Raw genomic sequence first — 136,116 nt, 5'->3', positions numbered from 1 at the left:
CTATAAAGATCTCTTAATAATATGCATGGACAGGGCGAATCTGTAGGTTGAACGCTGCATTTGTGTTCTAACGGAAGTTGCAGGTGGGAAGCGTGTGCTGTAAAATAAAGCATTAAACACGGCATTCACACTTTTTTTAATCGCTTTCTGGTGCAGCACTATAATGAAAAGGAAAGATAACACTTACACAGCATGTCAAAGTTTTAATCAAACAAAACATACAGTACATGCATTATTATGAAAATAAAACACTTTTTTTACCATCACAGTGCAGTATTCTGCATTATTTCCACAAGGTGATGCTATAACACACCAAAATATCGTAGCGTGATAACATTGATAGAGACAATTAAGCTTCTGATTCTCTATAACAAACAATGTCCTGCCATGGTAAATATGAGTAGGCATCATTCAGGGGTACACAAATAATGGGTGGTTGTGTGCAGTAGGTTTTGACAGTCATTTTTGATGCAGAAGCTTGGTTACCCCACCAGCCTAGTTTGCAAAGTAATTGCAATAGTCATTACAATTTGCTCTCCACTTCAGATGCTCAGCTCTTGTGCATCTCTAATAATAGAAATGATCTAGAGTGAATGAAATCCAAATAATATCTGGCACAGCGCCCATTGTAACTAATATCAGCCTAGAAGATGACATGTTAATAGGTTTTGTAAAGTTTCTTTCTAGTTGATTAAAAAAAAGTAAAAGTATTTAATCATTTAAGATAATACAGGTTGAGTATCCCTTATCCAAAATGCTCGGGACCAGGAGAATTTTGCATAACGGATTATTCCGTATTTCGGAATATTTAATATTTCAATGATGTATCTTGAGGTATCTTGCATTTAACATAACATAGCATAAACATCAAACACATGAAATAAACACAATATATATTTTATTTGTGCATAAAACAAGGTTTCAAAACATGAAACAAAGTTTGTGTACAATCTCAGGCACTGAATTTAAATACAAATGGTAAAAGTGTTGATCACGATTCTGTGCGCCCCTGCTGCCTGTTTAAGTCAGGTACCTAAGAAAGGCTTTCCTTAACCCTTCACCAAAGTGCACAAGATCAAAAGAGTTGGTACATATCTTTCCAGGCGCATAAGGGTTACCCTTATGCGAGTGGAAAGATATGTACCAACTCTTTTGATCTTGTGCACTGAATTTAAATGCCAAGCAATCATTGTCTTGCACATATATAGTGCCAGTTACATATCATGTCCTCAGTAGTGCCAGTTACATATCATGTCCTCAGTAGTGCCAGTTACATATCATGTCCTCAGTAGTGCTGTTACATATCATGTCCTCAGTAGTGCTGTTACAGATGTCCCCAGTAAGTTTTTAGCAAAAAAAAAAAAAATGTTGTTCACTTTCTGGAATGTATGGTTTTCGGAATAATTCGGATAATGGATATTCGGATACGGGATACTCAACCTGTATATTCATTAAATGTAAGTCAACACATTCGGTATCCCTGCAATTGTTAGAACATAACATTTCTTAATTTTATTCTAAACTTCAAATTAATTTGTAATATGTACAATTCATTATATTCTGGCATTGTTTTTTAAATCTTGTTTCTAGAACATGTATATCTTCTCCGTAAAGTGGAACCTAAACCTTTATTTGAATGTACATTTTATTAATTACAAATGTATTGCTTGAGAAATGTTGGGTATAAAAATGTAATTTTTCTAACATTAGTTGCAGGGTAATGCTATGACAGTTAGGAGCTGGTTGTCAGTAGGACTGCCAACAGAAATTGTGGGACCTGGGACTGACAAAACAGGCAGGGCCCCCTCTTCCCCTTCTTGAAACCCCGGCTTGCCTAGTAACTTAAGCCTGAAATTGCTGAAATCGCTGGCAATATGGTCGCTGGCGACCATATTGCCAGTGATGGGAGTGTGCCCTGGCGATAAATCACCGGGTGCTAAGCAATATATCTCCCCCGTGTGTACGCACCTATAGTTTATGACAAATTATACTTGATAGACTCCAGTCCCTGGCCCCCTTTTCCGTCTCGGCCCGGGACCGGAGTCCCTGCAGACCCCTGCTGCTTTGTTTATCAGTTTATCTCTTTTCCCTTTATCTTTCTCACGGGCTTAGCATATTTGCCTCACAATTATATCCTTATTATTATGATGCCAGTTCCAAAAGCAGCAATCACACAACTACAGGATGTACAGAATACACTGTGCAGAAAATAACTGCTTTTGGTATAGAAATGTGCATTACACAATAGCCTTTTCTTTACACTTTGTTTTATAAACTCTGCATTGCTGAAGTCCTTGTTTCAAATTTCATACAGTTTTCATGAGTTCAAACGAAGCATAGTTGAGAGAATAATAGGTTTTACCTATCAGATTTTACTACTGCATGTAAACAGCAGAGGGGACAATATGGATGCAATTTAACCTGATGCAACGTTATAATGAAAATATGTTAAAACAGTACCTTTTCTTATCCAATATTCAAATGGAACAACTTTTGAAAACACATCTGATTGTTGGTAAATGAGAATGCATAGTATATCAAACACTGATTTACTTGGTCTGATCAATGAAATGTTCTATTGCAGGGGTGGCCAAAAGTTTCATCGCGATCTACCCTTTAATCACGGAGGTCCTGTGGGTAGATGGCAATCAAGTTCCATTGCTGAAGCCTGACAGAACAGAGGCTTCCGCGTTCCTAGGGATGCAGTGCGCGGGTGCACGTGTGATGTCACCCGCGCACTGCAAGTGAGAGCCGACTGTAAGGCCGGTTTCACACACTCCGGCTCCTGCCGGACAGTGAAATCCCGCACGGCCAGGGAGCCGTGCCGCACACACTAGTTTATCATGGAGGGGATGGCTGGTTTCACACACTCCGGCTCCTGCCGGACGGTGAAATCCCGCACGGCCAGGGAGCCGTGCCGCACACACTAGTTTATCATGGAGGGGATGGCCACAGTCTGGCAGCCGTCCCTTTCAGTGGCGGGATCCGGCTGCAACCGTGCGGCCGGGTCATGGCCGTCCCATGTGAATGGACACAATAGTGTCCATTCACAACTAATGTGTGCGGCACGGCTCCCTGGCCGTGCAGGATTTCACCGTCCGGCAGGAGCCGGAGTGTGTGAAACCAGCCGATGGCCACAGCCCGGCAGCCATCCCTTCCAGTGGCGGGATCCGGCTGCAGCCGTGCGGCCGTCCCGTGTGAATGGACACAATAGTGTCCATTCACAACTAATGTGTGCGGCACGGCTTCCTGGCCGTGCAGGATTTCACCGTCCGGCAGGAGCCGGAGTGTGTGAAACCAGACGATGGCCACAGCCCGGCAGCCGTCCCTTCCAGGGGCGGGATCCGGCTGCAGCCGTGCGGCGTGGCCGTCCCGTGTGAATAGACACAATAGTGTCCATTCACAACTAATGTGTGCGGCACGGCTTCCTGGCCGTGCGGGATTTCACCGTCCGGCAGGAGCCAGAGTGTGTGAAACCGGCCGAAGGCTCAGCGACGGTGGGAGTACATGGGACTGGGGCCAGGCTAGGAGCACTCAGTGGTGCAGAGACACTGGAGGCTCAGCAGTGGCGGGATGGGAGCGAAGCACACAGTGACAGCAGGGAAGCTGCACCCAAACGGCAGGCATCACAGTAAGTTTTTACTTAAGTCCACTGCATGTGAGGGGATAATTTTTTCCACAGGTTTTTTTTTTTGTGTGTGTTCTGTTATGCGGTGGGAAGGGCTCCGTTTTCAAAGATAAGTTCATCCCAGTTGCTGCTTGAGATGCAGTTGTGTGCCCCCTTAAAAAGAAAAAAAAAAAAAAAAAATATATATATATATATATATATATATTCCAAGAATTCCCACATCAGTCAGTGTGGGATGTAAGGCACTCGCCAATATAACAAGTACAGAATCTCTGTTATAAATTTTGAGGTGTTTCTTTTATTCCAATCGTTAGTCAGCTCATTTGGGCCCTTATTCTGATCGGTGCGGATATTCCCGAATTGTTACGGTGCAGGCCGCACGCAACGCTGTGCGGCAGCGTGCGGGCATCGTCCGTAGAAACGCCCACGTGTCCTCCGCATTCGGACGGAGTCACTCTTTAAAAACAGGGCGTGTGTACGGACGACATACAAACCGTGCGTGTGCGGGGGAAACGTACAGATTCTTGCACGGTCTTCCCGCACAAGCACGGTCTTACCGCGTGAGAATGTACGGAAAGCTGTCCGTACGCCCCGATGCGGAGTATTTACGCACAATCCAACACAATTGTGTACTGAGTACACACAGCGATCACATGACCCACTTAGGCTATTAGGCAACCTCCTGCAAAAGGGATTGTTAGCAATTGCAATCAATTAAATGCTCATCTATACTGACCCACATTCCTACTACATTCATGACACACATTAACCCTTACAGCATGTGACCCAAACATACATCTATATACACTATGTACATTTTTGCCCATTTTTGCCCACAAATGTCTGTATTAATTTAGACATGCAGAAGTGGCATGTGTATTAGTATTAATATTATTAAGTTGTGTGCATTATTTGCAGTGTTAAAGTGTGTGACAAGTGCAGCATGTAATGTTCCCTTTAAGCTGCAATGCTTCCAATTGTAGCAGTGAGAAGCGTGTAATTAACAAGTCATGGGTAAAGTATGTGATTGTATTGGGTTCAGGTGACATTGGTTGAGGTGCGTCCGTCCTGATTAGGCGTTCCGATTGCCTAGCGCATGACCGAGTGGTGTCCGCAAAGCAAAAGTAACCTTTTGGACACCGCACATTTCTTCCCTTTTTGTTCGCGTGCATTCGGCGTGCTGTCCGAATGCACGCCTACCAATATATGTGTACTCCCCCGTGTCCGCCCTCGTTTCCGCCCAGTTTAGCCCACTTTGAAACTACGCCCCTGTGTCTTTCCGCATGACGCCCATAACACACCCCTATTGGCCGAATGTATGCGGTGCACAGTTCTGTACGGGATTAGTGAGAACAAGTACGGAGACCATGCGTGGCACATGCGCTTAGCGATCGCCACGCATGCGCAGACGGCTAAAAAACGCCATCCGAAAGAATTCGGGAATATCCGCACCGATCAGAATAAGGGCCTTGGAGACAATTAAATATCCATCATCATGCCCCGACGTTTCGGTCCTTAAAACATGGAACTTTATCAAGGAGCTTGTTTAGAAGTATAAGCAGTCAACATAGCAAGAAGAAAACCTCATGGTGGAAGTGCTGATCCTTCCACCATGAGGTTTTCTTCTTACTATGTTGACTGCTGATACTTATAAACAAGCTCCTTGATAAAGTTCCATGTTTTAAGGACCGAAACGTCGGGGCATGATGATGGATATTTAATTGTCTCCAAATGAGCTGACTAACGATTGGAATAAAAGAAACACCTCTGATTTTAATACATAGTTTCTGTCCAATTTTTTTTAAGGGAGCATTCACAAGCAGCAACTGGGATTAACTTTTGTAAACAGAGCCTCTCCCCCTCCTGCCACATAAAAGGAGTTTACGTCATTCCGTGTGCCATAATGTGAATTTTAGCTGATTCCGTGTGGCACAATGTAAAGTTTGCGGCTCATTCCCTGTGTCAGTATGTGAATTTTGGGCACATTTCCTGTGTCAGAATGTGAATTTCGGGCACATGCCCTGTCTCAGAATGTGAATTTCTGGCCCATTCCCTGTCTCAGAATGTGAATTTCGGGCACATTCCCTGTCTCAGAATGTGAATTTCGGGCACATGCCCTGTGTCAGAATGTGAATTTCGGCTCATTCCCTGTGTCACTATGTGAATTTTGGGCACATTCCCTGTCTCAGAATGTGAATTTCGGGCACATGCCCTGTGTCAGTATGTGAATTTCGGGCACATGCCCTGCCTCAGAATGTCAATTTTAGGCACATTCCCTGTGTCAGTATGTGATTTCGGGCACATGCCCTGCCTCAGAATGTCAATTTTAGGCACATTCCCTGTGTCAGAATGTGAATTTTGGCTCATTCCCTGTGTCAGTATGTGAATTTTGGCTCATTCCCTGTGTCAGTATGTGAATTTTGGCTCATTCCCTGTGTCAGTATGTGAATTTTGGCTCATTCCCTGTGTCAGTATGTGAATTTTGGCTCATTCCCTGTGTCAGTATGTGAATTTTGGCTCATTCCCTGTGTCAGTATGTGAATTTCGGGCACATAAAATGTGTCAGTATGTGAATTTCGGGCACATAACCTGTGTCAGTATGTGAATTTCGGGCACATTCCCTGTGTCACAATGTGAATTTTGGCTCATTCCCTGTCTCAGAATGTGAATTTCGGGCACATTCCCTGTGTCAGTATGTGAAATTCAGGCACATTCCCTGGGTCAGAATGTGAATTTCAGGGTCACATTCCCTGGGTCGGAATGTGATTTCGGGGCATATTCCCTGGGTCAGTAAGTGAATCTCGGGCACATTCCCTGTCTCAGAATGTGAATTTCGGGCACACTCCTTGTGACACTATGTGAATTTTGGCTCATTCCCTGTCTCAAAATGTGAATTTCTGGCACATTCCCTGTCTCAGAATGTGAATTTCGGGCACATTACCTGTGTCAGAATGTGAATTTGGGGCACATACCCTGGGTCAGAATGTGAATTTCAGGGGCACATTCCCTGGGTCAGAATGTGATTTCGGGGCACATTCCCTGTGTCAGTATGTGAATTTTGGATCATTCCCTGTGTCAGTATGTGAATTTTGGCTCATTCCCTGTGTCAGTATGTGAATTTTGTCTCATTCCCTGTGTAAGTATGTGAATTTTGGCTCATTTCCTGTCTCAGAATGTGAATTTCGGGCACATTACCTGTGTCAGAATGTGAATTTCGGGCACATACCCTGGGTCAGAATGTGAATTTCAGGGGCACATTCCCTGGGTCAGAATGTGATTTCGGGGCACATTCCCTGTGTCAGTATGTGAATTTTGGCTCATTCCCTGTGTCAGTATGTGAATTTTGGCTCATTCCCAGTGTCAGTATGTGAATTTTGGCTCATTCCCTGTGTCAGTATGTGAATTTTGGCTCATTCCCTGTGTAAGTATGTGAATTTTGGCTCATTCCCTGTGTCAGTATGTGAATTTCGGGCACATAAAATGTGTCCGTATGTGAATTTCGGGCACATAACCTGTGTCAGTATGTGAATTTCGGGCACATTCCCTGTGTCACAATGTGAATTTTGGCTCATTCCCTGTCTCAGAATGTGAATTTCAGGCACATTCCCTGGGTCAGAATGTGAATTTCAGGGGCACATTCCCTGGGTCGGAATGTGATTTCAGGGCATATTCCCTGGGTCAGTATGTGAATCTCGGGCACATTCCCTGTCTCAAAATGTGAATTTCGGGCACACTCCTTGTGACACTATGTGAATTTTGGCTCATTCCCTGTCTCAAAATGTGAATTTCTGGCACATTCCCTGTCTCAGAATGTGAATTTCGGGCACATTACCTGTGTCAGAATGTGAATTTGGGGCACATACCCTGGGTCAGAATGTGAATTTCAGGGGCACATTCCCTGGGTCAGAATGTGATTTCGGGGCACATTCCCTGGGTCAGTATGTGAATCTCGGGCACATTCCCTGTCTCAGAATGTGAATTTCGGGCATGCTCCTTGTGACACAGGGGGTTATTCTAGTTCACTCGCAAAGGCACAATCACTCTCTAATGGACAAAATCATATCCACAGCAGGTGGGGCTGATGTAACATGTGCAGAGAGAGTTAGATTTGGGTGTTTTATTGTTTCTGTGCAGGGTAAATACTGTCTGCTTTGTTTTTACACTGCAGCATAGATATCAGTTTGAAGTACAAATCCCACCCAAATCTAACTCTCTCTGCACATGTTACATCAGCCTCACCTGCAGTGGATATGGTTTTGTCCATTATACCCCATTCACACCAGAAATGCAGGGACAAACCTGGGAATTCAGTTTCCGGGACAAGCAGGGACATTCCCGGGTTTGGACCCATTCACACCAGAAATGTCCCTGTCTCAGAATGTGAATTTCGGGCACATTCCATGGGTCAGAATGTGAATTTGGGGCACATACCCTGGGTCAGAATGAATTTCAGGGGCACATTCCCTGGGTCAGAATGTGATTTCGGGGCATATTCCCTGGCTCAGTATGTGAATCTCGGGCACATTCCCTGTCTCAGAATGTGAATTTCGGGCACACTCCTTGTGACACTATGTGAATTTTGGCTCATTCCCTGTCTCACAATGTGAATTTCGGGCACATTCCCTGTCTCAGAATGTGACTTTTGGGCACATTCCCTGTCTCAGAATGTGAATTTGGGGCACATACCCTGGGTCAGAATGTGAATTTCAGGGGCACATTCCCTGGGTCAGAATGTGATTTCGGGGCACATTCCCTGGGTCAGTATGACAATCTCGGGCACATTCCCTGTCTCAGAATGTGAATTTCGAGCACACTCTTTGTGACACTGGGGGTTATTCTAGTACACTCGCAAAGGCACAATCACTCTCTAATGGACAAAATCATATCCACAGCAGGTGGGGCTGATGTAACATGTGCAGAGAGAGTTAGATTTGGGTGTTTTATTGTTTCTGTGCAGGGTAAATACTGTCTGCTTTGTTTTTACACTGCAGCATAGATATCAGTTTGAAGTACAAATCCCACCCAAATCTAACTCTCTCTGCACATGTTACATCAGCCCCACCTGCAGTGAATATGGTTTTGTCCATTAGAGAGTGAGTGTGCCTTTCCGAGTCAACTAGAATAACCCCCACTATGTGAATTTCGGGCACATTCCCTGTCTCAGAATGTGAATTTCGGGCACATTCCCTGTCTCAGAATGTGAATTTCGGGCACATTCCCTGTCTCAGAATGTGAATTTCGGGCACATTCCCTGTCTCAGAATTTGAATTTCGGGCACATTCCCTGTCTCAGAATTTGAATTTGGGGCACATACCCTGGGTCAGAATGTGAATTTCAGGGGCACATTCCCTCGGTCAGAATGTGATTTCGGGGCATATTCCCTGGGTCAGTATGTGAATCTCGGGCTCATTCCCGGTCTCAAAATGTGAATTTCGGGCACATTCCCCTGTCTCAGAATGTGAATTTCGGGCACATTCCCTGTCTCAGAATGTGAATTTCGGCACATTCCCTGCCTCAGTATGTGAATTTTGGCTCATTCCCTGTCTCAAAATGTGAATTTCGGGCACATTCCCTGTCTCAGAATGTGAATTTCGGGCACATTCCCTGTCTCAGAATGTGAATTTCGGGCACATTCCCTGTCTCAGAATGTGAATTTCGGGCACATACCCTGGGTCAGAATGTGAATTTCAGGGGCACATTCCCTGGGTCAGAATGTGATTTCGGGGCATATTCCCTGGGTCAGTATGTGAATCTCGGGCACATACCCTGTCTCAGAATGTGAATTTTGGCTCATTCCCTGTGTCAGATTAAAAAAAAAAAAAACAGCTGCAATAAAAGAAAGCTCACTATGGGAGCCCGGACCCACCTGCCACCTCCTGCAGGAGCCTGGAGCCACCCAACGCCTGAGCCAGGACCCACCTACCATCTCCCGTGGGAACCACGCAATGCCTGGTGCCGGGACTTGCCTGCCACCTCCAGTAGAAGCACTGTGCCGCGCATCACCTCCCATGGCAGCTCAGAGCAGTGACCCGCCTGCCATCTCCCGCGGGAGCTGCGCCACGCCTGGTACCAGGACCTACCTGCTATCTCCAGCAGGAGCCTAAGCCGCGCTGACACACATCGTCAGCACCTGTCTGCCATCTCCCCCAGGAGCACTGAGCCGCACATCGGGGACCGTCCTGCCACCTCCCGCAGGAGCCATGCACCGCTGGGAGCAGGGACCCGAATGTGAGGCTGAACAGGACAAGCAGAGCCAGCACGTAAATATACACTGCCCCCTCTCTCTCAGACTGACTCCCTCGCTCCCTTCTTTCACTCCCCTCTCTCCCTCTATCACCCCCTCTGTAATGGGGGAGGGGGGGACAGCAAAAAAAAAAAGTGTGCCTAGGGGCGCCTGAACTCTAAATCCGGCCCTGCATCTATGCCCATAAAATTTGTGGTCAGTACTGCTCATGCGTTGGTCCTGGTCCCTGTCATCCGTATTGTACAGGCGCCGGGACCTTTTCACTTCTATGGGCTGTTGCCAAAGCAGCCCATAGAAGCTGGCTGCATGCGCAGTACAGAGGTTAATACTGTGCATGCTCCAGGCCCAGCACCTGTCATCATAGTACAGATGCCAGGAACGCTGCTATGGGGACCAGGTGTGTCACCGGTGGCAGGTAAGGGTGCCGTCATCGCAGCCAGCGGCAGCCCCCCTCCTACCATAAGGTAGGAGCCGCCACTGTATATACAGTAACTATATGGATAAACGTATTTGGACCCTTGACCATTACATAGTATTCAAATACATTGGGGTAAATATAATATCAATCATGTCCAGAGATTCTGGATCATCCAGTATCCAAGACTACTGCCATGTCCTTCTTCAGATCTGTATCATCCTATTGTCATGCCCGCTGCCACCACCGCCATTGCAAATCCTGCGGGGTGCTGCTGTAATCCTTATAGATATATATATATATATCTCTGTCTAGCGTCTGATTGTGTGTCTCCGAAGCACTGCCATCTGTTGGCAGCAAGTGAAACTACATCTCTTTCTCTCACATGTGCACAAACACAGAGGCAATCACAAGGTAGCAGACTAGCTTTTGAAACAATTGCTTCGAGTGGGCTTACTAGTTAAAGTATATTGTAGTATTTGTCAAAAATATACTGTCAAATTTCTTTTTTTTCCATAGTTTTTTTTGTGTATGACTAAATTGTTGTCCATATTTTTTAATATCAAGCTGAAGGGTCATAATCTGGGAAGCTATTGCCTCAATTTTCAACTAAAATGGACATCTATAACCTTTGGAGGTTGCACTTCTACTTTCTGGTCTAATCTATAATTGTTTATAAGAATCCTTTTACATATTGCATATTGTATTTTATATTCTAATCAGTTTTTTATATAAAATATAGGTTGTTTGATTTAGAACTGGATTGGCTATAAATGTACAAACGCTACACTCTTCCCTTTTCAAAGTATTCCTCAATTTTTATTTAACTTTAGTTCATGATGCATAATAATACGGTATTAAATAAATACAGTATTAATAAAAACTGACACAAATGAAATACACATTTTGAAGTAAATAATTTTCTATTTATTGGTACATATCTAGATTGACACCTTACAGCAGAACCCATTTATTAGATCCCAGGACAGCAGCAGATTACTCACAGAAGTCACCTCATGAGGAGCGGATATAGGTGTAGTGATAAAATAACACTTATCAGTATTTAATTTTTTAAATGTTGGTACTATGGGCCTCTAAGAGTGAACCAGAATAAGGCCCTCTATCTGAAGTTAGGAGCAACAAAAAAAAAAGTGGAAGACATTTTTTGGCTGGGATAGTGTTTTTCCCTGTCCTAGCACCCAAGCAGCAGGTTACCATTATTAGGTGGTGTTTCCCAACTTCTGCAATCACAACCCCCCATGAATAACATGATCTGAAGACCATTGTTATAGTTCTGATTGTATTTTTATAATACATTTTAACGGTAGCAGGATCATTGTGCTCCTCACACCTGAACATAGTTGTAACCACCATTTTAGGCCTCCTGATAACACTGGTTGCATTCTCATGAACACTGGGTTACGCTCACAAAATGGTGGCCAGCATCATATAGTACAGCTGACATCCAGTCCTTGGGACACTGCAAATAAATTATCTGATCAGTGTGAACCCTGTACACACAGCAATGTTTGGCTCATTGTATGCTTTCTTCAATGGGATTGAAAGGTTGAGGATCTGAATTTTTTAACAGGGCATAAATTCCCAACCATGCGATCGGACCATTGCAAAAGCATTTGATGGCATTTATCAGGCTAACATTTGTGCATATACTGTACATAATTATTGGGCCAAAAATAATTGTATAGTGTACTATAGTGCATGTTGGACCTCATTTAGCAGCAATTAAATTGTGATGGTGATCACAATGAGGGATCAGTCGCAAAGTGATTGACAGTTAAGGCCCCCATACATTAGGCCGACTTGTCCTAGGGACAAGTCGGACCCAATTTACCTGCGAGCCGCCCGGCAGCTCCCCGGGAGGCTCACATACAATTTGGCACTTGATGTGCCATTTTTTACATGGGATAAATCGCATACGATTTATCCCATGTAAAAAAAACCCGGGAAGCTGCAGGGCGGTGAGGAGTAGTGGGGGCGGGCAGCGGCGGCGGTGGTGGGGGCGGGCAGCGGCGGCGGTGGTGGGTGCGGTGAGCGCTGCTGACCTGGCCGGGCAGTGTACTTACACATAGCAGCAGCGGGGACGGGACGCGTAGTGGCGGCTATTAGATTTTTAAAATACTTGTCAAATGACCGGCCGCTCTCTGATTGGCCGAAGAGCTCTCAGCCAATCAGAGAGCGGCCGGTCATTTGACAAGTATTTTAAAAATATAATAGCCGCCACTGCGCTGCCTGTCCCCGCTGCTGCTATGTGTAAGTACACTGCCCGGCCAGGTCAGTCAGCAGCACTCGCCGGCGCTCAGGGACCCGCTGCCCGCCCCACTGCTCCCCCGGTGTCTGCATGCATATGCCTGTCAGGTGGCAGGCATATGCATACAGGGAGGTCGGACGTGATCGTATGTACAGACCGTCCGACCTCCCTGATCCGGTCCGATGCGCACGGGACCGCGCATCAGATCGGATCAGATATCACACACATACGATTTTGGGCCGATTTCACCCGATTATCGGCACAAAGTGCCGAAATCGGATGAAATCGTCCCAAAATCGCATAGTGTATGGGGGCCATTAGACAGCATTTGGGGGTGGTAACGGGGAGTGGTAAAGTAAATGCAGGCATGTCATTGCTGTTCACTTCAGATGGTGTTTTTTGGCATGCGATCTTACTTGAAACTGGAGAGACCACTGTGTCCCAGGAGAACTACTCAGTCCATGAATCTTGAGAGACACTCTGGGCAATGACCCAATTTGGTGTGTTTGTTACTGATGGACACCTTTTAATAGATTTTCAAACATTTCTAATTATATTTAAGTGTGATTTTGTGTGGAAAACTGGAAAACATGCATTGTTAATCTGTCCGAAGGACTAGATAGTCGAAGCGGTACTTGTTTCCTAACAGGGCGCCCACTAAGCTATTTGCTTAGTGTGCTATTCTGTGTAGTGAAATCGCACATCGCATCGCATGGCTTTTTGTGCCTTGCGATGTGTACGATGCGATCTCCGTAGTTTATTTAGTTAATTTATTCACTGCACCCTGAGTGAAATCGCATCACGTGAGATGTGAGATGCAATATCAGTAGTTCATATGGTAAAACACCTAAAACAGCACCACGTCACCCCGAAGCGTGGCGAGCGGCGGTGGAACGCGGTCCTCCGACTTTTTCATACCCCCACTATCCACGTCGGCGTGGAGTCGAATTTATATAGTGTGGCGAGCCACGGAGTCCGAAGCGTGGATAGTGGGGGTATGAAAAGGTCGGAGGGCGCGTTCCGTTGCGCTCGCCATGCTTCGGGGTGAGGTGGAGAGTGGCGGTGTTTTGCCATATGAATTACTGAGATCTCACATCTCATCTCACGCCACAAAAAAGGGCCATGCAATGCGATTTCACTCAGGTGCAGTGAATAAATTAACTACTGAGCGTACATAGGACACCTGGGCACCCTGCTAGGAAACAAGTACCGGAGAAGCAGTGTTAGATGGCTGGTATATTTCAATACTTGCATTTTTAACTTTAAAGGGAAAGGCGGGAAAATTGCTGCAGGCACAGTGATCTGTATGTTGACAACTTAAGGGAGTGAATTTAAGGTACAACCAGCATTAAAAGAACAAAAAAAACTTAAGCACTTCAATTTTCCAGTCAATATAAGCTATCCTATATCAAAAATACACATCTTTTAAGTCCATTTTGTTTTTGGAAGCTCTGTAATCCACGGTAATTAGTACACAGTAAAAAATAAAAACTAGCACCATTCACAAATTAAAAAACACAGAATTTATAATACACCATCCACCTATGTAAAGCAGGGGCAGCCAGGGCTTGTGTAAGGTTGTTCGGCACCCTAGACAAAACTTCAGCTTACTGCTCCCATCACTGACACACCAATACCAATGTTCCAGAACTTCAGGTGAAAGTGTGGAGGGGGTGTCTTAGAAGTTTGCATAAGTTTAACAAGGATGCCTCTCATCTTTAATTGTGCCTCTCTCATATTTAATTGTGTGACAGACTGAGGGCCACCCCAGCTACTGGAGCCTTTAGACAGCTACCTAATGGTAGATCCACAAACGTGCAGCCTATCAATTTTCTGAAGCACTTGCAGGGTCAGATTAGGAGAATTGGACCGAAACCATGCAAGAAGTGTTGCACAGACTTTGTTTTTTAAAACTCCCTACAAAAGAGTTATTCAACATGAAGCATTCCAGCTGCTGTGAAGGTACACATCCCAGCATGCCCTGCAACGGTTTTATCAGACCCTAATAGGAAAAGTGTTGTGAGGCATGCATGTGGGATGTGTGCTACAGCAGCAGTTGGGCCGAGGTTTAATACAATTGTCCCAGTGGCTCCCTAAATACATAAAAGTATAAAAAAATAGCATCAATTAGTGCAGAAAATAGATATATAGTTTTAATACATAATTTATGGCCTAACGTATAGCCAAATAATAGTTGGTTACCATCATGCCGTTATGATGGGACTATTTTTATTTGGAGGCCAGAAGCTGAAGCGCCATCTGCCTCATTGCTAATCTGTCCATGAACACGACTCAAAATGCTTCCTGTTTCTGCAATTGCACCAACTCCTAGTGACTTGATAGACTGCATTTGAATTCAGCAGTCCACAAAATGCATGCCAGCAGTATGCTTAGGTGTACAGCACTTTATATCATTTATTGCCAGAATCAATGTCAAATCCAAATGGAAATTATTTACACAAATCCTAAAATTCCACTTCATTTACACACAAATATGTACCTGTAAAACTTGGACATTTTCTGGGAAAAAAAGCACCCTATTTTGTAAAATGCAGCATATCTATTGAATAATTATGGGCCAAATATTTACAAAGCCCCAATTTCTGTGTTTATGAATTCTGGCTTAATGCACAAAATAGTTTCATCCACTATATCTCGGAAACAGCTGTATTTTATATGCAGCACAGGAAGCGACAATGTAGGAATACTTTGTGGAAAGCAATACTGAAAAACAAAAAAGCGTTTAAGGTTGACTAAACCTTGAGGTGCACAAACACAGCACAGTTCTAAGAACAATCAGTCACCCAATTTCCCCTGAAATCCAGAACACCCCTGGCCAAAATATATTATGCACATACACACACACACCCAGAAAGATTGTGTAAATGATCAGAGGATCAGATGGGCGTTTAACTGCAAATAATTAACACATCATTCATCATGACTACACACAGGACGATGTGTGCCAAATCCTGCAAGGCAGGTCGTTATCCTGCTGCATGCTGAAGGGTTCAAAGAACAAGAGGAATGAGTGGTAGGTTTGCGCATTGCATCCTTATGACCACACACGGACCAATTTTTTTTTTTTTACGGTAGGACGTTCCAATTGGACAAATACAGCTATATTGTTTAAAAAAATATATCAGTGGGTGGGCAGCTTTAGACACATATACCAAATTATTCCATTAAATAACGTCCATTGATCTATATGAAAGAGCAGGGTTTTGTCCCATTCTGAATGCACCATCAGGGCATGAAATAAGTTTTTGTGATTTGGGTGCCCAGTTAGGTCACACAGGTTCACATTTTGGTCTATCTAACTGTAAACTGTGTAGATTTACTTCTAAAAAGTAAATATGTAGAAGGATCATCCAGCGACCAATAAGGTGTAGCTATTATTTTCTAGCCTGCATTACATAATTGATAGCTATCGGTAGTATCTGATTAGTTGTAGTATTCAACCCTGCCACTTTCCTCTTTAGAAGTGTCAGTCAAATCTTCCCCCTCTATTGAGTGTGCTCCTGCTAAAAAATACACAAACAGATACTGTATAGACAGGTGTGAGAACATTTCATGTGATTGATAGGTAATGAAAATATGATTCAAAGAGATTAGATAGAATATATGGATAGGTATGAGATTGGAGATACAAGATTGGATTGGAGAGATATGCGATATGGATAAGAGATTGGATTAATTAGATATGATAGCTATCTTTCTATCTTACATTCCAAATAAATAGTAAAGGTGCCCATACTCTAGTGCGATATGGCCCTTTTTTCACCATCAGGCCGATAAATAGTGTGAAAGGTGCCATATCGTATGTGATCTACCTACGATTCCATCCGAAGCATGGTCTCATGCACATCGGATACAGAAATGGTCATGGCTGCCAGGATCTGTTGTATTCTGTAACCATGACTGGGATTGCATATGATATATCGTATGCAATAGGACCACATATGGGGGGACATTTACTAAAGGAAATGTGTAAAAAATAGGTGTATTTGTATTTAGAAATACACTTATTTTTGACATTTACTATCCCGAAAATATGACAATTTGTATTCGTATTTATAGCACATCAATACGACTACGAATTGCCGTATTTTCGGGATAGTAAATGTAAAAAATAAGTGTATTTCTAAATACAAATACACCTATTTTTTACACATTTCCTTTAGTAAATTTCCCCCACGATGTCTAAAGGTGCCCATACATGGTGCGACGGGTCAGTGCGATGAGATGCTCGCTCCCATGCACAGTACATAAAGTCTGTGCAGTCCATGCTTTTAATACTAGATTGCATCATATCTAGTACAAAAAGCACAGTGCTGTAGCACATTGTATGCAATCTAGAACTAAAAGCACAAAGTTCATTGCACCGTGTATGGGCACCTTCAGACTCCCCGGTGGCTCCCCAGCAGGTAGTTGCTGAGATATTGCATGCAATACTGTACCTCGCACAAGCGTATGGCCTTAAAAGTTATGAGTATCAACTACAGTCAGATGTCTCTAATTCACATTGATTAGGACCCCACATTCCTCCCTCTTAATTGTGGAAGGATAAAAATTAAGAAAGGTTAAACGTTTACGCTACTATATACACACACACTCACACAATGCCTACTGTGTAATGGGAGAGGTACAGTACAGAATCTACTGGAAATCTGAAACACCGTAAACTGGATTTTAAAACAAACTTGAAACACAATGGAAATTAATTCTTCCCCGGTTTAGAGTGCTGAGGCTTGTAATGAAGGAATATTAGTGTAGGGATGTGTCAGTAGTTCACAGCTACTAAATGTCTAACAATGCCTGTATGGGTACAGCAAAATGTATGTACAGTGCTCCTTTGTTGGCATATCACCCTGAGGCTGCCATAATAACCACAAGGTCTCCTAAGACAAAACATTACACAATCCTTATTTGTGGCAGCTGGCCAGCAATAGTGTTCACTTCCAGAAACCTATTCTTTTGGATCAGGGCTGATTGCTCCCTTCAAGTGGTTATGTAGTTGTAGGTTTTAGTTCAATGATATGCCGCAAATATATATACACTATGTTGCGCCACAAGATGTGATACAGGATACATCCAGGAAGTTCTGCAAGGAAGTGCAATAGTAATTCAGCAGCAAACGGTGAAAGAGAAAGATCCGCATAGTAATAAAGTTCATCTTCCACGCACTTTTCAGCTTATTCAGAAACAAATGATCCCAATGAAGGGAGACCCAAACACCATATCAACGGAATAACATGACAGAGAGAATATAGCTCTTCCATTGAGGGTTTTAAGCATCAAATGATGATCGATTATTTTCTCTCTATACATATGAAACACTGTATTTCAGATCAGGGTCTCCAGTCAGCATCAAACTATTTCCTGCAGGCGACACAACTATCTGCCTTTAAAGAGGTCTTTTCTCCTCCGAACTTCTTCCAGGACCCGAGCCCTAAAATGATTCCATTCCTCATCAGCCCCTCTCTGGAGGTCCAGTGCCAGATGTAAATCTCTACAGTGTGTCCGCAGAAACGGGTTATACTCCTTCTCCTCACCTAGGGTGGATGGGCACTACAAGCAGAAAAAAAACTCAGTAACTATGAATTGAAACAGACAGAAATATATTGTGAGGTCTTTATGAACAGTGATTTAATAAAAAAAAAATAGTGTAGTTACCTATAGCAACTAGACTTCTGCATTCATATTGTAAGCTGTGCTAAACAAAGTTGTTCTCATTGGTTGGCTTGGGTAAGAGCAACACTTATGAAAACGTGTGACCCCCCAGGTGATCGTATAAGTCCTGTACCACCTCCCACAATATATCCACTTTGACACAGAAAATCTGTGCGCGTATGTCTGTATGTGTAGGGAGGGATAGGGGTGAGGCGGTGGACACACTTTGGGGGTCATTCTGGTTCGCACGAGGGAGCTATGTTTTGTTTCTGCGCATGTGCATAATGATTTATGCGCATGTGCAGGCTCTCTTGGCAAACGTTCTCATGAAACAGCGCGGGTGGGGGCGAAGGGACCGTGTCGCACCCATGGGAACACCCAGCATTTCATGGGCTCCACGGATGGTGTGCCAGGGGGCGTGTGGCTGACTTCACATGACATCAGCCTCCGGCCCAGTCTTCAGCTGGAAACCCACAAATATAAGTCAGTCTCCACCGACTTATATTTGTACTCCCTGGAGAAATCATTTGATGGCGGCCATTGAAGGATTTCTCCTGCTGTGGGCACATGCGAGGGGATGTGTTTTCATGACTCATATGGTTGCGAGGGGAATTTGGTGGCAGAATGCAGAATTCCATGCAGCAGGTAGTATGGGGTTGATTCATACCTGCTCGGAGCGGACCAATTTAATGGATGGGCTTTGCGCATGCAAGAGTATGCGCATGTGCAAACTGTGGGAGCGAACAGCTTCGCCAGGTTTCACACTCGCCAGGCTGATTGCTCCAGGAGGGGTGGGAAGGAGGCGGAGAGGTAGCAGAAGCAGCGGAATGCCCTGTATGGGCGTGCCCATAGAAACGCTGGACATACCCCTGGAGATTCAGGCGCGATGATGTCTGTTTGGGACGGGCGGCTGACAATACAAGACATCAGCGCCCGCCCTGAATTTAGAGGACAGCGTTGAAATGAAGAAATGCCTGGCTTACTTTTCATTGGGGGGGGGGGGGGCTTACTTTTCATTGGGATGGGGGCTTTTATCGGGCCCAATGTGGCAAATTAAAAGGATGTAAAATTGGCCCTGCCTAACTGGACTCAGAGGGACGTATCTGTAAGACATCATTTTATGAACATACTCCGTAGTTGCCCCTGCTCTGGGCAGGCTCTCGGTCATATTTTTGGTCACTTAAACACCCCTATGATAGGTATCCCTACATGCTCCAAGTATATTCTTGCCTCAAAAACATGCTAGGAAATAGGAGAAGGGAATTAATGGCACCTCCACTAAAAAGAACTAAGTCTTGCTGGAATTATCAGACACTTTCCAAATTCCTAAAACAGGTTCATTTCAATACATTCATCAATATACATTATATAAATATGAAGGATAAACATTTTAACTGTGCCTTTAAAACTACATATGTCCCCCATACACTTATGCAACTTCTCGGAGGGAGAAGTCGCATCCCATTTCCCTTGAACCTTAAAGGAGCTTCCCAGGCGGCAGGATCACATGCGGGTCTTTTTTCATGTGATATAATCACAGGTATAGGTGCCGATTCTGTGGGTGCTCAAGGGCCCGAGCACCCACGGAAATTGATGAGCACCAACGGGCCCGAGTCCCGCTGCTGGGCCACCATATAAATTTGCGGCTACAGCACCCACATCGCCGGACCTGCCACCTGGGGAAAAGTATGCCAGTATGTCCGCGGAGTACCTGCACTGTGGGGGAAATTTATGTACCTGCACTGTGGGGGCATTTATGTATGTGGAACTCTGTTTCCGTAATTTGAATATAACTGTGCTCCAGAATATAAATTGGTATTATTTTGTGGCCACACCCCTTCCCCATGAAGCCACTTCTCTATATTTTTGGTATTTTTGGCTTGAGCACCTACCAGCAAAAACATAAATCGCACCTATGTTCACAGGTGATACCATGCACTGCTGCTGAAGGCTGTCTGATCCGACAGATCCTTCGTCAGATCGGTCCGATCGCTGACACATGCGATTTGGCCACTTTTTACCCGATTTCTCAGACCAATCGGTCAGTCAGGTGCAAAGTGGCCAAATTGCACTTAATAGAAATACTGGTAAATTAAGACTCTGTTAGCTCAATGAGACCCAAATCTTGGTGTGCTTTCTTTAAATTTGACTTACCGTACATTTCCTTTCTAGTCGCTGCTCAATTACCCACTGGAATTTCCTGTCACGAACAACATTCTCAGGCTCCGCCACAGCCGCAAATGTGAGGTTATCTGCTGCGTATTCATGGCCTGCAAGGAGATGGGTAGAATATATCCTGTCATTATAGAGACTGCGGTGCAATCAACAGATAAGGTACTGGACAAACACTTAGCGCCTGATTCACACCTGTTAGCATGGCTGGACTGCAGGTGGGGCAGATGTAACATGTGCAGAGAGTGTTAGATTTAGGGGGAGTTATTTTGTTTCTGTGTAGGTTTAATACTGGATACAAGAAAAAGATGTAAACCAATCACATTGGAGGGTGCTGATAAAAATGAAAAACAAGGCCCCTCAATTCCTAGTATGTGTTAGATATAATATCATCTGGAGGGTGTGCCACCACTGGACACTAGATACATAACAAGACAGACACAGAAAGAATGTCTGTGTGGCGCACTGGAAGGAGTTAAACAATAATAAGTAATATATGTTAGTTGGGCGCCCACTATAGTTAGTACGCTCATACCCCCACTATCCATGTCGGCATGATTTTATATAGTGCGGCGAGCGCCGCAAACCACCGAGCCCGAAGCGTAGCGAGCCCCGCGAGGGGAGGCGTAAAACTAAGCAAATAGCTTAGCGGGCGCCAAACTAACATATAAGTACCAGTAACTTTTATTAAGATATTATTAAAAAAAGTTAAAAAAAAAACACAAAACATTTACATAAGGACATGTGATTAAAACAGGATATTGCTATCCCTACAACGTGGGGCCCCAATATCATGTATGTCTTTTTAATAAATTGTGTTTATGATCAGATAGGAGTGTGTTTATACTTGTCTTGTTTCACATACAATAAGTGCATTTATTAGAAGCTGAATTAGAACTGTTGTAACTAATCAGTGGAAACAATATTTATCATGGGTCAACTCGATTTTACTATAGATTTGTTGGCTCCCGTGGAGGAATGGTTCTCCTGCTCCACTGTCTGTGAAAGTGTCACTTTCACCGGGATGCAGGGTACGGTGTGTATACACAGGTTAGTACAGGCTACAATCTCCAAGTAGTCCTACAGTGAGGTATGCTGCAGGCTTTTTCCTTTCCGAGTTCTCTTTAAACTCCTCACCACCACCTACAAGGCTCTCTCCTCCTCCACAGCTCCCTACCTCTCTTCACTGATCTCTATCCACACTCCCTCCCGTCCTCTTCGCTCCATCGCTGACCGCCGACTGACCTCTCACCTAATCACCTCCTCCCACTCCCGTGTTCAAGACTTCTCTCGCGCTGCCCCCCTGCACTGGAACAACCTCCCGCCACCCATCAGGCTATCTGATTCCCTTACCTCCTTCAAGCGCTCCCTCAAAACCCACTTTTTTCGACTAGCCTATCCCTCCTCCTAACCTCTTTTGATCCTCCTATCCTGCCTCCGTTCCTACTTATCCTATTGTATTTCGTTCGTCCACCCACCTATTTTTAGTATGTTAACTCTTATGAGCAGGGCCCTCCTTCCTCACGTACTCACCCTACCTCATTACCTCACCTGTGCTCCTGTCCTGTTCTTCCCTTCCTCTACTTCATCTTCAGTCTCCTTGACAATTTTGACACCTACTTCTGAACTGATGCTGATTTTAGTTCTACCAGCTTTACCCCTATTTATACTGTATCTTTTAACACACCCTGTACGTTACCTTGTAATTTGTTTTTTTTGTTTGCTATGTACGGCGCTGCGGACACTTTGCGGCGCCTTATAAATAAACGTACTACTACTACTACTACTACTATACTACGTCTGTGATGGACAATTTCGGATCGGTGCTCGGCTTCAGAGACAACTGCAGAACCACTGTGAATCGGGATCTGGCGCAGATAGTGGTCATACCACCAGTATGCCATTCAGGTGTCATCATTATGGTCATATAAAAAATAGTAAAAATGTATTTCTTCGCCTATCGTGCATAAAAGCAGCAGAGCTCTGTAATATTCAAACAAAAATAAGGTGTGTAACAAAGCGCTCAAAAATAATAAAATACAATACCAATAAAAATAAATAAATCAAAGATTGCAATGTTACAGCTCCTTTTTGATTTGTTGCGGTAGCCGAGTTTTGTATGGAGGTGGTACAGAGAGTGCCCGCTAACTTTCCCTTACTATTATGGCACCTCCGGATCAGCCCTGATCTGCTGCTTCTACTGCTGGGCGATCAACAAGAATAGTCTCCAATAGTATGCAATCCTGGGGGGCAGGATTGTATACAATACATTCTATGCGGTCCTTTTGCATATAATGTATTGTATGCGATCCTAGCAAGGTCTAGAGGTTGCAACAAATATTCATGGCAGTCCATAGGATCTGCGACTGCGAGGTGCACGGAAATGCGCCTCACATTGCAATCACAAGTAAATAACATGCAACATGTCACTATGTGATCCATCACAGCAATGCGTCGGAATCGCATAAAAAGAGGCCATATCGCACTAATGGATGGGGGCCACACTTCAGTATACTGCCTAGTTCTTCACACAACAATTATATCGCTCTATTAGTGCACAGATGCTGTATAATCTGATGTTCATCCTTGGCCAATCCATTATAATATATAATTAACTCCCATTACCATAGACACAGCTTGTTTTCATCAGTCACAGTTGGACAGACCACAAGAATGTCATTATTGAAGCAGGACGATTCAGAATCTTTTGATCATCATGCAGTCATGGTGATGGGCCTATTTTTATGTTGTGGCCTGGAACTGCACCTCCATCCACCCCATTGTTAATCTGGCACTACCAGTAGGGCACCAGATGATTGCCAGCTGCAGATTCTAGTTGTAGAATGGCCAATCACCACTCTACTTGCAGCCACGGGGATATACACTACCCACTGAACTACCCCCCACCTCACCAAGCCCAGTGCAGTGCAGGGACATGGATATGTTACCCTGAAACCCCCAGCCTACATATTTTGTTATACATGGGCTCCACAATTTCTAATGGCAGCCCTGATCTCCCATATTTTTCTTTTACCACTAGATGTCACCAAAGTGTAATGTTTTTATCATTTGCACAGTGCACAAAGAACATATTCATCAATGCAAAAGGGACATTCCAGGGCAGAGTTATTGCTGCTGTACTAGGTTATTTACAAATGCAAGTCATTCAAAGCAGATCTCAGCAGACAAAATAACAATTACATTACTGAATATTGTAATGCAGAGTACATACCAGGCCAAAGCAAAGTGTTGTCATTCAGAGAGGCCACCGTGTCCAGTGACCCCAGCATGATTTCTGCAGAGCCCTCAAACATTCTCCCTGGAGAGACAAAGACATACCAAGGATCTCATTTATAGTTAGCAGCAAAGCACAATGAATACATTTAGGCAAACTGACTTGTGATCAAACCATGTTGCAATGCAAGGAGTGAAAGCCAATTTATTTTTGGGAGATTGGACATAAATAATACACAGCTTTATTTAAAGTTGAGCTAGACCCCGTCCCAATAAAATTTCAGAACACAGCTTTTTCTGAGGACTGAAACATAGTTGCCTACAGGAGACTCCCTGAAATAGCAGCAATCTCCCTGACTGCCTGAAGAGTCCAACAATCTCTCTGATCGCACCTTACTCATATGATAGGTGAAATTTACTAAGATGGGAGTTCTGCTGAAGATGGGATGTTGTCTAGAAGGTGCTAAATAAATAATAAGTAGATTCTGATTGGTTGCCCATAGCAACATCCCATGTGAAATAGAACTCCCATTTTAGTAAATTTCCCCCAATGCATATAGGTCTGAAAAAATAATATATATATATATATATTAGATATATACATTTAAATGGAATCGTCAGCGCCATTTCCCTGCATTGGTTATAAAGCACAAATAAGTCTACGGCTACATGCATATGTACAACACGCCCTAACAGGTAGCAGGTTGAGTATCCCCTATCCGAAATGCTCGGGACCACGAGCATTCCGGATAGGGGAATTTTCCGGTTTTTGGAATAAATTTTTGTAGCCATACTTACCTGTCCCCTGATGGTGTCCGCGCAGTCCCCGGGCATCCACAGCAGGCCTCCGGCATCTTCTCCTGGTCTCCAGCGGTCCCAGGAATGCATTGCGCGAGTGTGCGCGCGCACCGGTGACGTCACCGGCGCACGCGCACACTCGCGCAATGCATTTCTGGGACCGCTGGAGACCCTGGAGAAGATGCCGGAGGCCTGCTGTGGACGCCCGGGGACTTGGTAAGTATGAAAAGAGGGTTAGGGGGGTTAAAAAAAAAAAAAATCAAATAATTCCAAAAAACACGGTTTTTGGAATAATTCGGATAGGGGATGCACGGATAGGGGATACTCAACCTGTAGTACATTTCACTTTCTATAAAAATCTAAAAATGGCAATAAAGAGACAGGCGCTAGGCACATCAGAGTCTAACAATACCGGCAGCAGGTCATTTCACAGCAAGACGGACCAGCTGCATCCATGGTAACCCCAGGAATTTGTAAGCGGCTTCAATAACATTTTGTTCTTATAGTTGGGATATTATTGAATTGCCATCCCCTGGGATTTTCTGACACACAAGGGATGAGTAAAGGGCTTCATTAAAATGCTGTGGGATGTTCGGTGGGAATTGTCACTCCACACAGCAGACGGCTGGGTCATGGAGGTGGGACTGAAATCATACAAGGAGGACTGGGATGTAGGATGTAATAGCAGAACAGCAAATGCCAGTGCTATTCTATTCTATTCACTTCGGCAGTGTGCACGCCAGGAGGAGACCAGGCTATAATCTAAATATATCTATGTACAGTAACTGCTTAGACCAAAGGCATCGCCTTATCTTATACAGTGAGCGGATTACAGATACTTCTGCCTATGGGGGACCCTACTGGCACTGCATGCCAAAAAAAACACAAACAGATTAGCTTTTATATTAATTGTTCACTAGATATAAAACAGAGAACAGAATTGTCAGGGATTTCAAAACCAAAGCCATTTTGCATGAAAGGAGAAATACACCATTTCCAAGAATCTGAAATATTTTTAGGTTTTGCAAATTCTCATGACTTTTGGTGACAGAAAAGAAGAAATAGGGCTCACACTGACATCTGGGATAGGCTAGCTAACCGCAATACTAAACCGTTCCCAATTTACAGGGTACTTCCCCCAATTGTGTTACATGAAATATGTGGAATTAAATCTCTCAAAAATAAAAGCAAATGTCCTCCACTTTTCCTGACTGCCAGAAAGTGTTCAGAGGTTGTGCACTGCACGCAGCCACATTTCTGTACATATTCAGTTTACATTCCAATAACCAGATCATAAAATGACAAATTGCTGTGAGATGTATACACTATAGCAGATGCATTTCCTCATTGCCAGTTAAATTGGTAAAAATAAAAAAAGCACACCTTGTAGGCAATCTTCCCTCTGATTTTACGAAGGCTGTGTGCGGCTAAAGATTTTGGCTGTGCAACTTTGGAATGAAATTTACATTTTTGTGCGTCACTTATATATAACTGGAAAATGACGTTCAGCATTTGCGTTAACTTTACTTCAAAATGATAACATTTAAACATTCAAAATACAGCACACAATAAATGTAGTTAATGGGTGAAACACACATTAATTGAGTCCACAACTGCAAAAAGGGACCACTGCTGCTTTGTGCGCTCAGTTGTAATGTCTGTGCGCACGCTCGTCAGGTTGTCTGCGCGCGCACAGCTTAGAGGGAATACTGCTTGTAGGTGATCACAGAAAGGTTTCTGCCCAACATATAGCGGATTATTTTATTCGGTAAATGTATACATTTATACAAATCATCATTATTATTTTTTCATTTAATACTTACATATTTTTGTGTCTAGTTTCACTTTAACAACACAAAAATCTGAAAAGATGCAGATGATTTGATAAACTTATGTTACAAATTACAGAGGGGCCTAGCTTCCATCCATACTTGCAAATCCAGTAATCAGATTGAATGACCCATTCATTGGACGGGACTATTGTATTACCGACACAAGATTTACAGGAAACTACTCCAAAGTGCTGTGCACAGGAAATCAGCCATGTTATTAAGGGAGAACAGTGCATTTGTAATATCCATATCTCTAATGAGGGAACAAATCGTTATTTCTTAGATTTACTGCTCGGATAAAGAGACCTTGCATGTTCTGCTCTTAATAGCTTCTAAAACAAAAAAGGTACTTGTGTATTATCACGGCGCCCCCGATTTCCATCGCAGGGCATTGTACGATGAAAATTCGCATCACATGCGATTTCACCCGATTTCTAATTGTACAGGCACCCAGATGCCTTATTACCATGTTAAATGCCCCCCCCCCCCGACCCAATTTTTAATTGTATACCCACCCTCATGGGTCATGAGTATGTGAAATGCCCCCCCCCCCATTGTTAACGCCACCCCACTATGAACGCCAACCCGAAGCGTGGCGAGCGCAGCAGTACGCGTCCTCCGACCTTTTCATACCCCCACTATCCAAGTCGCCGTGGAGGTGATTTTATAAAGTGTGGCGAGCGCAGCGCGTCACCGAGCCCGAAGCGTGGCGAGCGCAGCAAGCCCCATGCGAGGGGACGCATATACCTGTGAAGTAATGTGCGTCTGCTCACCACGCTTCAGGCTCGGTGGCTCGCCACGCTTTATAAAATCAACTCCACTCCGACGTGGATAGTGGGGGGTATGAAAAGGTCGGAGGACGCGTACCGCCGCCCCACGCGGGCTCGCTGCGCTCGCCACGCTTCGGGTTGGCGTTGATAGTGGGGGGCCGTTAACAATGTGGGGGCATTTTACATATTTATTACCCATCAGGGTGGGTATACATTTAAAAATCGGGTCTGGGGGTGCCATTTAACATGGGACTCAATGGGAAATCGCGTTGCATCGCATGCCATTGTAATCGCATGCGATGTGACCCGATTTTAAAATTGTATACTCAGCCCGGAAAAAGACTGAAATCGAGTCCATCGCATGCCATCGCATACCTTAATTAGTGGTATGCGATGCGATGGGCGCCGTGATAATACACAAGTACCCCAAAAAATATTTCTTTATCTACTGTCAGACATACACTCACGTGCCAAAAGTCAGAGTATAGCCTTATGTAAAGGGAATGGTAGGTGACGTCACTATACTGTTACGCCTTGGAAATGGCTAGAAGTTACATCAGTAATTTGACATCTTGTGAGCAAGTTTGAATACCAGATAGGCTGCTCAAGGTAACGCAATATGAAGGATCAGAGTTTAAATGGATGCCTGACGGATAGGATATTCCATTTCCTACATTGTGTGGACAACATTCCTCAATCTGTGGTGTCACATGTGTACTGAGAATACATCATGGAAGGCATTAACTGGTTCCGGTTGATAGATCTACAGTGTCTAGAGACAGACAATCGGTCTAGCCCAAAAGGTTGACATTCAATTGATCAACAGGGTCAAAAGGACGGCATACAAAGGTCGACATGGTCAAAATGTTGACATGAAAACATAGAAACACGACAAGGTAGACATGAGTTTTTCAGGATTTTTTTTTTTAACCGGGTTCTTCTTACATCACCCTCCATGTCGGCATAGAGGGAGAATATAATAGCCTGAAGCATGGCAAGCGAAGAGTAATGCAAGGGTACAAGTCTCATTAATTGGGGGTCCATGTCGACAGTGACACCCAAAAAAATGAGAAAAACCCCTTGTCGATTTTTTCTCATGTGTCTAACCTTTTCATTTAATTTTTACCCTCTCGACCTTTCCCATGTCGACCTTTTTGGGGTAGACCTATTGAGTGTCTATCTAGACAATGTTTATCTAATAATACACACCTGGCATCATCTCCCACCATAGACAGAGCAGTGTCCGATCATGGGTGCTTTAATGATCAACAGCGGCTTCTGGCTAGAATTGTCTCTGGCAACAGACAAGTGATATTGGTTCAAATCACAACCACATTCAATGCAGTAGGAACCATCTGCAATTCCAGCAGGGCAGTGAAGTGAACTTTAGCTTCCATGGAACATTACACCTGGGCTTGTGACAATGGTACTTGAATCCTGGAGGACTAGAAACATTTAGAAAGGTGCGATGAGTCAGAGTTCCAGTAGTTTCAGGCTGATGATAAAGTTTGGGTGAGGCCATGGACCCCAGTTGTCAATAAGGTACCATGCAGGCTGGTAGTGGTTCCATAACTATGTGAGGTGTGTTCACATGAGTTGGGTCTCTCGATCTGGTTGAACAAGTCACTGACCAGTAACTATGTGCTAAGTTGCAGAACTTGCTGACCATTTGCAGCCATTCATAGACTTCACATGCCCCCACAGAAATGGAATATTCCAGAAGGATAATGCACTGTGTTATCGATTCTAAGTTGTCCAGAATTGGTCCGAGGAGCATTCTGGAGAGTTCTGAGGAATGATGTGGCCACTATGTTCACCAAACATGAGCATTCATAAAATGTAGCGGAGAGGCCCATTCGCACAAAATATCCTGCACATACAAATATTGGGGATCTGTGGGAAGCTATCCAGACGGCAAAAATTACCATCTCTCCAGAGGTTTTCCACTTCCTCGTGGAATCAACACCATGTTAAGTTGCTGCACTTCCTACATGATACTGGGCACCTATTGCGTGAGTTTTGGCACATCGACGTATATTTAAAACTGGATGCATCTCTAATGTGGGTTGGATATCAGCCCTGTAATTCCCTGATGCCAATCTGCTGACCAAAACTGCTGCTTGTCGAACATCAACGATTGGCAATCCATTGGGGATTTGCAGAAATTCAGCATATTAAAAATCCCAAATAGGCCAATCCCAAACATTATAGTTGAACATGTTAATCATTTGCTGTCATTATAAAAATATATATAAAATTGGGGGTTATAGTAAGGTTCTTAATGATGATTTTCTATAACCCCTGACCTCTGTTTTTGCAGTGCTGTAAGGAAAGCTAACTAATTTGATTTAAAAGGCAAATAACATTGGGATTACCCAATACACCATATAGCATTAATGATCGTTACAAACTACTAGGCAACAGTGCAATTTCTACAGTGAACTTACCACATCCCGCGAGAAAGAGGAGATCCCCAGAGAATAGGCAGTCTGGTCCATCTCCAGATTTACCATCCAGGACATAAATCATGTGACCAGTAGTGTGACCTGGGGTAAAGTAGGCCTGAAACTGTAATCGGCCAATCGCCAACTGGTCTCGATCAGACAGAGGACTGCCAGAAAAAGAATAGGAAACATTAAGCACAACTTGCCAAAATAAAATATGGTAACCGTATTATGAAGTGCAAACTTTCTTCAGAGTATGTATTTTGGCCTCATGCATGTGGATTTAAAAGTATCGCACCTCTGCAGTGAACGGACCACAGCTTAACCTTACTTTATACTGTTACTTTATAGAGATAATCAAAATGTCCCGGAATGGATGTGGTAATAAAATGAAATCACTTCCTTTCTTCTACAAAGATGGTGAAGGCCATTTACTCTTACAAACGTATATGCAATGAGCCTGTTGGATGGATCCACTAGGACATTATTTAGGAAGCACCTGCTGTTGGACTGTCTATGTGAGTGAAGGCTATTTATATAAAGGCTAAGTACTACTATGTGCAAAAATCCCTGAACCTTCCGAATGTCTGCAGTTGATGTATTTATTGATATAAAACTGTTAACCATACATCATGCTAAATATGTTTAATTGTATCTTTGGTATCATACGTATGCAGTGGTGTAGCAACAGTCCTGGGCCACCATGCTGCTGTCAATGAAGCCGAGAAGAGCCTCCTCATGGGAGAGATGTCCCATCATACTATTAAAAAAGTTCCTTGCATTTTTTAAAGGGGGCAGTCAAACAGCGGTCCTTGTCAGGTCTGAAAACCCGTTTGGGCAGCTGGGCTGGGGGATCCACTGACAATGAGCAATGAGGAGGGGGGGGGGGCAGGGTGAAATTTTCCCGTTTCACAGACCTTATCCCACCCGACTACAATGAACCATCCTTGGTAATCACGTACTGTGTCAGTGCTGGAATGGCATCCGTGGTGCTCCCGTACACACGGCAGGATTTGTACAGTCTCTTTAAAGCTTTATTACCACCACTGTGATCCCTGCAGGAAAAGTAGAGGATAATGGGTAAAAGTATAAGGTTAATGGTTGCACAGCGAATAACTTTACCACCCTCAGGGGTGAATTTATGAAGCTTGGAGAAGTGTTATCTATCCCCATAAAGAACGTTATGAGCAAGGTGATAATGGTTCAGCCAATCAGCTACAATATGTAAATTGACAGGTAAGAGCTGATTGGCTAACCCATTATAACCTTGCTCATAACGTTCTTTATGGGGATCGATAACACTTCTCCAAGCTTCATAAATTCACCCCTCAGTGTACGTGGATGAACACTGCTGTGCATTACACGTTCATAATAAGTCCCAGATGGTGTCTGGATGGCTGACTAGACAATGTCCAGGTTGACATTTAATAGGTCAACATGTTTAAAAGGTCAACATGTTTAAAAAGTCAACACGCTAAAGGTCGATATGTCTATGGTCGACACATGAAAGGTCGATCTGTGTTTTTTGGAGAAAAAAAATCATTTTTGGAACTTACATACTTTACCATCAACATGGACTACGACTGGGAATGGTAAAGTGTGCCAAGTGCAGTGATAGTCTATCGAGGCACCTGGCCATGGAGAGCCAAGTGGCATACTAAATGGGGGTCCAGCTGCTCAGGTGTCCACACAGTTTATAAAAAACACATGACAATGTTTTCAAGAGTCAACCCTTTGCTAGTGTCGATCTTGAGCATGTCAACCTTTTGGGATCTACCTAATATACCATTCCTGTCTCAGGCATATTTCGTTTGAATTACAATTTCCAGTACGGAGTAAAACAGGTTTTCTTTGCAAATCTGCTTATATCCCAGCATGAATGTATTATCCACCGCTCAGGTTTCCCCTGAGCGCAGTGTCTCGGTTATGGCAACTGAAGCAGACACTCCACAGCAGGCAGATGCAACAATATAATTATTCCAGTCACACAAGTGCAACACTTCTTTTTTTCTTTCAAAATCCATTATTTTGCATTGCCTTATTTACCAGTCACAAGTAATGATTAGACCACAGCATTTATCACAATGAAAAATAGGATTCATATATAACAATTCCATGGTGTAACACTGCCGGATAAAATGTCATCACATTTGGGCCAAAACAAAATGGCTCCTAACAGTGGCATGCTATAATATTTTTGTTCTAATATATTTTTAACTATTTTCCTGTGTTTTTTTTTTTTTGTTTGAAGGTCAACACAAGATTTAGGTCGACAAGAGTTTTTAACTTTTTTTTTTGAGCCACCATGTGCCGACAGGTGGTATTTCACGTGAAAACCGCAACAGTCAAAAGATCTGTTGTACTAATGCTTGTGTTGACCTTTGACCATGTCGACCTATTTCATGTGTCACTCTAAGCCAGGCATGTCCAAACTATGGCCATCCAGCTGTTGTGAAACTACAAGTCCCATCATGCCTTGCCACAGCTTTGCTATTTGGGAATGTTAAAACTATGGCAAGGCATGCTGGGATGTGTAGTTTCACAACAGCTGGAGGGCCACAGTTTGGAAATGCCTGCTCTAAGTGGTGTCAACCTTCAGTGGTCAACCCAATGCATGTCGACCGAATATTGGTGTACCCAATGACAAATACCCATGTAGACATGAGGGTACAAACATGAATAAGCTCTCAGTACAATTCTGCAGTGACATTAAAATGTTCATTTTACTATGGTAAATATTATAGTGTTGAAATGAGAGTACATACCAGTGCTTATGTGTACACAGGATCGCTTCCAGAGTCACCCCTTCCCGGTCTAAGTACGTCTGTAAATTCACAATAAAATAGGGGTGATTACACATTTCTTCAGCAAATTGTCGGATTTCATTTGTGAGAGCTCTCTATAGCCATATCTCTAAAAAAGTGTGAAATTCTGCATCCCTTTATTACCCAAGCTCTCCCCACTTGTGGTAAAGATATACATGTCATGCTTCTTGCAGCACCTGTTTCTCAGCATTCTTCTTTTACTATATACTTTGCTTTGTAGCATTTTCAGATGGGGATAGAACTTGAATTCCTCATTATTTTACTTGAAAAGAAGCAGAGATTCAAAACATCCCACATTTGCAGGTATCTTCTCCCATATACAAACTAGTTTGGAAAAATTACAGACCATTACTAGAAAACTAATGGGTCATTTTAAGATTATCAGATCTGTACTTGATGAAAATTATCTGAAAAAAGGTCTTTAATGTATGGGCACAGATTGGTGGATTAGAGAATCTTTAAATCTGGAAAAGAAAATCTCAGAATTGGCATCTGCTTATGTATGGTGGGGTTGGGGTCTTTTGTCCGACCAGTTTGACAATCATACAATTCTTCCACTAACGACACAAACTTTATGGCAGGGGGGAGCAAAATTTATAGTTACGCCACTGAGTGCACATGATTCAAATGGTTGATTTGAGGAACACATTTGAGTATCACAACTTAATCGAAATAGTAAATTAATGTTAACACTCTACTTGCTCAAATAACTGCTTTTGATACTTTAAATCCCCAAGAATCTATTACTGCCTTTTTCTTTACATTTTTCCTACACTTTCTTTCATCAGTGTCTCCGTCTCCCCCGTTCCATTTATCTCAGCCTGCCTTTCATGTGCTCTATGTGGCAAGCTCCTTCCTGCTGTAGCTGAACTGTGTTTATACTGATTAAAGTCCTTCAATAAGGAGTACAAAGCCAGAGAGGAATCGGCCTTTCTGCATGCCTCGTCCAACAATAACAGCGACTCGCAGATCGCTGGGGTGTCACTCAGCTGCTCCGGAGATCAGAGTACAGGAACAGGTCTGATCTGAATAAAATGTCATAACTTCCTCACTCACAGGCAAAGCCAGGGGTTGAGACAATATCCAGATTATAGTGCACAGCAGGATACATCTCAAGTTTCCATCTAATCATTAGCGGACAGCATTGCGACAATACTCAGTTTACATGACAGCAATGAAAAAACATTATTACTGGCTATTTGTAAAGGGCTGGAACACTGGGACATATTAACACTGCAATTTCACAGAGGCCAGACAAACAACTGCAGAGATTGCAAAACATGGATTAATGACAAAGATCTATTACGGGAATGTGGTACATATTTTCAGCATGCAGAATGCTGTAATGAAAATGCAGCACATTGCCACTGGCCACGTCAACATTCATCATGTCAACAATGATGGTGGTTGACATGATCAGAGTGTAAACACAATGTCCCTGGTGGTCTAGTAGTGACTTACCAGGTACAATGGGCCCTGCAGCTCCAGCGGTGTCCTCTGGGTCTAGAGGACAGTTGAAGAGTCCTTCCAATGCATCAAACAGCGCTCTCGGTGGTTAGTATATCACTAATCCTAACCCCTAACAAGTGGTCTATTTATACTGGGTGCAGTGCGTGCGGTGCACACGGATCCCACACCATACATCCACTTCTTTTTTTTTTTTTTTTTAATACTTACCCTCAAGTCCAACAATGCCAGCCTCAGCACTGCTTAAAACGGTGCATACGCAGTGGGGTCTGATCACTAAAATGCTCAGACCCTACTTCGCAGCAATGCAGCCATTATAAAGATCTCCAGGAAAATGGCCGTGCTCTATTTTTCCAAAGATCTGTGCATGCGCAGTAAGGTCTGAGCACTATGCTCAGACTCCTGCAGCACGGTGCTGCTCCTGGCAGACAGGAGGGGGCCCGGCCAGAGGTAGCTTTACATGGGCTGACTCCTATCTTAAAATGCTCCATCTAGTGCCTAACCACCCCTCCCATAGCTTGACCCTAATTCTCCTCTACATTCCATGTCCACATTCTGCATATACAGATACGTGCAATGTCAAAACATGTGCAATGTCACCAGTGAAGCAATGTCAAAATGACTACATCCCCTATAAAATGGTTCTTTTAATAGAACAAACAGCTTGTATATAATATGATAGTTTAAGCACTTGCAGAACAAAACTCGTTCTTGGCAGATGATCTATGTACCATGTATTCACTGTGAGTATCCACTCTTAAAAAGTTTCATTACAGTATGACATTTAAAATGACTGAGATGGTTTCTGGTAATTATTACATTTATTTTTACGGAACCACAAGGGTTCTGCAGTGTAACACATAGGGGTAAAACATAAATCAAAGTGTATTGGTAAAAAAATATTACAAATCCGTACATAATTCCACATACGAACAGAACTGCGGTACTCAAAACACATACTGTAGGCCAAAATTTACTAAGATGGGAGTTCTATTTCACATGGGATATTGCTATGGGCAGCCAATCAAAATCTACTTCTTTATTAAGCACTTTCCAGAATATAGGAGATAGTATCTGATAGGTTGCCCATAGCAACATCCCATGTGAAACAGATTTATCTTCTTGGTAAATTTCGCAGATGGGAGAGCTCCCAACAGCTTACGTTGTAGGGAATGGGCCAACACAAAGAGGGAAGAGGAGGAGCATATATGCAAACAATCACATTCTTTTCTATAACAAGGAGAAGGGTGTATAGGTGCCCATACACTGTGCATTTACACCGTGCGGTGCGATGCATGCTCCTGGGCACATTCTTTTTGTACTGCCGTCGGATTGCATCGCATGCAAAACGCATGCGTTGCGATGAGATCCAGCCCATAAAGGGTGCGGGCTGTGGCAGACTGTTAGGGGTAGTGGGCTCGGTCAGTGAAGGTCTTTCAAGAGAAAGGACACTTGTAGCTGTATCAGGATTAAAGGGCTGTGGGCCACAGCACTAACTGTGTCATAGAAGAGCTGTGCAGCACTGTTAAAAAAAAAAACTAAAACTACTGTAAAAAAAATGACATTCATTAGGTGCCAGTGTGCCACTACTATAATCACAGTGAGTCGCACCAATATGGAAAATAAAGATATGGATCAGTCGATATAAATGCTGGAGGAGCAACCCGGTAATATTGCAGCTGCTACAAGTCATAATAGTACATCTACTGTACTAATGATGGTCCAGGGGACCAGTAGCGGAAATTGAGCTAACCCCAGGTGCAAATATATCATTTAGACACCCCTCCCTCACAACCGATCCAAGCACACAATACGCTACATGGCAGTGGGTGACAGGGAGATGCAGAGGGTGAAAGCATAAGTCAAGGGGAGGCAGAGGGTGATAGTGAGAGACATTGGTTGACAGGGGTACAAGCACAATGTTCTACACAATATGGAGAGAAGGGGACATGTACCTTGGTGGAGGCAGGACATAGTGGCCTCTACTCTGTCTTTGACGCCTCTATCACTCACAAGGTCAGCCCTGCCTCTCTAAAGCTGGCCATACACTACTGCGATCTCTCGCAGCAGTGTATGGCCAGCCGATCCCATGTGAGCCACCTGGGACCTTCCCAGGCGGCAGGGTCGCATGCAATACATTACATGCGGTCCTTTTACTTGTGATGGATTGCATGCAACCCCTCTTCCCCGCCACCTGCATGCCAGTCCTACCTCTGACTTAGGTACAAATGCGCACGGGGCCGCGCATCGGACGGAGGGCCAATTTCTCAGCCCCTTCTGTTGGGAACGTGTGAAATCATCCCAAACTGCAGTTGTGTGTGGGGGCCTCAAGGTAAGGAGCAGGTTTCTCATACAATGGGGAACACACTCCTCTAGAACTGGGCCATTTAATCTGATATTGCTCAAGATGGTCTGTGGAGGGGCCAGGTGATAACTCAAAGCTAGTTTGGGCAGCAGTGGGCCCCTTAGTCCATTGCGATTGGTGGTTCTGCTAGGGTTACCACTTTATCATGCACTTGAAGAATTGCCTATTGCCGAAGCTTTGGCCAAATGCAGTCAGGCATCTTCTTCTGTAACCTCATAATAATAATGAAGATGATGCAACACTTTGCTCTGAGTCTAAAAAAAAGTCTGAAAAAGTCGATTGGGGCCACGTATGCCATGTGTGAGTGATATTTCTGTTCTCGCAGAGAAGCCTCTTTCCACCATTTCTGGATGCAAATGTGGGGATGAGTAGATGGTGACAAAGAAATTGAGGATGCTTGTGTAGAAGTGCAACAGGATGAAGGGGATATTTATGTACCGGATCTTCACTCTCATCATAAAACTAGTTATCATTAATGATCAGAGGAAGTCCTTCCAAAACATTTTTGGTACTTGTGTAGTTTCACGGCGCCAGCATGGCGCCGTGCGTCTGAGCCCTCTGCGCTCGCCACGCTATGTAACATCAACTCCATGCCAACATGGATAGTGGGGGTATGAACTATCCATGTTGGCATGGAGTTAAGTTAGTTTATTTTAGATAGTTGTGGCGAGCGTAGAACCCGGAAGTAGCACGGCGCCATGCTGGCGCCGTGAAACTACACAAGTACCACATTTTTTTGTGGGGACCCAAACAAACCAAGCATTTCAGCCAAAGTAGTGTCAGTCCCGGTCGCTAAAGTGTTCTGTTTGTTAAATTGTGCCTGTGGTTTTAAAATTAATCTGCAACGTAGGTGTGTGTATGAAGACTCAAGGACAATGTCATCTTGCACCACTTGTAGACTTGATTTTGGAGGAAAAACAAGTAATGGCTAGTAGACCTTCCTCCTAATATTTGTTCGTGTATGAAAGCTTTATTTGGAGTTATCAAGAAGTGAAATTTAATTGTGTAAATTAATCAAATAAAAAAATAGTATTTAATCAATTATAATCAATCAATCACCGCTTTCCCTACCTGCCACTATATACTTCACCTCCATTTCCGTGTACTGCCCTGGTGCCTGTTCTTTCCAAAAACTCTTTCTAAGAGGTAGTATAATTTATTAAACTGCCATCCTGCCTACCACTGCTGTGTCGCAATGTTTCATAGATGTGATATATTCATAAAGTAACTGTTGTGCGTTTGTGCTGCTGCTCCACTGTTTAGTCTAGCCAGTCAGCCTTTGGCCTATTTTGGTTGAACAATATTAAAATCTGTGAGGTGGTCAGAAATGACTAGAAATTAATGTTATTGAGGTTAATAATACAATAGGAACAAAACCAGGCCCAAATGGTATGATTTTAGCATTTATTAGCAATCAAAAAAGAAAATACACAACAGAAAACAAAGGGCGGTATTCAATTTCCTTCGGGGAAAATAGCGGTGGGTGTCTAAAAATTTCTGTCTTTCCCAGCAGCATTGAAGAGGCATCTTGGCAAAACGGACCCCGACTTTATAAGCAGTCGGGCTCATTTTGCCGAGAACGGTTGTGGATTGTCGAGATCACGGCCATTTCTGGGGACACGTCCCCTTTTCACCGTTCAGCAGGTGAGACATTAAATCCCGTCTGCCGAATAACAGGCCAGGGTCCTGATTGTCGGGACGCACAGACAGTCGGGACCCGGGATAAAATACACCAAAAGCACTGAGAGTAGTTTTGGCAAAACCAAAATATTTATTTATTCCTACCAGCATTTCTGGCATCCACTAGTCATTCATTCTGGATACTTGTGGTTGTTTAACGTAGCCTGGAGAAGTTTAATTGAACTTACATGGGGAGTAATACTATGCTGACAGATCCTGTTGGTTAGTATTAGGGTTATGGGTAGGACCTGTGGCATCTGTGTGCCCCTTGTTGCTCTCTGCTCGATCAGAATAAGGGAGGCTGAGGTTACCAGCTTTGTATGGATTTGCTAAATATAAAAAGGAATTAAGAAACAATACAAAACTCCTGGCATCTGCATTAGGATTAAGAGGTCTTTAATATTTCACTCTCTTTCCTATAAACAATCTTACATTGCTGCAAAGTATTAGGCAGTTACAATAAACAGGCGTAACATATTACGTTTTCACTATAAGGATTCCTCTCCATTCCAGGAGTTAAAACCATCTAGATTCATTAGTACTTTATTGAAAACAAATCCCCTCATGTTCTCTTTTTTTATACAGTATTTTTTTTTTGGTATTGAGCTTTGAACTCTATTGTTTTTGAAGCCCCTAAAGACTGGGATAGAACTGATCTGATAGTGAGATCCCTGTCTGGACTCGACCCAAAAACACCAGTCAGAATCCATACAAAGCTGGTAACCTCAGCCTCCCTTGTTCTGATCAGGCAGGGAGCAACAAGGGGCACACAGATGCCACAAGTGATATTACTCCCCTGGTATCTAAACACATCATTGTCCATGTCAGAATTAGTTCTTTCCATAGCATGTGAGGTCTTTGTTTTCCATTCTGCATGCAATTATTGTGCTATATTCAGCTAGAACCTTTGTGACTTGGACGAGAAGAAGTGAAGGTATTGAGTGATATACATCCAGTAAAGTGAAGTAACATGTTCTCTGTACGGGGGGATAGGCAACAAGCTGGACAAGTTACAGTCCTGTACTATCGCTGTGTGGTCTGGCTTTACCACTAAATGCTATGTGCAAGTTTATGTCTCCCAAAACTGGATATAGGACATGTATTTTGGCAATCGGACTGAAATTTCTTACATGCTGAAGTGGCCGTGCGTGTAGAACATAGCAAAGATCTCATCTGATTACGATGATGAAGCAATGGCAGTGCAGTTAACCCTTTGAGTGTCAAAAATATCTGTGCGACATGTGCAAAATATCTGCGTCGTTCACATTTGTTATATAAAGTAACATAAAAAAAAGTTTGTTGTGTAAAAAAGATTATACTTCCTACAGTATATAAATGTAAACATTACAGGTCATTATGATGAATAAAAAAAGGTTTGCTTGGCAAATTTCACCCCTACTTTGACAAAATCACTTGGCATTCAATGGTTAGGCTGGTGTACAACAGTTGGTCAATTTGGTTGGATTGACGAAACGGGAAGGGGGGGGGGGGGTCCTTGGATTATTGTAGAAATGTACAGTACTTAGTCTGCCAGTTTGTGGCTCTCTACCCTTACATTTTGTCAACAAGAATAAACCAGCTCTTTACATGTGTTACATATGTATAGGAGTACAATTCTGTAATCGCTCAAAGATAAAAGGTTGGTATCCTATTAGCTGTGGAACATTACCGCATCTATTGAATCTGAGGGCTATCCAATTAGACCAACAAGCTGGTGCTTATCAGGGACTCCGCTTCACATGCTGCAAGATCCCTGATAAACAGCCATCGGAGAACAATTTTTGTCTAATAACACATGGGTCCAGGAACTTATCACGGATCTCATACGTAGTGGTCATTTACCACACAGTATAAACAGGCTGTGAATGGATAGCCCAAAACTACTATCGGTATAAAAAGCCATTTTTTACCGTGCAGAATGGTGTGCAGAGCTCCACTATAGACAGCCTTTATGAGAAGGCAAGTATGCAGATTTATCAAGTACAGCTATTCCCAGCCACACGCATAGCCACACGCATAGCCACATAAATAGCCACAAAGGGGGTTATTCTAGTTCACTCTTTATGACAAAATCCTTCTTAGATGGAAAAAACCATGGGCCTTATTCTGATCGGTGCGGCCGGATCCGAATATGCGGCCAGGACCGTGCGTGCGAAACCCCGCCTTCCATACGGATCGCCAACTCCGTCCGTACGCGGTAAGAAGCTGGCCGAACGGACCGCACGTGTATTTTTCATGGAATACGCCTCCTCCATCTCAGGGAACCTCCCCCATCATTCGATGGTCGCAGACCATCGAATGCAGGACAGAGTGGTCCACCAGCTCCCGCAACCTCAGACCACACAGACATTTTTCTGTGCAAAAGCAGGGATCTGGGTGGGCAGCTGACATCCGGCGATGTCATATGTCCGCCCCCTACACGTGCGTCACAACTGCTTTACCATACGTACGCCCAGCATTTGCATGGGAACGCCCATGAAACGCGGGGCGTATGCATATGATAATGAGCCCAAATAGCCCTTCACGCCCCTCTCCACCCCCTGTTCGGAGTGTTCACATTTCATGCGGGATTTGGCCGTACGCCCCGCTCGCACATGCGCAGAGACGCCTCTGCACATGCGCAGACACAAAACATCGGCGGCACGAACGCACGCGGATATTACAGCACCAACCAGAATAAGGGCCCATGTGCACTGCAGGTGGGGCAATTGTAACTTGTGCAGATATAATTAGATTTGGGTGGGGTTTTACTTCAAAGCGAGATCTATATTGCAGTGTAAAAATAAAGCAGTCAGTATTTACCCTGCACAGAAGCAAAATAATTCACCCAAATCTAATTCTCTTTGCACGTTTTACATCTGACGTCAAGACAAAGGTCCGAGAGGAGGACCGAAACGTAGATCCCCTGCACCTCCTGCCATGCTGCCTGAAATAAAATCTTGTTGACTGAGTAACCAAGACTGGTAAGTGAAGCCAATTCATTTGAAATGTATATATTCCATATGGTTAGACAATAACCTATGGTAATGGACTGTCACCCCAGCACCTAACCATCATCCACAAGTGAGTGCCAGCCGTATGAAATATAAAATATATATATATATATATATATATATATATATATATATATATATATATATATATAATCCTTCGAGGTCCGGCACTGCCTCTATGTATATACGGATAAACCTGCCCGGGTGCTCGTCCACCTGTCAGCTTGTATAGCTGACGACATGCAGAACTCCCCAATAAAGAACGTCACTCCGGGTCTCTTTGTAATCAAAAGTGCGGTTTACTGATGCCCACGGCGCTTCGGGTCAAGCCCGGAGTATGTCCTGAAGACGGCTTGGCCCGAAACGCCGTAGGCATCAGTAAACCGCACTTTTGATTACAAAGAGACCCGGAGTGACGTTCTTTATTGGGGAGTTTTATATATATATATATATATATATATATATATATATATATATAAAGATCCAAAGGGAAGCAGCACTCAGGAGGCAGTTTCAAAAAATGTAAATCTGTATTGGAGCAACAAGCTTTCGGGGTGTGACCCCCTTCGTCAGGTACATACAGCAAAAACCTGAAGAAGGGGGTCACACCCCGAAAGCTTGTTGCTCCAATACAGATTTACATTTTTTGAAACTGCCTCCTGAGTGCTGCTTCCCTTTGGATCTTTGCATGATTTATTATCCAGGCACCGGGGCTCATTATCTGTGAGATCTTTAAAGGAGTGCCGGGCGATTTGGATATATATATATATATATATATATATATATATATATATATATATAATAAAATTTCTAGGACAAATACTAAATCCAGATTTTATCCGGCATTAAAATGCCAGGTTATTTTCCCGGGAAAAGGACCTGTGTAGAAAGGAAGTTTACTGGGTTGGAATGCTTGACCCGATAATTGGCTTGGCAGGGAGAACAGTCCTGTTACATTGACATTCTTGGCCAGATTCCTGGCAAACCACTCGTGCCTCTAGGGGGGAAGGGGCAGGCCGCGGTGGACGAAGGACTGCTACTCGGAGGATGGAGCCGCAGCGTGGGGAAGCAAGGCAGGGCAGAGAGACGGGAGCCGCAGCAGTGGAGCACGGACCCGGGCCTAAAAGCAAGTTACAGTACTATGTATTGGGTGTTATACTGGGGGTGGGGGATCTGCCTGTGGTGTCCTGGTATAATTATACAGGGGGAGCTGCCTGTAGTGTCCTGCCAGGACACCACAGGCTGCTCCCCCTGTATAATTATACCAGAACAGTCTTGATGTAATTATACAGGGGGAGCTGCCTGTAGTGTCCTGGTATAAATAAACAGGGGGAGCAGCCTGTGGTGTCCTGCCAGGACACCACAGGCTGCTCCCCCTGTATAATTATACCAGAAAAGTCTTGATGTAATTATACAGGGGGAGCTGCATGTAGTGTCCTGGTATAATTATACAGGGGGAGCAGCCTGTGGTGAAAGGTATAATTATACAGGGGGAGCAGCCTGTGGTGTAAGGTATAATTATACAGGGGGAGCAGCCTGTGGTGTCTTGCCAGGACACCACAGGTTGCTCCCCCTGTATAATTATACCAGGACAGTCTTGGTATAATTATAAAGGGGAGCAGCCTGTGGTGTCCTGGTATAATTATACAGAGGGAGCAGCCTGTGGTGTCCTGATCTTTGAATATAGGGGAGCAGCCTGTGGTGTCTTCTTGTTATTATGCGGGGGAGCAGCCTGTGGTGTAAGGTATAATTATACAGGGGGAGCAGCCTATGATGTTCTGGTATGATTATACAGAGGGAGCAGCCTGTGGTGTCCTATTCTGTTATTTTAATACTGGGGGGCAGCCTGTGGTGTTCTGATATTATACAGGGCAGCAGGCTGTGGTGTCCTGTTATTATACAGGGGGAGCAGCCTGTGGTGTCCTGTTATTATACAGGGGGAGCAGCCTGTGGTATCGTTATTATGTTTTTTTTTTTATTAATACATATTTTTTTACCGAAAAGCCGCCATTTAATGATGCGTTGTTACTTATGGGCCAGTGCTCTGGACTTGCCCCCCAGGCTAAAAGTTGCCAGCCAGCCCCTGCTTATTGTCCAGTGGTAGCACACCCCAGAAAAATGACTCATGATCTGTGTAGATAGACACCAATAAAGGGGTACTTTATAGGTGATTAGTATCTGTGCGATTGACAAACCCAGACCAATGTGTGTATATACTCTGTATGTGCATTTCCATGTGGCTCTGTACAATCCAGTAGTCCTGGCAGCAGATGTGAGATAGTTTGAGTATATGCCTTAAAACACCCTGTTCTTGGTGGTTTCCCACCTGTCCCCCTGTGTAACATAAGAGGGAAGAGAATAATGTGGGGTATACTGTAGATGTGATGTGCCGCATGACCATCACCAACTGCCGCCCGCATGCCACATTGCAATCCTCAGTGCACAGCAATATCACTGGCATTTCCTGGACAGCAGCTGATGTGGACGCAGGAGAAAAGGCCTCTCAGGTGAGAACAATTTGCAGGTGATTATTTTCTGACAGTGATTCTCCTAGTGAGTTATCAGTGAGTGGAGCTCAGCGCACAATTACATCTGTGCTTTTTCTTTCTCTTTTTCCCCCCTTTTTTTTTTTTTTTTTTTTATTTGATCACCTTCTGCCTCCGGCTACAATGAGCCGCCGAGAGTTATCCCAGCTGATTGGAAATGAAGGTCAGTAAAATGTTTGTTTAGTAAATTAAATCTTAGACCAATGTCTCATCTCTAGCAGTTGGCCATTGTAGTGGGAGGGATTATAGTAGTGGTGGCTGGCCAGTGTCCCTGTGTTACTGGCTGGCACCTCCCATGCTGTCAGTTACAGATCAGGAACCGCTAAGCATTGGGGCCTGCATCCATACACTCATACTGTTACAGCTCTGTTTTTCAGTTGTATAGTAATATAATATATAAATCATGTTACTGCTGGAAGTCTTATTGTACACCAGCAATATCTGATTCTCACATGTTACATATGGCTATTTGTTATATCTACAATATATGAAATATCGTTTTAGATGGACCCAGCCCGAACATCAGAGGGACATGGCTGAGGTCAGGACGCCGCAGACCATCCCGTGGGAGTCAGTCAGCAAGAAGATCTGGACCAACATCGGGAAGAGGAAGATCTGGACGAAGAGGAAGAGACCATCAGGCAGTTGCAGACAGAGTAGATCACCTCCTGCTGGACAGCATCATGCGGCTCGTCCTGTCCCATCTCCCCACCTACAGCAGGCGCACCATTGCAGACGGAGAGGAACCAGAGTACTGCTCCATCTGTATCTCTGACATTGGGGTAGGTACAGAAATGGCTGTATCGTACTGTCACCACACCTTCCATGTTCCCTGTCTGACAGAATGGCTGCAGGTCAACAACATCTGCCCTCTGTGCCGCATGAGACTCTTGAACCCGAATCATTTCTCCCACCTTTACTGACGGCTCCCCAGCAAAGCAGAACAACCAAACATAAGATCATGGTCTAAAGCGGTAAGTTCCTGTTTAATTTTAAAAGTTCAAAATATTTTACACTTTTAGAGTGTTTTTATTTTCAATTTACAGTTTTTGAATTTTTCAAACAATTAAAAGACTTGTCACTGATTCCTCCAGTTCCAACAATTGTTGTTACATGTTTACAGTGTTTTTCTCTTTTAATTATCTGTTTTGAAACTGGAGGGAATTGACGTGAACAAGATGGGGATTAGGGCTACTGGCGACACCCCAAAAAAAAAAAACGACATTGAGCAGCCACCTCATGGGTGTGTTGGAAGAGCTGCTAAGCTGCTAATTATTTTTAAAGTGTTGACAATTAAATCCAACTCATTGATAATTTAATAATTTGAACATTTAAACTCTGGTAAACTTCAGCTATTAATTAGTAAACCTGCCCCTTTTCATCGCCAATATGTCTCCAAGTCATTATTTAACACTTATTATTGTTTACATATGTATAAATGTGGGCTAACATTAGCTGATTCAGTATAACATAATATTTTTATCATGATTTATAGAGCTCCAAAATATTACATGATATTGTGGGTCAGTGTCACGGGTCTTGCGATACATCTTGAAATTAACACCACATGATCTTCAGAAAAACAGTGTAGGCTGAATTTCCCAAATTCTGCAATTACTGTCCAGGGTTTAAGGATGTCCATGTGAGAGAACAGAATTACATCAGTCAACTGAATATAAACAACTGGACTCAAGCCAGGATATCCTTAAAACATGGACTGTAAAGGTGCCCATAGGCAGCGGCGGATTGGCATGCTGGAGACCGGGTCAGATTCCGGTGGGCTGGCCCTAATGCCCTGCAGAAACGGCCGCTCACCCTACTTGGAGGGCCGCAGAGTGGGGACCGCAGCTACGTGTCTGCCTCTGAGATCCCCTGCAGACAGCGCTGGGGATTTCCATTAAAATGTGTCTCGTGTACGGTGGCTAGGGCCGTCGCTACCCGCACAGCAAGGTATGTGGTGCTGGTGCAGGGACGCGCAGGCCTGGAGAGCCACTCCCTGCATCCTCTGACAGCACTGCTGCTGCCCGTGTGACAGGCGCTGCAGCAGCGCAGACTGGCAGCCAGTAGCGCACGGGGTATGAGAATACCCTGCTGTGCGCTACTGGCTGCCAGTCTGCGCTGCCGCGGCGCCTGTCACACAGGCAGCAGCGGCACTGTCAGAGGTCTCTACTTATCACCCTGTCTCAACTGTGAGGTACTGACATACATGCAAGACCATCGCCCGGCCCTCCCCTCTCCCACGTCTCCTTTTCCGTCATTTCCTCCCCTCTCTTGACTCACATGGTGCACAGTCACTGGAGACTGGACTGGAGGAGCCCAGCTGATGCGACGAGTGGAGCAGCTGAATAGCATGCACAAAAGAGACTCTGGTAAAAACGACTTTTTGGGGGGGTCCTGGTGGTGATTTCTGCGGAGAGTGCCACAGATTAGTGTAGTGGGGGGAAGACGACGACACTAACAGAGTGTGCTAAGGGAATGTCAGCTTATTTTGCTGGGGGTCACAGAGTAATGTGCGCTGGAAGGGATGGGTGGTGTATGATTATGTGCATTGGCTGTGGGTGTTTATAATTATTTGCACTGAGAAGGGAGGGAATGGTGTATAATTATTTGCGCTGGGGGGATGGCATATAATTATGTGTGCTGCAAGGAATGGCCTATAATTATGTGCGCTGAGAGGGGGGATGGTGTATAATTATGTGTGCTGGCAAGGGGGGTATATTGTGTTCTGGGAGTGGGGTTAATGGCGTATAATTTTGGCGCAAAATTTCTGGACACCTTCGCCATTCTGCCACTGCCTTCCGAAGGCTGGAGCGGCAGCAAAAACTCCACAACCTGCCCTGCCATCACCTCAAACAAGAGGTGGTGACGCGCTGGAACTTCACCCTCTATATGCTGCAGAGGATGGAGGAGCAGCAAAAGGCCATTCAAGCCTACACGGCCACCTACGACATAGGCAGATGAGCCGGGATGCACCTGATTCAAGTGCTGTGGAGACTGATTTCAGTGTTGTGTAAGGTTCTCCAGCAGTTTGAACTTGCCACACATGAAGTCAGCTCCAACACTGACAGCTTTAGTCAAGTTATTCCCCTGATCAGGCTGTTGCAGAAGCAGCTGGAGAAAGTGAAGGAGGAGCTAAAGCATTGCAATTCTGCAAAGCATGTAGCTCCTATGGATGAAGCCCTCCATACGCTTTGTCAGGATATGAGGGTGGTCTGTTAGAGGAATACATTCTGGCCACTGTGCTCGATCCTCGGTTTAAAGAGTATGTTGTGTCTCTGTTTCCGGCAGTCTCAAGTCTACAAAGGTGCAAAGACCTGCTGGTCAGGAGATTGTCATCTGAAGCGGACCATGACACGGCAAGAGCTCCTCCCTCATTTCTCCCACACCTGTGGTTGCGAGGAAACAGCTGAAATTTCCAACACAACCCGCTGGCGGGGATGCCGGGCAGGCAGGAGCAAGTTTGGACATCTGGTCCGGACTAAAGGACCTGCCAATGATTGCTGACATGTCTACTGTCGCTGCATTGGATGCTGTCACCATTGAAAAAATGGTGGAGGATTACTTTGGTGACAGCATCCAAGTAGACATGTCAAGCAGTCCATACCTCTACTGGCAGGAAAAAAAGGCAGTTTGGAGGTCCTTGTACAAACTGGCTCTATTATATCTGAGTTGTCCCCCCTCCAGTGTGTACTCTGAAAGAGTTTTTAGTGCAGTAGGGAACCTGGTCAGTGAGCGGTGTAGAAGGTTGCTTCCGATTAACATCCTTTTTTCGCTGCCGCCGGGGACCCTGACCCTCACAAAGGGAGCAAGATACAGTGCCTTGTGCCCAGCAGTACCGCCAGTGACCTTCAAGGCTTACCCGGCCGCTGGACGGGGGACGACGCTGCCCGCGGCCTGTACAACAGCAGGGATCCAGACGCCGTTGGTCCTTTCCCCTTCACCGCCGGGATACTGCCACGGCGCTGCCTGCCCGGGTGCTACAGCGGGTGAGAGGGGCTGGCGCCGGCTGCTCCCTGTTATTGGAGCGGAGAGAGCAGGGAGTGCTCCCATCTGGGTAGCGCTGCTGCGGACCGCGCAGGGGGAGCGGGCGCCATCTTGCCCGCGTGGAGGTCGGGTTGGGGCGCTTTAATACATCTGTAGTGTCTCTCCTGTGCCTGGCTGTTACAAATCCTGGACACTGCTGGTGGTCAACGCTATGGACCATATGTGAGTGCATTAACTCCTGATATTATAGTGGGGGTCAGTTGTGGACACGGTCGGTATACACTCTATTGACTGCCTGCCTGGGGTGCCCGGGATCATTATACTGGTTCCTTTAAGACCCATATCTATATACTGTTTCCCTTGAAAGATCCTGCTATCGCTGTAGAAGGAAAGGGGCGGCTTTCTGCTGATATTTGCCTATAACCCTGGGACGTGCTTGCCTCCATATATCACTGCAGAGATAACTTGTGGCTGTGGGACTGCTTTCACATCTCTGTCCCCTCCTGGTTTTCGGCTTAAGATGGAAGCCTCATTGAAGCATATCCTGCAGGTCATTACCTCCGTTACAGACAGGCTTCTCAATAGGCTTACTGGCTTACAGAGAGAAAATACGTGTCCCCCCTGTGTCAATGTTACACCTGATACACCTGCTGAAGCATGTGCAAATGTTGTGTACACATGGAATGCCCCTACAACCTATGAGGTCTATACACCACTATACTGTCAGGACAACTACTTGCATGGCCCTGTAAATATGTCTAAAATCCTGTCTTGCCATCTTATACACCCTGCGGCACGCTCAAAATTGCTTCATGTATATGAAACACATGCCAACCATAATTGGAACGGATTGTACTTCTACTTTGAATCTTCCCCTGCTTTTCCCTTTGATGCTGGAGGAAACCCTGGTCTGTCATTAGTTCCCTGCACTGGGCCGGAGAGATGGCCGGACTAACGTACCGCACTATATTGCAATCTGGGACGTTTTTTTTTTTCTTGGCTATGCTTGGACTTTTGTCTATTGGAACACTGCTTTGTTTATTTCTACATAGGTGGTAGAGTATTTTTGTAAACGAGACCTCATGTTAGCTTCTATATATACACGTTACTAAGGGCATTATCTTATATGCATATTCTCAGGCTGGGGAACTGGGTAAAAATTATGTTTGCCTCAAGAGCCATGGGTTTGCAGCCCTCGGGTCATCTCTACGTCTATCCTGTACTTTTATATGGGGGGGGGGGGGGGGGCATTTTTACTCTTATTCTTATAGTTTTAATCTGGCAAATCTACACTGTTGATATTTAAGGGGAAAGCTAGATTTTGACTTGATCTTTTTGTGGTCTAAGATTAAGCCCCAAACATATACATATATCTGGTAAAATATCCTGTCATTATTTGGGGGTGGGTGGGGGGGGGGGGAATGGGAATAGCTAGGTAGCATAAGTTAGCATAGTTAGATGGGGGGGCATAGTTCAGGGATCCAAGTACACCTTAGTTGGGGTTGGGTAGTACAGGGTGGGGGGTTATAAGGGAGGTTTGTTTTGGTCATTTGGGGGGGGGGGAGGTTTATTTTGACTTACTATATTAATATTGGGTAGAACTATTTAGCTGTCATAGTCATTGTTGGCATATAAATATAATACTACAAATCACGTAAGTGGATGGTGATTATGCTCCTTGTACGTGAACATTTCTTTATTTTCTCTGAGATGCTCTTACTAACTTTACCCGAGTAGGCGCCCTCGGGTATCTACATATCCTGCACTATGCTAGAGAAATAGAATGTTTAGAACACACTGCCTTAATTTTCCTTTTATAATTGCCATCACGATGTATACGTTGTCTATGCCTAACTATGCCGATTCGACTGTTATGTTACCACTTATGACATATATATGCGGGTAGGGGAGGGGCGTGTTGTTTGTTATGCAAAAAAAGTGAATAAAAAATATTGAATTTAAAAAAAAAGAAGGTTGCTTCCACAAAATGTGGAGAAGATGATGTTCATCGAAATTAATTATCAATTCTTGAATGAAGACCAGCAATTGGCGCCAGAGACTACAGTGGGACCTGTAATTGTGGAGTCTAGCAGGGATGAATTGATAATCTGTGAGGATGAGTAAGTACACACTGAAGAGGGTGAGGAATCAAAGGATGAGGACGACATCTCTGGAATTGAGAAAGCCACCCTGGAGTGGAGAAATGAGTTTTCCTAAGGAGTCTGGTCAAACTGACACCCGGCCGCCCGCATATTTATTGCCACAAGGGACCCGACTGGTGCGTTCACATCTGCGCAGCCGGCGCTGTGGCAGAGCTTCCGACAGCGCTTCTGCACAATGTGAGTCCGGCAGGAGAAGCGGTGCTAGCTGTTACATCTCAGCTGGGTTGACAGATATCAGAGCCGGGTGACCTCCATGTGGATAGGAGGAGAACGGCACAGCCTACGACACAGACTGCACTAAATTGGTGAGCCGTGTGAGCTCACAGATGCAGGCACTCCTTTCCATTTACAAATACACGGACACCTGCTGCCTGGACTAATTACCTATGTGGAATCTTGAGAGGTAATACACATTCTTATTTGGAGCTAAATATTCGTATTGGTCCATTGAGCAGACTACACTGGATGCTGGATAGATTGCGATTATTGCACTTTACAGCTGAGTCTTGGTCCTACTAATTGAGCAAGAACTATTCAGCCATTGCCGTATATTGTGATACTTACCAAAACGGACTAAAACTGCTAATCCAGCTATTGGTTTATCGATCAAATAAGAGTTATTAAGCCCATATGTGCATATATGAACCTTTTATAATTATAAAACATTTTTTAGTGTCATTTTATGTTATTTTGTGTTTTTAGATTTAATAAATGTTATTAAATATTTGTGTGTACCGTTGAGCGCCCCACGCTGTTTTCTTTCTTGTGGTACTTTTTGGAGGTTGACAGTCCTCCAGCATAGTGGCTGCAGGGCTACACTACACACTGCGAGACTCCCTAGCGATTTAGACAACTGTTTCTCTTTACTGCCCATAGCAACCAACAAGATTCTATCTATTGTCTTCTAGATTCTAAAAGCTGCTAAATTAGTAAGAAGGAGACTCTGATTGGTTATTATATGCAACATCACATCCTCAATAGAACTTCCATCTTAGTAAATGTACCCTTTACCCTCCTATAGCCTATCCTTAACCTCCCATCTCATAGCCCAATCCTACCCATCTAGTCCTTGCAGAATATTAACATTTTCACATGTCTACATTTCAGATGCTACTAAGACGCATGTGACCAGGTGGCTCACTCATCACGTGCTGCATGGCGTGTTGAGGCTGGATGTATGAGGACACATCTGTATATTGCATTTCACTACTGTTTTAAGAGGCATACACACGTAGAGATGTATGCTAAGCAATTTTGCTAAGCTATTTAGGGTAGGCGATTTTCTGGTGTACAGATCGCCCATGGGGAGCACATACAAATGCAGAGATTTGTGCTGACATTAGTTGGGGGAGTGGTAACTCCACTTGAATAAATACAAGAAAAGATACCGACAAATTCTTGGTGCCAACAGAGATTTTTTTCACGTTTATTAATTTTCTCACCCAAAATAAAGGAACAGAAAAACCACAATAGTGTAATACAGTTTTTGCAATTATGCATATATTTTCATTTGGAGGAATTTTGAAGTAGATGAGACTCATACCCTATAAGGTGGTCTACTGTTTAAGGTAGACACAATTCACTAGGGAGCAGTAACGTCACCATCAAGTCACCAATGCTTCCAATTCCAATTGTAGTATATGAAAGAAAATGAAGCTGGTATAGTGTAATACCGCTTTTTTATTCACAACAAACAATTCAACATAAAAACAAGAGTGTATCACAGCAGACTCTCACCGAGTAAAATTGTCCACAAAGCATTTGTAGACAAATCAGGCACTTGGTTTTATATCACAGGCATCCCTGGAGTCTTTGTCCCAGCAAAGTCCAGTGTTGTCCACCCTTCTCTCCACGGCCAAAGAGTTTCAAAACCAAAAAGGTTTCTTATTCAAGGCATGTGGAGAGGCGGACCTACTTCCTATATTCATACCCCAAGTGGGGAAATCCTATTTCCAGACATGGAGGGTGACATTTAATAAGATGCGCTTTTTGGGGGTTTTTTTTGCGATTTTTAGGCAACAAAATGGGGTTATTGCACTTTTTGCCGAAATCGCGTACTTAATCGGGTGCGCTAAATCCCGTAATTCGCACATTTTGTGTGATAACTCGCACTTTCTCACTTGCCGGTTTCAATTCACATTTTTATCGCATCCAGATGTTTTCCCATACAAAAGTATACATATTGCTTATTTTATGGAATGCGCAAACGGAATTCGCATTTCAAAAGTGTCTAAAAATCCCCACTGGTGCAGACCAGGTGCTGATGGGCGAATTGACCAAAAAGCAACTTTAGTCAAGTGCAGAAATGGTTAATTTTCTCACAGGTGTCCTCATTTTTAATCATAAACTCCCCTACATTTACCCCAACATCATTAAGGACACCTGTGAGGGTTTGAGAGATGGAGATTGTGCAGAGTGGTGTGGAGCTGGCTGTTTGTGACTTTCATCATTTGGAGAAGCTGTGCAGAAGGAGGGAGCAAGCTGCGCGCCAGATCCAGGTACCCCGAGAACTGCGTGCTTCACATAGGTATCGTGCTAGGCTGTACCTGAACTCCCTCTCTGATCAACAGGTTGTGGGGATGTTTTGGCTGAACCGCAATAACCTTTTGAACTTATATGAGCAGGTGAGAGATGATTTGGACCCTTATGGGGGTGCCAACTATGCAAGGGTGCCAACTATGCAGTGTCTGGGCTGCAGAAATGAATGTGTGCCCTCTACTTCTTGGCCACAGTCTCCACTCAGTCTGTGACCTCATGGTCATTGGGGGTCTCACAAGCCACTTTCTCTAAGCATTTCACTCAAGTGTTACTTGCTTTCAAGAAGTTGTGGTGCACATATATCAGATTCCCACGTTGTGAGTCCGAGTGGCAGGACCTTAAGGTGGCTTTCTATAGGCTCTCAGCATTCCCAAATGTGGTGGGAGCCATAGATTGAAGCCACATTGGGCTTCGGCCACCGCACGTGAGGACACATATACGTCAATCGGCATGGGTGTCACTCTCTGAACGTGCAGGTGGTATGTGATGCCAACCTAAAAATACTCAGTGTGGTTGCAGGCTACCCAGGGAACTGCCATGATGCCTATATTCTGTGTCACTCAGCCCTCTGGGACCAATTCCAGGACCACCCCAATGCCGGAGGGCTGGCTATTTTGGTATATTTTTACGATGCTGTATAGCAATTATAAAAATTACATACCAAATTAGTTCAACACCCTCACTGCACATTACCATAGTAGGTTACACCATTTCAGTTTTATTATAAAAACATTAGGATTGAAAAAACCACAGACACATTTTACAGTAAAGGAACGTCTTTACTAATGCAAAAAAATGATTTTAGGTCCTATTACTGGACCATACATTTTCACAAAAATATTCTTCATGATAAAACTGTAAAGAACAAAAATAGATACGTGCAACTTGTACAATCACTTTTTAGGTACCTGTGTACGCGCACATCCCCCCTTTGCCCCTGACCCCAGCTCACCCCTGGTTCGCACACTCCTACGTGGTGGTGAAGTGGGTGAGCCGCTCAGTGGTGTACTTGACACACTACTAATAGTGGATGTAGCTGTACCTAGTGCATTTAATTCTTGAATTCAATTGTGCCTGCATGGCAATCAAGGCATTAGTCTGTGCTGATATAGCTTGTGTTTGCCCATGTACCCTTTCAGTTAGGTTGGCTATATTATTGTTTTGTACCCGTAGGCAGAGCCGGATTAACAATGGGCCTGATGGAGCTATAGCTCCAGGCCCACTCTCCAAATAGGCCCATTTTGTAGCTGAGGGTCAGGGCTTTCCAAAGAGACCAGCCCCGCGTCGCTAGCCCCCTGGGAACCTGAGATACCGCCAGGAAAACCTGGAACGTTTTCCCCATAAGATAACATGGGACCCGCTAATTCCGACCTCCACCCAGTTCCAACGGCTGCCAGTTCCCCCTACAGCACCACAGAAACTTGAGGTTGATCTCAGTCGAACCAAAATCGCTGGGCCTTCAATCTGATACCTGGTCCATATGGGTTCATTGGTTCTAGAGATATTGCAGGTAAAACTATTTGTTTTATTTGTTTATTTGTTTATTTCTGAAATGTAATTTCATGGCTGTTCATGTTGTTTGAGGGCAGATTTCTCTGGAACCAAACGGCCCAGTTTCACGGGATCAAAATCATTCGAAGGCTACATGTAAATGGGTCAGTTGGTTTCGAAGATATAGCTGGTTGTTTGAAGGGGGCGGGGTGGTTTTCTCTCCCCCTCACACCAGAAAATGCAGGGACTAGGCTTGTGTAAAAGGGGCCAGTCCGAGAATGTCCCTGCATGATCCTGGGACCATATTCGCTGCATTTTCTGGTATGAAAGGGGTATTATTTCAAATAGCCGGGACCTGCAGTGCTCTGAATACAGCCGGGCAGCCCCCTGCTCTCTGCCCGGCTGTTAATGGCTGTCATTTCTGCCCGGCGGAGACTGTCCCCCAGTTTCCGCGAGCATGAATTTCCCCTTGGCAATGAGCATGTAATCCCACATGGCAATGAGCATGGAACCCCTGGCAATGAACATGGAACCCCTGGCAATGAACATGTAGGTAAGCAACACTTATGTAGCATCATTTTGAATAGGCATTATGGTGTTTGGCATAATACGTAATGGAGATTATGGTGTGAAGGTTAACATGTAATGAACATTATGGTGTAAATTTTTAATGTGCACCTTTGGCGCGCAATGCCCTTATTTATGAAGCATATTGTGCATTATTGCTCAACTGTTTGGTATAGTGCAGGCATGTCCAAACTATGGCCCTCCAGCTGTGAAACTACAAGTCCCATCATGCATTGCCACAGTTTTGCAATTAGGGAATGCTAAAACTATGTCAAGGCATGCTGGGACGTGTAGTTTCACAACAGCTGGAGGGCCACTGTTTGGACATGCCTGGTATAGTGTGTATTTTGGCTCAATCCATGTGGCAAAATGTGACTGTTGCCTTAATCTGTGTGGCACAACGTGAATTTTGACTCCATCTGTGTGCCATAGTGTGAATCGGTGTGAATTTTGTCTCATTCCATGTGGCATAATGTGTAAGAGGCAAGTACAGTATAAGGGGGTTACTATTGTGTTGCATGATTTGTATAAGGGGTATATGGTGTGGTAAACTTAGGTTACCACATAAAAGGTGCTGACATACTGTCTACCAAGTTTCGGTTTTCAGTATTTTTTTATAACTGGAGTGCCGTCTCACCCCGCAAGTATCTTAGGACATCGGCGTCCTGCGGGTGTACCTTTGGAGTGCACCCGCCAATATATCTCCCTGCATTTTTCTTATGCCAGCCCCCTGCATTTTCCAGGTATATATAATTAGTTGAAAGTATTTACACAAATAGAGACACACCCATGAGCAGACCACCCAAACAGAACACTGGTCACATCCCCCACATTATTAGATGCTGGCCGCAACCTCTATTATTGCGCATAATAGGCCCTTGATCATTTTCAGCTCCAGGCCCATTTAGACCTTAATCTGGCTCTTAATATAGTTATGGTTTAAACATAAAAAAAAAAAAAACATCATTAATTTCAGGATAATGGGCTCCCAACAAGAGTTAATGTGTGTTTGCGGTAAGTAATAAGGAATTTGAGCTCCACTGTAGTCAAACAATCTCTGTAAAAAATAAATATAAAATACACCAATATTGTTTCCAAAATTATTTCCAGACCTGTTTTAACTTTAGTTTATAATTTTGGGGTGTAAAGCTAGAACGACATGGCCTCACGGTGAGGTTTAATTGGCGCCTTATTTGCTCAGAGCATGCACAGTGTGATAAATGTCCTCATGTGCAACTCCAAACCACCACTGAATGACTATACAGTAAAATGCAGAATAATATGTGTATGCTATAAAGATATACGTTAATGAATAAACAGATAAATAAATCATGCTATAACTAACCTGTACAGCAATAGGATCCGATGGGTCCACGGCCACAGCCAGGCTGGATGCAGTGTCAATAACCAGGTAACTGTAGTTATCAGACAACACAGGGATAGGCACCACTTTAACCCCTTAAAGACAAAGCAGATTGAAAAGTGTTGGTAACAGAGGTCATATACCAGTGATTTTCAACCCCTCTCAACTCGTGCACACCAAACAAGAATTTTAAATTGCCAAGGCACACTATCAGACCCCCACAGGGAAAAACACATTGGCCCCCATATGGAAAAATACAATCACAGGGATCCCCACAGCTAACATAAATAAGAATACATTGCCACTCACATGAGAACATAAAACCAGTGAACAGTTGAACTGGTGGTGGTGGCTGTAAACTGGTGTGGACATCTCTAGATCTGGTGGCACACTAGTTGAAAAACACTGTCATATACAGTCTACAGATCTGTCCTCATACATATAGCCTCAATGGGCCAGCAGCATAAAATGCCCAGTGTAACTAAGATGCCCATACACCTAGGGCAGGTGCTTCCATTAGGCAGCTGCCTATGGGCGCCGGACCTGAGGGGTGATCCGCTGTCACTGCCTGGTTTAAAAAAAAGACAGTGTCGGCTGCAGGCTGGGGAGGAGGATAAAGGAGGACATGCTCTACGAGAAGCAGCTGCCCAACCTGAGAGAAAGAGCGAGTGTGAGAGAGAGAGAGAGACCCGGCGCTGGGTAGAAAATGCACTGGGGAAAAATGTGCAGACCCTGCGCCCAGGAATTGAAGGGCAAGACCCAGCACCGGGGAAAGAGTGGAGGATACCCAGCGCCGGGAAGAAAAAGGAGATCCCGCCCCCTAGTGCAGACATAGGAGACTGGGCCCTGAGGCAAGAAAAATAAACCCGCATGCAGGAGGAGACTTTGCCGGGAGAGAGAGGAGGATAGCTGGTACCCTGGAGGAGATGCGGCCCTGGGGAGAGAGTGCACCACCGATGAGAGGAGGTACACACATATCGACAGGATACCTGCTCTCGCCCTTTCCATCTCCTCCACCCAAGCCTCTTTCTTCTCCCCCTCCTCTTCCTTCACCTCTCCCCACTCGACTCCTCCTCCTACGCTCTCCTCTCCCTATCCTCTACCTCTGCTCGCTCTCCTCCTTCTCTTCTGCACCCTTCCCTCTATCTCTCCCTCCTTCTTCTCTATTCCTCTGCCCCTCTTTCACCTCTCTCTCCTCCCCACACTTCTCCCCTCTCTCTCTGACAGTCCCTACATAATGCTGTCTCTCTCGCTCCCGGTCTGTGCTGAAAATGCATCAGTGCTATGGAACTTCAGCACACAAGAAGGCTGTGCTGATTAATTTGATATAGGACACTTGTATAATTGTGCGTGACAGCCACATTTTTGTCCAAAACAAGTTCTGTGCTGCTCATTATAGACTGCTACATTGTAGCATTTGTGTACAGATTCAGAGACCCAGGCCCTTATTCTGGACTCACGAGGCTACAAATTTCACATTCTTGCAAATCCACCAAGGGCTGCCCATCTGCCCCCCGAACCCCCACAGGCATGCAAATGGATGATTTGCATAATCATTCATTCGCAGCATTGGGTGCTGGGGAGAAATCATTCGATAGTCTGCGATCATTGAATAATTTCTTCAGTGCTCGTATATCTGAGACACCTCTATGGTGTCTCCGACCTGCGGTCACCCTGTGCGAGGGAAGGGCAGGCACCTGACATCTGCTGACGTCAGCTGCCCGTCCCCTGCACCAGTGTCACTGTGCAATTAGCGTGTGAACGACCAGCGTTCTCATGGGATCTCCCATGACACGCTGGGCATTCCCATATGCAAATTGCCCGGCCCGCTCCCCTCCACCAGGACTTCTGTGTGCGAGCGCTGCACATACACATAAAAACCTATGGGAACGCGCGGGGGACCGATTGAATCAGAATAACCCCCTCAGTCACAGATATATACAAGCTAATCACGACAGTCTCCTTGCATGTCTCAAGCCCAATACAAACCAGCCGACAAACGATGTAATGCATACACACTGAATGATTTCAGTTACCGATGAGGTCACTGGGTTCCGAGCTGTGCATGCACTCTCTGATGATATAGTCAGAATAAGGAGCTAAGGACAATAGGGAGGGGGGCCGTTAATAATGCGCAGGAGCAAACATTGTTAACTTCATTGCGCATACACACTTAGCTTTCCTTTTAAAATAAATCTCAGGGATGCCCTTACAGCAAAAATACAAGCAAAAAGATACCCAATGCTATAACATTCTCATGAAGCCTGGTGTACCAAGAGGGGCTGTGTGGTGTGACTGCATCAATACATACATACATACATACATACACACTAGCGAAGCCCGCTCGAAGCAAAAGCTTCGAAAGCTAGTCATAATTGCCTCTGTGTTTCTGTATATGTGAAAGAGAAAGATGTAGTTTCATTTGCTGCCAGAAGATGGCAGTGTTTCAGTTACACACAAACACATATACATACATATAAATACACACACTCTTCTATTGATAGACCAGTTCCGAGTCAAACACAATACAGCTCAGGTGGACAGAAAACAAAAAATTCCAGAACTTGTTTACTCTGCTCATAGTTCTGATTTCCCACCTACCAGAAATGTCCAGCCTATTATTCTAAGCATTTCAATGATTAGTCTAGTAATGAAACAATTGATTGTGCCATCTCCTCAAAGCTATTTAATGCTTTCCCCACATCAGCCTATTGGTTATCCAGTTCTTCACTCATGGACCTCCAAATTTTTTAAATAAATTTCCTTTTTTTATTCTGGTCAGCCACTGGTTTTCTGTTTGGACATGTTAGGCTTACATATTTGATTGGCATACATGTTGAAGAACTTGGCCTGTTTGAGAGAGGTCTCAGCCAATCAATGGCTTCCTATGCGTTTGTATGGACTTTTTTTTGGGAAGTGCTCTGGTGCTGCTCTAGCCACTCGCGCTGCCGCTGCAGCGTCTTCTCCTGTCCGGCTCCCTGGTACTCTGCGCCGGGCTCCCTGGTACTCTGTGCCGCCACCCCTGCTCCCGCTGATGGCAGCGGCTTCCTCCTCTGCCCGGCTCCCTGTGCCGGATCCCTCCGCCCGGCTCTGGTAGGTCCCCCGTTGTGGGGGAGAAAGGCTCCGGGCAGCACGTAAGATTTAGCAAATCTTATGTGCAGCCCGTCCGACCTCCCGACTCCGATCCAATGCGCCACGGGGCCGCGCATCGGGTCGGAGGGGATGTCTCCATATGCGATTTGGGAAGATTTCACGGCCCGATTCATCCGAATTGGGCAAAATTGTGGCCAAATCGCATAACGTATGGGGGCCTTAAGCTTCAAATGTGATAAAATCTGTCATTTTTCACACACAGTCTGTGACGTGGCAGGTAGGAGCTGATTGGCTGGCTCCATTTTATCACTTTTGAATCTTAGTGCATCTGGCCCTTTGTCTTTAAAATATTTCATCTGAAAACCGTATTTACATGATATTGTGCACAGAGTCTGTGTGTGTGTAGCAGGAACCATGCAGCTGATACATTTGAGAATACCAGATATTACTAGGACTAGTAAGCTGGCTCAAAGCAAAAGCTTCGAAAGCTAGTCTGCTACCTTCTGTGTTAGTGCATGTGTGAGAGAGGTGTCGTTTCACACTCTGCCAGCAGATGGTAGTGTGCTGGAGACTAGACACTAGACATTATATAGATATATATGATAAATGGAGTAAGGTGTGTCACACATTGGGCGAAATGTAATAGGGTGTGATTTTTTAGACATGTGCGATTTTTGGTCAAAAACGGCCGAAATCGCACATTTTCCGAAAATCGCACATTTAATAGGTTGAAAATCGCGGTAAAAAATCGCACTTTTTACCGCGAAATCGCACTTTTAGAAGTGCGATTTTTAGTCACATTTCAATTCGCATCCAGATGTTTTCCCATTATAAAGTATACAACTCGCAAATGTAATAGGGTGCGATTTTTGGTCAATGTTACCAAAAATCGCAAAAAAAATAGACCAGGTTCTGACAGGCGAATTTGACAGAACCATGCACAGATCATTGAGATCTGTGCATGGTTCTGTTAATAAAAATGTGTAAAAGTGTTTTTATAAAAAAAAAAAACGGCGTGGGGTCCCCCCTCCTAAGCATAACCAGCCCCGGGCTCATTGAGCCGGACCTGGTTCCAAAAATACGGGGGGACAAAAAGCATAGGGGTCCCCCGTATTTCTGAAACCAGCCCCAGACTCTTGGACCGGTCCTGGTTCCAAAAATACGGGGGACAAAAAATCTGGGGGTCCCCCGTATTTTGAAACCAGCACCGGGCTCCAACAGCCCGCGGTGTCATGCCACAGCCGGGGGACACTTTTTATACAAGGTCCCCCGGCCAAAACATGAGCACCGTGGCTGGTCAGCCTTGGACGGGGTACCTGGAGGAGTGGGGACCCCCCCAATAAAGGGGTCCCCCCCCCCCAGGCTTCACCCGTCCAGGGCTGAAGCCCGGGGCTGTCACCGGCGTCCGTGGCCAGTGGACGCCGGCCTGATAGGGTTAAATCCATCATACATATCATTACATTGCTTTTTACCGGCGAACTACAAGTGCCAGCAGACCTCCCCCGCATGCTGGGACTTGGAGAACCACAAGTCCCAGCATGCGGGGCATTAATGGGCCCGCTGGGACTTGTAGTCCACCTGTAAAAAGAATGTTTATAAAAAACACACACACAGAGAAGTACAAGTTTATTACACACACACACCTCAATTTTACACCAGCGTTACTTACCATTCCTGGATCCAGCGCTGGTCTGGCTGCTTCACAGCCGGCTCCCCCCGCACTGACAGGCAGCGGGGAGAACCGGCTTTCTCCGTTGCCTGTCACCGGCTTTCTCCGTAGCTTCTGTAGCTCTGTCCGAGTGCTACAGAGGCTGAGAGCGCGATTGGCTGAGCTACAGTATGCGTCTCCATGGAGACGCATAGCTCAGCCAATCAGGACTGAGCTATGCGTCTCCATGGAGACGCATACTGTAGCTCAGCCAATCACGCTCTCAGCCTTTGTAGCACTCGGACAGAGCTACAGAAGCTACAGAGAAAGCCGGTGACAGGCAATGGAGAAAGCCGGTTCTCCCCGCTGCCTGTCAGTGCGGGGGGAGCCGGCTGTGAAGCAGCCAGACCAGCGCTGGATCCAGGAATGGTAAGTATGCTGGTGTAAAATTGAGGTGTGTGTGTGTAATAAACTTGTACTTCTCTGTGTGTGTGTTTTTTATAAACATTCTTTTTACAGGTGGACTACAAGTCCCAGCGGGCCCATTAATGCCCCGCATGCTGGGACTTGTGGTTCTCCAAGTCCCAGCATGCGGGGGAGGTCTGCTGGCACTTGTAGTTCGCCGGTAAAAAGCAATGTAATGATATGTATGATGGATTTAACCCTATCAGGCCGGCGTCCACTGGCCACGGACGCCGGTGACAGCCCCGGGCTTCAGCCCTGGACGGGTGAAGCCTGGGGGGGGGGACCCCTTTATTGGGGGGGTCCCCACTCCTCCAGGTACCCCGTCCAAGGCTGACCAGCCACGGTGCTCATGTTTTGGCCGGGGGACCTTGTATAAAAAGTGTCCCCCGGCTGTGGCATGACACCGCGGGCTGTTGGAGCCCGGTGCTGGTTTCAAAATACGGGGGACCCCCAGATTTTTTGTCCCCCGTATTTTTGGAACCAGGACCGGTCCAAGAGTCCGGGGCTGGTTTCAGAAATACGGGGGACCCCTATGCTTTTTGTGCCCCCGTATTTTTGGAACCAGGTCCGGCTCAATGAGCCCGGGGCTGGTTATGCTTAGGAGGGGGGACCCCACGCCGTTTTTTTTTAACTTTTTTTTTTTTGCACAAAATCGCATTTATAAAAATGCGCACATTTTCATGACTGAAAATGCGCACATTTTCATGACTAAAAATCGCGGCAAATCGCGGCAAATCGCATTTTTTGCCGCTAATTCGCATCTCATTACATATGCGAATTCGCGGCAAAAAATGCGATTTTTAAAGGTGCGATTTGGTGCGATTTTTTTTAGTCTAAAAATCGCACCCTATTACATTTCGCCCATTGTTTCTGACTCGAATATGATTTGTAACATATAAAAGGATGCAGACACTAAGGAGCGGATAATCAATTAACTGCATATCCCAGTGTCAGTACATTGGATAGTGGGCCTGATTCAGACCCAATTGGTCAGGACCAAATTCGGACCAGTTTCCAATGGTGCCGGTCTGGGCACAGACCCCCAGTGCGAAAACCTTTGGAGAGTATCACACTCGCCGAGGCGATTACAAGGGCAGGGGAGAGAAGGGGGCGGCCAGCTTTTAATGGATGCTGGGCGTTCCCCTAGGAACACAGGCATGTCGATGCCTGCGTGGGGTGGGTGACTGAAATCACATGATGTCAGCACCCGCCAAGCATTCAGCCATCTCCATCGGAAATGAAAGTCAGTCTAGACTATTATTAGTGAACAGATGAAAAATTATTCGATGGTGAGCAACCATTGAATGATTTTTCACTCGTGCTGCATGTGTAAGCGAGCACATTCCCTAGCAGGCAATGCTGGGATCCACGCATCGGGGGGGGGGGGGGGGGGGGGGGGGGGGTAGGGGTAGGGGTTCGGTTGGCTGGCTTTACCAGATCACTAGGGTGCAAACATACTCAGCATAATGAACAGGGCTGAATCAGGCCCAGTATGTGTTACAATGAAGAGGCAATGGTGCGCAAACAGGCAGTGTACATCATGTGGTAAGAAAAACATGCAGTAAAGGGGTAGGCGAAGAGGGTTACAGCTTAGCAGCAATATATCAGAGTACAGAATTATGGGTACAGATATTAATGTGGTGCCCATCCTGGTGTACTATGATACATTGCTAGTAGTAGTGTTCATTATAGCACCCTGTACTTTGTAAAATCTTTGCAGTTCCTCCTTCCTGCCTGGAGTGTCGCTCGCTGCTGTGGCATTTTTACGACAGTCTGGTTTGTATCTCAACTGAGATACAAACCAGACTGTGCGAGAAGTACCACAACAGAGAGCGACACCCCAGTTAGGAAAGCGGAACTGCAAGTATTTTACAAAGTGCAGGGTGCTAGAATGAACACTACTAGTAATATGTAACCATTTTCTCTTTACCACATAATACACCGCCTGTTTATGCACCATTGCACGACACCGTACCACATAGTATTTTTAAATAACAAAAAGTAGTGTTACCATTTTAAAAACTACAGGTGTGTGAAATTGCTCATTGACAGATCGTAATTAAAATGTATTAATACATATCAACTTAAGCTCACTTGTGATTGAGCCAGTCTGAAATTGTGTGAGCTGGTTTCGGGCACTTTTGATCTTTAGTAAACGGCTACAATTTTCAGTAGGCCAAGTTCACTATGCAAATGACACAACAGAAGGGGCATTTCGGCTGAACCTGGCTGTTTTGCTTTCTGTAATCGAGGAAGGTTTTCAAACAATCCAGCAAAAATCCCCAAAATTTACAATGCAAGGAGTCTGCTGCTCTGTACAAGACTGTACAGTTGAAGCTTTTGCAACACAAACATGACTTCACAGATTTTCTGCTTCCCGTTTGCAATATTAACTATTTATACTACCAAGAACAGCGAAGCTTGTGAAATTGTAAACTCTTTTGTTCTACTTATTTAACAAGTAGTAGTACATTTATTTAGAAGGCGCCACAAAGTGTCCGCAGCGCCGTACATAGCAAACAAAAAAACAAATTACAAGGTAACGTACAGGGTGTGTTGATAAAATACAGCATAAATAGGGGTATAGCTGACAGAACTAAAATCTGCATCAATTCTAAAGTAGGAGTCGAAATTGTCGAGGAGACTGAAGATGAAGTAGAGGAAGGGAAGAACAGGACAGGAGCACAGGTGAGGTAAAGAGGTAGGTTGAGTACGTGAGGAAGGAGGGCCCTACTCATAAGAGTTAACAGACTAAAAGGAGGTGGGTGGACCAACGAAAAACAATAGGATAAGTAGGAACGGATGGAGGGGTAGGTTAGGCAGGATAGGAGGAGGGAAAGAGGTTAGGAGGCTGTCCAAGAACAGAAGGTTGTCAAATCGCATGTGATGTGCTACAACATGGTGCGATTTGAACTAGATGCAATGCATTCTAGTAAAAAAAGTTCTGCATGCATGTACTTTTTGTACTTTGCGATAACGTATCGCAAGTCATATAAAAACACGGTGTGATTTGAACAACATGCAATGGATTCTGAACTAAAAATTCAAAACGCATGCGACCATCGAGCACCATTAATGTCAACATGTACATAAAGTGGTTGAAATTTAGACAGTCAAAATGTCAAGATTAAAAAAAAAATTGATAGGGTCATGCCGGCAGCAGGTGCCTATTCAATGCTGTCTTAACAGACCGCATTGAAGAGGCAGATCGGGCACGACTTTTAAAAGCTGTCGGGGCCCGTTTTGCTGAAATGTCGCGATCATGGCCAGGTCTCAACAAACCACTGCCGTTTACGTGGACACACACCCTTTTCGCTGATCGGCAGACAGGACATTGAATCCCGCCTGGCGATTTGCGGTCGAGCAATACGAAAAATGGGCCAGGGTCATGATTGCTGGGTGTAACGACAGTCGTGACCGGGAATTGAATACCCCCCAAAATGTAGTCATTAGAGAAGAAATGGACTGAGGTCAAACCATGGCAAGTCACCTCAATATTCACAAGAAAAATGATTATAAGAACACCTGGTGTAGAACTAGAGCTCCCAGGTCTTTCCCAGGATTGTCACGAGTAGTCATATTAGAATTTATTTAGTAGAATGCCTGTTGTAATTAGATTACAGTAATGCCATTGGTGGAATTTATTTTTAGATATCAGATATGTGAAAATCTGGCAATGTTGTAGATGTTAATGGCCTCATAGCACCCTAGTTTTATATAAGTGGGGCCAAGATCAGGAAAAGAAAGGGAAGGTGGGGTCCAATACAGGTCTAGGCACTTTAATGACTTTACATAAAACAGAAATCACACATACTACATACTGCTACCCACAGTGATCACATTATCACATGTACAGTAGTACATACTGTATATCCATTAGTCATTATACTATCATTTAGTGCTGCTCTGTAGACAGAGTACTGTACTTCCTAAGGCTGGGTTTTCGCTTGTGCCCTTGCAGACCTCCAGACTGTTCATCCATAACTGTTCTATCACTAGATCTGGTCTGACAGGGCAGAAAGGAGCTCTTGAGGAGCTGTCATGTGAAATTCACTGAAAATCTGCAAGTCTCATGTACTCTATAAGACTTGTGTTTATGTCTGATTGAAGGAACCAATGAGAATTAATCATGAGTTATGGGAAAAACTCCTAAGTTTCTAGACTCTGACCCAACAAAATACTAGAACTACATACAGTAACAGCCTTACCCCTTTATCAAATTTAGTCAGGAGACCGTGCACGCTGATCACTGGCATTAGACAGCAATTAGCCAGTAAAATCTATTTCTAAACACCACATGACACAGCCATATATTTGCTATACCAATTAATAAGCTTAGTAATTGGAAGGCTAATTAACTATATATCCTTTGTATTTGCCAAATCTGTAGGTTTGTTGAAGAAAGATTATAATGCCTTACCACTGAAGACAATGGCTTGAGTTGAAGAGTGTCCGTGAGGGAAGCGCTCTCGTGCCTTCTTCAGCTGTCTCTTGTAGAACAGATAACCAAGCTTCGTCCGGGTGTACAGGCTGTACCTAGAATAAAAAGCAGAACTAAGCCGGTGTACTGTGGACCTCATATTCAGGTGCGCAGTGTCTGAAATTACTGTGGTGCCCTCAGTCATGGAATACGTTCAGAAACAGGTCCTGCTCATTCATGTCACATGATTCTTTTGGTGTACATAGGAAACCTGTTTGAATTGAAATAGTTATCTAAATGTAATGGCCTCCAAGTTGTAAAAGGTGCAGGACTGCAAATGTGCAAATTTTTTTTTTTTAATTGGCCAATTATTTACAAAGGCAGAACCAGACAGTTTTGCCTTGTTAATGATTGTCGCTCTAAAACAAATGGGCAGACTTGCAGAAAAGGTGTGGTATAGCGCCCCAACAGTCAGGATTTTGACAGTAAGTATGCAGACAACGGAACACCAGCAGGGAGGGGAGCAAATCAAAGCCCCTTGTGCTCGCCATGCTGCGGGCTCGGAGGCTTATCACAGGTTCTATTCTCCCTCTACGGGGGTCGTGGAGCCCCACGAGGCAGAATAGCCCCTGTAAGTCGGGATCCTGACTGTCAACATTCAGTCGGGATTCTGATGTCAGTATACGGACCGCCGGAATCCCGACTGTTGGGTCATCCGGTACCCTGCAGAAAGTCCAAACTCAGAGGCCATACCATTTAGCCAAGTGTATTGGGCTATTATACTACAAACCAATTGCTTTTGGTAAAAACATTTGCTGCTGAATTATATGTGATGATTAAAATGAACTACACTCTAAAGTAGCTACTGTATAGGTGGCTATGAGGATGCAGTCACTTGAATACAAATAGATTGTCGAAAAGGGTAATCCATTCGCTCTCTGCAGTATCTCCATTAATAAAAGACGAAGCAGTGATTGCGCCTCTTGCTATAACGGTTTCATAAATAGACCCTTATAGGTTTATAGCATAGCGCCCGCCACGTTCCCGAGACTAATGTCACTATTTCACATGGCCATTTTGGCTGTGATTTTTGCAGTGGCTGGTGCACCCGATGCAGTACTCTGAACAGGTAAATTATAAAACATAGGTGCAACGTGTGTGTAAAAATCCAGCTTGAAAATTGCCTTTTGGCCCTAGAGTGCATACACTCGATGCGGCGATATGGATCACTTTTGCTTGGCTACAAATAAACCGGTTCTTCTTTCATCGTACTACAAACCACCAACCTCGCCATAAAGTTAATCGTATTTTATATAGTGTATACAGTATGTGTCATTTTCAGTGTGACAAACTGTCTTTAAAGTGTTCTAAATCCTTGCACATTCACAGTTGCCCTCACCTATCTGCCACAACAGCAGAGCATCTCCTCAGTGACATATGTACATATAGCAGAAGTCTGCATCTTGTTGTTCTTGAATTCTCCAGGGGAGAAGAGGGAAGGGGACACAGCAGTTTAACTACCCGGTCATTGCACAATGTTTTATTGTAAACGGGGATGTGATGTATTATGTAAGCGATTGTTCAATTGTTTGACCCATTGAAGGAGAAAAGCTAAAGGACGGCCCTTTCCCACACAGTCTTACAGCGTTCCACTGGCTGCAAAAACACAGTCTTATTCCCGTGTGAGGTGACAGGTTTCCTGAGCACTGGCATCTTCCAGCTGGCATATTTACTGTCCACCATCTGTTTCTTACCATATACAAAACATATGCATCTACATACAGCTGCACCCTTATAATGATATGAGTTAAAGTGCCCAGACACATAACTGTCAATCAAACTGCAGGCGAAGGGGGGGGGGGCGTTGCGGTGTCATCAATGTGGAAACGCCAGCAGTGGCATCCAGGCAGGGCGATCATTGAATCTTAACTAGTTCAAAGTGACAAAATTGCAGAATGAGGCATTCTGTGCCTTTGCAGTAGCTCATCCTCACCTACTTTTAGTACTAAAAGGCAGAGGTCATAACGACGTGCTGTGTATCATCAAGGTATAAAGAGACTAATAAGAACAAGTTTCTAGGTCATTATGGGCTTGATTCAGAGATGTACCCTGATGCTGCTGCAAATGTGTATGCAGACAATAGCGGTTATTCAGATTAATTCAAAATGAAGCAAATTCATACCCATGCCAATGTTTAGGGGACTGCACATGTGCATGATTATGCAAATGTGGAGCCCCCCTGCGTGAATTAATCAGTGAACTTAATCAGGCCCACTGTGTGAAAACTGTAGTCCCGTGGATTTGTATTGAGACCCACCACTGACTTTGCGAGTCCCAGCAGCTGCATACAAAGTTCAGCTGATTATCAAACTATTGAGTAGTCCTACTGTACAGTACGATCGGGCAACAGAAAGTGAGATGCTGGACCCACTGTTACTGCGTATGGGATTGCAGGCACAGGCTGAGACACTGGGGGATGTACAAAGCATCAGTATGGAGAAGTGGCATGGGCGCATGTTATGTGCGCTGATACTGCTTCCCCCTCTATGTGTGAATGTGTGCGCCACCTCTCCCGGCTTGTAAAAGAGAGGGTGAATAGCGGCGTGTGATTCCCCCCTCTCTCCTGGACCTCAGCGGTGCACATAGAGAGCCTCTGGACCCGCGGTGAGTCCAGCGACTCTCTCTGTGCGCCAATCGGGAGGTAGAGCCTCCAAGAGATCGGCCCATCTGGCCATCGGCCCCTCTGGCATTTGCCAGATGGCCAGTCCGGCCCTGTACATAAACATAGGGTTTACGTACAACCCTTAATCAGGACTTATTCCTTTCTAGCACACAGTTGCTTCCCCCCTAGGTTAGACCTTAGAGCTTTTGGCTGTTGGTTGGATGGGGGTTGACCAGCTGGTGAGTGAAGGGAAAATGTTGTCCTTTGCGGAAGTCCAGGCAAGCGGAATACTGGAGGTACTTACAGTTTCGCCATTACCTCCGGTCCCTGGGCCCCTCCAGTACACTTTATAAGTCTCTTACTCCCTTTGAACTCCTCTGTGCTAATACGTCCCGTCCCTCCCGTACCATCTCAATAATATACAACCTCCTTCTAGATGATGCCAGCCTCAAACTCCCCCACTTTACTACAGTGTGGGATTGCGAGCTGGGTAAGGAGGTTGGTGGAACCAACTGGGGAAAGATTTTCCGCCCTGGCACACACTTGCTCCCTTAGTGTAAGGGTACGGGAGACCCAATACAAACTATTGTCCCGTTGGTACATTTGCTCAGATGCCCTCTCTAAGATGTGCATTGGGGTTCCCAATGTCTGCTGGCGATGTTCTGGGGCCCTGGCAACCCATTCCATATATAGTAACAATGTCCCCTCATACTTCCATTTTGGTCAGAGGTTTTCAAACTCTCTGAGACTATAATGGGAGACCCAGTTCCTCCTCTCCCCCGCACCTCTCATAAGATTAAAAAAAAAAGTCTCTGCTATGCCATCTAAATAATGCCGCTAAATCAGTCATTCCGGTAAGATGGTGCTCCCTAGCAATTAAAGATTGGTTTAAGAGGATTGATTCCTATGGAAGATCTCCTGTCCTTAGCGGACGATAAATACACACAATTCAGAGATACATGGTCCCGTTGGATGGACTTTCGGGACCTATAAAGACATTATGGCGTCCCAAACCTCTTAAACCCCCCCCCCCCTCCCGCCCCCATGTGGTCTACTATTCCTCTTTCCCTCTTTTTATACGCGGCCTATATGTATGTAATCTGCTTGCCATCTTCCTACTCAGAGTGATCCAGAATATTCCCTCTTCTACCTCCCCCCCTTCTCTTTATTCGCTCTTCTACTCTTTCTTCTCTGTACTTTTGTCTTGTCATTTATTTTGATTTTATACTTATACTACATTTTGGTATGCAGATATTTCAAGCCACAATATGGGAGATAATAGTAAAATCAAAGAATGTTTTTGTACTCGTTAAAACCAATAAACTAAATTTGCACTAATCAGGACTTCTAGTCTGTAGATTCAGACCCTTCCTGCAGCTCTGTAATTATGGAGTATTTTAATGTTATAACGATTTCATGTATAATATCCTAGAATGAACCAGACATTGTATATACCTTGCTGGCAGGTGGACACACAAAAAGGTTAACGTGCATTAAGTTGATATGGTCAAAAGATCGACATGGGAAAAAGTCGACATGAGTTTTCCGTGGTTTTTTTTGGTGTCTATGTCAACATCGGTCTACATGGACACAGCCTCAGTGTACAGCTGCACTCGCCATGCTTCGGGCACGGTGCTTTCCTGCACTCACACCATTTTATTCTCCCTCTAAGCCCACTGAAATGGTAAAGTATGAACAAGTTGATTTAAAAAAAAAACCAAATGTCGACCCCTTTTCTACATCGACCTTTTGCCTGTGTCGTCATTTGACCATGTCGACCAATAGTGGTTGACCCAATGACTGTCAATCTAGACACTGTCAACCTAATGACCGCATACCACTGGCAGCAACAGGCCTTAAGAGAACTCAATGGCAAGTTCCCTTTACATCAGTTGAGAAACTTGAAAGACTGGCCCAGAATCATTCCTCAAAGCCTGGCCACTTGCCAGCCCCTGAAAGCTCACATCTTGCCTCCTCCACTCCCCACAGGATTTAATTAAAGTTTAAGTTTCAATTATTATTTTGCTAATAAAATCCCTGCAGGAAGATAACCGTCTGAGGCTTAGAGCCCTGGGAAAGTGATCTGGGCACAGCAGATCCCAAACACTGTAAATGGAAACTCCTGTGTTCCGGGCAGTGCAGTTCCAGGCTGTACTACTGTAAGTAGCATTCGGAGATGCAGATTAGTGTGTAATTATCTACATATACTATTGGGAACATCATTATATATCCCCTTTTTATTAGATAGCTTTTGAGCAGACTCTTGCAGTTGGGGGAGCAGTCTCACACAGCTGCTCTTGATAAATAGATCCCCCAAGTAAAGAGGTAAACTTGTGTTATGGTTACAGAAGAAGGCGTGTGGCTACAATATAAACAATATAATTCATGAGATTACTAACTTCCATGAAAGGTCTGTAGCATATTATACCTTTCCCGCACAAAACAGGAATAGGGACAATGCTGCCAAGTGCCCTGACAATGCAGTTGGCTCCCAGCGGGGAGGCAGGATTCTCATCCATTGCTGAGGAGGAATTTACACTCCACTACTATACTAATGCCTCTCGATGGATTCTTACAGCATAAGACAATATTGTTTTCTAGGTAAAATAGTGGTGTGGGACCCATTCTCAACTGGGATTGTCAAAACCCCATATAACAGCTGCTCATTGGGTCCTAAGCGCCAGACTAGGTTACATAATGAATGATCCAGATATAGTCAGGAAGGGAGGGGGTTTTGGGGTGATCGCACAGGACTGCAATATGTAGTGGACCCCTATATACCAATAATCTGAAAAAATGTTAGTAGGGGTGTGCTACCTCAGGACAAGATAAATGGACATTTTAGGAAGAGAGAGAAGAATGTCCTTTTGCTAGGTGCACCTCATAGAATCTAAAATATAACTTTTATTTATTTCATTTATAAAAGGCTGCGTAAATTTTAAAACCATATAACAAACAAGGGTGGGTAGACACACATAAAAAAGGGGGTGGCAGGCAGATGTTTGCTGATAGTAGCTGGAATATTCAAATTTTATTATATCTGCAAGGATGGCAGTGTGTAGGGCTACTTAGGTATTCGACCAGTTATATGTCTGGTACTTTAATAAAGAATATAATGTTCTGCTCAAAGAGTCTGACTTGTTGCCTCTGTTTGTTCAGAACTTGTTTGTGGCTCAATTACACTAACACAGTTGCCGTGTTTATGCTAATCACAGGCAATATTATATCACTGACACGAGCGGCTAGGATAATTCTAGCTTTCTGATATGTCTGTTCTATATAGTGTAAGAGAGACCTGGGCACACATGAATCAGCTCCCTGAGGAAGCTTGACTGCGAAGCGCGCCGGGTAGCGGTGTGCAGGCAGTATTGATTTGCTGATAGATTTATTATTTTTCTTATAATGCATTTTGATTGATGTTTAGCAGTGTACAGAACTTGACAGCCCTTATTAGGGCTTCCACCTTCTAGTGTGCTCAGACCAGAGGTACACTTGATAGGGACTCTAGTATATTGGGGTACGATTGTGACTGGGTGATACATCTAACCCCGCAATACCCCCACTAACTTCCGACTGCACACTGATTCATGTGTGCCCAGGTCTCTCTTACACTATATAGAACAGACATATCAGAAAGCTAGAATTATCCTAGCCGCTCGTGTCAGTGATATAATATTGCCTGTGATTAGCATAAACACGGCAACTGTGTTAGTGTAATTGAGCCACAAACAAGTTCTGAACAAACAGAGGCAACAAGTCAGACTCTTTGAGCAGAACATTATATTCTTTATTAAAGTACCAGACATATAACTGGTCGAATACCTAAGTAGCCCTACACACTGCCATCCTTGCAGATATAATAAAATTTGAATATTCCAGCTACTATCAGCAAACATCTGCCTGCCACCCCCTTTTTTATGTGTGTCTACCCACCCTTGTTTGTTATATGGTTTTAATATTTACGCAGCCTTTTATAAATGAAATAAATAAAAGTTATATTTTAGATTCTATGAGGTGCACCTAGCAAAAGGACATTCTTCTCTCTCTTCCTAAAATGATCCAGATATACCCTTACATAATGTGTTAGTCTTCTCCGGTAGTCTGTGGGAACTTCCGAAATGCAAGAGTGCCAAAGATGAGGAAGTACCCAGGCCTGAATAACCCCATGAATAATTTAGACAGTGTTCGGTACTTGTGTAGTTTCACGGCGCCAGTAAATTTTTTGCATGTGATGCCATTTATTACCTGTTCATACCCCCACTATGGCATGGAGTAGATTTTATATAGTGTGGCGAGCCACCGAGCCCGAAGCGTGGGCTCATTGAATACATGTCAGGTAATCCGTGTCCCCTCGCCGGGCTCGCCACGCTTCGGGCTCGATGGCTCGCCACACTATATAAAATCAACTCCATGCCGTAGTGGATAGTGGGGCATGGAAAGCATATAAAACCCCTGCGCTATGAGACAGTGAAGCAGCAATGGTGACCACTGCAGCAAGCAAAATATATTTATTACTACTTCTAAATGTATTTTTTGTGACAACTAGAAAAAAGTCTAAATAATGACCTAGAAAATAATGACCTAGAGAGTAGAGTGGTTTAATGCATTGAAAGAGTTAAAATAATTTGATTTGTAGGCTAATGGCTACAGCATGCTTCTGGCTGATGTTAGAACTAGTGATCATCACCAATGTTAAGGGGCATACACACGGAGAACTTTTAACAGGAGATTTTGACTTCGGTAGATAGTCAAAATCTTCTAGAAGGTTAGCCTAAGGGGGGTATTCAATGTCAGGGGCACGGCTGTGGAGCAAGCTCGACAGCCGTGCCCCTGTCCCGTTCTCGCTTGGCTTGACTGGAGCTCGGCGGTCGGGATTCAATGTCCCGGCCGCCGAGCGGCGAGAAGGGGGCGTGGCCGCGAGTTGATGACGGAAATAGACGACCTCCGACCAGGAGCTCGCCTATTTCCGGCTTTTCTCGGCAGAACGAGCCCGACAGCTTATGCTGTTGGGCTCGTTCTGCGGTGAAACCCTGTTCAATGCTGTCGGGGAAGACAGCATTGAATAGGGCCCCGCAGCCATCTCCCCCGTCGGGAGATGGCTGCGGGAGCACGACTGTGTTTCAATACCCCCCTCAATCTCCCTATTTTTCACTTTATACACTATTCAATGTGGCTGATACTCGCCGCCCCTCGCGGCGAGTATCAGCCAATCCGGCGTATGAGGTGACGCCGCAGGGAGCCCGAGGACGGTGGCAGGCAGGGAGATGGCCCAGAACGTATGTGGGGGGGAGGTGGCACAAGCTGCCCCCCCCCCCCCCCCCAGAGCCAGCAGGGGACCGGGTATATTCACTGTTCCTGATCATGCATATGTAATGATCGGGTGCAGTGAATATATGAATATCTAATGAGCGGCTCGGCTCCCAGCCCCCTGCTGGCTACTCTGTGTAAAAAAAAATATATATATATATTTTTTTTAAATTAAATATATATTCATGTGCTATAAGCACATGAATAAAAATAGCATGCCCCTTCACAGAAAAAAAATCCTGATTTTTTTACACCAAAATTAAAACAAAAAAACTTTTATTTTAAAAGTTCACTTTCCACTTCTCCATGAAAAGATGGAGAATTGCTACACGGAGAGACACGGCGAAAATCACTTAGAAAGACGGCGAAAATATCACATTGAATAGGGTGGTTCACTTTTGGAGAGCAAAATTCTCCTTCCAACGCGAAAATAGCACAAACTCGCCATAAAACACGGCAAATTTTTCTCATTGAATACTGCCCTAAATCATAGACTATCATTGCTGAGTCAAAATCTCCAGTGCATCTAGCCAAAATCCCTCCCAAAATTGCTTAGTCAAAATTGTCCATTAGTCAAAATAACCCTGTGTGTACACCTCTTTAGTCCCATGGGTTTTCCAGCTCATTTTTCCTGAATTTTCGACCTCAGTCAGGCAGCCTGACAGCAGCAGCCTTACAAAATGTAAATGTCACTATCAGCAGCTGTGAATGAGTGGCCCTCACAGCCACAGATAAACCTTTATCACCCAGGCCCAGATTTCTCACGTGACACAAGTGCCTAATCGGCTTTCACAGGTTGCTTCCAGTTCCAGCATTTCTTATTAACCCTAAGTATGCCCTACTGTGCTGTTATTTACTCAACCCTGCCTGGCTAATATTATCTATAATATTATCCTTTTCTTTTGGCATCACAAGGGTTCGGGTTATTAGGTTACAAGGTACATAAGCAGAACCAGGGCAAACTGAATGTGGCCCGTTTTGATCTTCGGACTACTGGTAATCTGGTTGATCTTCGGACTACATAACAGTCGGTCACAGGTTCTGTATCGAAGACACTACTGGTCTGCTATCTATGATGAGCATTCTGAGTGATGCTATATGGCTCAGCACACAGTGCTGCATAGCAACACTGACGATCCAGATTTATCCAGGATGCTGGATATTAATCACCGTGCGATAGTGACGCTGCGCATCATTATGGCCCCTAGTGCTGTCGGTCTAGCAGTGTTTCCCACAAACTGGTTTTCAACCTTCAGATTACTTTTATTTTTATTTGTTTTTACATTTGTATTGCAAGGTACACTGATACCACTTTCACATCGCCGACACGTTTTAAAAACCGGTATTTAAAACGGTAATTAAAACGGGTCAGAGCCTTAACAGTGACCCAGATTACCATTTTAAATACCGGTTTATACCCCTTTCACATCGCATTTTTAAAACGGTAAATTGCCGTTTTTTTTCCCTTTTTTTTTTTTTTGGAAGCTTGGTTCATGCAGACAACTTTTCTGACAACTGTGATGACTATAAATGCATGAAATCAGCTGGTCATGTTATACAGAATGCAGAGGTCTCAGTGACTCCCGGGCAGCAGCATCGGATGGAGCACACTCAGAGCAACCTCTGTAGCACATCTGGGTGGCCAGCCAGAGCACTGCACGACCGCTGCACACAGTCCCCGGTGCTCTGTCACACAGACAATCCCACAGTCTACAACAGCAGCGCGATCAGAAACAATGTAACACGACATGAGAAGTCACTGTATGGACAATCACCCAGCAGACTGGAGACAGGGATGCTGCGCGGTGTGTTTCTAGGTGACAGCAGCAGTGGCGTAACTAAAACTTTTGCGCCCCCCCCGCCGGGACAATTTCACCGCCCCCCCCCCCCCCCGGACAATTTTGCAGCTCTCCCCCCCCCCCCCCCCCGGTTAAAAGACCCCCCCGGGAGCTGGCAGGGGGGTCCGTGCGGCGCGGAGGTACCTGTATTAAAGGAGAGCCTGGAGGTCCCTGCGCCGCCTAGTATGATGCTGCCGGAGTCCCTGCAGTGAAGTGGAAATAACGCGTTATTTCCACTTCACTGCAGGGACCCCGGCAGCATCATACTCAGCGCCGCAGGCGCAGGGACCTCCAGGCTCTCCCTTAAACAGGTACCTCCGCGCCGCACAGACCCCCCTGCCAGCTCCCGCTGCACCCACATGCAGTGGGGAGCTGGCGGAGATCCACCAGCGCCCGCAGCCCCCCGGAGAGTATACGGAGGGCATAGGACTGACGTCACTCACGGTCATCCCCGGTTATAAGGCGGCCGGATTCATTTCAGGGGCTTCCATGTTAATCCCCGGCAGCCACGGGCAGCTAACACTTCCAGGTACATGGGGGACGTTTTTTTTTTTTTTTTCCCTTTTTAAAACGTTTAAGCCTGTACACATTCACATTGCAGAAAAAACGGCAAGGAACCGTGTAGGACTCTGCTTTTTACACGGTTCGAAATGCCAGTTAACTTGAAACGGTAAATTGGCTGTGGTGCATTCACAGTGCAGGCTTAAACGTTTTAAAAAGGGAAAAAAACGGCAATATACCGTTTTAAAAGTGCGATGTGAAAGGGGTATAAATTACACAATTTTAAGTTCTGTGTTCTATCCGTGGAAAGTAAAAAAAAAAAAAAAAAAAATTATGACATTTTAATTTATTCTTATAAATGCAAGCAAGTACTAAAACAGAATAAGGTACTTGTGTATTTTGGCGGCGCCCATCGCATCGCATACCATAACGCATACGATGGTATGCGATATCGTTCGATAGTGTACGATGGCATACAATTTTCAAATTGTATGCCATACGATGCGATGCGATTTAACATTGTATAAGCACCCTAATGGGTGCTTATACAATGTTAAGCACCCTAATGGGTGCTTACAATGTTAAATGCACCCCCACGCCACCCCCCCACTATAAACGTGAACCCGAAGCGTGGCGAGCGCAGCGAGCCCGCGAGGGGCGGCGGTACGCGTCCTACGACCTTTTCATACCCCCACTATCCACGTCGGCGTGGAGTTGAGAATAGAATAGTGTGGCGAGCGCAGCGAGCCCCGCGAGGGGACGCGGATACCTGTGAAGCCCGCGAAGGGACGCGTTTACCTGTGAAGGTATCCGCGTCCCCTCGCCACGCTTCGGGCTCGGTGGCTCGCCACACTATTCTATTCTCAACTCCATGCCGACGTGGATAGTGGGGGTATGAAAAGGTCGTAGGACGCGTACCGCCGCCCCTCGCCACGCTTCGGGTTCACGTTTATAGTGGGGGGGTGGCGTGGGGGTGCATTTAACATTGTAAGCACCCATTAGGGTGCTCAAAAGCACTCTTTAGGGTGCTTATACGATTTTTCATCGTATAGGGGGTCAAAATCGCATCGCATCGCATGCCATCGGGTACATGGCATGCGATGCGATGATCGTACGATGTACATCGGGGGCGCCGCTATAATACACAAGTACCTAGAATAAAAGGAAAAGCAACATTGCCTTAAAAAAAGAAAAAAAGTCCAGAAGAAAAGGCACCTCCGAAGTTCGCTCACTGCTGGGTACCTTGTTGCTACATGCTGATTATAGGATGCGTCCTTTCAGCATTAGCGGCTTAGCTCATTGTAATGGGGCCTACACACTGGCCTATTTCAGGGGATTTTCTAAGTGATCTAACTAGCTTGCTTAGAAAATGCCCCCGCATGGCTCTATATGTATGGGCCATAGAGATAGTGATGTGTGGCCCGCGCGTTACTATCGCCAGACAGAGCCAGTGCTCCCCAGAGAATACTGGCCCTGACAGATCGTCCAGCACACAGCGCTGACACATCACTGTGTGCTGATTGATCTAGCATCGCTCAGAACGCTCCGCAAATCTCCCCATGTGTAGGCCAATGAAGTGTTGTGTTTCTTAAACTTAACTGGCCAAAATAGGAGTTAACTGACATAGCCGTCCACCGCAGCATTTGCCAGCTTGTGAGTAGTGATAAGAGAGCCAAATAGGTCAATTATAATTAACAATTTTAAAATACACAATGAAAATATGTACTAGAAGAGAATGACAGCTCACATGTCACACTTGTGGGTCCAGGACACAAGCGCCGTTGTTGACATGGTTGCTATCATCTCTCTAATGTCCACAGTGTATAAATAAGTGTTCTGGATATGGAAAAACTGGTCCACATCCCTCTTAACTGTGCCACAAGGACAAAGCAGATTATCTGGAAGCGGTACATCTGTCAGAATGAAGTTAGGTCTACAGTCATTAGGTCGACCCCACTAGGTCGACTGGCAGGAAGGTCGACCTGACTTAAGGTCGACATGACTTAAGGTCAAATTTGCATAAAGGTCGACATGAGGAAGGTCAACTGGTCATAAGGTCGACATGGGTTTTTCACTGGTTTTTTATCCGAATGTCGACACAGTCGACATGGACACAGTTGGCAATGAGAATCGGACCCTCGCATCGCTCGCTTCGCTCGCCATGCTTCGGGCACGGTGCCTCGCTGAGCTCGGCACACTATTTTATTCTCCCACCACGCCCTAGTGGATGGTAGGGCATGAAATACTACCTGTCGGCACATGTCGGCTCAAAAAACAGTGAAAAACCCATGTCGACCTTATGACCAGTCGACCTTCCTCATGTCGACCTTTATGCAAATTCGACCTTAAGTCATGTCGACCTTGGCTCATATCGACCTTAAGTCAGGTCGACCTTCCTGGCAGTCGACCTAGTGGGGTCGACCTAATGACTGTAGACCTAAGTTCATTCTAATAGATGACCGCTTCCTGATTATCTTGGGGTTAGTTCACATAATTAATGTCTCTAGTTAAGAATCTGCATCTGGAAAACAGCCAAAATCCCAGAACTAGACACTAACTCACAGAAGACAAAGCATATTAATTACATTGTGCAGTTATTTTGTCAAAGAAATGTTTACATTTTTGATTTATAAATTATGTAATACATTGATTTTTTTGTATCCTCTAAAGTAATGCACTATCGTTCAAAAGTTTGGGGTAACCCGGACAAATTTGTGTTTTACATGGAAACTAACTTATTTATCAAATGAGTTGCAAAGTTAATAGAACATAAACTCAAGATATTGGCAAGGTTAGAAAAAATGATGTTTATTTAAAATAATACATTTTGTCCTTCAATCTTTGCTTTCTTCAAAGAATGCTCCTTCTGCAGCATTATCATCATCATTGTTTATTTATATGGCGCTACAAAGGTCCCACAGCGCCTAACAATACATAAATGAGCAAAAACAGATAAATTACAGTACAAGACAATTTACGACAAATGCATGGCAAATAAGGATAGTTGAATCAGGGGACAGGACACTGAAGTAATTATCGGGGTGCAAACTATTATTTCAAAGAAATGCACAGAGGGCCCTGCTCGTGAGAGCCTACATTCTAAAGGGGAGTGTTAGACAGACAGTCCCGAAAGATCCGGCAGTGTATATGGAGCACACACTGCCCGATCCGTCTGTAGATCATTTTGCAGATTGATTGATCTGCAGATATACCTACTAGTGTGTACCCAGCTTCACAATCATTCATTGGACATCAATCTGGTCATCCCGCAGGTGTGTGGACACCTTTATACACATCTTTCAAATTAAAGTATATAAGCATATTTTAAGGTTTATGCATGCAAGTTGTTTGTTATTTGTAGTTACAAAGTTAGAAGTTAATCCTTTACAGTTGAAACATTTGAATTAACTAGGACTTGCAATGCTTGGATTAACATAATATATATGGTTAATTTGCAATCTGAGTATTATTTGAATATGAGCAGCTTTAACTTCCAATCATATAGTTTGAAGTTTATTTACGAAAAAGGAAAAAAAAATCCAAGTGTTGCACACCGCAACCAATCAGATTGCATCTATAATCTACTAGATTGTACTAGATGAATTATTGCTACAATCCGATTGGATGATATGGGCAGTTGTTATACACAGGACCTTCACACAAAACCCAGGTCACTCATTATCCAGAGGCGACCCAGGTTTAACCCCTCTTATAACCCAGGTGGAATTTCAGGGTTGACCCTGCACTCACACCACACCTCGGCATAAATCGACCCGGCAATTACCTGGGTTATTTTTGCAATCTAAAAGGGGTATTCCTAAAACTTATCTCCTTTGAACCCTTGAAAATCGGTTTAAGACTTTGGGTTAGTGCTAGGGATGTTTAATGTTAGAGAATTTGGATTGGCAATAGAATTAGCGTATATGTTAACCTATTCTGCTAAATTTTTACAAAGGACGCTGAAGAACACCTTTAACCCCTTCCCGACATTTGACGTATATATACGTCATGGCCGGGAAGTACTTCCCGACACATGACGTATATATACGTCATGGCTTCAAACTGTCACTGCGTCTAGAGACGCAGTGACAGAGGGACGATGTCTGCTGTCCCTGACAGCAGACATGTCCCTGCATGCCCAGGGGGGGCTGCGATGCCGCCCCCCCCCGTCGGCGATCGCTGTGATTGGCTGTTCAGTGTGAACAGCCATTCACAGCGTTTTCCTGTGTCACCGGCGAATAACGTTCGCCGGTGACACGGGATCGGAGGTGATTGGTGCTGTAAAGTACAGCACCAATCACCGCGGGGTGTAAGGGTGACACTGGTGTCACCCAACCTCACCCCGCCCGCCCCCAAAGGCCGTGATTGGTTCGTCGGACCGACGGACCAATCACAGCCATGGAGGGGGGTTTAAACTAACGGTGACTGCACTGCAGACGCCATTCCGGTCTGGAATAGCGTGCAGTGCGGTCACCGTGCCCAGCTGCCGCCATTTACTGACCAGAACCTTGCTAAATACTTACCTGATCACTGCCTGGATCTTGCTTCTTCTTGTGACATCCTGTGACATCCTGTGACATCCTGCTGTGTTGTGCTGCTGCGAGTTATTAGATAGAGAGATAGAGAGATAGAGAGAGATAGAGAGGCCTAGTGACAGAGAGTGCTATATTTTGTGCTGCTGCAGTGTAATAGAGTTATAGATAGAGAGATAGAGATAGAGAGAGAGAGATAGAGAGAGATAGAGAGATAGTGACAGATTGTGCTATATATTTTTTATATAACTGACTGCTGCCCCCCCTTTTGTGCTGATCAGTATAAATTAACTGATCAGCAACTTTTTGGGGGCGCAGGTTTTTTTTTATATATATATATATACCTGTCAGTGCTGCTGCTGCAGTGTTATAGAGTGATAGATAGTGAGAGATAGAGAGATAGAGAGATAGAGAGAGATAGTGACAGAGAGTGATAGAGACTGCTATATTTTGTGTCTGCTGCCCCCATTTTGTGCACCCCCAGCAACTTTTTGGGGGTGCAGGGGTTATTTTTCATATATATAACTGTCAGTGCTGCTGCTGCAGTGTCATAGAGTGATAGATAGTGAGAGATAGAGAGATAGAGAGAGATAGTGACAGAGAGTGATAGAGAGTGCTAAATTTTGTGTCTGCTGCCCCCGCCTTTTGTGCTGATCACTATATCTGAGGTGATCAGCAACTTTTTGGGGGTGCAGAGGTTTTTTGTTTTTTTATATATACCTGCCAGTTGCACTGTCAGTTGCACCAAAGGTTGTGCACCTGCTGCCCCTCACTGGTAATCAGTGTCGCATCACTGATCGCCTTTTTTTTTTTTGTGGGTGCTGTGGGGTCTTTTTTTAATTTTTTTTTTTACACACACTGTGATTTTGTGGGTGTCCTGTGGCCACTGTGCGCTGATCAGTGACGTACATCACTGATCATCTTTTTCGGCACAGGGTTGATCTATTTTTTTTTTTTTTTATCAAATTCCTGTTGCCTTTGAGCGCTGTTCAGTGACGGACGTTACTGACCAACATCTGTGCTCAATTTTTGGCGCAGGACCTTTTTTTTTTTTTTTTTAACCCCTTCAATTTTTTTTTTTTTAACCCCTTCAATTTTTTTTTTTTTTAACCCCTTCAATTTTTTTTTTTTGTATAAAGTATTTTTTTTTTCTGCACTACATACACACTACACACTACATACCCCCCGGGTTGAAATAAAGTTTGTACCCCCCCCTACACTATACACGTGTTGAAACATTTCACTACCAGTAACACAAAAATAAAAATGGCATCCCAAATGTCATCCCAGTCATCCAGAAGAATGTATTCAGTGGAGGAGGCATATGCCATGCTTGCCTCTGACTCTGACACAGCCAGTGAGGCAAGCGGGGAATTTGAAGGATTCGTCTTAAGCTCCTCTTCCTCCTCTGGTGATGAGGGACCCCCTCAAAGACGCCCCCGTAGAGCAGCTGAGACCCCCCCCCCAATAATTGATCTCGTATGGACCCCACCACCAGACAATTTTGAGCCCCAGGTTCCTGAGTTTTTGGCCATGCCAGGAATCCAATTTGATTCCACAGGTCTCAGAGAAATTGACTTTTTCAAATTATTTTTCTCTGATGATTTTATAAATTTAATGGTGGACCAAACTAATTTATATGCCCAGCAGTTTATTGCTCAAAACCCCACGTCATCATTTGCTAGGTGGACCCCTGTAGATGCAGTAGAGATGATGACGTTTTGGGGTCTGGTGTTTCATATGGGCATAGTAAAAAAGCCAGAAATTAGGCAATATTGGAGTAAAGATGTTCTGTACAGCACCCCATTTTACCGTATGGCCATGCCCCGGGCTCGATTTGAGACGATCCTTAAATTTTTGCATTACAACGATAATGCACAGTGCCCACCCAGAGATGATCCCACCTTTGACCGGCTATTCAAAGTCAGGCCGGTCATTGATCATTTCAGTGCCAAATTTGAAGAGATGTACATCCCAGATAAATTCATTTGCATAGACGAGTCCCTTATACATTTTAAAGGAAGGGTTAAATTCCGCCAGTACCTTCCCAGTAAGAGGGCAAGGTATGGCATAAAAATGTATAAGCTGTGTGAAAGCACCTCAGGGTACACTCACAGGTTTAGGGTATATGAAGGGAAGGATTCAAGAATTGAACCGTGAGAATGCCCCCCCTCCCTCGTAGGTGTTAGTGGAAAAATTGTCTGGGATTTAGTGCACCCCTTCCTGGATAAAGGTTATCACCTCTATGTGGATAACTTTTACACTAGCATCCCCCTGTTTAAGGCCCTTGGTTCAAGAGGTACAGCAGCTTGCGGTACTGTGCGCAAGAACCAAAGAGGCCTCCCAAAAACGCACATTGCCCAAGTAATGAGAAGGGGTGAAAGCAGGGGAATATGCACAGAAAATATGTTGTTGGTCAAATATAAGGACAAGAGGGATGTCCTTATACTGACAACAATTCACGGAGACAGTACCACCTCCGTCCCTGTACGAGGTACCAGTACCCACACCTCAAAACCTAATTGTATCCTGGATTACAATAGGTACATGGGCGGAGTGGATCTTTCAGATCAGGTACTGAAGCCGTACAGTGCCCTGCGGAAAACAAAAATCTGGTACAAGAAGCTGGCCGTGTATATCATCCAGATGGCACTGTATAACGCTTACGTGCTATTCCGTTCTACCGGCCAGAGGGGGACATTTATGCACTTTCAGGAGGAAGTCATAAAGGGCCTAGTATTTGGGAACCAGCAGGCAGAGGGCCCCAGTACTTCTAGTACTGGCCCCCGTATTGTACCAGGGCAGCATTTTCCGAACGAAATCCCCTCCACTGCAAGAAAGGGCAGGACACAAAAAAGGTGCAAAGTTTGCTATAAAAAGGGAATAAGAAAGGAAACTATTTTCCACTGTGAAACTTGCCCCGACAAACCCGGCCTATGTATAAAGGAGTGTTTTAAAATATACCACACATCTATGGATTATTAGGTTCATCATTTCACCGTGCTTCGGGGGTCTTGCTAATGCCACATAGCACCCACCAACATTCCACCAGAATCTGAGCTGCAAAATCCAAAAATCACTCCTTCCCTTCTGAGTCCTGCCATGCACCCAACTGGTATTTTTTGGTCACATATGAGGCATTGCCATACTCGGGAGAAATTGGGGCACAAATTTTGGGGTGCTTTTTCTCCTTCATACCTTCTGAAAATGAAAAATTTTGAGCCAGAACTGCATTTTTGTGTAAAAAATGTAATTTTTCATTTGCACAGCCCAGTTGTATCAAAATTGGTGAAACCCCTGGGGGTTTGAAATGTACACTATACCCCTAGATGAATTCCCTGAGGGGTGTAGTTTGCAAAATGGGGTCACTTGTGGGGTGGTTCCACTGTATTGGTGCTTTGGGGGTCTTGCTAATGCGACATAGCACCCACCAACATTCCACCAGAATTTGTGCTGCAAAATCCAAATATCACTCCTTCTCTTCTGAGTCCTGCCACTTTTTGGTCACACATGAGGCATTGCCGTACTCGGGAGAAATTGGGGCACAGATTTTGGGGTGCTTTTTCTCCTTCATACCTTCTGAAAATGAAAAATTTTGAGCCAGAACTGCATTTTTGTGTAAAAAAATGTAATTTTTCATTTTCACTGCCCAGTTGTATCAAAATTGGTGAAACCCCTGGGGGTTTGAAATGTACACTATACCCCTAGATGAATTCCCTGAGGGGTGTAGTTTGCAAAATGGGGTCACTTGTGGGGGGGTTCCACTGTATTGGTGCTTTGGGGGTCTTGCTAATGCGACATAGCACCCACCAACATTCCACCACCAAAAATCACTCCTTCCCTTCTGAGTCCTGCCATGCACCCAACTGGTATTTTTTGGTCACATATGAGGCATTGCCATACTCGGGAGAAATTGGGGCACAGATTTTGGGGTGCTTTTTCTCCTTCATACCTTATGAAAATGAAAAATTTTGAGCCAGAACTGCATTTTTGTGTAAAAAAATGTAATTTTTCATTTTCACTGCCCAGTTGTATCAAAATTGGTGAAACCCCTGGGGGTTTGAAATGTACACTATACCCCAAGATGAATTCCCTGAGGGGTGTAGTTTGCAAAATGGGGTCACTTGTGGGGGGGTTCCACTGTATTGGTGCTTGGGGGGTCTTGCTAATGCGACATAGCACCCACCAAAATTCCACCAGAATCTGAGCTGCAAAATCCAAAAATCACTCCTTCCCTTCTGAGTCCTGCCATGCACCCAAATGGTATTTTTTGGTCACATGTGAGGCATTGCCGTACTCGGGAGAAATTGGGGCACAGATTTTGGGGTGCTTTGTCTCCTTCATTCCTTGTGAAAATGAAAAATTTTGAGCCAGAACTGCATTTTTGTGTAAAAAATGTAATTTTTCATTTGCACAGCCCAGTTGTATCAAAATTGGTGAAACCCCTGGGGGTTTGAAATGTACACTATACCCCTAGATGAATTCCCTGAGGGGTGTAGTTTGCAAAATGGGGTCACTTGTGGGGGGGTTCCACTGTATTGGTGCTTGGGGGGTCTTGCTAATGCGACATAGCACCCACCAAAATTCCACCAGAATCTGAGCTGCAAAATCCAAAAATCACTCCTTCCCTTCTGAGTCCTGCCATGCACCCAAATGGTATTTTTTGGTCACACGTGAGGCATTGCCGTACTCGGGAGAAATTGGGGCACATATTTTGGGGTGCTTTTTCTCCTTCATACCTTCTGAAAATGAAAAATTTTGAGCCAGAACTGCATTTTTGTGTAAAAAAATTTAATTTTTCATTTTCACTGCCCAGTTGTATCAAAATTGGTGAAACCCCTGGGGGTTTGAAATGTACACTATACCCCTAGATGAATTCCCTGAGGGGTGTAGTTTGCAAAATGGGGTCACTTGTGGGGGGGTTCCACTGTATTGGTGCTTTGGGGGTCTTGCTAATGCGACATAGCACCCACCAACATTCCACCACCAAAAATCACTCCTTCCCTTCTGAGTCCTGCCATGCACCCAACTGGTATTTTTTGGTCACATATGAGGCATTGCCATACTCGGGAGAAATTGGGGCACAGATTTTGGGGTGCTTTTTCTCCTTCATACCTTCTGAAAATGAAAAATTTTGAGCCAGAACTGCATTTTTGTGTAAAAAAATGTAATTTTTCATTTTCACTGCCCAGTTGTATCAAAATTGGTGAAACCCCTGGGGGTTTGAAATGTACACTATACCCCTAGATGAATTCCCTGAGGGGTGTAGTTTGCAAAATGGGGTCACTTGTGGGGGGGTTCCTAAATTTTAGCATCTTATGGTGCCTAGAAACCTACATGGTGCCTAAAAAATAATCTCATAAAAAGGAGGCTCCAAAATCAAGTAGGTGCTCCTTCTATTATGAAGCCTGTGGTTTGGTCAACGTGCACACTAGGGCCACATATAGGATATTTATGAAAACAAAAGAATTGGGGGAATCAATTTTTAGTCACATTTCTCTAGTAAAATTTACTGTGTTCCTTAGAAAAATGTATTAAAATTGCAAATCTGCAAAAAAAATGAAATTTTGAAATTTCACCTACACTTTGTTTTAATTCCTGTGAAACACCTAAAGGGTTAACAAACTTCCAAAATGCTGTTTTGAATACTGTAATGGGTGCAGTTTTTGAAATGGTATCATTTATGGGGGTGTCTCACATACAAGTCCCTCAAAGTCACATCAGAACTGAACTGGTCCCTAAAAAAATCACTGTTTGAAATTTTCTTGAAAATTTGAGAATTTGCTATTCATATTGTAAGCCTCCTAGTGTCCAAAAAAATTAAAAGGAAGTTGAAATAATGATGGAAACATAAAGTAGACATATGGTCTATGTTAGTTATTAACTATTTTGAGTGGTATGATTATTTGTCTCACAAGCAGAAAATTTAACATTTTGCAAATTGCTAAATTTTCCATTTTTTTACGACATTTTGGTATTTTTCACAAAAAAACACAGACTGTATCGACCCAAATTTACCACTAATTTGAAGTACAATGTGTCACGAAAAAACAATCTCAAAATCACTGGGATAAGTAAAAGCAAAAAAAAGTTATCCCCACTTAAGTGATACATGTCAGATTTGAAAAAAAGGGCTCTGTCAGGAACGCAAAAACTGGCTCTGTCAGGAAGGGGTTAAATAAACCTCTCTCAAGAGAGAACACTGGGCTACATTTATTTTCTTGATTCTTCTAGCTTCTTGATAGACAACCATCCATCATAAAGCCAATGCCCTCTCTCACCTGGGCACTCTATGCCCCATGGCATCAGGTTTGATGCAGTGGTAGGGAGCTTCATCTGTATACCTGGCCTGTATACGGACACTGCAGGTAGCCTATAAGACCAGTAAACTGAAGTGGCAGTTACAGCACACTTTATTCATGGACCTCTGAATATATAAAGCCTCACTTTAGAAGGAATCCTTGTGTTAGGTTTTCTGTCGAGGTTTGCATAAAGAAAATTTACTTTTTAGCATCGTATTAAGCAGATACAGTTTAGAACCGAAATAAGAAACCCAGCAAAAAAAACAACTTTGTATTTCTGTAACACGCCTTCAAAAACCAGTTTCCCATCAGAACTGTGAAATAGTTTCCAATCACAAAACAATGAAGAGGAATTCAGTGTAACCATTATTGCAAGTTTTGCTTTGGGAAAGTTTAGTTTATTTTCTTTGGGCCTTGTACAGTCATAATCTTATCAGGAGCTCATTGTCCTACATGTTCTGCAAATGATGAGCTCATAAATATAACAACTAATAGAACTAAAATAAACATCTAAAAAGGGAAATTGAAGATAAGTGGTCAGGCACCTTCAACAATTAGAAGTAGTGATCGCCTCTCTCAAACTGGGCACACAATTAGAATTTTCCACAGCTGCCTACTTAGTTAACTATATCGGTGGTGCCGTGGGAGGACGATAAACTGCATACACACTAACAGATATCGCTCACTATATCGGTCAACTATGTAATCCACACAGAGTTGCTGGCGATATTGTCAGATTGAGCTGCATAAATGCGTTGTGATGCTATATGATGTTTTTACAGGAAAACATACCATATTATAAATGTAATATCTCTTTGGTCTTCTACAATACACATTATGATACTATAAGTATCTGTTTCTATAAATAACATCTGTATTGTGAGTTCTGATGTCATTGTTTCAAGGTTCATTAGAAAAATGCATATGCGTTACTAGAAATAGTGAGCCATCACTGCAAATTATTTGATAAATTAGACACCACAGTTGTTAAAAGCGGAGTGTGCACTCTTGCAAAGCCTCCAACAAAATGGCTCCTCAAGACCACTAATAGTGTATGGGTGGCACCATATTTCCACTGTATATGAGCCACAAGGCAGACCAGATGCCCTTCTCTTAGGTCCTGAGAGGTGCAATGCTATCCTACTTTGGGGGTCATTCTGATTGACTCGGTAAGCTGCAAAGCTCACAGCTTACCAAGTGCCTGTGAAGCCACCCAGGCGAATACCAGCCCCCCATCCCTTTGCAACCATACAAGGGGATGTGTTAGGAAGACACATCCCCTCGCATGTGCCCGCAGCAGGAGAAATCATTCGATGGTCGGCAACCATCAAATGTTTTCCCCTGCCTTCGCAAATATAAGTCAGTTGAGACTTATATTTGTGGCTGCTGGGACGAAGATAGGGCGGGTGGTTGGCACCCCCAGCAGGCATCGGCCCAGCCACGTACCCATGGGAACGCCTATGAAACGCTGTCCATAATATAGCGAGAGCAAGTTCGTTTTTTTTTTTTTAATTGGTGAAGGATTTAAAACCTAGGAATCATAGTAACCATGTCGTTTTAAATGTTGGTAGTCTATGTACATGCTGAATAAAAGTGCCATGTGGAATTCTTAAGTTTAATTTATCTTGAAACAAAATGATGAAACATCGTAGCAGTAATGTCAGCATCAGCGGCTATGCGCACCTGAACAGAACAACACTTGAATTGCTTCATCGGGTGCCATCTATTGGAACAATACTTGAATCCCCCCCATAGAGTTGAGGCGTTACACAACACCTTCATCCACTCGCCGCTTCGATTATTATAAAGTTAAATAATGTCTTTTACATTCACTCTGGATAGGAGGATTTTATTCTACATCAAACTAACTTTAGCCCCAAATCTATGTTCTCAAAAACACACACACACACACACACACACACACACACACACACCTGTCAGTTCTTTAACAAAGAAGAAAAGTATTTAAAAAAAAGAGGAAATGGTTTTACTGTATTGCAGGAATTAACCTTTGCTCCCCGCTGCCCTGTTAATTGCTAGTTCGTTCTGAACAGGAAAAACAAAGGAGTTAATCGCCTGTGATTCATATGAACAACATGTGGGTAACGGTGTAGTCTCCTTACACATATGGACATGCACGTGGAAACTTCTAATAAACAACTTTGTTATTAGACGTCTTTCCAAAAATGACCAACTGTACATTGATCATGGCTGGAACCAACCTCTTAAACGTTCAGAATCTCAAAAAGAGGACTCCCTAAGACACACTTTTTTATGCATTAAAAAGTCCCCATGATCGAACGGTATGGTTTGAACAGAAGTGTATGCCGACTTAGCTCTTGATCTGATTAAGATCCTTAAACTTCTCAATAGACACCGGTATTGGTTCCACGCTCTACACAAGGTAGCCTCTGACCGGACTGCACTCATCCATTGAATACACAAAGGTCTTTGAAGTATGTGAAGGTAGGGCCAGTGCATCAGTTTTAAATTCCATATATTACACTGACAAAAAAAATTGTCGGTACTTGTTTCCTAACACGACGCCACCGATTTTAATTGTATGCAATCGGGTTGCAAAAATCGGGCCAGAAGCGTGGCGAGCGCAGAGAGCCCGCGAGGGGCGGCGGTACGCGTCCTCTGACCTTTTCATACCCCCACTATCCACGTCGGCGTGGAGTTGATTTTATATAGTGTGACGAGCCACCGAGCCCGAAGCGTGGCGAGCGCAGCGTCCGCTCGCCACGCTTAGGGCTCGGTGGCTCACTGCATTCGCCACACTATATAAAATCAACTCCACGCCGACGTGGATAGTGGGGGTATGAAAAGGTCGGAGGACGCGTACCGCCGCCCCTCGCCACGCTTCGGGTTGGCGTTCATCGTGGGGTGGCTTTAACAATGGGGGGGGGGCATTTGACATAGAAATTACCCATCAGGGTGGGTATACAATCAAAAATTGGGTATGGGGGGCCATTTAACATTGGTTCCTATGTAAAACCGGGTCCATCGCATTGGTTGCATTGTATGCCATTATAATGGCATGCAATGGACCCGATTTTATATTTTTGTCGGGACACCTCAAAAAAAAAGCTCGAAAATCGGGTCCCATCGCATACCTTAAGTCACAAGAGAGCAAGAACCCGGGGACTCTCCAGACTGCACAAATGCAAAACCTAAGATAATTAATATTTTGTCATTTGTTTAGAATATGCACCCAACATTTTGGGTGAAATTGCGCTTGTCAAATCGATTGCTCCAGTACACCTCTCAGATTTAACAAAGCATAACATAACATATTTTCAGAATTTTCTTCGGTTCACAAGTTAAATTATCTTAATATTTGTGCCAGTAATTATGGTAATACTATGTTCTTACACAGGCTATACACAAATCATGACATGTTGGATTCAGCCAAACTACAGCATCATCTGGCTTTCAGCAGGTTAGTCTCGTTGTTCGGGATTCTCCAACCAGACAGGAACATATTATTTGCATAATTGCATACCGTAGTTGACTGTTCACAACATCTTTCCAGGTTTTTAAAGAGTTTTCCCTATTAATAACCAACTATACAATATAATATATTACTTCAAACAATCAAAGAGGAGCTTACATAATCCAAATAAAATAAATACACACACTGACATCACCACCAAGTTCAACAAACATGTCACTGGGTAATACACAATGGACAGCATGCACTGCACCAAGGGTCCAATAAACTGCAGCTGCTCACCAAGTGACCCAATGTGTGTCTATGTTGACAACTCTATCTTTGTCACAGTAACAAGCAGACCAGTTCCTCTCTTCATCAGCTGGTCACTGCACACAATGAAATGTTTGATCAAGAAGATGACAGATCAGTCTGGCATCTCATTGACACGCTGTTGCTGTATTTAATGATCTCCATAAAAGGATAGGATACCAATTCACAGATAAAAATAAAATGTTGATGAACTTTATCAAAGTCTTTCATTATAATTTGTAGCTGAATACCACAATGCATTCTCCAATTAATGATCAAAAACCTGCCCTGCCATCTGGGTTTAATATTAATATAGTCTTTCTCGCTCTGCATGCAAGTATTATCCTGAATGTATACAGCTGCAATAGATTAGGCAGAGATGTACATTGAGAGTTTTCATTGATGTGTTTAGCCGCAATAGTGCTATACAGAGATTCATCCATTTATACCAGCTGCCAGCTTTCCCATTTCTGGTCTATAGGGAAAAAGACCAAAGCATCTGGAATGAACACACTCATACACTGGGAGAACATACACGGTTCAGCAATTTACATATCGAATTCCATATACACAGTCTTCCAATATATTAATGGATTTTAACTATCTTTATTATTATTCTTATTATAATATTATTTTATTATTTACATGCATACTGACCGATGGAGGATTAACTCTGAGATGTGGATCTCAAAAGTTACCAAAATGATTATTCCTATAGTAAGAGAAAATACACATGGGGCCTTATTCTAGTTCACTCTTAGAGGCAAATTCCTTCTTAGCTGGACAAAACCATGTGCACTGCAGGTGGGGCAGATGTAACAGGTGCAGATAGAATTAGATTTGGGTGAGTTATTTTGTTTCTGTGCAGGTTAAATACTGGCTGCTTTATTTTTACATTGCAAAATAGAGCTCACTTTGAAGAAAAACCCCACCCAAATCTTATTCTCTCTGCACATGTTACATCTGCCCCACCTGCAGTGCACATGGTTTTGTCCAGCTAAGAAGGAATTTGCCTCTAAAAGTGAACTAGACTAAGGCCCATGGTGTGGTGATGACGGATCTGTCAGTCTGTTGAAGGATACTTAGCCACCATTTTTTTAATACAGGATGAGTGAGGTTAGCAGAAGCCTATAAATGGACAGAGCAACATTGTAAGGAAAGGTGAAAATTACAGGTAGAAGCGTAACATTTCCAAGCCCAATAGCAGGGCAGGTATGGTCGAGCTAAAGATGGTCAACAGTCATTAGGTTGACACAAGCATTAGGTTGACAGTTAAAAGGTTGACATGGGGTTTTTCACTGTTTTTTTACCTGACTGTCGACACAGTCAACATGGACACAGGATTAAGCGTGTGCACTCGCCATGCTTCGGGCACACTATTTTATTCTCTCACTACGCCCTAGAGCATGGTAGGGCATGAAATACCGCCTGTCGGCTAAAAAAAACCCTGAAAAATCCCATGTCGACCTAATACTTGTCGACCTAATGATCTGTCGACCTTTCAGTATTTCGACCTAGTGGTGTCAACCATCTTTAGGGTTGACCAACTGACCGTATCCCTAGCAGGGCAACACGGACAGTGTAATGGTTACCATTACTGCCTCGCAGCACTGAGGTCATGGGTTGATTCCCACCATGGCCCTAACTGTGTGGAGTTTTTAAAATCCCCCCATACTTGAGTGTGTATCCTCCGGGTGTTTCCTCTGGGTATCCCTAGATTGAATGTGTGCATGTATATGTGGTAGGGAATATAGATTGTAAGCTCCACTGGGGCAGTCACCAATTTGATTGTTCCAAGATTTTCTGTAAAACACGGAAAAATGTGTGTGCTAACAAACTGTGGTACTCTTTACCTATCACGGCGCCCATCGCGGGCATCGCGGGTACATTTATGTCTGGCCGCGACGCGACCGACGCGATGCCCGCGATTTCCCATTGAAACCCATGTTAAACATGGAAATCGCGTCGGTCGCATCGCGGCCGGCCATAAATGTGCACACGATGGCCGCGACGCGATGCCCACGATTTGCCATAGGAATCTATGTTAAAAGGCCCGATGGACACGATTTTCATGTTAAATGGCTGAATGGACCCGATTTTACCATAGCAAACAATGTTAAATGGGCCTTAGAGCCCAAATACTTACCCTGAACTCTGAAATGGCCCCCCCAATTGTTTACGCCACCCCACGATCAACGTCAACCCGAAGCGTGGCGAGCGCAGCGAGCCCGCGAGGGGCGGCGGTACGCGTCCTCCGACCTTTTCATACCCCCACTATCCACGTCGGCGTGGAGTTGAGAATAGAATAGTGTGGCGAGCGCAGCGAGCCACCGAGCCCGAAGCGTGACGAGCGCAGCGTGCCCCGCGAGGGGACGCGGATACCTTCACAGGTAAACGCGTCCCCTCGCGGGCTTCACAGGTGTCCGCGTCGCCACGGACACCTGTGAAGCCCGCGAGGGGACGCGTATAGCTGTGAAGGTATCCGCGTCCGCTCGCCACACTTCGGGCTCGGTGGCTCGCTACGCTCGCCACACTATTCTATTCTCAACTCCACGCCGACGTGGATAGTGGGGGTATGAAAAGGTCGGAGGACGCGTACCGCCGCCGCTCGCCACGCTTCGGGTTGACGTTGATCGTGGGGTGGCGTAAACAATTGGGGGGGCTATTTCAGAGTTCAGGGTAAGTATTTGGGCTCTAAGGCCCATTTAACATTGTTTCCTATGGTAAAATCGGGTCCATTCAGCCATTTAACATGAAAATCGTGTCCATCGGGCCTTTTATCATTGATTCCTATGGCAAATCGTGGGCATCGCGTCGCGGCCATCGTGTGCACATTAATGGCCGGCCGCGACGCGACCGACGCGATGTCCATGTTTAACATGGTTTTCAATGGGAAATCGTGGACATCGCGTCGCGTGCGGGCATCTTTAGCCCGCATACGACGCGACCGACACAATTTTTTACCTCACGATGCCCACGATCAAGATCGTGGGCGCCGTGCTAGGTAAAGAGTACCCAAACTGTTAATAAATAAAATGTATGTAAGGGGTCTCTGTACTGTCAAATCGCAAAAAAGACCTTACTCGCAAACATGGAAGAAGCAAGAAAGACAGGCCTATCTACAGCTGTGGGTCCCATAGCAGTTGCACCTATGGTAGTTATGCGCTGGTGTACAGGCGAGATAAGTAGCAACTTATATGGCCGATTGCAGGGGCCACAGTCTTGCCGTGGGCAGGCAGGAGAAAAAGAATTTGATACTGTAGGTTGCGATTCTCAGTATTTGATTTACTTTGCTGAGTAACTCACCAACCTTCACACAACGGTCTCACCACTCATTGAGTTGTTGTTTAAGTTGGTCAGAATAATAAGACTTAGCAACAATAAGACGCTATTATTTGTTTTATTAATTTTAAATCAAATGATTTTTTTTTATTTATACATTTAAATGCTTTGTTGTGATCCCATAAACTGCTGTGCAATCCACCTGTAGTGTTCTTATCTAAAATAGTTCAAACAGGAAATCTTATCGGCTAAGAAGTGGCCTTGTTACAAAAGCATATCCTTAAATTGTTCCCGAGCGCACAGCAGGGCCTTGCTATAGCTGACCCTTTGGCTTCATCCTCCTTGATGTAGGAGCTGTTTTCAGTAACATTATCCTCAGAAAGCTCCTGTGCAGTGATCCATGTGCTTGGATATTATGGGCGAGCAGCTGGTCTCTAATCACAAGGAAGAATGGATCAACGATGGAATAAAGAGCACAAAACCCAGACAGTGTAACAGTGGTCGCTAGTGTTATGAAATGACGAATCACGAAATACACTTTCCAGATCAGATGGACGTGTTTGGCAATTGGCAGAAGAACGTCTGATGCCATAGTGTACAGTGTCTACAGTAAAGCATGGAGGTGGTGGCATTATGCTGTGGGGCTGTTTCAGCTGGATTGGCATGGGTCCATTAGTTGTATAGAGATGTACTCGATAACTCTGTGCTCCCTATGGCAGGTTTATGGAAACAATTAATGTTGTATGTGGGATGCGGTCACTAGGTTGGCATGCATTGGATCGGCCACTGAAGGTCGACAAGGATTAGGTCGACACCTGAAATAGGGCGACAACGGGAGGGTCAGTCAAAAAGGTTGACATGAGGTTTTTTTATGTATTTTTTGAGCCGACCGGCAGTATTTCATGCCCTACCACCCACTACAGACAGTAGGAGAATAGCGAGCCCAGCAACAAGTGGGACAAAAAAAATTGTGAAGAACTCATGTCGACCTCGGACTGTTAAACCTCTTATTGCCGACCTCATGCTTGCCTTGACATTCCAACCCTGTCATCCTTAGCCATGCTGACCTATTTAAGGTGCTGACCTAAGCCCTGTCGAACTTCAGGGGTTGGCTCAATGCATCAGATCCAGTGACCCATAACCGTTGTATTATTATTATTTGCAGGACGGAGTTGCACCAGTATACAGAAAATTCAGAAAGCCCGATGGAATGGCTCAGAATCCAGATCTTAACCCGAATTGGAGTTATGGATGCTCTTTGACCTTCTTCAGTGTCACAGTTGGCCACTATACTTAAGGCAAAATAACAAAACAGATCTTGTGGACAGTTTGCCAAGAAGGGTGTCTAGATGTCAATAAAATCTCTACGATCTGTTTGCGGCCATTGTCCAATCACTTGTCTACATAGTTCACTTCTGGGCCCTAAAAAAAAAGTAAGTACCATTAAAAAATTGTTTATTAATAATAATTATTATTAATCCCGGAGCATCAACTACATTGAATTTGTACTATAAAAAGAAATAATAATCTAAAAAGGACACTCCAGCTGTAGTGGACCTATAGTACCCTTTTTACACTGCAGAAATAATCAAGGTTATTGGTGGTAAAGGGGCCCCAAAAAAGAAGCAAGGTCCAGTGCTCCGGGAATCCAACCCAGGTAACATAGCAGTGTAAATGGGTGATCAGGATCCCTTTTACAGCATAGGAAGAGCTGGTTCACCAGCGCTTGGAGATGATGTAATCTCCAAGCGTCAGCAGAACAGTGACCACTGCTGCCGAACCAGGAATAAATCTTGGGTCAAAGTGGCCATGTAAATGGTGTTGGACCAAGGATCTTTTTGTGTAAAAGGGGTATAAAAGTCACAGCAAAACCTGACAGATTACATTAAACGTAGGCGATCGAAAGCCAAGCGGGGCATCTGATGAAGAAGACTCCTGTAGAGTCCTGGCTGATACCTCATGTCACGATTATGCAACCCATGGTTTACACACCTGGTGAGCGAGCCCAATACAGGAGGAAGAGAGGATCCAGAGATAAGTGACAGAGATATTCCTGAATGCTGTATCTCCATTTCGGAGGCAGAGAAGAGGAGACTCTACCCCTTGTTGTTAAAGCCGTCAGTTGGGACTGCAAAACGCGTTGGTGTTACTGGGACCCAGTGTGGATTGGACTTTGTTTCCCCTCACCAAGAGACTCCATCTACCTGCTTATTCATCTGATTCCAGGTATAAACCTTTGGAAGTCCTATGCCCATTCCATCATGGATACCTGATCACCCACTGCTGTGAGGCTTCCCGAGTTGGCTAAAAACTACATCTCTGCCATCGGAAAAAGGCCATAAGTGACAACCAGGATACCAATAGTGGCTTTAAGGACTCCAATTGAATTATCACCGGATCAGTGCAGGTCTCACGAATATCAAATCGGTGACTATATTGATTAACACTGGGTACATATCAATTTTACCAATGTGGTATACCAATGATTTGGTACTTGTGGAGTATCACGGCTCCCATTGCATGCCATATATAGTGGCATGCGATTGGATACGATTTTTGCAGTTTTTAACTTTTTTTTTACAAAATCGCATGCAATCGCATGCGTTTTTTTTAACAGAAAAGCATCCAAATGCCTTGAAATTAGTATCAAACATGTTCAATGGCCCCCAAATGTCATTTTTGAGGCTATACCACCCCCACTATCAACGCAAACCCGAAGCGTGGCGAGCGCTGCGAGCCCGTGAGGGGCGGCGGTACGCGTCCTACGACCTTTTCATACCCCCACTATCCACGTTGGCATGGAGTTGAGAATAGAAAGTGTGGCGAGCGCAGCGAGCCCCGCGAGGGGACGTGGACACCTGTGAAGCCCGCGAGGGGACGCGTATACCTGTGAAGGTATCCGTTTCCGCTCGCCACGCTTCGGGCTCGGTGGCTCGCTGCACTCGCCACACTTTCTACTCTCAACTCCACGCCAACGTGGATAGTGGGGGTATGAAAAGGACGTAGGACGCGTACCGCCGCCCCTCGCGGGCACCCTGCGCGCGCCACACTTCGGGTTCGCATTGTTAGTGGGGGTGGTACAGCCTCAAAAATGACATTTGGGGGCCATTGAACATGTTTGATACTAATTTCAATGCATTTGGATGCTTTTCTGTTAAAAACCGCATGCGATGCGATTTTTTGCTATACGATGCACATCGTGGGAGCCGTGATTGTCCACAAGTACCAATGATTTTATTGAATTTTTTTGACATGTGCACGTAATGTGTAATTTTTTAATGGTTAAATATATTTTTATTTGAAGCAGCCAGTACAATCATACTTTTTAAAACGAACAAAAAACAAACAAACAAACAAAAAAAAAATATCAGAAAAAGCCTCCAGGTAAAAAAAAGCATTGTAAAAAGGAGAATGTGAAATCTAATTTATAGTAAAATACTTTGAATTAACTGTATCAATATGCTCATTGTATTACACAACTATTAATCATTTATAGATAATTACTGTACAAATCAATAACTCATTAGCTTTTTTGCCCTTTCAACTGTGTTTCTAAAGCCTCTTCCACACTAGACGATACCGGGCCCGGCCAGTATAATAAACAATATCAGCCGTGTGTCCTAACATTGAGCATCCACACAGAACAATATCATTCAGTGACGTCAGCTAAACATGCAGGTCGTTGGCTATATAGCAAATTGACCTGCTTGTTCAGCAAACATCAATGGTCATTAATGACGTGCCGGAGCGTGCATCAAACTATATTGAGGGTACGCACAAGACAATATTGTGAAAGATATCGCTCAGAAGCCCATTTCTGAGCAATAGCTTTTACAATATTCTCTAGTGTATGTTTATTGTTATTTAAGCATAAGCTTTCCAGCCGATTGCCCAATCTATGATTCTTATCCCTGAACAGCTATAAAATGAGGACACTGGCGAAGCTCTTTCATTTTCCATCTCAAATCGTATGCTAGAAAAAAGCTCTTACAATGCTGGTGTAAGGCATCCTCATGAATCCTGGCTCATCGTATATGTTAATGGCTGCATCTGGGATGACGCCAATGAATGACACTCACAGATTATATATTATATTGGAAAGGCTGAAGTCTATGACTTTAGGAATATAAATCAATGCCTGATCAGACATAAAACAGATGTAGATGATTTAAAGGTTCTGTCAGGAAATTAGATCAGCCAGTGTGTTTTAGTATTCCTGCCTGATATGGAGTGAAGAACAGAAAAATAAAGCACACATATGCTGTAGTAATAGTGCTGGACAGCAGGAGGCAGCAGAACAGCCATAATTATCAGTTATTTATAAAGCGCAGCGCTTTGCAGAAAATATTTGCCCATTCACATCAGACACTGCGACATTAAAGCTAAAGTCGCCCTGTACATGCAGTGAGCTATTGGCCAATTTTGACTAGATGTACAAGAGATTTTGACTAAGCTATTTTGTGTAAGTAATGGTAGTATATAATCTACTCAAAATGTCTTGCCTACACAATCTATGCTAGACAATACTGACTCTGGAGCATGAACATCTATACAGGCATCTACACATATGCAGCAGTGCTGCATTTGCCAGATCCAATTGTAACTACGCTACTTGATAAATTTGATTGTATGTGTTCTAATTCAAATCCAGTCATGGCACTGTCCAGATCCTGTTCTGCGGCATCCATAGAAAACGCACTGTGTGAATCTGAAAAAGGCTCCTTCCTGCCAAGCGGCTCCTGCAAACTGGTATTGCAAAAATGCTATGTGTGACAATGGCTTAAGGCAGTATTGATAACCAAGATAGACACAATTTTTGACTGAATAGAAGAACACAGGAACTACTGTATGCAGGCCAGAAATGCAAAAGGGCCGTTCCAACCCAAAAGCATGACCAAAATAGACATGCATTGTTTGGCTGTCATACGAAGAGACTTGGAGTGTGTTGATGCCACACACCCCGGTACTCATGACAACCCTTCTAAAGGTGTGGTCATATACCCTTTTCTGGGCACTAAGGAATGGTGGGCCTAAAACAAACCCAGTCCGTCTTTGAAAGCTTGTAATATAAACCAGTTGTAATCAACTCCTGTCCCCAAGTAACCTCAACAGATAATATTTTCAGGATTTCTATTTGTGGAAAGAGGTGGAAAAATGATAAAAAAAAAGAAAATAGATCAACTTGCTTGTGAAATTTAAAAGAAATCCATAAAACATAACTCGGGGGTATTGTAATACCATTGATTCAGACCAGTCAATTATGGAGCAAACAGTCGCATTGAAAGCTAGAATTCCCAGATTTGAAAACATCGTGGTGCTGATCTGCTAATGTACAGCAAAATGCGGAGGGGCAGATTCAATTACCCAATGTGTTTAGTGCATCGGTCAAGTTCAAGGTTATAAAATGACTATTCAGTTTCACTGCAAGGAAAATCTGCCAGCTACGCACAGGAATTCCAGTAGGTGCAATTTGAGAGGCCTCCAACTTCACGGTATACGAATGTTAGATCGACAGTACGAAGGTCGACATGTCATTGACACAAACATTATGTCAACTTGGGCTAAGTCGACAGTCAAAAGGTCGACATGCGATTTTTTGCTATACGATGCACATCGTGGGAGCCGTGATTGTCCACAAGTACCAATGATTTTATTGAATTTTTTTGACATGTGCACGTAATGTGTAATTTTTTAATGGTTAAATATATTTTTATTTGAAGCAGCCAGTACAATCATACTTTTTAAAACGAACAAAAAACAAACAAACAAACAAAAAAAAAATATCAGAAAAAGCCTCCAGGTAAAAAAAAGCATTGTAAAAAGGAGAATGTGAAATCTAATTTATAGTAAAATACTTTGAATTAACTGTATCAATATGCTCATTGTATTACACAACTATTAATCATTTATAGATAATTACTGTACAAATCAATAACTCATTAGCTTTTTTGCCCTTTCAACTGTGTTTCTAAAGCCTCTTCCACACTAGACGATACCGGGCCCGGCCAGTATAATAAACAATATCAGCCGTGTGTCCTAACATTGAGCATCCACACAGAACAATATCATTCAGTGACGTCAGCTAAACATGCAGGTCGTTGGCTATATAGCAAATTGACCTGCTTGTTCAGCAAACATCAATGGTCATTAATGACGTGCCGGAGCGTGCATCAAACTATATTGAGGGTACGCACAAGACAATATTGTGAAAGATATCGCTCAGAAGCCCATTTCTGAGCAATAGCTTTTACAATATTCTCTAGTGTATGTTTATTGTTATTTAAGCATAAGCTTTCCAGCCGATTGCCCAATCTATGATTCTTATCCCTGAACAGCTATAAAATGAGGACACTGGCGAAGCTCTTTCATTTTCCATCTCAAATCGTATGCTAGAAAAAAGCTCTTACAATGCTGGTGTAAGGCATCCTCATGAATCCTGGCTCATCGTATATGTTAATGGCTGCATCTGGGATGACGCCAATGAATGACACTCACAGATTATATATTATATTGGAAAGGCTGAAGTCTATGACTTTAGGAATATAAATCAATGCCTGATCAGACATAAAACAGATGTAGATGATTTAAAGGTTCTGTCAGGAAATTAGATCAGCCAGTGTGTTTTAGTATTCCTGCCTGATATGGAGTGAAGAACAGAAAAATAAAGCACACATATGCTGTAGTAATAGTGCTGGACAGCAGGAGGCAGCAGAACAGCCATAATTATCAGTTATTTATAAAGCGCAGCGCTTTGCAGAAAATATTTGCCCATTCACATCAGACACTGCGACATTAAAGCTAAAGTCGCCCTGTACATGCAGTGAGCTATTGGCCAATTTTGACTAGATGTACAAGAGATTTTGACTAAGCTATTTTGTGTAAGTAATGGTAGTATATAATCTACTCAAAATGTCTTGCCTACACAATCTATGCTAGACAATACTGACTCTGGAGCATGAACATCTATACAGGCATCTACACATATGCAGCAGTGCTGCATTTGCCAGATCCAATTGTAACTACGCTACTTGATAAATTTGATTGTATGTGTTCTAATTCAAATCCAGTCATGGCACTGTCCAGATCCTGTTCTGCGGCATCCATAGAAAACGCACTGTGTGAATCTGAAAAAGGCTCCTTCCTGCCAAGCGGCTCCTGCAAACTGGTATTGCAAAAATGCTATGTGTGACAATGGCTTAAGGCAGTATTGATAACCAAGATAGACACAATTTTTGACTGAATAGAAGAACACAGGAACTACTGTATGCAGGCCAGAAATGCAAAAGGGCCGTTCCAACCCAAAAGCATGACCAAAATAGACATGCATTGTTTGGCTGTCATACGAAGAGACTTGGAGTGTGTTGATGCCACACACCCCGGTACTCATGACAACCCTTCTAAAGGTGTGGTCATATACCCTTTTCTGGGCACTAAGGAATGGTGGGCCTAAAACAAACCCAGTCCGTCTTTGAAAGCTTGTAATATAAACCAGTTGTAATCAACTCCTGTCCCCAAGTAACCTCAACAGATAATATTTTCAGGATTTCTATTTGTGGAAAGAGGTGGAAAAATGATAAAAAAAAAGAAAATAGATCAACTTGCTTGTGAAATTTAAAAGAAATCCATAAAACATAACTCGGGGGTATTGTAATACCATTGATTCAGACCAGTCAATTATGGAGCAAACAGTCGCATTGAAAGCTAGAATTCCCAGATTTGAAAACATCGTGGTGCTGATCTGCTAATGTACAGCAAAATGCGGAGGGGCAGATTCAATTACCCAATGTGTTTAGTGCATCGGTCAAGTTCAAGGTTATAAAATGACTATTCAGTTTCACTGCAAGGAAAATCTGCCAGCTACGCACAGGAATTCCAGTAGGTGCAATTTGAGAGGCCTCCAACTTCACGGTATACGAATGTTAGATCGACAGTACGAAGGTCGACATGTCATTGACACAAACATTATGTCAACTTGGGCTAAGTCGACAGTCAAAAGGTCGACATGCAGTAAGCTGAATTCAGGTACCAGCAGTAGGAGCCTGATCAGTAAGGTGGTTCCAGGTGCCAGTAGGTGGAGTCAGTAACACATAGTTACTGACAATAGGGGGAAATCTGTGATCACTTGGTGTGGGCAGCGAGGGCGCATCCAGTCAGAATGTTTTATACTGCAACATAGAAAGCTGCTTTTAAGGTTTACTAAAAACCTGTCCTTTAGCTTAAACATGCCTAGACAACATCCCAAACTACTGCTGAGGGCAGCTAATTACAGATCCTGCAGCGCAAGAATTTGGAGACTCACAGGAGTATTTCATAATTTACCAATGGATATAATCCACATGGAATTTCCCCACAGATTGCACAATTGCTGCCTTGCAATCAAATTTTTTATACACATACCACAACCCTTGGTTAGACTCTACCAATCAACGTGTCTAATGTCCCAGATGAGCAGGGCAGGTTTGTGGGTGCCCCTACAAATAAAATTATCATCAACATGATTTGCGGGTGAGGTTATTAAAAACTATAGTTTGTAAATAGCCTCAGGAAATACAAATGTGTTGAGCACAATGCACTGTCCACTTTACATTGTTCCACAGTGCCCTCAACTGGTCGCATAGCTTTGTTGCCGCCCCCCCCCCCCCCCCCCATGTGTTGGGGCCCCTAGTCAACCACCTGTTATTATGGCACAGATGGTAGAGTATAAAGAAATTAGTACAATGCATTAAGTCTAGTGCAAAATATAACTATATATGAAAATTCCCCCATCTGGTGATGCCTAATAGAGCCCCAGCTGTGCGGCAGCTTAGTGTGAATAGGTTATATTTCACCACACAGCTGGCTCACTGGGGAATGTGCGGGATCGACTGAATGCGACTGCTGGGTAGTCACCGTGGATCGACACGGTGCCAGGGCCGGAGGAGGGTAAGTATAAACCACACCACCCTGCTGCCTCCTGTATTATCATGGTGCCGGCTACGCTGACATCGTAGCTTAGCCTACCTTGAAAACGTAGCGTAGCCGGGCGCCGCAATAATACACAAGTACCGAAATGCCATGCTCCAGAACACTGACAGATCTCTCACACACATACGCATTGGATGAATACTTGCCTACCCGACCCTCTCCATGAGGGAGAAAATGCTCTGTTCCTGGACTTCCCTGGTAATGTATGATTGCCATCACCTGTGGTGAGCTAGTTATTTGATAAGAAAGGTGTTTTACCACAGGTGATGGCAATCATACATTACCAGGGAAGTCCAGGAACAGAGCATTTTCTCCCTTATGGAGAGGGTCAGGTAGGCATGTATGATCGGATGTCTCACTAGACAGGGAGTATCACACATGACAGAAACTTGTGGTAGAGGTCAATTCAACATCTTTGGGGAAGCAGACAGGGAGGAGGCTACCGCTGCCAGAAGGTTTTTGTTTTTTTTTAATTGCACCAATTTCAGCAAAAAGTGTCTGAAGGTGCTCAAAAAACTCTTATCACCCAATTAAATATCAAATCCTATGCAATTTGTTTTACCTAATTCAATATGCCCCTTAATGTAGAGCAGTACACAACTTTTTTATAGTGTAATAAAGTGTTAATAAACAATTATGTTGCAATATTACACATTTTAAAAGGGGAAACTTTTTTACCACATAGATCCTGTTGAGGGACTTTCTGAACTGCCTTGAGATATATGATAGTCACTTTGTTGGTGTAAAATTAATTATCTATATCCCACAGAATAGTAGTCCGATGGTAAATAGTCACAGAAAACAGGGTACAGGTCAAAGTAGTCAAGTGGGCAACATGTCAAAGTAAGGGGGGGGGGGTCGAGAGCAAACAAAAGTTGAAACTGTAGTAACAAATCCAAATTTTACACATAGTTATCACATTAACTATTCTGCTCTGTCTTGTACATATATGTACACCTACCCAGATGTGCAGAAAAAAACATTCAACCATTCCATCTGTAGTGGCCGAGATGTACTCGCAGCTTTATTAATAGCAAATCAACTAATAATATTACAAGGACCTATGCTAATGGTCGCATTTCCACTTCCTTATTTGCCATTTATTTCTAAGAAACAACAATGTGACATAATACTTCATGAAATGGGTTACAGATGCATTTATACAAATGTTCAAAATATAGTAGCCTATTATTGAAAGTATACTGTAAGTCATCTCAGCGATTTAGCATTGTTTTATCATTGCTGCTATCCGGTGTGATAATGCTTTAATTTATTATTTATTTATTAACAGTTTTATTTGGCGCACACATATACCGCAGCGCTTTACAGAGAATATTTGAACATTCACATCTGTCCCTGCCCCAGTGGAGCTTACACTCTATATTCCCTATCAGTGGCGTAACTATAAATGATGCTCCCCCAAGCCAAAATATTTTTAGGCGCCCCCCCCCATAATGCCCCATACACATTAACTCTCTGTCTCTCCCCATGTCCCTTTCCCCCACATGCCTCTCCATGTGTCCCCTGGTCCATTTCCACTATATGCACATGTGTCCTTCCTGTTCCGTTCTCACCACATGCCTCTCTTTGTCCCTCCTGGTCTCTTCCCACCACATGCCTATATGTGCCCCCCTTGGTCCACACTGACCACCCTGGTGGGACTTAATTTAAATGAATGGCTGCAGAAAAAGGTGAATCACCAACCTGCTTCTAATTACTGTTGTCTGTCTGCCACATATGTGGCTGGGAGCGCTGTGATTGGCGGAGAAGCATCCCTGGGGAGGCATAGCAGGGAGAGCGCAGCGAGCTTACTGGCAGAACCCATCCCCTGTAGAACACTCTCCCCTCCGCCCAGCACCGTGGCCACCTGGACATCCTGTCCCCCGGGACTGGTTGCTAGCACGCTGCACACTGCACACTACCCCCAGCAGACTGGTTGACCCCCACCTATGTGCAGCAGTGGGGATGATCCGGGCGGCGGTAGACAGCTTGTACTCTAGCGCTATGTGCCGGCAGGGCAGGAAGCGCTACGGAAGCTGATTGACTGAGAGAATCTCAGTCTTTTCAATGTCAGCAGCGCTTCCCGCCCTGCCGGCACATAGCGCTATAACTTCCAGCGGGGCCCAGGAGAAAAAGACTGCCCGCTGTCAGTGTAGCATACTGGGTCTCGGTGGGACACTGTATTTTCTCATACTTGCCTACTTTTGAAAACTAGTTTCAGGGAGATTCCAGATGCTAGTAAAATCCGCTGCCCCGTTAAAAGGGGGATATCGTGGTCCGCTCCAAAGTTTGTGTCTAGCTCCACCCATGTACATACACTCAGTGGTGTGTTCTGCAATGGCAGGTGAAAACTATAGCATACCTCACAACTTTTGCTTGTTTCAAATATCAACCTGCCGCGCCGAAGGCGCGTCCAACCCCAGGAAGGGTGGAGCTACATGCCAGGTGGGTATGGCCATGGGGAGAGGCCTAGCACTGCGACCCCGGTTCCGTCATTCCTAGCAGGTGGGCAGCCCCCGGCTCTCTGCCTGCACTACCTCTGTTCCTGCACTGAAGAGATGCCGCACCCAGTACACACACCCATCCCATATTACACCCCGTACAAAAAGTACCATATCACATTATATACAGCCGCCCCTCTCCCATATTATGCACAGCACCATATTTTAATGGGCCCAATTCAGACCTGCTTGCATGGCTGCAAATTTGCATAGCGGATCAATTAACTGCATATGTGTAGGGTATGCAGTATACATGCACGAGGCCATGCTGCAATAAAATCCTGCCATTATTTTTGTTGGCTGCTGTTCGTAAGGTAATTGTCATTGAGTGGGCATGTGGGGGTGGACAACGAATGCTTTTTGGGAATCCAAGAAAAACACTGGTTGTCCCTGAGAAAATGCTGGGAGTGACAGGGAAAACGCTAGGCGTGCCAAAGCCAGTTAGGGGAGGGTGTGTGACAACCAGGCCGGATACAGTATGTCTGTTAGGGGAGGGTGTGTGACATCCAGGCCGGATACAGTATGTCTGTTAGGGTAGGGTGTGTGACATCCAGGCCGGATACAGTATGTCTGTTTGGGGAGGGTATGTGACATCCAGGCCGGATACAGTATGCCTGTTTTCATCACAGCCATCGAGTAAGTCCTGGGCTACGTGGCGGCTGCAATCACTGATGCCCAGTGTAAATATAATTAGATGGCCAGCAGCATCTGATGGGATTTGTAAATATCCGGGCAGGTGCAAACGGATGTGCAGCCTTACAAATCCAGTCTCACAGGGGGCACATTGATTTGCAAGGCGGAGACTAAACTGATCACATGTCTGAATCTGGCCCAATGTACGCAGCCTTCCCCATATCACATTATACACAGCCCCCCTATATTACATTATACACAGCCCCCCTATATTACACTATACACAGCCCCCTATATTACATTATACACAGCCCCCCCATATTACATTATACACAGCCCACCCCATATTACATTATACGCAGCCCCCCCATATTACATTATACACAGCCCACCCCATATTACATTATACGCAGCCCATCCCATATTACATTATACACAGCCCTCCCCATATTATATTATACACAGCCCCCCCATATTATATTATACACAGCCCCCCCCTTTATTACATTATATACAACCCACCCATATTACATTATACACAGCACCCCTATATTACATTATACACAGCCCCCCTATATTACATTATACACAACCCACCCATATTACATTATACACTGCCCCCTATATTACATTATACACAGCCCTCCCCATATCACACTATACACAGCCCTCCCCTTATTACATTATACACAGGCCACCCTATATGACATTATACACAGGCCACCCTATATTACATTATACACAGCACCCCTATATTACATTATACACAGACCCCCTATATTACATTATACACAGCCCCCCATATTACATTATACACAGCCCCCCATATTACATTATACACTGACCCCCTATATTACATTATACACAGCCCCCCATATTACATTATACACAGCCCTCCCCATATCACATTATACACAGCTCTCCTCATATTACACTATACACAGCCCCCCTATATTACATTACACACAGCCCATTCCACATTATAAACAGCCCCCCCACACACACTAAATCCCCATCATATTACAGACCCCACTCCCCCAATACACACAGCACCACAGTAATACAAGTGCCACATTACAGCACTCACCTGGCTTGCCTTGGAGATGCAGGGAGCTGGCAGTGTGGTGAGTGTGCGGGGCCAGCATCAGGGCAGCAGCAGCAGCCAGTTATAGCAGGAGCACTGAGCATGGAGAGCAGGTCTGTGCCCTAATGCACGCCCGGAGCCCATCAGTATGGTGGGCGGGGCAAGCATCAGGGCAGCCGGTCACAGGATCACTGAGAGCAGGGCTGAGGCCTGCTGCACGGAGCCCATCAGTGTGGTGGGCGGAGCCAGCATCAGGGAAGCCCTGACTGACAGCTCTCCTGCTCCTCAAGCTACACGCACGGACTTCCTCGCTCTAACAATGTACAGCGCGGCGGCAGTGGCCGGCTGTGTATATTCACGAGCAGGCCCCCTCCTGACTGAGGACTGCTCAGCTTCTTCCCAGCTCCTCTGCTCTGTCTGGCCTCTCCGTGCGCGTGAGCCGGCGCCCAGGCAGCCCCCGCTCCCCCAAGCAGTGGCGGGGACTGCCTTACACAAGATACGCCACTGTTCCCTATCACATGTACATGTACATACAGACATTCTAGGGTTAATTTTGTTAGCAGCCAATTTACCTACCAGTATATTTTTGGATTGTGGAAGGAAACCTGAGTACCCAGAGGAAACCCACGTAAGTACAGGGAGAATATACAAACTCCGCACAGTTAGAGCCATGGTGGGGTCCGAACCCGTGACCTCAGTGCTGTGAGGCAGTAATGCTAACCATTACATCGTACATCCGTACTAAGATGTGGGCCCAAACTATAAAAAAAAAAAAAAAAGTACTTTAAATGGATATGGTAGTTATCTAGCTTCTCTTTTCTCCCCCCACCCAATATACTAGATCAGGGGTTCTCAAACTCGGTCCTCAGGACCCACACAGTTCCCGATTTCCATGTCCCCCGGCAGGTGCACAGGTGCATTTATTACTCGTGGACACATTTTAAAAGATCCACATGTGGAGCTAATTATTTCACTTGTGATTCTATGAGGAGACCTACAAAACATGCACTGTGTGGGGTCCTGAGGACCGAGTTTAAGAGCCTATGTAGTAGATGAATATTCTCCCCTATCAGACATACAGAGATTCCTGGGGAGAGAAGGATTCATGGAGAAACAAGAGTGTGAGAGAGGGGGCTTCATAGACTTACCCTCAAAGGCTGCCGCATCTCTCTCCCAGCTCCCGGCTTTTAGATGACAGTTGCCGCCTGCCTGCTTCAGTGACAGTCACACTCGCACACTGGCTGTGTGGAGTGGACTGTCTGCCGCCTGACTCCTGGCTCTTCATCGCTTGCTCAGGCCGACTTTAGCCCCAGCCAGGTGACAGAGAGGAGCAGCGACACGGGTGCTGCGCACATGGCTACAGGGGGGCAACCCGAACAAAGGGGGGGGGGGGCCCGCCCGCACCACTACTCACAAGAATACGGGGGCGCCTGCCCACACCCGCCCGCTGACTCGCGCTGCTGCATAACATAGCCGCACCGCTATGAGTAAGATAAGTGCGGCAGGCGGCAGCAGCACTAAGCGGAACAACGGAGGCAATGGAGCCAGTGCCTCCCTGTAAGCCTGGCGCCCGGCGGCAAATGACTCCATTGCCTCCGGGAGTTCCGCCACTGCCTTGAAGCGCAGTGGATCCCACTATGTGTGGTCCCTGCTGTAAAGGTTGAGGCAGCAAAGCAACAGAGACTCTCAGCCTTTTGCGGTGAGTATGTAAATGACATGTAAGCATACTTCCCAACATGACCCATTCCAGAGGGACAAAATAGTCTGTTCCTGGACTTTGTTACCAGTTGCAGAGGTGGTACTAAACTCAAATAGGGGGAGCAACGCCTACTGCCACCCCAAAAACCACAGTACAGGACTCTGGTAGTACAGTAGGTGGGGCTCTCCCATTGAATTTTGGACTGCACTACAGACCCAGTTCTGAAGTCCAGGAACCTCCTGGAATGGGTCATGTTGGGAGGTGTGACATGTATGTGTAGGAGTGTGAGGTGTGTGAATATATTACATGTATGTGATGTGTGTATAAGAGCAACCTGGGAGCCCTGGCTTGTAGAAAACATGGCTTCTGTCCGCAAGATAGGGATGCTGGAGTCGGTATTATGACTGCTGGCGTCCCATTCCCCGGGATCTTTATTGCATCCCCATCTCATGCAGTTAGTGGGTCTAGCGGTCACTCCTCATTTCCAAATAAGAAAAATCTGTCTCACTCTGACAACTGTATCTGAATTAGACACTTGCTGGGCTTACAATATCAGACGAAAATGTCTGTCAGACTGCCTAATGTGGCAACATGCAACTTTAAAATCGTGGGGGAATTCGGTGTGTCCGATCAGTCAATATTGACAGATCCGCAGTACAATTATATGGCCAATTCCCCCCAAATCAGGTGTCTCAGCCATATAATTGTAGAAAGTATGCCCGGCATATGGTATGGATAGCACAACATGCTCTGTACACAATATAAACAGGAATTGGTGAGAGTTTATTTTATCTTGCATGCAATCTCAAGTCAGAAGGAACCAGTTTACAATCTTTGTACATTCCCACCTCAGGCAACTACATTTCCAGTCCCTATGCCAAGTTAATTCTGCTTTAACAAATGTCAGGAGAAAAAAGGGAGCAAGCACTGTAATTAGTAAAACATCTATATTAGGCAGTTTCACAATGATTTGCAAATCTGGCTCTCTAGCTTGTTGCATAATAATGTACTTTTAACTAATAATAATATATAGCCATGTGATCTTTGGTCTAGAATCCAAGTTTCCAAATGGTTAAGAAGTCAAGAAAAGTGATTAACTGGTACTGTTTGGTGAGAAGCTCAGTCACTGTTAGGAACTCTGCCACACAAAGTAATGAGGAGGGTAATGTAATAAACAAAGAAATGGTCACTGCAACTATTTCCAACGTGAGGAGCACTGATACACAAGTTAATAAAGGGAATGGTATACAGAAGTGATCACTGAGTATACTCCAAATAGTCACTGTGACGAGCACTGGAATGTAAGAGAATGAAGAGGAAAGCAATAGGTACATTAAAACAGATGGCTATTCCAAAGTTTCTAACTGAAATGCTGCATATTTCTCCAATAATCAAAAAGGTGTTGCGCCGCGCCCCCCCCCCCCCCCACACACACACACACACACACACACCACCACCACCACCACTTTGTAAAATGGAATCTGTGCCAAGAAGTTACATTTTCATAGGTTTTCAGAAGAAGTTAATATCAAACAAATTATTTTGCTCCTTTTTATTAGCAGCCGGAAGGGTAAATTTACTAAGATGGTATGTTGCCCCTAGCAACCAATCAGATTCTACTTCTTTAGCACCTTCTGGAAGATAGTAGATATAATCGAATTGGTTGCTATGGGCAACATCCCATCTTCAATAAAACTCCCATCTTAGTAAATTTACCCCAATATATACTCAAAGGGGGGTCTGAAAAGATGATCTAGCTTCACCAGACGATCACAAATTGTTGTATATAGCTAGAAAAGAATTGATTGCTTGTCCTTAAGTAAGCGTAGTAGTGGGCAGGTAACTTGCGGACACAACCAAGCTCCTATACTAGTAGTCAATATTTAAATCTAAAACTTTTTTTTTCCCCATGAAAACTCTGACCCCTTAGCTACAAAACAAGACCAACATGATAGTGCTACCACAATTAGAAGCAAAGTTAGGTTTTTATTTAATTTGAACTTACAAGCATACAAGTCATGTTTGCAACCCTGTTGCATGAACACTTTCACAGAGGGACAAAATTTTACATATGAAAGTAACTTTAGGTCATCTATCATCCTACCAAATTTCATGAAAATCTGAGACAGTCGGGTTGGAAGCGGTGATGATTTGGCATGGATTGACCCTTCTAGGTATGTGCAAAAACACCACCTGGTTGGTTGGTGCTGGCTAAATCCCATTGGCCTGTCCCTATGAACCATTCTTCACCAGGTAGCAGGCAGAGGGAATATTCTGTTGACGTTTATTGAGAGCATCGATATGCAGTATGTAGACATTGACCATATTAACATTTATCATGTTAGCACGGATAGAATTTGGACAAAAACGTTACTAAAAGTTAATTGGTGAGACCTTGTCCAGCAGATCCAACAGCATCTTAGAGATACGTCAACATTTCAGATGTCAACGTTGTAAAATGGTTGCCATGTTCCAGGACCACATTTAACACTGCATCAGTCAAGAGGAAGTCATTTTATTTCAGTAATTTATGTTGTGGTTTCAAAACCCATCACTTGGTAAATACCTTAAATGGAGAAATCAAGATTGTCTTTCTGTAGTGTTTTTTTTTTATTCAAACCCGCATTCAAAATGCTGCAATCCAATGGCATTTCAAACTCATTACTTAGTAAATTTACCCCCAAGAAGTATTCCATGTGTGATCATCCAAAATGAAGGCATCATTTAACAGACCTGGAATGAGGAGAAAGCATGGCCTTAGAACAGGAGCATGCCTCTGTATCACAGTTATGGGAACTATATTGTGAAAACTATGGGCCTGATTCAGACCTATTCGCAGCCCTGCCAATTATCGGGAGACCACACATGTGCCTGCACGAGGGCCTCCTGCAAACAAAGCCAGCGATGGCATTTCATCGCTAACCTTTACAAGATGATTGACAGCCGTCCGGCATTTTGGGGTTGCACCCTAACGTTTTCTGGGAATGATAAGAAAACCGGATATGGATCCGGCCATTTGGGTGGTTTTACAAGCTCTGGCTGATGCCAGGCGGCAAAAACCAGCATGGCCAAGAAGCCATGCCGTACACAGAAGTTTCCAATGTGCGGGATGGCCACACCGTGACTGTCCCATGTGAATGGACACAATCCTGTCCATTATTAACTACTGTCTACGGCACGGGTTTTGTCCATGAAGTGTTTCGCCACCTGGCATCAGCCAGATCATGTGAAACCACCCTTACATCAGCACCGGACCGGAAGACTCCAGGATCAATGCAGCTGCCAAGTATTGACCTACGTGGTCACTGCACACGTGAGGGGGGTGATTGCCCTATAAGAAAGAGAATGGCTGGTAGAGACACAGGGAGAGGGGGTGATTCTCACCAGTGAAGTAGCACAGCAATCAGCTCAGGCAGGGCACTCCCTTCTCCACAATTTGTCCCTTCAGCTTATCCTTAACAGTCTGCTCAAATTCCTTCACAGGGTAGGGGTTCAGCAGTTCCCCACCCTCTTTGTCTCCTCAGATGAGGCGTTGGGTTCCAGGACCTCACAGTGCAAAGCCCCCCCCCCCCTCGGATTGGGGTAGAATTTATTCATGTTACTTTAAAGCCTCCATGTTCCCATTAAAGAAACCACAAGAATTCTACTGGACAACTTTTTCTTGTACCATGCTTGTTTTAGGTGCCATTTGATTCCTATGGTCCAACTAATAATTAAAAGCTTAAAAAAGGGGGGGGGGGGGTCATTGTGCCCAACAATAGAAAATGGCTTGGTATAATTAAGAAGAAATGACATGAATAAAGAGGGATGGGTTCAGTGAAATGCCATCAAGACTGCAGTTTAGGAGAGGAATAAACCTTGCAGTAGCACAAAAGCAGAGGATCGCACCTTGCTCTAAATATATATAATTAACAATCATTATAATTTATTTTTATCTCATACTTTACATTTTCTATAATCCAGACACCAAAACCTCACTTCTGATTATATCGGCCATTAAGAGCATAGGAAGTCGTGAGGTTTTTTAAATGTATATTTAAAAAGAATTACATATACATATTGTAAGGAACTCAATACACACATTCTAGACTAAATGCCTTTTCTATGAGCCCATAAATAACCACATGACGCCACATGGTATTGCTGCAGGCACAGAGTTATCATCCTGCACACTTTGCTGGCAATAACTGAACCGGAACATTAAAACATAAGCAAGGCTAGGATGAGACATGGCTCCTCCCGGTTCTTTATCATCCATAAACTTAGCAATTTTATCTACTCTCAGCGGGCAGCAGTAAAGCCATGTACACACGGGGCGATACATCTAAGTGATTTTGACTGCATCGTCAAAATCGCTTAGAATGTGTCACTGAAACGACCCGTGTGTACACAGCGGGCAACAGCGATGCGCAGCCCCGCAGCGCTGCGATCGCTCGGACAGACACTACCGGCAAGAATATTCTTGCTAGATGCTGCAGTGTCTATTCGGCTGCTGCTGGGGATATCTGCCTGCTTATCTCCAGCAGCGACTGGGAGATTTTGACTAATGTGTCCATACATGGTGCGATGTATAGGTGCGATGTGATGCATGCTCATCCCATAGCACAGCACATAAAATATGTGCTGCCCCTCATTTAACTAGATTGCATTGCATCTACTTCAAAACGCATGGTTCGCTTCGAACAGTACCCTAAGCAAAAAAAATAGCTTAATCAAAATCTCCCAGCTACAGCCTGTGTGTACACCCCTTAAGATGCCACATTCTCTGGGGTGGGGGAGAGTGTGGTCTTCCTATGTCTATTGTTTATTTTCCATATGAACAGGGTACTATTTCTAGCACCATGGAGGGAGATCGGACCATGCAGCAATCCCATGAGCTAACATAATGGTTTGAACCCTAAAAGGTGTTAAACCACCCCCCACAAAAAAAGGGTAATTTGGTTCCCTCAGTGGCACCAAGGGAATGGTGATATTGGGCAGGGCGTAGCTAGGGCGGAGCACGAGCTCCGGGCGCCAAAATGTCACTGGGTTCCCGGAGCTGTGCACTTTGCCGCCTGCTCCCCTGCCATTCTTGCCCGCTTCCCCAGTACGCCCACTCACCACTGCGCCCCACGTCGGAGTCCACCGCTATTTTCAATTAAAGTCACCTGCTGGACCGCTAACAAATAGGCACTTGTGGTCTAGCAGCCAATCAGAAGCAGCATTGGCTGCTGGACAGCGAGCACCTTTTGGCTAGCAGTCCAGGGGAAGACTTGAGCTCTGGCTCAGCAGGGAGCTGGAAAGCAGGGCGGGGGGGGGGGGGGAAGCGTGCTGCATTCCTACATGGCAACGAGCAATGTCAGTCCCCCTTGGCAACAATCCATTTCAGTCCCCCTTGCAACAATCAATTTCAGTGCCCCTTGGCATCGAGCCTAAAGCCCCTTGGCATCGAGCCTGAAGCCCCTTGGCATCGAGCCTGAAGCCCCTTGGCATCGAGCCTGAAGCCCCTTGGCATCGAGCCTGAAGCCCCTTGGCATCGAGCATGAAGCCCCTGGCATAGAGCATGAAGTTCCAAGCAATGAGCATGTAGGTAAGCGGCACTTATGTGTCAAATGTGTAATGGGCATTACGGTATGTGGCTTCCCTCACCATAGGTTCTATTCTCCCTCTATGGGGGTCGTGGACTCCCCACAAGGGAGAATGGCCCCTGTGAGTCAGGGTCCCCTCTGTCGGAGCACCGGGAGTCGGGATTCCGACATCGGGATCCCACCCTGTCATGCAGTCATCTAACACCCGTGGCTAACTACACGCAGTCATAAGGTAGATGGTGGTGCCTGACTGGGGGACTTGCCCACTCTTCCAGGAAGCCGGGAGCACCATCTCATTTTCAGTAGCCTCCCAGCCGTTACAGGAGAGTGGGAAAGTATAGACCACGTGGATGCATGCAACTCTTGACTAAGGGCAAGTACAGTATATGCAGTGTCTAGGACTCCTTATATAATCCATAAGTCTGATGACCATCCTGGTCATCCTACAGCTCATGTGACTCTATAATAACCTGTAGTCACATTACCTTTCTAATGATCACAATATATTACATAGACCAATTTGCTCGCCACTATTGCAAACCTTCCTATAGTGTTAGTGTTAAAAGTTAACATAACTTGCTTAAACTTAATGTGTACATACCCCCTTCCCTCCCCCTCAGCTATTCAGATTCTCTTATCCCGTCACTAGTCTCAGGAATATAGAGCTGTTTGCACAAGCACACCCTGTATTGTATAATCTATGAATGGATATATTGTAAATTGTGTTCACAAGAAATTTGCTAAACACAAATGACAGGAATGGTAATGAGATGGTTACGGTATAGATGATAGACAAGATCTAGGTCAACACATAAGAATGGTCAACATTGAATGAAGAATGATACAAGCTTTCGGATGACATTAACCTTGTCGACATGAGTTTTTCAATCTTTTAGGGTGTCTACGTCGACATGGACACCATATGTACAGCCATGGTGCCCGCACTTATATGCCCACTTGGATGGTAAAGTATGAACCTGGTGGATCTAAACTAAAAAAACACTTGTTGATATTATTCAGGTCGACCATGATCACATGAACCGTAAACGCGTCAACATTATGTCAATGTCAACCTATGATATGTCAACCATTCTTAGGTGCCGACCTAGTCAGTCAACCAATAGTGGTCAACCTAGTGACTGCTGACCTAGACATTTTCGACATAGGGACCGCATACCGTGATACTAACCATAGAGTTCGCTAACACACGCAGAGGTGGAACGGCTATTGGTGCAGCAGGTGCAGTGGACCGGGCCCCTCAGAACTAAGGGCCCAATGCAGCGCCTGCCATCGTCTTACTAACACTCACTGTCATACTCTGCCTCTCCGGTCACCCACTGCCATGTTGCATATTGCAAACTTGTATTGGGGTGGAGTGGGGGTCCCCCAAGTGATATTTTTGCACCTGGGCCCAAAACCCACAAGTTGGGGGCTCAATTAAACACCCCCTCCCCCAAAGAACTTAATCCTCCATTGTGGCCTGATTTTGCCAGTTACTCCCCTGCCATACGACCTGACATTTGTGTAACCTACAAAAGGTTTTGTTTGGTTGATGAAAGAAGAAATAAAATCACTCACAGAATACTGTCCTGAATATCTATAGTCTATGATCAGGATACACATTGTAGGTAAGTTACAGGTTGCTCCGCACAGCAAAGCCCTCATGTACAGGCTATTAGTCACGGGAGGTGAGAAAATGACTCGGGAGCTGGTGTTAATATCTTCTGTCACCACTGTAACAGATTCACATGATCATTAGCAAGTTTCACAAGTGTGCGATCAACTCTCGAATACAACTAGCAGCTTTTCTAGGTTAACCCTATTTATAGCCTTGTGCCATCACATTATAGTAGAATGTACAGAGATGTACAATTAGGTAGAATTATCCCTTCTCAAAAATGGGGATAGCATTATACTCCCATCAGTCAGAACAATATTGTGTAGGTCCCATTGCGCTGCTAATATGGCTCTGATCTGTCAAGGCGTGGACTCCACAAGACCTCTGAAAGTGTCCAGTGGTATCTGGTTCCAAACTTAGCAGCAGATCCTTTAAAGTCATGTAATGGTGCCCATACACATGTGATCGGATGCAATGCTATGTCCCATCGCATTGTGGTGCCCAAGTGTGTTTTTTTCCAGCACCCGATGATGCATGCCATATGCGATGCCACATCGGGTGCTGGAACAGGGCAGGCGGCGGTGGAGCGCAGTTCTGCGAAGGAGCGCTGGCGGTGCATCACAGGTGCTCGATCAGATTGAGATCTGGGAAAATTGGGGGCCGAACAAATACCTTGTCCCTCAAATCATTCCTGAATAATGTAGTGTTGCAGAAAGAATTATCCTTCAATAAAGGAATGCCGTTGCCAAGAAGGGGGTGTATGTTCTTGGTCTGCAACAATGTTTAGGTAGGAGGTACAAGTCAAAATAACATCCACATGAATCCAAGGTTCACCATCTCTGGCAACTTGCGTCCTTCCCATAGTGCATCCCGGTGCCATCTCTTCCCCAGATAAATGATGCCCATGCACATTATGTAAATCCATTTCATTTATCAGACCAGGCCCCCTTCATCCATTGCTGCATGGTCCAGTTGTGATGTGGACATGCCCATTGAAGGAAATTTTGGCCAGGCCAGGGGTCAGCATGAGAACTCTGAATGGTCTGTAGCTGCACAGATCCACACACAGCAAATTCTGATGCACTTTTATCATAGCCAGCATTAACTTTCTGCTACAGTAGTTGTTCTGAGGGATAGGACCAGACACACTAACCTTCACTCCCGACACATCACTAAGCCAAAGGCGCATATGACCCAGTCCCCAGTTCACCATTGGTCATTCCTTGGGCTATTTATAATAGGTAATGACCACTATGTTCCAGGAACACAACATCTGCCATTGTAGAGATGCTCTAACCCAGTCACGCAACAATTTGTCCCTTGACACTCAGATCCTTAAGCCCCGTACACACGGGGAGACATATTGCTCAGCAATATATTGCTCTGTGTCTCCTGTTCATCAGCGACCAGAGATGGTTCGCTGATGAAAAAGAAACTGCCGGGTGGTCGCAGGAGCATGTTCCTGCGACCAGCGATCACTACAGGGGTAAAAACGTGAGCGCGCACCCGGCGATATATCGCCGGTACACACTCCCATCGCGGGCAATATGGTCACTCAGTGACCATATTTCCCGCGATATTACACAAAATCGCCCCCGTGTGTACGCACCTTTACAATTGACCTTTTTCCCTGCTTCAAACCTTTGAGAACGGAGTCTCACACGCTGCCTTATTGATCACACCCCTTGACAGGTGCCATTGTAATGAGATCGGCTATGTTATTTTCAACACCTGTCAGTGGTTTTAATGTTATGGCTAATCAGTGTATAAATAAATAACACATACCAAACCTCTCACGTGTATGGGCTTAACGCCTGACCTGGCACCAGTAATTGGAAAAGTATTTTTGACAACACAGGGTTAACCGAGCTGGTGCACCGTATCTGATTCAGCTTTGTGAAAGGATTAGATCACAAGAGGAACGGTTACAGGGGATCCGGAGGCACGAAACAAGTGTAGTCAGGTGTGAGAAGGAAGGGTTGTGTAGTATCACTTTCTCCCTGCACACACCTGTATGTGAGGGTGACTTGTGTATACTGAGGAATTCATCCAAGTCAAATGCACACTATTAGACAGTTTCATACAAACAGATGTAGCCAGCATCACCCTAGATTTTTTTTCTCAGCGATTCTGCCATTGCGTAACCCGCAGCACAAAATCTGCAGGTAGAATGATATCACCACACCCGAGCTGTACTCGCAATGCCACAGCCAATCACATGGTTTGCTGTTAAATCATTTTCAATATGCGAGGTCACAGTTTCCCTGAAATGACTGATGCGGACAATAATAAACCATTAAAACAATTATGTTTACATGATGAATTAGCAGCATCTGTCACAGTGCAGGTATTTGTCAGTCACTTGCATGACAAACACTCACATAGTGAATAGGGACGGACAGTTACCTCCTCTTAAGTGGAGTGAACACAAGGTGATAATTAAAACAAATTTGCAAGTACTGACAAATACTTAAAATTGTTCCGTGTGTACGCACTATGGAGCTTCATCAGACCTGATCGCTGCTGTGTGAAATTGCAGCGGCCTGAGATCAGATAGTCGCTGCTTCATGTAAGTCTGAATAGCTTGTGAAGGTTTCACGGACTGACGACCAACTGCAAATCCATTCACAACTCATTAAATTGATTTTTCCAGTCTGTGAAAGTGTACTCTGACCCTTCCACAAGTCCGCGACAGAATCAGGCTGATAGAGGCCGGAATGGACATCACACACCCTCCCGTTAAAACACTTGGGCACATCTGCATTTTATCTGACACTTTAAGAAAATGGACAGTTGCACCCACAAACGGCAACTTCCTGTCAGTCAAGCTCCGGCTGGGTTGGTGATAAAAAAAAAAAAAAAAAGAAAATTATGAAATAAGTAATTAAAAAAAAAAAAAAAGCTGAATGCATGCACAGTCATTTGATAATCAATCTGTTGTAAATTCGCCCACAATAGCGATCAGCTCTGAATAACCACCTATGGACCACGTGCGCATGCATACCATTCACATCGCAACTGAAAAAGTAAACGCAATGTAGCCAAAGTTTGACCGACAGGAAGCTGGCATTTCTGGGCAGAAACCAGATGTGTCAGGGAATTTTTGGGGAGGGTCTCTGACATCAGCGCTGACCACTTCCAGCCTGTGTCAGTCACAGATTAGTGGCAGACTCAGACCTACTCACTTTCGCTCAGGCGGCAAAGTCTCTTTCGGCATATGAGTATGGAATGGGTCCAAGAGTGGAAAGCGATCTGCTATCATGTTGCAAATTTGCACAGGGCAGGTTTTTTTGTCTGGCTGGCATCTTTCTACTCGCAGTCACCTGCAACTTCTCAGATTAGCAATCCATGCTGAATTAGTCCCAGTATCACTAGGAATGCACGCTCCCGCAGCTCCTCCGTTGTCTGTACATGCAGCTCAATCTGAGGATATCGCCAACAACAGCATACTCCTGGATGAGGCCACTGACAATACATTTTGCAAGATTACACAGTTTGTATGTACTATGGGGGTCATTCAGCCCTTATCAAATGACTGTGCATGCGCACAGACTGCAGCGCACACGGGATACAGTCGGTTGGTCGACCTAAAGATGGTCGACAGTCATTAGGTCGACACACTGCAGGGTCGACATGACATTAAGTTGACACAAGAATTCGGTCGACAGTCAAAAGGTCGACATGGGGGTTTTTCACAGTTTTTTGAGCTGACATGTGCCGAGCCATGCAAGGTAATGCGGTGCACTTAATCCAGTGTCCATGTCGACATTCGGGTCAAACAGTGAAAAAACCCATGTCGACCTAGACCCCTGTCAACCTTGTAGTAGGTCGCCCCAACGGTGTTGACCTAATGACTGACAACCATCTTTAGGTTGACCCAATGATCCATACCCGCGTGCACGCGTGAGGCCATTCAGCATCTTTTCTAACTGCAAGCAGTTCACAAGTTGATTGAGAGAAAGCCGGTGACACCCAGCCATTTACTGGGAGTGTCAGAAAACGCAGGCGTGGCCAAGCATTTTCAGGGAGAATGTGTGACGTCATCTCCGGCCCCGATCAGCCTGTTTCTATCCCACTAGCTGAGTAGGTCCTGGGTTACACTAGACTGTACGCAGTGGAAAAATCATCTGATTGCGAGCGAGTTGCGAATGCAGCTTATCTCCAATCTCCAATATTTTTGCAAACCATTCGAAGCCTTGCACAGGGCAGGATTTCAGTCTGGCAGGTGGTGGCTTACTGATCGCAGGGCTCTGTAAATTAGCAGAGAAACGATCAGATCTGAATCACCCCTATATAATTTGTCTGGGAGTTCAAGGGAAGTCGTACGAGACAACATATCATTTACAGGTCACTTATGGGGCCCAACACACGGGGCAACACGGTTGAGGGACTTGAGCAATGTGCATTGTTCAGCGCACAGCACTGCACAGCATTGTGTGCTGAGCGATCTGTCATGGCCAGTGTTCTAACTAGATTTATCCTGCATGCAGGATCTTAATCGCATCACTATGGCCCCTATACATAGAGCAATGTAGGGTCATATTGTAAGCGATCTAATCAGGTTGCTTAGAAAATGGGCTGAAATCGCCCCGTGAGTAGTCCCCATAAGTGTGCACCCAGCATTTCACTACAGATGCTGAACTGTGTTGAGATTATAACAACAACTTAATAAAAAAAAAATGGTATAAAAAGTGGTATAAATGCATAAAAAAGAAATATAATAATAATGACTGCGAGGACGTGTACTTGCTATGTTGTGTTGGTGCATATAGGTGACGAAAGACCCACAATGTGGCCATGCGCAGATCACACGATACACAGAACACTGTGTTACAGGATCTATTTAGCCACAGCTGTTTGCCTTCCTGTGGTTCATAGACTGACCATGCTGTTACATTGACACTGCACTCTCTGTCCTGTTTGTCTATATGCACGTGTCATGAGACAGCCCAGCCAACCATCATATTAACGCTTTGTCTACTATACAATACATAGGCCCTTATTCAGATCGGAACGGTACGGCCCGCGTGCGGCCGTACCGCCGATGTTTTTGGTCTGCACATGCGCAGAGGTGAATCTGCGCATGTGCAGCCCCCTTCGCCGCAGACGGATTTCGTCCGCCGCAAAGGGGGCGGATAGGGGCGTGAGAGGCATCATGCCCTCATTTCCCTATGTGTACGCCCCGCGTTTCATGGGCGTTCCCATGCAAACGCGGGGCGTATGCATGGTAATGAGGGCATGACGCCACTCATGGGGGCGGAAAGCTGACGTCGCCGGATGTCAGCTTTCAGCCCCCATACAAGCTACCACACGGACGATTGTCCGTGTGGTCTTAGCTTGCGGGAGCTGCCGCGGCGTGCGGACCTGCCTTCGATGGTCGACGACCATCGAATGCAGGGGGCAGCTCCCACCATGGTGGAGGCGTAGCCTCCACCATTTTAATGCGGATCGCCAGCCGTCCGTGTACGGACGGCCGTGGCGATCCGTAGGGTGGGCGGGGATTGGTTTGTGCGGCCGGAGCCCCGTGTGCGGCTCTGGCCGCACCAACCAGAATAAGGGCCATAGTTGTTTCTAGAGAAAGTATTTATCACCTGTGGTACAGTCACATTAGCAGTCATAGGGTGAGATGTATTAAAATACATCGCCGCCCTTCGCGCCCCAAAGGTGACGAGACCCTTCAATGCGGTATCAGTTTTGATACATTGGAAAATGCGGTAAAACCGGGATTTTACCGCATTTTCCGTTTGATACATCTCGCCCAAAGTGTTTCTGAATGTCTCTCTGCCATCTCATCTTGGATGTCTTCTCGCCACCTCAAACTCGATATTTCCAAAACGGAATTATTTATATTCCCACCAGCCAAAAACAGTTACCATCCAGATATCTCCATCACTGTTGACAACTCGACAATCTACCCTACCCCACAAGCTTGTTGCCTAGGGGTCATCCTCGACTCTGAACTGTCCTTTGTTGCACACATTCAATCTGTCACCAAATCATGTTACATGCATCTAAAAAACATATCCAAAATACGACCCTATCTCACACAAGACACTACTAAATCTATTATCCATGCACTCATTATATCCCGCATTGATTATTGCAATAGTCTCCTAACTGGTCTTCCCAAGAACAGACTCTCACCACTGCAATCCATTCATAATGCTGCTGCTAGGCTGATCTTCCTAGCAAGACGCTCATCATCTGTTGATCCGCTCTGCCAGTCCCTCCATTGGTTACCTGTGTTTTACCATATTCAATAGAAAACACTTCTGCTAGCATATAAAGCTATTAACCATACTGCAATTCCACAGTACACTGAACCTTACTAGTAGGAGTGGGACAGCACTGCTACAGGGCGTTCTGCAGAACACTGCACCTAAACAGTAGCTTTGGATCAGCACTGCTACTGGGTGTTCCACAGGACACTGCACTTTACTGGATGCCATGGGTCAGCACTGCTACTAGGTGTTCCACAGGACACTGCACTTTACTGGATGCCATGGGTCAGCACTGCTACTAGGCATTCCACAGGACACCGCATTTACTCATAGCCGTGGGTCAGCATTGCTACTGGGTGTTCCACAGAACACTGCACCTTACTAGTAGGAGTTGGTTAGTGTTGGTACTGGGCGTTCTGCAGGACACAGCACCTTAACAGTAGCCTTGGATCAGCACTGCTACTTGGAGTTCTGACAGACGACGCACCTTATTGGTAGCCATGGGTGAGCATTGCTATTGGGAGTTCTGCTGGACACCACACCTTATCGGTAGCCATGGGTCAGCATTGCTACTGGCCATTCCAGAGGACACCGCACCTTACCGGTATCCATAGGTCAGCATTGCTACTGGGCATTACAGAGGACACCGCACTTTACTAGTAGCCATGGGTCAGCATTGCTACTGGGCATTCCAGAGGATACTGCACCTTACCGGTAGCCATGGGCCGGCATTGCTACTGGGTATTCCAGAGGACACCGCACCTTACCGGTAGCCATGGGCCAGCATTGCTACTGGGCATTCCAGAGGACACCGCACCTTACAGATAGCTGTGGGCCAGCATTGCTATTGGGCGTTCTGCAGGATACCATTGGTAGCTGTCAAACATCTTTCAGCAATGATAGCACAACACATAGGATAACTTCCTGTGTCAGCTGTTTAGTATTTGAACTACAGTATATCACAATGGTCTTATTATAGGCTCTCTCACAGACTCTTCATTCACAGTCTAATCCCTCATGTAAACAGCTCCATCCCTTGCTATAGGTAGCGTCTGGCAATGACAGTGCTGTCCGCATTGACCTCATATATAATAAGACGTCAGCCATTTCCATTCTATACAATGCGACATATGCACCAATATGATTTATACTAACAGCTATGTCAGTGCAGAATTGTACACACAGACACACACTCTCTCTCTATCCCTCGATATGATAACAGAGTCCATGGTCCACAGTAGGTCACGCCCGCGTCCTATGCACAGAGCCCCACTTACGCGATCTTGAAGAAGGGTTTCTCGGTCCGAGCCATGAGTCTCCGTGGGAGGTAGGGGCAGCCAGGCAGCCGTCTTAGGAACACAGCTATACCACAGCAAGAGCAGCATACAGCCACCGCGGCCAGGACCATCAGCAGCGCCGGCATAACACTCCTCCAGGTGACCTACGCCACGCCCACTAGTGGAGAAACACACAAACCCTCTCAGTCAAATCTGCATAACCACGCCTCCCGGTGCATCCTGATGTGCGAATGATAGCGAGCTCACAGCGACGCCTGGTGGTCACTTTAGTACACAATTATCTTTCGTACACTAGGAGATGTACTTTATTTTTAAGGATGCCAATTTAACGCCGTACATATTTTATATTGCACAGATATATCAGCCTGTGTCAAAAATATATGACAGGAGCTCTTAGCCAGTCCAATCTCTAGCCTTCAATTCTTCAGGTGTACGTTAGTAGCTCATCCATCCATTAAAGCTTAATAATACACCTTCTATGGTTCTACCTTTCCCCTACTGACCAGGGCAGGCGACAGGGGGGTCAAGGCAGAGCCGGATTAACAATGGGCCTGATGGAGCTACAGCTCCAGGCCCACTCTCCATTTTGTAGCTGAGGACCAGGGCTTTCCAATGAGCCCAGCCCCGCGACGCTAGCCCCCCGGGAACCGGAGATACCGTCAGGCAAACCTGGAACGTTTTCCCCATAGGATAACATGGAACCCGCTAATTCCGACCTCCACCCGGTTCCAACAGCTGCCAGTTCCCCCTCCGGCATCACAGAAGCTTGAGGTTGATCTCAGTCAAGCTCAAATCGCTGGGCCTTCAATCTGATACCTGGTCCATATGAGTTAATTAATTCTAGAGATATTGCGGGTAAACCAATTTTTTTCAGTTCTGAAATGTAATTTCATGGCTGTTCATGTTGTTTGAGGACAGATTTCTCAGGAAACAAACGGCCCAGTTTCATGGTACCAAAATCATTCGAAGCCCACATGTAAATGGGTCAGTTGGTTCCGAAGATATAGCTGGTTATTTAAAGCGGGCGGGGGTGGTTTTCTCTTGGCTGATGTAAAAGGGGCCAGTCCGGGAATGTCCCTGCATGATCCTGGGACCATATTCCCGGGTAAATCCCTGCATTTTCTGGTGTGAAAGGGGTATTATTTCAAATAGCAGTGCTCTAAATAAAGCCGGGCAGCCCCCTGCTCTCTGCCCGGCTGTTAATGGCTGTCATTTCTGCCCAGCGAAGGCTGTCCCCAAGTTACCACGAGCATGTATTCTCCCTTGGCAATGAGCATGTAATCCCACATGGCAACGAGCATGGAACCCCTGGCAATGAACATGGAACCCCTGGCAATGAACATGTAGGTAAGCAACACTTACAGTATGTAGCATACATTTTAATAGGCATTATGGTGTTTGGCATAATACGTAATGAAGATTATCGTGTGTGTCTTAACATGTAATGGGCATTATGGTGTACATTTTTAATGCGCGCCAATGCCCCTATTTATGAAGCATATTGTGCATTATTTCTCAATCTGTTTGGTATAGCGCAGGCATATCCAAACTATGGCCCTCCAGCTGTTGTGAAACTACAAGTCCCATCATGCATTACCACAGTTTTGCTATTAGGGAATGCTAAAACTATGTCAAGGCATGCTGGGATGTGTAGTTTCACAACAGCTGGAGGGCCACTGTTTGGATATGCTTGGTGAAGTATGTATTTTGGCTCAATCCATGTGGCACAATGTGAGTTTTGCCTTAATCTGTGTGGCATAACGTGAATTGTGACTCAATCCATGTGCCATAGTGTGAATTTTGGCTCACTCGGTGTGAATTTTGGCTCATTCCATGTGGCATAATGTAATAGAGGCAAGTACAGTATAAGGGGGTTACTATTGTGTTGCATGATTTGTATAAGGGGTATATTGTGTGGTAAACTTAGGTGACCACACAAAAGGTGCTGAAATGTTGTCTACCAAGTTTCGGCTTTCAGTATTTTTTTATGACTGTAGTGCCGTCTCACCCCGCAAGTATTTTAGGACATCGGCATCCTGCGGGTGCACCTTTGGAGTGCACCCGTCAATATATCTCCATGCATTTTTCTTATGCCAGCCCCCTGCCTTTTCCAGGCATATATAATTAGTTGAAATATATACACAAATACAGACACACCCATGAGCAGATCATCCAAACAGAACACTGGTCATGCCACCCACATTATTCGGTGCTGGCCACAATCCCTATTATTGCACATAATAGGCCCTTGATCGTTCAGCTCCAGGCCCATTTAGACCTTAATCAGGCTCTGTGTCCCGGGCCGGCCGCCTGTTACATTGACATTCTTGGCCAGATTCCTGGCCAACCACTCGTGCCTCTAGGGGGGAAGGGGCAGGCCGCGGTGGACGAAGGACTGCTACTCGGAGGATGGAGCCGCAGCGTGGGGAAGCAAGGCAGGGCAGAGAGATGGGAGCCGCAGCAGTGGAGCACGGACCCGGGCCTAAAAGCAAGTTACAGCACTATGTATTGGGTGTTATAATGGGGGTGGGGGATCTGCCTGTGGTGTCCTGGTATAATTATAAAGGGGGAGCAGCCTGTGGTGTCCTGCCAGGACACCACAGGCTGCTCCCCCTGTATAATTATACCAGAACAGTCTTGGTGTAATTATACAGGGGGAGCTGCCTGTAGTGTCCTGGTATAAATAAACAGGGGGAGCAGCCTGTGGTGTCCTGCCAGGACACCACAGGCTGCTCCCCCTGTATAATTATACCAGAAAAGTCTTGATGTAATTATACAGGGGGAGCTGCATGTAGTGTCCTGGTATAAATAAACAGGGGGAGCAGCCTGTGGTGTCCTGCCAGGACACCACAGGCTGCTCTCCCTGTATAATTATTCCAGAACAGTCTTGGTATAATTATACAGGGGGAGCAGCCTGTGGTGAAAGGTATAATTATACAGGGGGCGCAGCCTGTGGTGTCCTGCCAGGACACCACAGGCTGCTCCCCCTGTATAATTATACCAGGACAGTCTTGGTATAATTACACAGGGGGAGCAGCCTGTGGTGTAAGGTATAATTATACAGGGGGAGCAGCCTGTGGTGTCTTGCCAGGACACCACAGGTTGCTCCCCCTGTATAATTATACCAGGACAGTCTTGGTATAATTATAAAGGGGAGCAGCCTGTGGTGTCCTGGTATAATTATACAGAGGGAGCAGCCTGTGGTGTCCTGATCTTTGAATATAGGGGAGCAGCCTGTGGTGTCTTCTTGTTATTATGCGGGGGAGCAGCCTGTGGTGTAAGGTATAATTATACAGGGGGAGCAGCCTATGATGTTCTGGTATGATTATACAGAGGGAGCAGCCTGTGGTGTCCTATTCTGTTATTTTAATACTGGGGGGCAGCCTGTGGTGTTCTGATATTATACAGGGCAGCAGTCTGTGGTGTCCTGTTATTATACAGGGGGAGCAGCCTGTGGTGTCCTGTTATTATACAGGGGGAGCAGCCTGTGGTGTCGTTATTATGTTTTTTTTTTATTAATACATATTTTTTTACCGAAAAGCCGCCATTTAATGATGCGTTGTTACTTATGGGCCAGTGCTCTGGACTTGCCCCCCAGGCTAAAAGTTGCCAGCCAGCCCCTGCTTATTGTCCAGTGGTAGCACACCCCAGAAAAATGACTCATGATCTGTGTAGATAGACACCAATAAAGGGGTACTTTATAGGTGATTAGTATCTGTGCGATTGACAAACCCAGACCAATGTGTGTATATACTCTGTATGTGCATTTCCATGTGGCTCTGTACAATCCAGTAGTCCTGGCAGCAGATGTGAGATAGTTTGAGTATATGCCTTAAAACACCCTGTTCTTGGTGGTTTCCCACCTGTCCCCCTGTGTAACATAAGAGGGAAGAGAATAATGTGGGGTATACTGTAGATGTGATGTGCCGCATGACCATCACCAACTGCCGCCCGCATGCCACATTGCAATCCTCAGTGCACAGCAATATCACTGGCATTTCCTGGACAGCAGCTGATGTGGACGCAGGAGAAAAGGCCTCTCAGGTGAGAACAATTTGCAGGCGATTATTTGCTACCAGAGATTCTCCTAGTGAGTTATCAGTGAGTGGAGCTCAGCGCACAATTACATCTGTGCTTTTTCTTTCTCTTTTTCCCCCCTTTTCTTTTTTTTTTTTTTTTTTATTTGATCACCTTCTGCCTCCGGCTACAATGAGCCGCCGAGAGTTATCCCAGCTGATTGGAAATGAAGGTCAGTAAAATGTTTGTTTAGTAAATTAAATCTTTGACCAATGTCTCATCTCTAGCAGTTGGCCATTGTAGTGGGAGGGATTATAGTAGTGGTGGCTGGCCAGTGTCCCTGTGTTACTGGCTGGCACCTCCCATGCTGTCAGTTACAGATCAGGAACCGCTAAGCATTGGGGCCTGCATCCATACACTCATACTGTTACAGCTCTGTTTTTCAGTTGTATAGTAATATAATATATAAATCATGTTACTGCTGGAAGTCTTATTGTACACCAGCAATATCTGATTCTCACATGTTACATATGGCTATTTGTTATATCTACAATATATGAAATGTCGTTTTAGATGGACCCAGCCAGAACACCAGAGAGCCATGGCTGAGGTCAGGACGCCGCAGACCATCCCGTGGGAGTCAGTCAGCAAGAAGATCTGGACCAACATCGGGAAGAGGAAGATCTGGACGAAGAGGAAGAGACCATCAGGCAGTTGCAGACAGAGTAGATCACCTCCTGCTGGACAGCATCATGCGGCTCGTCCTGTCCCATCTCCCCACCTACAGCAGGCGCACCATTGCAGACGGAGAGGAACCAGAGTACTGCTCCATCTGTATCTCTGACATTGGGGTAGGTACAGAAATGGCTGTATCGTACTGTCACCACACCTTCCATGTTCCCTGTCTGACAGAATGGCTGCAGGTCAACAACATCTGCCCTCTGTGCCGCATGAGACTCTTGAACCCGAATCATTTCTCCCACCTTTACTGACGGCTCCCCAGCAAAGCAGAACAACCAAACATAAGATCATGGTCTAAAGCGGTAAGTTCCTGTTTAATTTTAAAGTTCAAAATATTTTACACTTTTAGAGTGTTTTTATTTTCAATTTACAGTTTTTGAATTTTTCAAACAATTAAAAGACTCCAGTTCCAACAATTGTTGTTACATGTTTTCAGTGTTTTTCTCTTTTAATTATCTGTTTTGAAACTGGAGGGAATTGACGTGAACAAGCTGGGGATTAGGGCTACTGGCGACACCCCAAAAAAAACAACGACATTGAGCAGCCACCTCATGGGTGTGTTGGAAGAGCTGCTAAGCTGCTAATTATTTTTAAAGTGTTGACAATTAAATCCAACTCATTGATAATTTAATAATTTGAACATTTAAACTCTGGTAAACTTCAGCTATTAATTAGTAAACCTGACCCTTTTCATCGCCAATATGTCTCCAAGTCATTATTTTACACTTATTATTGTTTACATATGTATAAATGTGGGCTAACATTAGCTGATTCAGTATAACATAATATTTTTATCATGATTTATAGAGCTCCAAAATATTACATGATATTGTGGGTCAGTGTCACGGGTCTTGCGATACATCTTGGAATTAACACCACATGATCTTCAGAAAAACAGTGTAGGCTGAATTTCCCAAATTCTGCAATTACTGTCCAGAGTTTAAGGATGTCCATGTGAGAGAACAGAATTACATCAGTCAACTGAATATAAACAACTGGACTCAAGCCAGGATATCCTTAAAACATGGACTGTGAAGGTGCCCATAGGCAACGGCGGATTGGCATGCTGGGACACCGGGTCAGATTCCGGTGGGCTGGCCCTAATGCCCTGCAGAAACGGCCGCTCACCCTACTTGGAGGGCCGCAGAGTGGGGACCGCAGCTACGTGTCTGCCTCTGAGATCCCCTGCAGACAGCGCTGGGGATTTCCATTAAAATGTGTCTCGTGTACGGTGGCTAGGGCCGTCGCTACCCGCACAGCAAGGTATGTGGTGCTGGTGCAGGGACGCGCAGGCCTGGAGAGCCACTCCCTGCATCCTCTGACAGCACTGCTGCTGCCCGTGTGACAGGCGCCGCAGCAGCGCAGACTGGCAGCCAGTAGCGCACGGGGTATGAGAATACCCTGCTGTGCGCTACTGGCTGCCAGTCTGCGCTGCCGCGGCGCCTGTCACACAGGCAGCAGCGGCACTGTCAGAGGTCTCTACTTATCACCCTGTCTCAACTGTGAGGTACTGACATACATGCAAGACCATCGCCCGGCCCTCCCCTCTCCCACGTCTCCTTTTCCATAATTTCCTCCCCTCTCTTGACTCACATGGTGCACAGTCACTGGAGACTGGACTGGAGGAGCCCAGCTGATGCGACGAGTGGAGCAGCTGAATAGCAGGCACAAAAGAGACTCTGGTAAAAACTACTTTTTGGGGGGGTCCTGGTGGTGATTTCTGCGGAGAGTGCCACAGATTAGTGTAGTGGGGGGAAGACGACGACACTAACAGAGTGTGCTAAGGGCGTGTCAGCTTATTTTGCTGGGGGTCACAGAGTAATGTGCGCTGGAAGGGATGGGTGGTGTATGATTATGTGCATTGGCTGTGGGTGTTTATAATTATTTGCACTGAGAAGGGAGGGAATGGTGTATAATTATTTGCGCTGGGGGGATGGCATATAATTATGTGTGCTGCAAGGAATGGCCTATAATTATGTGCGCTGAGAGGGGGGATGGTGTATAATTATGTGTGCTGGCAAGGGAGGTATATTGTGTTCTGGGAGTGGGGTTAATGGCGTATCATTTTGCCGCAAAATTTCTGGACACTTTCGCCATTCTGCCACTGCCTTCCGAAGGCTGAAGCGGCAGCAAAAACTCCTCAACCTGCCCTGCTATCACCTCAAACAAGAGGTGGTGACGCGCTGGAACTTCACCCTCTATATGCTGCAGAGGATGGAGGAGCAGCAAAAGGCCATTCAAGCCTACACGGCCACCTACGACATAGGCAGATGAGCGGGGATGCACCTGACTCAAGTGCAGTGGAGACTGATTTCAGTGTTGTGTAAGGTTCTCCAGCAGTTTGAACTTGCCACACATGAAGTCAGCTCCAACACTGACAGCTTTAGTCAAGTTATTCCCCTGATCAGGCTGTTGCAGAAGCAGCTGGAGAAAGTGAAGGAGGAGCTAAAGCATTGCAATTCTGCAAAGCATGTAGCTCCTATGGATGAAGCCCTCCATACGCTTTGTCAGGATATGAGGGTGGTCTGTTAGAGGAATACATTCTGGCCACTGTGCTCGATCCTCGGTTCAAAGAGTATGTTGTGTCTCTGTTTCCGGCAGTCTCAAGTCTACAAAGGTGCAAAGACCTGCTGGTCAGGAGATTGTCATCTGAAGCGGACCATGGCCCTTATTCAGATCTGATCGCAGTACAAATTTGTTCTCAAAATGGGCAAAACCATGTGCACTGCAGGTGGGGCAGATGTAACATGTGCAGAGAGAGTTACATTTGGGTGGGGTGTGTTGAAACTGAAATCTAAATTGCAGTGTAAAAAATAATGCAGCCAGTATTTACCATGCACAGAAACAAAATAACTCACACAAATCTAACTCTCTCTATACATGTTATATCTGCCCCACCTGCAGTGCACATGGTTTTGCCCATTTTGAGAACAAATTTGCACTGCAATCAGATCTGAATAAGGGCCCATGACACGGCAAGAGCTCCTCCCTCATTTCTCCCACACCTGTGGTTGCGAGGAAACAGCTGAAATTTCCAACACAACCCGCTGGCGGGGATGCCGGGCAGGCAGGAGCAAGTTTGGACATCTGGTCCGGACTAAAGGACCTGCCAATGATTGCTGACATGTCTACTGTCGCTGCATTGGATGCTGTCACCATTGAAAAAATGGTGGAGGATTACTTTGGTCACAGCATCCAAGTAGACATGTCAAGCAGTCCATACCTCTACTGGCAGGAAAAAAAGGCAGTTTGGAGGTCCTTGTACAAACTGGCTCTATTTTATCTGAGTTGTCCCCCCTCCAGTGTGTACTCTGAAAGAGTTTTTAGTGCAGTAGGGAACCTGGTCAGTGAGCGGTGTAGAAGGTTGCTTCCACAAAATGTGGAGAAGATGATGTTCATCGAAATTAATTATCAATTCTTGAATGAAGACCAGCAATTGCCGCCAGAGACTACAGTGGGACCTGTGATTGTGGAGTCTAGTAGGGATGAATTGATAATCTGTGAGGATGAGTAAGTACACACTGAAGAGGGTGAGGAATCAAAGGATGAGGACGACATCTCTGGAATTGAGAAAGCCACCCTGGAGTGGAGAAATGAGTTTTCCTAAGGAGTCTGGTCAAACTGACACCCGGCCGCCCGCATATTTATTGCCACAAGGGACCCGACTGGTGCGTTCACATCTGCGCTGCCGGCGCTGTGGCAGAGCTTCCGACAGCGCTTCTGCACAATGTGAGTCCGTCAGGAGAAGCGGTGCTAGCTGTTACATCTCAGCTGGGTTGACAGATATCAGAGCCGGGTGACCTCCATGTGGATAGGAGGAGAACGGCACAGCCTACGACACAGACTGCACTAAATTGGTGAGCCGTGTGAGCTCACAGATGCAGGCACTCCTTTCCATTTACAAATACACGGACACCTGCTGCCTGGACTAATTACCTATGTGGAATCTTGAGAGGTAATACACATTCTTATTTGGAGCTAAATATTCGTATTGGTCCATTGAGCAGACTACACTGGATGCTGGATAGATTGCGATTATTGCACTTTACAGCTGAGTCTTGGTCCTACTAATTGAGCAAGAACTATTCAGCCATTGCAGTATATTGTGATACTTACCAAAACGGACTAAAACTGCTAATCCAGCTATTGGTTTATCGATCAAATAAGAGTTATTAAGCCCATATGTGCATATATGAACCTTTTATCATTATAAAACATTTTTTAGTGTCATTTTATGTTATTTTGTGTTTTTAGATTTAATAAATGTTATTAAATATTTGTGTGTACCGTTGAGCGCCCCACGCTGTTTTCTTTCTTGTGGTACTTTTTGGAGGTTGACAGTCCTCCAGCATAGTGGCTGCAGGGCTACACTACACACTGCGAGACTCCCTAGCGATTTAGACAACTGTTTCTCTTTACTGCCCATAGCAACCAACAAGATTCTATCTATTGTCTTCTAGATTCTAAAAGCTGCTAAATTAGTAAGAAGGAGACTCTGATTGGTTATTATATGCAACATCACATCCTCAATAGAACTTCCATCTTAGTAAATGTACCCTTTACCCTCCTATAGCCTATCCATAACCTCCCATCCCATAGCCCAATCCTACCCATCTAGTCCTTGCAGAATATTAACATTTTCACATGTCTACATTTCAGATGCTACTAAGACGCATGTGACCAGGTGGCTCACTCATCACGTGCTGCATGGCGTGTTGAGGCTGGATGTATGAGGACACATCTGTATATTGCATTTCACTACTGTTTTAAGAGGCATACACACGTAGAGATGTATGCTAAGCAATTTTGCTAAGCTATTTAGGGTAGGCGATTTTCTGGTGTACAGATCGCCCATGGGGAGCACATACAAATGCAGAGATTTGTGCTGACATTAGTTGGGGGAGTGGTAACTCCACTTGAATAAATACAAGAAAAGATACCGACAAATTCTTGGTGCCAACAGAGATTTTTTTCACGTTCATTAATGTTCTCACCCAAAATAAAGGAACAGAAAAACCACAATAGTGTAATACAGTTTTTGCAATTATGCATATATTTTCATTTGGAGGAATTTTGAAGTAGATGAGACTCATACCCTATAAGGTGGTCTACTGTTTAAGGTAGACACAATTCACTTGTTAGGGAGCAGTAACGTCACCATCAAGTCACCAATGCTTCCAATTCCAATTGTAGTATATGAAAGAAAATGAAGCTGGTATAGTGTAATACCGCTTTTTTATTCACAACAAACAATTCAACATAAAAACAAGAGTGTATCACAGCAGACTCTCACCGAGTAAAATTGTCCACAAAGCATTTGTAGACAAATCAGGCACTTGGTTTTATATCACAGGCGTCCCTGGAGCCTTTGTCCCAGTGAAGTCCAGTGTTGTCCACCCTTCTCTCCACGGCCAAAGCGTTTCAAAACCAAAAAGGTTTCTTATTCAAGGCATGTGGAGAGGCGGACCTACTTCCTATATTCATACCCCAAGTGGGGAAATCCTATTTCTAGACATGGAGGGTGACATTTAATAAGATGCGCTTTTTGGGGTTTTTTTTGCGATTTTTAGGCAACAAAATGGAATTATTGCACTTTTTGCCGAAATCGCGTACTTAATCGGGTGCGCTAAATCCCGTTATTCGCACATTTTGTGTGATAACTCGCACTTTCTCACTTGCCGGTTTCAATTCACATTTTTATCGCATCCAGATGTTTTCCTATACAAAAGTATACATATTGCTTATTTTATGGAATGCGCAAACGGAATTCGCATTTCAAAAGTGTCTAAAAATCCCCACTGGTGCAGACCAGGTGCTGATGGGCGAATTGACCAAAAAGCAACTTTGGTCAAGTTCAGAAATGGTTAATTTTCTCACAGGTGTCCTCATTTTTAATCATAAACTCCCCTACATATACCCCAACATCATTAAGGACACCTGTGAGGGTTTGAGAGATGGAGATTGTGCAGAGTGGTGTGGAGCTGGCTGTTTGTGACTTTCATCATTTGGAGAAGCTGTGCAGAAGGAGGGAGCAAGCTGCGCGCCAGATCCAGGTACCCCGAGAACTGCGTGCTTCACATAGGTATCGTGCTAGGCTGTACCTGAACTCCCTCTCTGATCAACAGGTTGTGGGGATGTTTCGGCTGAACCGCAATAACCTTTTGAACTTATATGAGCAGGTGAGAGATGATTTGGACCCTTATGGGGGTGCCAACTATGCAGTGTCTGGGCTGCAGAAATGAATGTGTGCCCTCTACTTCTTGGACACAGTCTCCACTCAGTCTGTGACCTCATGGTCATTGGGGGTCTCACAAGCCACTTTCTCTAAGCATTTCACTCAAGTGTTACTTGCTTTCAAGAAGTTGTGGTGCACATATATCAGATTCCCACGTTGTGAGTCCGAGTGGCAGGACCTTAAGGTGGCTTTCTATAGGCTCTCAGCATTCCCAAATGTGGTGGGAGCCATAGATTGAAGCCACATTGGGCTTCGGCCACTGCACGTGAGGGGACACATCTACGTCAATCGGCATGGGTGTCACTCTCTGAACGTGCAGGTGGTAAGTGACGCCTACCTAAAAATACTCAGTGTGGTTGCAGGCTACCCAGGGAACTGCCATGATGCCTATATTCTGTGTCACTCAGCCCTCTGGGACCGATTCCAGGACCACCCCAATGCCGGAGGGCTGGCTATTTTGGTATATTTTTACGATGCTGTATAGCAATTATAAAAATTACATACCAAATTAGTTCAACACCCTCACTGCACATTACCATAGTAGGTTACACCATTTCAGTTTTATTATAAAAACATTAGGATTGAAAAAACCACAGACACATTTTACAGTAAAGGAACGTCTTTACTAATGCAAAAAAATGATTTTAGGTCCTATTACTGGACCATACATTTTCACAAAAATATTCTTCATGATAAAACTGTAAAGAACAAAAATAGATACGTGCAACTTGTACAATCACTTTTTAGGTACCTGTGTACGCGCACATCCCCCCTTTGCCCCTGACCCCAGCTCACCCCTGGTTCACACACTCCTACGTGGTGGTGAAGTGGGTGAACCGCTCAGTGATGTACTTGACACACTACTAATAGTGGATGTAGCTGTACCTAGTGCATTTAATTCTTGAATTTAATTGTGCCTGCATGGCAATCAAGGCATTAGTCTGTGCTGATATAGCTTGTGTTTGCCCATGTACCCTTTCAGTTAGGTTGGCTATATTATTGTTTTGTACCCGTCAAGGGGGACAAGTGTGATGGGCCCCAGAGATATCAAGGGCCCCAGAGCTTCCATGCCTGGGCACGGCCACTGCCTGTATTAGCTGGCCTTTCAGTGACCCTTACGGGCCGGCCGTCTACTGTGCACCATCTGTTTTTGGCTGAGTCTGACTGACACTCACTGTGTGCCACTGCCATCTACTGTGTGTGCGCCCTGCCACTTGGCGCTCAGAGCCATCTACTCTGGTGCCGCTGGCGCACAGCCTTACCCACCGCTGGTGCTGTGGCCTCAGTTTCTGGCTCCTGTACTTTTACTGCGTGGGTCATCTGTTCATCCACTCTGCAAAAGACCTGCCATTCCTGCTCGTAGTGCTCAGCATTCTTTTGTGAAAGTGACAGGCCAACAGCAGCCAGAGCCAGCAGGAAGCAGCAGCCAGGAGCCAGGAGCCAGGCCAGCAGGTGGAGGCAGTCGGGGGGGGGGGAGGTTGATGGGCAAAATGAGCTGCCCAGGCCCTTCCAGAAGCCGGGGCCTGGGACAGCTGTACCCACAGCACCTCCTTATTGGCGGCCCTGATAGTCATTAAAGATTGTCATTAAAGATGCAATGTGGGCTCTCGCGCACAGTGGCTGCACATGCGCATAAACCCTATGCGCATGCACAACAATCGGGCCCCTGTGCGAATTATTGCTCACTTGCACTTCCTCTTTTTCTTTTTGCATACAAATCTAGAAAATGGAGCCTTGGGGCCAGATGTATCAAGCTTCAAAAAGTGATAAAATGGAGAGTGAGAAACAGCCAGCCAATCAGCTCCTATCTGTCATGTTACAGGCTGGGTTTGAAAAATAACAGGTAGAAGATGATTGGCTGGTTGTTTGTCGCTCTCCATTTTATCACTTTTGAAGCGTGATACATCGTGGCCCTTGGTCTGGCACTGTGGAGAAATATGCACTATGGGAGTGAATCATGTTCCAAAGATGGGGGTTTAGCCAGGCACGGAGTAGGCAGCAGTTTCTTTGAGCTCCCCCATACATCCTGAAATTTATCCTGTGCTGCTGTCACCGAAGTGATTGGCCTCAACAACGGGTGTGAGACATCACTCCCATTGCCCTATCTCCCTGCTGAGCTGATTTTTAGAACTATTTGTTTGCTGGTCTGTGATCCTATACAGCCGCGGCCTGCTCCTTTGCTAAGACCCGGATGACGTCGGTCTTCCATTACACTGACACTATCCTGCCTGCCGCCTCTTCGCTGTGTGCTTTGTCGGGTGAGGTAAGGAGCGACGGTGGCTG

General features: G+C 44.8%; 1 protein-coding gene across 1 annotated transcript; it reads right to left on the bottom strand.

Annotated features, from left to right (window-relative positions):
- Positions 1 to 16,713: 16,713 nt before the first annotated feature.
- PNKD (PNKD metallo-beta-lactamase domain containing) lies at positions 16,714 to 123,003 on the bottom strand. The gene is made up of 9 exons (XM_083153699.1): positions 122,820 to 123,003; positions 65,087 to 65,202; positions 55,443 to 55,555; positions 32,245 to 32,303; positions 30,442 to 30,534; positions 29,483 to 29,646; positions 23,634 to 23,720; positions 20,384 to 20,499; positions 16,714 to 18,127 (listed from the first exon to the last, which is right to left on the bottom strand). Exons 1-9 carry the CDS (start codon positions 122,963 to 122,965, stop codon positions 17,954 to 17,956), a joined length of 1,068 nt encoding a protein of 355 aa, XP_083009825.1. The 5' UTR covers positions 122,966 to 123,003; the 3' UTR covers positions 16,714 to 17,953.
- Positions 123,004 to 136,116: the final 13,113 nt, after the last annotated feature.

This window comes from Crinia signifera, chromosome 7 (genome assembly GCF_055691185.1).
Source record: "Crinia signifera chromosome 7, ASM5569118v1, whole genome shotgun sequence".
Taxonomy (NCBI): Eukaryota; Metazoa; Chordata; class Amphibia; order Anura; family Myobatrachidae; genus Crinia; species Crinia signifera.
The sequence above is the reverse complement of the archived record's forward strand: the minus strand, read 5'-3'. Positions and strand labels throughout refer to the sequence as shown.

What these genes read in the sequence shown, in the direction of transcription:
- PNKD (XM_083153699.1), bottom strand. Translation starts at nt 122,965, where the DNA reads ATGCCGGCGCTGCTGATGGTCCTGGCCGCGGTGGCTGTATGCTGCTCT. An exon ending in GCCATTCCAGCACTGACACA is followed by an intron (nt 29,647 to 30,441) that starts GTACGTGATTAC and finishes TTTTTCTGGCAG; the next exon opens with TCCTCTGTCTGATCGAGACC. An exon ending in CCTCTTTCTCGCGGGATGTG is followed by an intron (nt 23,721 to 29,482) that starts GTAAGTTCACTG and finishes TTGTCTCTCCAG; the next exon opens with GGAGAATGTTTGAGGGCTCT.